This window comes from Prinia subflava, chromosome 8 (assembly GCF_021018805.1).
Source record: "Prinia subflava isolate CZ2003 ecotype Zambia chromosome 8, Cam_Psub_1.2, whole genome shotgun sequence".
In the NCBI taxonomy this organism is placed as follows: domain Eukaryota; kingdom Metazoa; phylum Chordata; class Aves; order Passeriformes; family Cisticolidae; genus Prinia; species Prinia subflava.
The window spans coordinates 14,180,680-14,298,543 of record NC_086254.1 but is presented as its reverse complement, the minus strand read 5'-3'; the positions used below and the strand labels follow the sequence as shown (position 1 = coordinate 14,298,543).

Below are 117,864 nucleotides of genomic sequence, written 5' to 3'. Positions count from 1 at the left end.
CTCCCGAGAGGGCTCCGCAGTGAGAAGACCGGCGGGATTGTCCCTGCTGGGGACAATCACCCTGTCCCTGCCCCATCCTCCAGCCAGCCTGGGGGTCCCAATGCCGAGTGCCATCCTTGGCACTGCTTGGGGACCCTTGGCAGTTTTGGCTGAACAGGGCTGCATCGGCTGCTTCTCCCCTCTGGATTTTTTGGGTGCTGTCGAGGCTGGGGAAGCCCCCTGTGCTCCGGAGGGCAGCCCCAGCCGTTTCCCTGTCCCCACCCCCAGCTCCCGCTGCCGATTTTGCCGTTTCGGTCAGAAAAGCATCTTCCCGTTGCCTGGCAACGCTGGGCCGGTGGCGGGGAGGGGAAGGGGGTGGCCCTGCGGGTCCAGCCCGGTGCCCTTGGCGGCTCCGCCACACGGTTCTGGGCACCTGGACCGGGCCGGCTGGTGCGGACCCGGGCGTGCAGAGGCGCGGGGAAGCGGCGGACGCGATCCGGGCAGTGGCGGCTGCAGGGAGCATCGGCCTCCCCCGGCACCGCGCTCCGGAGCTTTACTGCAAGCATTTGTCTTCCATGGCAGCGTGTCTGCCTTAAAGGGAAGAGGAGAGACTCTCACTGTGACTGGGAGGAAAACAGAACTTAATTGAATCCCACAGTCTTTTGTAGCCACATCAGGCAAGAGAGTCACATCAGTGGAGAGTGACTCCTCTTTGTTACCTCCTGGCACCCGGCAGTCTGTGCTCCTCCAGGGGACATGGAAGCCACCGGGCTGGGGTCCCAAGAGACCTCCAGGGACAGAGATGACCTCCAGCTCTTTGTCAGCCTGATGGCACTGGACACTCTGCTGAAATGCAGCAGCAGCTGCCAGGGTGGACCTGGGGGAAGCGGTGCTGCCCAGCACTGTCAGACCCAGCACTCACTCCCTCTGTTCTGCTTTTCCATTTGCACTTTGCTCTCCTGCTTTGAGGCTGTCAATCCAACAGGGCCCAGATCATGCCTCCATATCCAGGAAAAGACAACCAGTGGATGGGAAGCACCGCTTTGGGCTCCCCCTCACCCCTTGATTTGGGGCTGGGGCCAGGGTGGGTGTACAAAATAAGAGAAATTGCAGGGGGAGAGTGCAGGGAGCATGCAAGGATGGATGAAGGTGAGAACAGCGGCTGCTTTGCAGGGTGGAGGATCTTCCCTGCCTCTCCTCACCCTTTCCAGTGACCTGCTCTCGCTATCTGCCTGCTGGACTTTGAAATGCTGCCTTTAAAACATTTGCAAAATTCCCAAAGCATCAAGAAGACCCAGGCGGGAGGGGGGAAATGCCATATATAAGCAGACAGGAGGTTTTGTTAAACGCCAGCAGCTGCTGGCAAACACTTTTTAATATCAGTGCAGCAGGGTGCTGATCAGTATGACTTTGGGGCCATGGGCTGGTACCAGCACAGGGGGGCTCTGGCTGAGCCCAGGGTGGCTGCGGGGCACAGGGGTCCTGCTGTGGTGGAGGGCTGGATGCAGCAGGGCAGGGCTGGGAGATGTTCCAGGTGCAGACTCTCCCTCTCTCCCTGTTTCCCACCCTCTCGGGTGAGGGGACATGTCCATCTCTGTCCCCACAGCGCTCTGGGGTTGTGTTAACTCCCCTGGCCGTGCCGTGGCTGCTCAGCCGGGTGGGCCGTGGTGGGAGCGGGGCTCCAGCCCTGACGGAGGCACAGGCGGACACGCCGTGGGAGCCGGGCTGGCATTGCCATGGCAATGGAGATAACAACGGCAGCTGCCAGGCAGAGAGCAGGAAGGGCAGGGATCTCCTGCAATGCCACGGCCACACTCCCCCGTGCCAGGGCAGCAGAGGGATCCCAGCTGTGACATCCCCTGTCCGAGCTCTGCGATGGCCTGGACAGCAGTGAGCACGTCTTTGCTGCGGTGAAGCCCTTGGCACCCTTCACACCTTTGGCAGAGCCAGAGGCTGCACTGAGAAATACATAGAAATATAGATTTAAACCCTGCAACCTGCCCACTGCCAGGTTATAATTAATTCCCATTTGCACTTCCGTCCAATTTCCCTCACACGGCTCCTGACCCAGACCAATTGTCGTGTGAGCTTTCTGTAATTGCTAATCTTATCAAGCACATCAGCGTGAAGTGAGAACACTGCAATTAGCAGGGCCAGGAGCCACAGGTGAGCTGCTGCTCGCCGAGTGTTTGTTTCACCTGTGCCAGGGGAGGATGTGTGATGGCTCCAGGGCTTGCTGGGGCTGTTCCCTGCTCAGTCTGGGCAGGGATGGGATCCTCAAAGTGACTGAGACCACAGAAATGCTCAAACCACCGAGCACCAGGAGCTCCACAGTCCTGCTGGCAGCCTCTGCCGGGCTGGGGGCTCACCTTTCCCAGCCCCACATCACCCTGCTGCTGCAAGGACACCGGCAAAGGAGTCCTTAAACAGCCGCAGACCCTCTGAGCGGGCTCAGACAAACAAGGCACAAACCCGCAGGAGATCCTGCTCCGAGCTGCCGCTTGGGAACTGACGCGCTTTTTTGCGGACAATCTGTTCCCTCCCACTGCCCTGGCTACCTGCCCACCCCATCTCCCTGCAGAGGCGCAGGGCGGCGAGAGCGGGTCTGGCCACCGGGGCAACCCCATGGAAGCCCCCAAGGGCCGCAGGGCCAGGCTGGGCTGGAGGGGCAGTGCTGGCAGAGCCCGGGACCAAGCCACGGCTGCAGAGCAGCAGCCGGGAGCAGAGAGCAGCCCTTCACTCTCCCAGATGTTCCTCACATCAGGCAGTTGACCCTCAGCTGGGGCAGGTGGGCTCACAGGATTGTCTGGGAGTGGCCAAACGCGTCGTGGTTTTGTGGGGAGTTTAGAGGTGCCTCGGGCACCGCTGACACCAAACACCCCCGAGGCGCAGCGCGGGGGCTCAGACAGCCCCGAGCTGCACTCCCGGGCGCCGGGAGAGCATCGCAGCGCCGGCTGCCCCGCCGATGGCACACGGCAGGGGGTGGCAGGGTCCCACCCTCGTCGCAGCTGTGGAGTCCGTGGGGTGGTGTTGCACGGGCGCCCACCAAAACCTCTCGCTTCGCCACCCCCAGCCGTCTGTCGCTGCTGACACTCACCGACAGGAATAAACTCCAACACCTACCATATGCTTTGCTACTTCTGCTGCCTGCTCTCACTTGTTACTATCTATTTTCAAAGCTGGGGGAGCCTCTGCGTGGGGCGGCTGTTGGGCCAAGCCCCGGCAGTGGGGAGATGAGCTACGGTGGGGTGCTGGTGTTTCTGGCACAGATGAACTCAGGGGATCTCTGGTGGTCTCAGCCCTGCTCTGTGAGCAACTCCTGCTCTCCAGCACTCCCCATGTGGGCACCAGCTCTGGTGCTGGCTGGGCCAGCTGCTGTGGCAGGGGTTTGGGTGCTGGTGGAGCCGGCTGGTCCTGTCCTGCCCTGCCCAAGGGGCTGGGCACGCTGGTGGTGTGACCCTTCCCTGCTGTGTCCAGGCACTGCCCACGGGCTCACCGGCCACTGTCGCAGCTCAGCGGGCACTGACAAAGCTCCTGCTTGTCACGTCCTGGGCTCCATCCAGCCCACTCGTCCCTGGCCAGGAGCAGGACACCCAAGGCCTGACCGCTCCCTGAGTTGTTCCCTGGCACAGCAAGAAGCCAGCAGGATGGCTCCAGGTTCTGGGTGTGGGAGCTGCATCCTCCGGACTGTCCCCAAGGAAAACCTCAGGGAAAGGTGCAGTGAGCAGCTGTCAGCGTGACCCGCTGGCCGTGGGGACTGGAGGATCCTGTGCAGGGATGGGCACAGCCCTCCCCTGGCACGACAGAGATTTAATCTCAGTGTCGAGGCACCGTGAGCAGCGTCTCTTCCCCACTCTGAGCTGCTCTGTGTGTTTACGACTCTCACATCCATGAAAACTCATCTTGTTTCAGGAGTGGATTCATCTCAGCTCATCCTCCAGGTGCCAGAGCTGGTGTTGCTGTAAACGACAGAAGATCTTTACAGAGGAGCTCGGCTGGGCTCAGCCTGTGCCTGTCCTGCCTCCTGCACTGTCACCACTCCCGGGGCACGCAGGGGACAGGCGGCTGTGCGTGAGCAGAGCCCAGCGCCGGCTTCCCCGGGGCACCCCGCGTCCCGCCCCGAGTTTTAATTGCACCATGCCGCTTTGATTCCTGGCTTTAATTACAGCCTAACGAGGCCCGGGCAGCAGGAGAGGAAAACATCAAGCTTAAAGGGAAACAAATCGGGAGAGAAAAGAACATTTACTGGTGACTAATAGGTCCGTGGCTCGGCGTGTGTGTTTGCCTGCCACAGAGCGGGACGTTGCCAGGAGGAGGAAAGGGGATTTCTTCCCACTTGGCAAGCCGAGCCACACAGAGCAGTGCAAGGAGAGCAGATTTTTCCTGGGCCCATGCCGTTTCTGTGTTATTTTTAACACCCCTTGCACAAAAGCTGAAACCCATCCTGAGCTCCGGGTAAACAGAGAAGATTTTGCCTGCTTTCCCAGGCAGGGTCGGGGCTAAATAATCGGATGGTGACAAATGAGCACGTTCACACACTGCACTGGTGGCACCAGAGGAGACTGAGACTGATTTGGTGAGAGGAAAGGATGAGAGTTTCTGGTGCCGGCACCCAGAGCAGCCACCACCCTCACCGAGTGCCACCATGCTGGGTGAGGATGGGGCAGGGTGGGGAGATTGTGGTGCTGGGAGTCCCTGAATATGAGTCCAATTCTCTGCCCGGGTCTCCCTGGGCTTACCTCATGCACAGGGCCCGGCTGTGCAGCACCAACCCAGCGTCCCCAAGAGCTGCTCGGGGGTGGCTGAGGTCCCTCTGTGGGCTGAGGCCAGGGGAGCTTTGCTGTGCTGGTGAGGGATGCCAGGGACAGCTCCACAGGCAGGGGACAGAGGGTGGTAGCAGGGACACGGGGATGGGGACAGGGATGAGGGCATGTCAGGATAGCTCAGTGGTGCTCCTGATGCCCACGCTGCTCAGCACCATCCTGCTCCTCTCCCTTGGCCTCTGGGGTGGCCCCACAGACATTTGTGTGGCTCCAGCATGGCTGCCTGGGCTGTTCTCCCTACACCAGCGAGAGCTGGGATCTCATTAGTGAGCTCTTGGACTTTGAGCATCTTGGAAAACAGTGCTTGCTAATAAGAGAAAAAGAATGACAGCAAATAAGCCCAGCCACAGGAACATGGCCTTTTCATCCAGCATTTTTTATTCCCCCACATTCTCCCCCCTTCCCTTCTTCGCCAGTGGATTGAAGCCACAGTAATAAAATTATTAAATATAAAATAAAAAAGATGTAGCCCCCACCTCGATGCGGCAACCATGGAAACTGGATCAAGGGGACACCTGTACATTTCCATTCCGGGCTCCTGCTTGCTGAATATACAGAGGAGCACTAATTAAAACCCCAGTGAGAATGACAGGCAGAGGGAAGGAGCCGGCCCTGGGAGGGGGCTGTGTGGCTGGGAGGTGCTGCTGGTGCAGGGATGGGTCCTGCCAGGTGTCCAGTGAGCCTTAAAAGCCACCAGATGTTTCCAGCTCTCTCCAGGTCCTGGATGTGGAACAGATGCTTGCTGGACCCCAAACACTGTGCTAGCAAGGTGACCCCAACCCTGATGCACCCCTGAGCACGAAGGGACCATGAGGACCCCACCTCAGCCCCAGGGGTGATGCTCAACAGGGCAGGGCAGAGCTGGTCCTCGGTGATTTTGTGCTTTTAACCATTTCAGCGAGAGGAAGCTCCCTGATCTGGCACGTGAGCACCCAGGAGGAAAAGGCTGTGTTTAACCTGCAGGTTTATTTTTACTGACAGCAAATGGCAGCGCCTGGAACATTCCCCTCTTTGGAGTTAATTTTTACTGAAGCTCAGTTTTAGTCATTGTTGTCTAAATCTGACTCCTCCACATTTATCCCACGGAAAAAAAAAGCTCCCGCAGCTCAGCCCTCAGGCTTTCAGTGGCCCCAGGGCTGGTGCGCGATGCCCGCTGCTGCCAGCCCTCAGGGCTGATGGATGGGGAAAGCTTTTCCTTTCATCACAGCAGACGTCAGGCTGTCCTCTTCCTGCCAGCGGAGAGCAGAGCGCTGAAACCCTCTGATTGCCCATGGACCGTCTCAATTCACTCCCCAAGTGTTCCTCCCAGCCGGAGCCCAAAGCGGGGCCATCAATCAGCGCCAGGGGCTCACGCTGCACGGTGGCTGGGGCTGGAGCCAGGGCTCTCCGGTCACTTTGCCGGGCTGTTTTCCCAGCAGGCTGCTCATTTCTTCTGTGTGAGCTGTGGAGATGACAGAGCGTGCTGTGCAGGTGACGATCCTCCTCCTCCTCCTCTTCCTCGGCTCCTCTCCCGCTATCAGGACACCCTGGAACAGCACAGGGACACCCCGGGCAGGGCGCCTGTGCTGCCGCAGCTCCGGAGCCGGGCTCTGGCTCCACAGACGAGGCACAGCCGGACCAGCAGCTCCCACCAAAGCATCGTCCCGCGGGGCTCTGCCGAAGGGGCTCGGCTTGGGCAGAGAGCGCAGGCACGCAACTCAACTTTGGGGAGAAGAAAATTCCTCGTTTCCATGGGAACCGGAGGAGGAAAGTTTCTGGGGCTGCGGTTGGGATTGTGCCAGCCAGGCGAGGCAGCGGGACCCCGAGGCAGCCACCTCCCCCCTCTGCTCCTCGGGCATCCACTGCCTGTGCCCCCATGGGTGCCCCCTGAGATGAGGGGTGCGCCGGGACTCCTCCCCTTCGGAGCTGTGTCAGATGTGATCTGACATTTAGCTCTCAGCTCGGCGAGGAGATGCAGAGATAACTCTAATCTGCTTTTCTCCTCCTCACGCTCTCCCTGGAGGCAAAAGCTGCTGCTGGGAGAGCAGGGGGGCTCTGGCAGCTCGGCACAGCAGCACCACAGGCTGTGCTGGGGATCTGGAGGGTCCCGAGGAGCCGGAGGTGTCCCGGCAGCACCACGCCCATGCTGTTCCATCAGGCGGTGAGAGCTGGAGCTCCTTGGGGACATCCCAAAGGCTGCAGGGACAGAGCAGCACCCCGAGCATGGCAAACAGCCCCCAAGTCCAGGTGGCTGTGGCACTGCCACCCTGCCCACCGGCCCTGCCACACCACCACACCCGTCACCCGTCTGCAGTCGAGTGTCACAGCCACCCTGGCCTGTGACTCTCTCTTTCCTGGTGCCTCAGCTCCAATTAGTGAGGGCCCTATTAATTTTTTCCACTTAGCAGCTCACGTCAGTGTCAAGCCGGCAGCGTGAGCAGCAGGAGGGAGCCGGGGCGGAGGGGAGACAGGGTGTTGGGATCAACCCAGTAATGAGGCACGCAGGGGGGTGAGCCTGGCCCGGGGTGGGAAGGAGTCCCTGAAGAGCAAAACCATCTCAGCAACCCTCCCTGGGCTGTTGGTCCAGGTCACAGACCAGGTTTGGCAGGGATTTGAGCCATTTTTGGAGGCTCCTGCAGCTACAGGCAGAGGCTGATCCCCAAAACCCCCACAGCAAGGTCCAACCCTCACCACTGGCTTCTGCCTGGGGCAGCACCACCCTTCCCCCCTGTGGGTCCCACGGGGTGAAGCCAGCACAACTGAGACCCCCGAGACACCCCCTGGCCACTGGAGACTGCCTGGAGCAGGGGCTTAATGATGTCTCCAGATGGAGCTGACCTTTCCACCTTTCCACCTTTCAGCTTCACCTGCAACTCCCTTTTCCCTGCCATTATCTGCATGGATGCCTGTGGATTTCATTTCCATATTCATGGTGTTTTAATGACCCTGTAATATCTTTATGTTCTGCAATTAAATGTGGAATCTTTTTTTATTTTTTTTCTTCCTTCTGCAGATTAGCATCTGCAAAGGATCATTTGTGGCATTTGAGCAGAGGAAGGGAAGCCTGTTCAGGGGGGAGACGGGGTTAATTAAACTTCTGAGCACAGCAGGCTCCACTGCCAAATATCCTCCTTCCAGTGGGATCAGTGAGGATGAGGAGGGAGCAGCTCTGGGCTGCTTTACAGTCAGATGACTGGGCTGCCCCTGGGGCAGCTCCTGTGGGTGTTGGAGTGGCTTTAAGTCGTGCAAGAACACACAAGGCACACGTGTGCACGCACAGGGCTCCAAATCTGCATCGAGATCGCTGTCGTGGGCTGCAAACCAGGGCTGGAGAGCTCTGGTGTCACCCCAGGGCGGGCAGGGGCCGCTGCAGCTGGGGCAGGCAGGCTGTCCTCAGAGTCCTGGCGAGGCCATTAGAGCTCCTATCGCTCCATCTCCATCCCGGAGGCTAATGGACATCTCTGCCGCTGCACCACCCCCTCCCTGGGACGGTAATTGGGTTTCAGCCCTGTGAGATGGATGGAGCCAGGCTGAGAGTGGAGCAGGGAAGAACAGGAGGGAGCAGAGGCAGCTCTGAGCAGGACAGAACCTCCTTGCCCTCCCAGCAGCTCCTTCCCCTCTGCTCCAGCAGCCCCAGACTTTTTCTGAGGCGTCTCACATGGTCTTGCAGGACGGCTGGGGACAGTGCTCAAGTGGTGTCCAGGGGGTCTCAGCTCCTCCCCGATGGGACACAGTGACCACCAGCAGCCCCAGCATCCTCCGTGCCTCCCACACAATCTCCCCCTCCCTCTCCCCTGGTCCTTTTGAAGCTGCAGCTGTGAACAAGATGTTGTGAGTGTGAGGCCCAGGAGTGGCGTGTTTGGCGCATTGAATAAAGATGGGGACGAGAAATGCCTTCTCCTGTGGCTGTTTGATGTGAAGAGCAGCACTGAATTCATTAGGAATGCTGCCAGGCACCACCACAGCCCCTGTCAGCATCCAGGCACTCAGAGCAACACAGGCTGGTGCCCTGTGAAGGTGCCACCCCAGGCAGGGGCACACACAGGCACATGGTCACACCTGGCCATGCCAAAGCAGCAGTGTGTGCACAGGGCTGGAAGGAAGGGCATCATCATCATCCTCATTCCAGGGATGGAAAGGAGGGCATCATCCCCTTCCAGGGGTTGGAAAGGAGAGCATCATCCCCATTCCAGGGGTTGGAAAAGAGGACATCATCCCTATCCAGGGGTTGGAAAGGAGGGCATCATCCCCATTCCAGGGGTTGGAAAGGAGGGAATCATTCCCATTCCAGGGGTTGGAAAGGAGGGAATCATTCCCATTCCAGGGGTTGGAAAGGAGGGTTGGAAAGGGGAGCATCATTCCCATTCCAGGTGCCATCCAAGCCCACACACCCCTCCAAACCCTGCTGCCACTGGGTTGCAGCTGTCGTGGACAAGGTGCCTGCACAATCCCACCTTTATCCACCCCACAACGCTCCCACCCCTCCTGGGTGATGCAGGGGAAGAGGGGGACTGGGTGCAAGCTCCATGCCAGGACACAGAGGCACAGGATGGGGGTCTTGGCTGCAAGGAGGGGTGTGGGACTGCCAGGCTGCTCCCTCCCGGTCCTGCCGCCGCCTCCCGCTGCTCCAGAAGGATGCAGCGTTTTATCATCATCCTGTGAGGCTGACAGGCACCAGAATTAATGAGTTCCTCATCAGCGCTCCCTCATTTAGCTCCCTCCCTCGGGGTTACACACCCACAGCCCCCAGGCAGCACGGAGGGAATGAAGGGGGGTGTTGCTTGCAGGGCTGAGTGTGCAGGACACGTGCACAGGTAAACAAACACACCTGTGTGCCCGGCCAAGGGCTGGTGGGGACAGAGCCAAGGCTGGAAGGGGTCAAGCTGCCCAACCAGGTGGATGAGGGGTTCCTGGGGTGCCCTGAGCCATGGGGACACGGAGACCCTGCCCTGGCAGAGGGGCACAGGGACCCAAGTCCGGGCATAGCTGGCCTCCACACACCCCTCATCAATCATCTGCTATTAATTACTGACCAGCAAGAAACATTTGCCCCCAGCATGTGTTTCAAACTCAGGAGCTTCACTGACAGCAGGATTGACCCATCAGAAGCCAAGGAGCTGCGGGGAAGAAGCAGGTCAGGGGGACCCTGCACCATTCACCAGTAAGCAGCTGTTGTGCCCCTTTGTGGCTTTGTGTGGCTTTGCTGTCCCCTGAGCTGTCCCCCTGGCTGTCAGCACACATCAGAGCATGCAGGGGAAAAGATGTTCCTGTCCTTTCAGCTCTGGCCTTTTTGGAACGCTGACATCCTGAAAGGATTGGCCTTCCCAGGGGTGGTTTATTTGGCAGCTGTGCCGGTGCAAAGGCTGTGAAAGTGCAAACCCTCAGCGTGCCTGCTTGAATTGCTGTCAAACCACATCCTCCTGCCCGGACCCTGCGCTGCCAGCTGGGATTTCAGCACATGGGATGGCAGCCTGGGCGTTATCTGACCTGCAGAGCTCATCCCGAGTGTGCCTGCATTGAATTTACACCTGTAGGTATCACACCCATTTTTGTGAGCCCTGCAGAGACCGTGATATGACAAGTGTTTTGATTGTAAATAAATCACATTTGTGGGTTGTGACGACTTGAAGTGGAAGGAGGAAGGGAGGGAGGCAGGCTGGGAGGAGAGCAGGATGGGAAGGGAAACTATATGGAGATGATGCTCACCTCGACCCAGCCATCCCATCTCCTGTCCTCTCTGCCTCAGAAAAGCTGGAAAAGACCCCTGGAAGCTGCGTTGGGCAGCTGACAGGCACGGCAGATCCTCAGACACCGGGGCACAGTTCAGAAGTATCAACACTTGTCTGAAAGCCTACACTGGTGCGGTGTTTGCGAGTGGCAGAGCTCCATCTAGCATTGGTGAGAGCTGATGCCTCTCTAAAGCCTAATTCACAGCTGCTTTGTTAAGCCTCGGAGCTGTTCTGTCTGTCAGCAGCCTCAAACGACCGGAAACACGGAGTTTTTTATAGTCTGAGCTTGTCTGTGCCCTCCTCGGCACGGAGCCCACCCTGCACCCACGGCAGGACACAGCCCCACACAAACCTCCCCTTTCCCAGGCAGAGCCAGTCCTTTACCAATACTGACACATTCTATTTTCCTATCAACACTGCTTTTTTAACCCTGTAAACTCTCTTTTTTTTTTTTTTTTTAATCTACAATCCATTGTAGCTAAACACTCTGTGGCTGAGCTGCATCAAAGAAAAAGAATTTGCCCTTTGTCTCAGGGCTGCAAAGCTTTTCCGAGAAGCAGATTCACTTACCAGGCAGGGCACAGGTGGAGGAGAGAAAGGAGGGCAGGATTTAGGGCCACCCTGGTTTTGCAGGCAGATCAACCCTGGATTCAGCCAAAGCCACTTCACCCATCTGGGATTGTGTTGTCTCCACAGAGCAGCAATTGTACAAGAGCTGAATGAATGAATCACTTGCAAACACCTGAAGAGCCTGAACCACCCTGTATTCCACTGCCCTTCAGGCTTTTTAAAATGCCTTTGAAAATCTCAGAGTGAATGTCAGGCACTAAAATCTCTGATTTAGGATGATGGTTTTGGTGCTGCCTCCAGAGCCTGGTGGGGCTGCAGGATGTGTTGCCTGCTCATTCTGAGGACAGAAATCAAAGTTCCGGGCAGTGGAGGTGTCTCCTGACAGGAGTTTCACTGCTCCCTCAGGGAAGTGCAGATGCTTGAAGACACTCAGCCTGCAGTTGGTGCAAGCACTAAACGGAGAAGCAGAAGCTGCAGGGGCACTGCTCCAGGACAGACCCTCAATATCGAGTGGAGCTCTCCCCAGACCTAAAACCCTCAGGCCTTGACTAAAACCCCCAACCTCTTTCTTTTTGTGGTAACAGAGCACCCGGATGCACTGCTGGGAGCAAGACAGAAAGCAGCATTTTTTGCAGACGTTTTTCTGAAGCTGGAGACAAGGTTACTTTTTTTTATTGAGCAAACAGCATCTGCAAACTGTTAGTCCTTTGAGAAGAGCCAGACAGCTCCGAGCAAGGGAACAAAGGGCTGGTGAAGTGCTCTGGTTCTCAGCTCGAGGGCCACCACCACTTCAGAAGCACTTGATAACACTTTGCTTCCTGAGCTCAGAAGCGTGAGCAAAACCCAGCACGGAGCCAAGCGCCAGGGTGGAGAGGCTGCTCCCACAGACTGAGCTCGAGGCCGCCGTGGGCACAGCCAGAGGCAAATCTGGGCACAGGCGTTGGCGTGAGCACGATGGTGACCCACGGGATCCATCTCATGGTGAGATCTGGTGGCAAATGGCACAGTGTCACTGCATGCTCTGAGGGAAAAGCACTGCCTTGCTGGCTCAGCCAGGAGTCCTTGAGGGATCAGAGGGTCCCTGAGAGGCTGTGGGGATGGAGGGGAGCCTGGCAGGGCTCTTTGCTGCAGGAATCCCTGGAGATGGGTTCCTTCGTTGTGCTGGAGGATTGTTCTCTGGAAGCATGTGGTCATCCCCAGTTAAACAGAGCTGGAAAAAACCATCAGGCAGCTTCCACAAGTGCAGCTCTGGGGCTTTTGAGGCACAGCCACAGCAAGGAATGATGAGATAGTGTCTACACCCCAGTCCTGGCGAGACCCTTCAATCTGGGCTCCAATTCCTATCTCCTTCTTCTGTGAACTCTAAATGACATACAGCAACTTTTTCATCAAGCAGGTGCTCAGTGAGGACCCCTGAAAGTGTTTCCTGGAGGTTCAAGCTTCGTGATACATGAAGAAGGGGTTGCGAGCAGTTTTTCCCTGACCTGTGTGATCCCCAGTGTGTCCCTGTGGCCTGGGGGACCTGGGGACCGTCCCTGGGCTTTCCACCGCCTGCCCCAGCCCGAGGGACCCGGCACGGGGGAGCGGGACCGGCCCCCGCCGCTCTCGGGGGATTCCCTTCCTCGCGGGCCTCTGCGCGGCTGGAGATGCGCGGCCTCACAGCGGCGGCCCCGGGGCAGCTCCGGTAGCGGCCGGTACTGGGGGACCGTTGCTGCGGGCACCGGCAGCCTCCGCTCCGCTCCCGTCCCTCCGTGCCACTCCCCAGGGACGTCTCCGGGCGGGACAAGAGCCCGGACCCGCACCGGACCCGGCCCCGACCCCGGGACCCGAACCGGAGCCCCTCAGACGGCGCCGGCCCCGGCCCCGCCCCCTCGCGCCACAGCCAATCAGCGGCCGCCGCCGCATCCGGGGCCCGCGCCCCCTGCCGCTCGCGCTCGGCCATGGCGGAGGTGAGCGCGGCGCCGCCGCCGGGGTCGCGCCGGGCCCGGGGCCGCTCCCGGCCGGGCGGGGACAGCGGGACCCCCGAGCCGCGGCTGCCCGGCGCCGCCCGGGGCCGGCGTCCTGCGGCAGCGGGGTGATGTGCCGGCGCGGGCCACCGGGGCGGGGGCCCTCGGGCCGAGGGACGCCGAGGCCCCGGGCGGCAGCGGGACGAGGGGCGGGGGCGGGCCGGGGCTGAGGGCGCCGGGCCCGGGCGGGGGGCGCCGGCGGGAGCGGCCACGGGAAGGGGCTCCTGGGCGGGAACCGGCGGGAGAGCCGGGACGGGCGGCGCCGGCGCGGGGGCCCCGCGGCCTGACCCGCGGCAGAGGGGCCCGGAGAGGGGCGGGAAGGGGCTGCGGGCCGGGAGCTGCCGGGGGAGCGGGCGGGCGGAAAGGCCCGGGGCCAGAGCGGGCTGGGAGCCCCGGGGCTGTGGCCCAGCAGAAGCCGACAGCGGTGTGGGGTCGCTGGAGCCGGGGTCAGGGGTGCGGAGCTGTGAGAGGGGGCTCGCAGAATCTCTCAGGTGGGAGGCGGCCTGAGCTGTGGGGGAGCGGGGAGGTCCGGATCCCGGGAATGGCAGAGGGCTGGGGAACGCGGCGGGAACAAATGGTTTGGGTGGCCAGGATGGTTCTCACCACCTTGCCTAGGGCCAGAAGGCAAGAGGGGCCAGGTGGGGACTCCCCACTGCCTCCCCAATTGCCATGTTGTATTTCCCTTGGTATCTTGTGCTGAAACCTTTTTGCCATTGCTCAGTCACACTGTGAGCTGGTGATGCCATTGCCCATCAAGTCTTGCCATATCCCTCAAATATCCTTGACCTGTTGTAATGGTTGGTGTGACACGTGCACACTTCATTTCTATGGCCTGACCCTCTTGGTGATCCCAACATGAACAAGGGTGCTGGGAAGACTTTGAGGTTCTCTGTGGCAGGATCTTGGATCTCCGTTGGCTGTGGCAGCGTCTTGTCCAAGGGCAGGGCTTCTCTTCCAGGGTATTTCAGCGTTGTGCATGAGGAAGGTGCTGCCTGTTTGCCCATCCTCCATGCATTGGCCTTTGGTGGAGCAAAGTTTCCACTTATGCCAAAGTGTTATTTGTGCACATTTTGGGCCAGAGTGCTGCCTTGGCACCCTGCACAGCTGTGGCTCAGAGAGGTCTGTCCAGGGGACATCCAGAAACTGTCATTGTCCCTTGGACAAGGTTTGGCTGTGGAGCATCTCTGCTGTGACACTGCACGGGTGTGATGGGGCCCTGATCTTCCTGAGCAGTGCAGAATGTGGTCTGTGTGTCTGTCACCTCTTCTTTCTTTGGTCTTTCAGGGACATAACTTGCAGGACAAATCTGTTTCCATCCGTGCTGCTTCACTCTGGCTACAGCCGGAGTTTGTGGAAAATGTCTCCATGGCCAAGGAGTGTGGACAAGGCAGAGGAAGCAGGAATGCTTCTCACTGAATATGTGTCAGACTGGCTCAGGAAACTACATTAGTTATTGTAGGGTGACACTGGAAAGGGAAATTTCTTTTTTTTCCTCACTTTTTTTGCAAGAGTGGTTTCAGTCTGGAAGGTTTTCTTGGGATAAACACAATTGGCCTCACACTGGGAAATTACTTTGTCAGGGCAGAAAACTCAAACTCTGCCTCTGCCTGTGTTTCCTAAATGATGGCTGAGCTTCATTCCATGTGCACAAAACCTTGAGTCCACACCTAAGGAGGGAGTGCTGGAGTCACCCAGAAATACAAACACAAGAGTGAGTAGTTGACCAACCTCAGAGTAACTTCTGAGAGGAAAGTTACTCTTATGCCTGAGCAGCAGAAGCTGGCAGGAGGAAAGCGGTGCTGGGGGTCGTAAAGGGAGATTAAAGGAGTTTAATCTCCCTTTTTGGCCTCCAAGATTAAATGCCCCATGGGCACAGGAGCCAGTTTCCAGCATCACAGTGCACTGTGAGAATAACTGGAGTTCCCTGCTGCGAGCTTTGATGGTGGTGGAATCCCTCACCAGCAGCAAGAGCAGTGACACCCTGGCCCAGAGCTGTTCTCTGTGTTTCTGGTGCATGCCATGCTCTTGCATTTCTGCCTCTTGTGTGATGTTTGGAGTTGAAGTGTCAGTCTGCATCTACCTCTCCTTCAGACCAAGTAACTCCACGTCCCCTGGCGTTGGTAATCAGGGCAGTCAGGAATATTCTGTCATCAGTTGCATTTTTAAGCCAAGCCTGCCTTTCTCTTCTATTCCTTTGACTCTTCTTTCTGTGGTTTCTGGATTTGTGAACGATCTGAGGGATTGTTTGGTTCCACAAGTGTTTAAATTTGGGCATGGAATGGGCCAGGTGCTTTGTCTGTCACTTGTTTCTTGTTTCCTCCGCCCCAGCACTGCAGTGCTGGTTATTCCATGGTGAATTCAGCGTTCCCATTTGCTCTGGTGCTCCATTACTGCTTTGGAGAACTGAATTCTCGATTAGTTATGGAATTGCCACACTGTTGTAGTGGCCAATCCTTCTACTTTCAGCACCTGGTTATTAATAGGAGATCTCATTGTTCCTGAAGTATTCTTGACACCTTTTCAAGCCAGCCCATCCATGCCAACAGCTTCAGTCTTTATTTTCAGAGGCCTTGTGGATCCCCAGGCAAGGAGGTGTCATTGATCTACAGATCATTGCCTAAAGTGAGTTCTGCAGATTGTCCAAGACCTGGAGGGAGTAAGGGTAGATCACATCCTTTCCATAAAGCCACTCTGGTTTGCTTGGAAGGATTTATCCAAGAGGGTTTTGTGCTTGGTCACATTCCAGCCAAGCCCAACAAAGGCACATTGACACTTTCCTGACTTACAGAGCCATTTCCTGGTGTGACCATCCTCAAAATGGAGCCTGTCCCCTTCTCCTTTCATCATCCCATAACTTCTCCCTTCTCTTTTCATGTGCACAGGGCTCTGTCTGGAGTGGGCTCTGGGGGGGGTTATCTTGTGGACTGGAGGCATCTTCTGCATTATTAGGGAATTTCCAGTCTGTATCTTGATAGCTGAAGGAACTTAGAACCCACAGTCTGTGGTGGCTTCTTTTGGTGAATACTTTGCTTTGTTGTTGGAGGATAGATTTTAATGTGAAGCTATAGTGTATTTTCTTAAATAAATTGTAAGAGGCTCCTATGGAAGGCTGTAAATATCCTGGCTCCAGCTGAGTGAGTGAGGAGTGATGGTGCACAGCTCAGATTGTTGATGGCTGAGTATCCTACACTGGGGACTGGAGGACTGACTCTGGGATTTTCTTCTGCAATCAGGTGCTGTCAGTCACCCAAAAGCTTTGCTTGTTTACCTGTTTGCTCCCTGCCTAGGCTGAACTTGATGAACAGCACTTTCCATGCACAGCAGCCTGAGGAGCAGCAGATGTTGTGTCTGGGTTGTTTTCCTCAGCACGTGCTGCTGCCTGAACTTGTGACTGAGCACCAAATGCCACCCTGCAGGTGCCTGATCCCAGGCTCTGCCTGCCTCAGCCTCTCCCACCTCCCCTGTGCCACTCGTGGTCCTGCCAAGCTCCTTCTCTCCCTCCTCAGCTGGCTCTGTGCTCGTGTCCCTGAGCTCCTGGGTGCAGTGAGGCATCAGGGAGAGGCCAGGGTGTTGTGAAGGCTCAGTCCCTAAAAATGCTTTGCTCAGACACACACAATGTGTGTGTTTAGAATGACAGCTGTGGGTCCAGCTCCTTCTTTTAAGTGAAGATGTAAAGCACAAAGATCTGAGGTCTCAGACTGGTGGGGGGGATAAGCAGTGAGTGGAGTGCTGGAGGTGAAATGGATGGAATGGAAACACACGGAGGGGAAGGGCAGGTGAGGAGGGCAGGGAGAACTTTCCAGTACACCCCATGAGCTCTTTTGAGCAGCACAGCTCCCACCACTGCCCTGTGAGAGTTTGGGGAACTTTCGCCTTGAACCTAAATGAGTTGCATTTGGTGGTGGGGTGAATTGGGTGGAAGGGTGTTGTGTTTTTGAGGAGAGCTGTCTCAGCCTTGTTTTTCTCTTTCCTGAAGGCCTCTGTTGGCCGGCAGAGCCCGAGGGTGGTTCCATACCCAGCCCGTGGCCTATGTCCTGGAGAGCCCGCCCTGCAGAGCGCAGCAGGTACCTCAAGGCTCACATCCCTCTGTTTGCTGGTCTGGTTTCCAGTGGAAACAAAATTACTGTGATCACTTCCCTTCTCCTTGAAACATCTCCCCAGCCTGTTGTTGATCCCATACTGTTTGACAGAGGAGGAAAGGCTTAAAGATGCCGAAGCTCCTACAGATGTCTGTTTGCCCATTATTGAGTAAGGGGTGATTACCCTAAAAATGCCCCCAGGTGAAGGAAAGGCTGCAGTGTGTGCACACATGTTGTGACACCAGTGAATCCAGTGAGGAGCAAGATACAAATACTCAGCAAACCTTCAGATTCAGCGTCCAGGCAATTGTGGGACTCAAATGTGCATAAAACCAGGCTTTGTGCTGATGAAGTGACTGCTGCCAGTTGTGATCTCTGTTCCTCTCTGTTCTGCCTAATCTCTTCCTCTGGTTTATCATGTCTGCACACACTCAAGGAGGGATCATCCCTGGCTTTGTTGTATCTCAGGGTTTGATCTGTGGTGATGCTAATGTCCAACTTCTTCTGATCCCTGCAGTTGTGTCAATGGGCTCAGCTGATCATCGACTGAACCTGGCAGAGATCCTTTCCCAGAACTATGGTGTGAGGGAAGAAAGGGAGGAAGATGATGCTCAGGAGAAGCAGAAATCTTTAGAAGAGCTGGAGAAGAGTTTCAGTGCCTCTCAGGTAAAGGCAGCAGGGGAGGGGAAGGGAAATTACCTGGCGGATTTGCTTGTTTGCTGTGTGGAGCCCTGACTGCAGCCATGAGTGGTCCCATGGAGACCTCAGTGGAACACAAACTGTTCCTGGTGACAGGGAGTGTCTCTTCAGGCCAGGCACAACACTGGTACAGAGATTTGCTCCTCCCCTTCTTCTGCTTAAATACAGTTGTGCTATCTGGCATCTTTCACCTGTTTGAAATCTAGAATAAAAGGTAAATGTATTTTAAAAATATTGCTTTGGGGTGAAAGTTCCTGGCTTTTCCATATCTTTGAGAGGGACAGCTTCCAGTGAATCCCAACCTGAGGCTGCTCAGAGCCCCTAGAGGAGCAGAGTTGCCTCTGCCTGTCTGGTGGTTCTCTTGCTGATGCAGCTGTGTCCTCCTCTTGCTCAGAGCAGTGAAATGCCATTTGAGGAGCTGCTGGCGCTGTATGGCTATGAGGCATCCGACCCCATCTCGGAGCAGGACAGTGAGAGCAATGACATTGCTCCCAACCTCCCCGACATGACTCTGGATAAGGTGAGAGCAGCTCTCTGCCTGTTGTTGAGGTGTCCCCCCTATTTCAGAGGGGTGGGGAGGGACCTGCCTTGTTCTGGTGTCCCAGGGAGGAGCACAAGGTGCAGAAAGGTGAGTGTGAAGTGTTTAGAGAAGGGAGAAAGGATATCTGTTTCAAAATGTAAAAACTCTGTATCGAACTTTGGTTACAAGTATTTGCACATGGGTTTGGGTGTGTGAAGAGCCAAGGAAAGTTTGTATCTTCTCAGGTGAAGCCATGGCTCTTCCTGTTCTAGCTGAAGTCTGTAGAAAGTGGGGGCTTTGTGGGGGGGTTGTGTTTTTATTTCTTTTTTCCTCTTTGAGATATTTGCTGTGAGTGGAGCCTTACAGAAAGGGATGCTTGCTCATACACTCTGGCTTCCATAGGAAGCCACTCATGACACTTGCTAAAGTGCTTCTAGGGAAAATAGTCTGGGTGTGGTGGGAATGTGAGAGAGAATCTGTCTTTGGACAAGCTGTGGGAGGGTGAGGAGATCTGTGGACGTGGCCACTGTTGGCCAGAAACGCTTTTACTCTAGGCCTCACTCCCCCTCGTATATATTTTTTTTAATTTAAAAATATTTCTCACTTTCTTGTTGTTGTTAAAAGGAACAAATAGCGAAGGATTTGCTTTCAGGGGAAGAAGAGGAGGAGACCCAATCTTCAGCTGACGATCTGACTCCATCCGTCACGTCCCACGATGCCTCGGACTTATTCCCAAACCAGCCTGGCTGTATGTGTCACTAGTTCCTAAGTAGCTGCTGTTCACTTTTACATATGATGTGCAGGGGAGGGTGAGAATGGTTCTCTTAATTTTGTCAGTCTCCTGACATCAGATTTTTCCACTTTTCATCCTGGGGACTGTCTGCATGGCAGAGGCTTTGGGTGGGACAGGACAGAGCGTTGATGAGCAGTGGGATGAGGGGAGAATTGTCTTGAGCTGTAACTCAGAATACTGAGAGAGTGGGAATTGTTTTGCTGCCTGCTGTAATTGCAGTCTGAAAGATCAGTACCTCATCTGACATCTCTACAAGCGCATAAATTCAGTAGTAGTAGTGGAGTGATGTATTGTGGCAGTTCCTAAATATTGGAATATGTGGGAAGCCAAAGCACGTGACAGGGACTCTGCATGAAATGATGTTATTCGTGACAGGGGCTCAGCATGAGGTGATGTTATTTCTTCTGCTGTCTTGCAATATTAAGGAGTCTGAGCTCTCCAGGTTGGCCATCCATGTGGCAAATGTGCAAATTCTTTTACTTAAAGTGAGAAAATTAAAATACAGGTAAGTTGTCACTGTAGACCACACTGAAAGGGACTTTAGGACAGAAAATGAAGGGAAGGAGAGGGAACATAAAGGAACAGAATAAAAAATTTGTAACTACAGGCCTTTTCCTTTCCCACAAAGCAAACAACTTCCTTGCTGATGAAGACAAAGAGCCATGTTCATCTCCATGTGCTTCCTCCATGGCTGAGGACTCAGAGGTGGATTCCATCCCATCCAATGAGTGTAAAAAGGTAAATAACCATGAAGGCATTGGGAAGGGAGGCTCCTGAGTTTGAAAAATGCATGACACCAAAGCACTTTTTTATCTCCCCAGTTGGCTCCTTGGTGCCTTGCATTTTGTGGACAGCAGTGGCAGATGTGGGTTACAAGAGGGGTTTTTAATACAGTCTCAGAATTATCTTCTGCCTCAGATAAGGGAATTCCGTTGTGCCTTGGTAAATTAAATCTGCAGCCTGTAGCCCTATAAAGGTGAAATGCTGTGCAGTATTCCCAGCAGGATTTACTGAAGGGGAACCATCTTTCTAAAGAGAGGAGCAGGCTTCCAAATTCATCCTGGCTGTGAAGGTTGCAGGAGAACCTCTGCATTGCTTTATTTCCAACCTTAGCTGCTTGCCATAGATCTTTTACATTAAAACTATGTAAATGCTGAAGGTCCCCACAGTATCATCTGGTTGGTAGTAAATCTTCTTAGTTACCCTATAAAATAGTCAGGGTTCACTGGAAATAATAGTGACAGAGGGGGCTACCAGTAAATAAATCAGCCTTGTTGTGGTGTAGTCCCTAAATCACGAAGTACAACCTGCATGGAGCATTTTCCATTTCCATTTTCTCACCTCTCTGTCGTGGGATTTCAGGAGATCATGGTTGGACCTCAGTACCAGGCCACTGTTCCCATCCTCCGCTTGAACAGGCACAGGCAAAAAGGTAAGGCAGCCTCTTCTTTGTGCCTGCTGTGGGTGTAGGGCTGCTGGCAGGCGGATTTGGTGGGCTCTGGATCACCAGCCCTGCTCTGTGTCTCCAGGCTTGGCAATTTTCAGTGCTGACATTCAGATTTACTGGCTGAAATGAGCCCAGGTTAATAAGGCTGGAAACACAGGTACAGAATTGGTGAAGCTCATTGAGAGCTGGGTGGGTGTGACAGATTTGCAGGAGGGGGTCTCAGCTGTAGCCAAAGAGAAGGAACACCCATCTGGGGATGCTCTGATTTATTCTCTCTGACATCTTCCTTAAGTAGTGAGTCAGTGTCATTCCGTGCTCCCTGGAGGTGATCTGTTTCTGATTTTGGGATGTCTGTAGACCAGACAGAGGTGCCTTGATTTACAGATTGTGTCCAATAATCAGTAGATTACAAGTGCCAGCTTGTTGAGCTTCTGGACCAGAAAGCTAAAACAGTCTTTGTTTGCCAGGATTAATTAATCAAAACAGCAGGCTTTGAGAATATGATAACAAAAACTTTGTCAGCCAACCTTTCTGGAACAATGGAAGCAAGCTGAGCCCGTGCCAAAGGCCCTAAAAGAGATATAAAGAGCTAATCTGCCTCCAAAATCAGGAGGGAAAATGCAGTGCCTTGAGAGATGTTTGTCATCTCTAGTGCCAAGCTGGAGCACCAAGCAAGGATTTCCTCCCTCCTCTGTCCCCCCCATGCATGTCGGTGCAGACCACTTCTCACAAAGCAGCAGAATTCTCTGTTTGATTATCTTATTTCAGTGCTTTTTCTGTTAGCCTATGAGAATGAAGATCAGCTGCTCTGGGACCCCAACATCCTCCCCGAGAGGGAGGTGGAAGAGTTCCTGTACCGCGCCGTGAGGCGGCAGTGGGACGAGCTGTCCACCAGCAGCCTGCCCGAGGGAGAGGTGGTCAAGGACAACGAGCAGGTGAGCTCAGGGCCTCCTGCAGCCCACACACAGCCAGGTGGTGCTGGCCCAACAGGACTGTTGGAGTCTAGAACATCCCTCTGGCCACCCTGGAGGGTTTGGAGACCAGACAGGGGGGTCTGGGATCTGTACAAGAGGGTCAGAGCCTCACACAGAGCCCAGGAGGACACTGCCTCTGATCCCTGGCCATGGGAGTGAATGCCCACATTGTATGAAGAATCACAAGCTGAGAGAATTCAAAATAAGTAGTATTTAGTTTATCATAGAATGTAAATGTAGAATCTAGGATTCTCAGTATATGGGGTTGAAGAGGCAAGATGGAGGAATTGGGGAGTGGCCCCTGTGCTCCTTGTTCTTCCTCTCGTCCCCCATTTTCTGCTGAGTTGGATCTCAAGGATTGGTTTAGAGTAGAACTGACATGTTAGCATAGGTAGTAGGTATTGGTACAGTTTTGTAAATAAAAAGTTCATTGTGGACAGTGGTTGGGTCAGGGGTACTGTACATAAGGTGTGGGGCTCTCTGATCCACCCCAGTCCTGCCACGTGTCCTGCTCTGCTGGAGATGCCTCGCAGAGCTGAGAAAGAATTAAGATAATGTACCCTGCCAGGGAGACCTGGCAAAGCTGAGAAAGAACTGAGATAATGAAGAATAAACAACCTTGGAAATGTGCACTCAGCTTGTCGTCTCTACCTCTGGTGTGAAACACTTAGGGCAAAGAGAAGACTGAAAACCTGATTACCTCTGGGAACAGCAACCTTGGGGGAACCCTTAGTACCTTGGGGAACAGCAACCCCAAGGAGAATCTCAGGGAATCAATAACCCTGAGACAGGACCACGTTCCCTGCAGAGGTCAGGATGAGGTCAGACTCCAGCAATCCTCATGGATAAGGGAGGGTGTGTGCCCAGTCTGGGCAGGTTGGTTACCCTCCCATTGGGAAGGCTGGGAAAGTCAGCAGATCAGGCATTTCAGAGCAGCTGTGTTTACTTCAAGCTGGCCAGGTTAGATTCTGGTGGAACTGCATCTGTTGAGTCTCAGGGTTTGTAATCCAATGCCTTAAAAAGTGGGGTAATCTCTGCTGGTGGTCAGGCTGGGGTTAGCAGCAAGTTGGCTCCTGGGAGACAGAAATTTTACAAGACAAATGTGGGTCATGAGCAGGCTGGTGTGTGCTGTGATGCTCAGGTACGTGCTGTGAGTGATTTCCTTTTGTTCCCCAGGCTTTGTATGAGCTGGTGAAATGCAACTTCAATGCAGAAGAGGCCCTGCGGAGGTTACGGTTCAACGTGAAGGTTATCAGAGGTGAGGACCCCCCTTTCTTGTGTTCATCAAGGCACATGCAACTCTCTCTAGATTCTGCACATCTCCTCCAACTCTTTCTTTCTGCTGCAGATGAGCTTTGTGCCTGGAGCGAGGAAGAATGTAGAAATTTTGAACATGGCTTTAGGGTCCATGGGAAAAACTTTCACCTTATCCAAGCAAACAAGGTAAGGCTGCTCCCCCCAGGTGAGGAGCAGGGGAAGGAGGCAGGTGCTTGGGCACCAGAGGAGAACTTTGGGCCTCTGCTGACACAGGGAGTTCAGGATGGCCGAGTTCCAATCCCAGGCTTTGTGTTGACTCATGCCAGCAGGTGATGGGCTGTTCACTGCCCTGCTCTGCCTTATTTTCCAGGTGGGAGAAGTCACAAACACCACTGACCTGCATGAGTGATGTCAGTTAATTACTGATTAGCCCTTTCTGGAGTCTCAAAAGTTCTTTCCAAACTCTCAGCCCTTGCAGTACTTCTGTGAATGAGTGAGTTGAGCATGTGGATGTTTCGTAAAGTCCCCTGGGGTCCTCTAGAATGGCAAGATGCTGTTGTAGGGAGAGCTGGGCCCCGGGACATGCTGCTGTGCTGGGAGTTGGCAGAACCAGAGAGTCCAGTTCTACCACTGGTTAACTGTAGGCATGTTGACGCTGGCCAGTGACAATGGATGCAGGTTTGCTCTCTCTGCTAAGTGTGCTGCTGCTGGAAGGGAAGCGCAGGAAAGTCCTGCACGAGTGTGTGTGGCCCACACGGGTCTGTGACAACAGCTGTGTGCTGTGGGGAGTTTCTTTCTCTGGCCACCTCGGAAACCTCAGTACGTGCTTCTGTTCTGCAGCAATGTGTCCATAGCCATGTAAATCACTGTAATGCACTTGGAATTTTCTGTGCTGGTTAAATGGGAAAAAAAAATAGCTCCTTGCTCCAGGAGATGCACCTGGAGGAGGGCAGGGTGTCCTGACTCGGGGGTGTTTCCCCTCAGGTCCGCACGCGGTCGGTGGGAGAGTGTGTGGAGTATTACTACATGTGGAAAAAATCAGAGCGCTTCGACTACTTCACTCAGCAGACCCGTCTAGGAAGGAAGAAGTACGTCCTCCACCCTGGAGCCACGTGCGTGGAATATTCTCACACTAAAATTAGTAATGTTAACCTCCCAGTGAAGATTCCTGCTGCAAAGCACCTCCGCTTAACAGACTGCGCTTTCTTCTCCAGAAGGTTTCTCGGGTGGGAGGATGGAGGGATGCACGGGGTGTTCTCAGAGCACAAACACTAAGCTGGTGTGGGGAGGGAGGATAAAAGAACTCTTTGCTTGGATGTGGACTTTCCTGTCCTTTTCTGTGTGTTGAAAGTAGTTTTGTTTCAGAAAAAAGCATCCACAAAAGACTGGGGACAGGGATTCAGAGCTGGCTTCGGTGAAAGAACTCAGTTTGATGAGGTTTTGGGAAAGGAACTATTTAAAATCAAAAATGCACTTATTTCTGGTGGTTTGGAACCTGAATTAATTTCCCTTTGAGGCAAATTCTTCCCTTTGAAATGTATGCTAATTACAGAAGGTACTTTTCAAAATACACCTTTTCAAAAAGGTTGAAACGGAAATCTCTTAATAGGTCAAAATGAAATATTGAAGCTGAATCAATTAAAAACACCAGATGAAGGCTTAGATTTTTTTTTTCCCAATTCTGATGCAAGACAGAAAAATTCCTGAAATCTTAGATCTTCCCAGGGTGGGAAAATATGTTCTTATCATTTGCTCTTTGCTGGCACACTAAGGACCCACTACAATCATTCCATTAAACTGGGTGTTCCCTGGGCATTTGACCATGTGTTTATTTCCCTTTGGAGCAGGCTGAGGCTCAGAGAACTGGGGGCACAGCTCTTTAGGAAGCTGGAGAGTCCATTTTGCTTTATCGTGGACTGATCTTGGCCACACTGTGTTACCTGAGATCACCTCCTCAGGGCAGAGTCTAAACCAGGCTCTGCAGAGCAGGCAGGGATGGACATTCATTCTAGTGATGTCTCTACAGCCCCATTGCTTTATTTGTTGATGGGTTTTAATCCCAGTCACCCTTTCTCCTGCCTGCATCTCTCTGTTTAGCAGGTGGTGGCAGAGCTCCCTCTCTTTCCCCACAGGGATTTCACGGACAATGACCTGGATGGGGTTGAAGTGGAAAACACGAATCGTTCTCGGAGCTCCCCACCAATTCCCTCTGCAGCTGGCTGCCTGGATGCTCCCTTTGGCCAAGATCAGATAGCAATTGAGAGCACAGGTAATTCCTTTTTGTCTGTCTGCCATGGAGTTATGTGTCAGCAGAAGAGTCTTGCCTGTCTCTGCATTGACCAGGGATGACTATAAAGCAGTTGTTCCTGTGTTGGGCTTGGAGGAGTGGTCTAGTTTATTACCAAAACAAAAGGATTATTCACTGGGCACCTGAGTGAGGTGTTTCCAAAGCAGGGATACAGGCAGCTCCTCCAGAGGCTGGGTTAAGGCTCCAGAAGTCAGGTGCAAGCTGCTTTCACCCAGAGCTGCCTGTGAGAAGATCTGCAGGGAGCCCAAGATGGGTTCATTCCCTCGCCATCCTACCTCAAGATGAAAGCTTTGTGTGGGCAGCTCCCAGGGGTTGTTGGCACGAGGGGATTTGATTTAGGGTTTGGCTTATCTCTCAGTGTGTCTGTGAGGTTTCCTTTAATTTCCATAGAAACACTGATGGCCTCCCATCTGCTGTCGGCATCTTGCCTTCCCTCACTGTGCACTGGCAGGGAGATCTCAGTGCTGTAATAAAAAAACCCTTGTGCCATCAAACAAATGAAAAAAATTGGGATTAGGTGGGACTGACCTGGGTATTTGGGCGTTGTGGACTCACTGTGGCTTTCTCTCCCTCGCTGTGTCCCCCTCTCTCTTCCCCTCCCTGGCTGTGCCCACCTGAGCAGAGCCCCTGAGCGTGGAGAGCACGGCCTGCAGCCTGGGCAGCATCAGCGAGTCAGGGCAGGGCTATGAGTGCAGCACCCCCTCGGAGACAAACTGCTCCTTTGACCCCTCAGAGGAGACGTCCTCGGGTGTCCCCGTGCCCTGCCCACGCCACACTGTCACCGTCACCCCCTCCGAGCCGGAGCTCTTTGCTTTGCCGCCCGCAGGGCCAGGACTGGCAGAGAAGCAGGACACGTTGCAGAACTCTGGTGAGACAATAACCATGGACTTCACTCTCCCTGCAGACATTAACGAGGGCTTGCCTTTAATTGCTGGCCCCGTGGATTTGGACAGAGACCCTGAGGCAGTGGTGGCCCCTGCGCAAGTGTCCTTATCGGTCACAGATTTCGGTCTCATTGGCATTGGAGATGTAAATACTTTCCTGACTGCTCACCAGGCTTGCCCAGCACCTGTGGCTCGGTCAGAGCCTCTGTCACAGTGAGAGTCTCCAGTCACAAATTTGTCACAGACCCAGCAAGGACTTTGACCTGACTGAGTGAAATTCTGGAACTTCCGCTGTCCTGTAGGGACAGTTTGGAGCTGTTGGTCGGAATCCGTCTTTCCATCCTCCTCGATCCAAGGCTACAGTGAAACCAAACACCTTTCTGCTCCAGTGTATCCTCACACAATCATGCAAAGTGGTGGCTGGCTTTCCTGAGTGGGGATGTCCATCACCCCCCTCCTACGCTGACCGTGTGTCACCCCAGGTGATGCCAGTCTGCCCAGTGAGTCCCAGCCTCAGGACAAGGGACGTGTCCCTTGGCCCCAGCGGGACAGCCTGAGGGCAGAGGTGCTTTGACAAGAGGGATGTGTCTCCATCATGGTGAGGGTCTGGGGGTCTGAGAGCTTGGGAGGGCTGCAGGGCAGTTTCCTGCAGGGACGGGCACAGCGATGCCGAGGGAGGCTGACCCTTCTCCCACAGGCAGCGTGTTGCAGCAGGAGCCACTCACCCTGTCCCTCTCCCAGCAGCCACGGGTCATGGCAGGCAGGCACAAACTGCTTCCCCTGCAGCAGCCACGTGTTCCTGACTCTCCACCAGCTGCAGGTGGGACGTGGCCCTTGGGCTGAAGTGTTGGAAAGGGATGCTGCGTGTGCAGCTGCATCGTGTGCACTCGAGTGCTTCTCACCTTCCCATGCAGTGCTGGGCCAGGGAGAACTTGTGTGGGCAGTAACAGAAGTTTCTAGACTCACAGAGTGACGCTGGCCCAGAGCTGTGCTGCTGCTGCTGGCAGGGGATGAGCTGATCTTCGCTGAGCCACAATGCGAGAGGGTAAAATGCAGGTGAAAACGTCTGGAACTTCCCAGTTTGTCCCAACAATTTGTCAGCAGAGGGAGAAGCTTGCTTAGCTCCCAGGGTGTGAAGCCTGGGATGTGGGTGCTAGCACAGTCCCAGGCAGGGGAGTAGAGCATCCCTAGGCATTCCTGCCCTTCCCTGTGTCACAAAACAGGCTGTTCTGAGAGGAAAATGTCTCTCCTGCCATGTCCAGGGAGCCACTGGAGCCTGTCCTTGTGTGTGCTGGAGTCCAAAGCTGCTTCTCTTCCCAGGTGTGTTCCAGGTGTGGGATTGGCCACTGGCCCGATGTGTTCTCATTCCTCTTTTTCCATGCAGGGAATGCTCTCCACTCACCTGCTGGGCAAGGCTCTGGTGCAGACAGTCCTTTTCTCCAGCTGTGTTCTGCAGTGGGGAAGGGGCTTGGGTTGAGGGGTTTTGCTCGCTTTGGTGGAGGCCTTGGGGCTTTGATTGTGCACTGGGCTCTGCTGCCAGTGGATTTGACAGGTACCTAAACCCACAAACCTGCATCCTCCTTTTACCTGGCCCTGGAGTAGGAGCACAGAGACAGCATCAAACAGCTGCACGGGATGTCAGGATTGGACCTTGTCTCATCTCCTAAGCCCCAGATCTGGTTTGTGTGCTTTAGCAGGGGTTTGTTTCAGTCCCCAGCACTGTGCTGGGACATGCTGAGCCCCAGGCACGTGCAGCTGCCTTCACCTGTCTCTGTCAGAGAGATGTGGGCAGAGGCCTCCCCTCCAGTTGCTCCTGGCTGCTGGGAACAGAAACACGAGTGCCTGCTCCACAGTGGAACTGCCCAGGCTGTGATTGCCCTTTTCTGGGGGTGAGAGGAAGCTCCTTGGCTGAAGGGAGAAGAGGAGGCAGGGTGAGAGCACAGGCAGCCCTCCCAGGGAGGGCCAGGCCTTGGCATCTCCTCCATCGGCTGAGAACAGTCTTAGTTTTCCTGAAACCATTTTTTCTTTTGGTTTATTTCAAGCCCTAGTGAAAGGAGAGAGGGGGAGCTGGCTGAGGCAGAAATCTCTTCATGTCCTTCAGTGTTGTTTACAGATTTGCATGGGGTCTTTCAATATGAGTGCGGCGCTTTTTCCACAGAACTTTGAGGGAGAGGGGTGAAAAAGGCTGGGACAGGGACGGGGAGTCACTGGGGGAGGAGGTTTTTTTCTAGTGGTTTTATTTTTGTTTTGTTTTGTTTTTGTTTTTTTCCTTCTTACAAAGCACATTCACTGAGCCGCTCCCAATGCTGGACTCTTTTCTCCCTTGCCCCCCAGCCCTACACTGTGAAGTGACACTGCCTTGAAGACCCCTCGCCGTTATTTATTTAATTAAAAACCTAATTTGAAAGTGAGCCAGAAGTCTGTATTCTTTTTGGAGGCCAAGATGCAACAGTCCAGTGTATAATGATGGTGAAGCAGGAATAGGGATCCTTGCCTCTGCTGTCTGATCCTCTCCTGCCCTCCACACGTGCTCTCCTGCAGGCAAGGCAGGATTCCCTGTGCCAGGACTGCCATCACAGCCTAGGGGGAGGCCCTGAGTTTTTCCTTTCCAGTGCTGCAGGTGGAGGGAGCTGTTTGTTCTTCTTGCAGGTGCCCCAAGTCCTCTAAAACCCTGACAGGTCTGGGGCGGTGGGAGGCAGGGTTGCATCCAAACTTCAACCAGAAAAAGCTCCTGGAGGCGCGAGGAGTGTTGGTGCTGCAGTGGCGTTGTGTTTCCCCGCCCCACAGCCTCTCTGTTCCATCACTGACTCCTTAAATTCTCTTCTCCTCTTTGTGCCTGGCTCTGGCTGCCTGTCCCGGGACCCTGAAGGCTCCAAGCTGTGCAGCCCCCAGCCCTGCCCCGCAGAGGGGGGTACGAGGGTGGGCACAGCCCGGGGCAGGAGGGACGGGACCGGCTTCCCCCTTTCCTCGAGGCCCCGACGAGCAGCGGGAAGCGCGGGGGCGCTTGAAGCCTTCGGCTGGGACCGCAAAAAAAGATTCCCGACTCTGGTGCATCTTTTGACACGAAACGGCGGCTTCGGCCCTGTGGGACCCGAGCCGTGCTTCAGAGGCGGTGAGAGCGGCGGGTACCGAATTCCCCGGGCTCTGCAGCCCCCCGGGGGCCGGGCCGGGCCGGGCTCCGCAGTTCCCCGGGCTCCCGGGGAGGGTCCGGGCCGGGCTCCGCAGCCCCCCGGGCTCCCGGGGAGGGTCCGGGCCGGGCTCCGCAGCCCCCCGGGCTCCCGGGGAGGGTCCGGGCCGGGCTCCGCAGCCCCCCGGGCTCCCGGGGAGGGTCCGGGCCGGGCTCCGCAGCCCCCCGGGCTCCCGGGGAGGGTCCGGGCCGGGCTCCGCAGCCCCCCGGGCTCCCGGGGAGGGTCCGGGCCGGGCTCCGCAGCCCCCCGGCCCCGCCTGCAGCTGCGGCTCTCGGACGGCAGAGGGCGACACAGCGCCGGTCCCGGGACCCGCCCGCGCCCCCCGGACCCTCCCCGGGCTCTCCGCGTTCCCCCCGGGTCGGGCTGGGCCGGTCCCGGGCTGCACCGCCCGCAGCCCCGGGCCCCCGTGAGGCTCAGTCCTGCCGCGGCCGTGCGGAGCTTCCCGTGCGCCCTCCAGCGCGGCGGGGTCCGCGCTGTGTCCTCGGAGCCCCACATCTGTCACCTCTGTGTCCCCACGGGGGCCTGGCCCGGAGCCCTCCCACACCCAGCGCTGCTAAAGGCTGGGATGGGGAGGGGGTGGTTATCAGCGGTGGGACAGAAAGTCTTAATCTTCTCATCTCCTCCATGACGCAGCCTGGGCATCCCCCCAGCTCTCCTGCCTCGGTGCTCTGGGTTGTTTGGTTGGGGTCTGCAGGGAACGTGTGTGGGGCAAATCCTGCCCCAGCGGTGTTCCAGAGACTCCACGGAGGGCTGGAGGGCACATCAGGGCAGGGGAAAGCTCGGCCCGTGGTTCTGTCCCTCTCCTGAAACGCCAGGGCAGCCCGAGAGCGTTTCCAAGGCTCTCGGCTTCCCACAAACGGCCTTGACATTCTCCACAGGCCACTCACGCTGCACTTCAATCACCCGCAGTTATCAGCCATGGGTGGTTTCTGTGTTATTTATTTCCTTCCCCAGACATCCGGCATGGAGCAAACAGCCGGGATGCCACTGTCCCTGCTCCCACCAGGGAATTGCTGTGGGTCCTGTGCTCCAGCCTTTGCTCCTGGCCCCATTCTGGGTTTCAGAGTGTCCCCAAACCCAACGGGAAGCACCGGGAGCCTGTTCTGCTCCCAGGATGTCTGAGGCTCAGGAAATACAGGCCAATGTCTCAGCAGGTAAATCAGCTCCAGTCTCACACTGGTGTCTGCTGCATCCACAGGCTCCTGGACGTCCCTGCTTCCCCTCAAGAACCCAACTCACTTCCGAGCCAGCCTCACATCTGCTCTGCCCAAGCCCCCTCCAGTGCAGCCAGCATGTTTGAGGGGCAGAATTTTCCTTTTTGCCCCTTTTCTTTTCCTCGGGACAGAGGCCCGAGGCGGGTGAGGCTCGGGAGGCTCCCAAAGTGGCCTCGATCGCTTTCTTCTCCCCTCTCCCCTTGGGAGGGAGCCGAGCCGGGGTGGGCACCGGGGGGCTCGGGAGGGCCGGAGCCGCGGCCGACGGAGCTGGGCCAGAGAAAGCGCCGGGGCGAGTGGGGTCTGGGTCCGGAGGGGTCCCTGCCCCGCCGTGCCCCACACCTGCCCCGTCCCCGCCGCTCCCGCCCCGCCCTGGCCCGGCCCTGGGCGGGGGCACCGGCTCCCGCTCCGCCCAGCCCCGCCCGCCCGGACTTTACCTCCCGGCCGGGCCCGCGCCGTTCCGGGCCATGTGAGCCGCGGGGCCGGGCCGCGGGGCCGCGCCGGCTGCGGGATGGAGCGCAGGAAGGTCTTCGTGGCGCTCGACGTGCTCTGCCTGGCGGTCGGTGAGGGCTCCGTTCCGGCCGCGGGCGGCTCCGGAGCGTCACCGCGTCCCGCGGGTACCCTCGGTGGGGCCGCGCCCTGCGCTGGGGCCAGGTCCGCGGGAGGTACCGCGGGTCCGCGATCCCCCTGAGGGTCTGCCCGCTCCGGCCCGTGGCCCGTGGCCGGTGGCGCCGGGCCGGGGGCAGCGCGGGAGGCACCTGCCCGGCCGATGTCCGGGGCTCCGGGCCTCCGCCGAGAGCCACCGGCGGCGGGGGCGGGCGGGCGCCGGCTCCTGCCTCAGCCCTACCGGGGCTCCGTCGGGGGTCTCGCTTCTCGGGGCCGTTCCCTTTTCCGGGAACTGTCGGTTTCCCGGTCTATCCCTGGCCGGGACGCTGCGGGAGGGTCCCGAGGCTCGGGCGGTACCGGGACGCTTCCTCCGCCGCCCTGGCCGCCTGCCCGCCGCCGAGCCCGGCGCTCCGCGGGCGCACGGAGCGGGGCCGGGGGCTCCGCAGCTCCCGGCCGGTGGGTTCGGAGCACCCCTTCTAGGAGCCCCTCGCCCCCCCCCAGTGCGGGTAAATGTTTCTAAAACTGCCGCAAGGAAGTAACGAATTAAGACGGACTAAAAATAAAGGCCCCGATCGGGATCGCGGCTGGAGCTTTCCCGGCTGCGGGGCGGGGGGAGGCCGGGTCCCGGTGCCGCTCGGAGCGCGTCTCCCTCCTGTGGGCCGGTGCTTTATATTTTTAGGGGAGCTTTTTTTGGAGGATGAAATTATCCAGAAAGAAAATTGGTGTCTAATTTGAGCTGAAAATGGACGTCTGAGGTGTGCGGGGAGGAGGCGGAGGGACTGGGGCCGGTTCCCTGCCGGGGCTGGCGGGGCAGCCCCCGGTGCTTCATCGCCTCTCTCCCTCCCGCTCGCTCGGTGAGCGCGGGAGGCGGCGGGACCCCCGGGGCGGGGAGGCGGGGACGGGCGGGGACAAAGGTGCGGCTCCCGGGAGACGGAGGAACAAGGGGAGGCGGAAACCGCCGCGAAAGGCGGAACTGGGAGAGGAGCCCGGCCTTAGGTGGCCTCCAGGGAGGGGGGGCCGCTTCCCTAGGGAGCGTCCTGGGACCCGTCCTTGGCTGTTTCTCTGCGGGGATGGAGCAGGGGCAGGGGGCCCGTTCCAGAGGGGGCTGTGCGGCGCTGAGACCCCAAAACCCCGCTGGATCTCGGGGACGGTTCTGTCCTGGGTTCTGCCCCTGGCCGGGTGGAAAATCCTCCTTGCCCAGGCTGACCCATCCAGCGCAGCCTCTCTCCAGAGCCCCGAGGGGCCGGGGGAGAGGAGAGGCTGGCAGAAACAAGGGATAAAGGAGGATGAGGAGGGCAAGCCAAGGGCACTGGAGTCCCACTGTGTCTGGAATGGGTCATGCACCAGCATCTCCCAGCACAGCTCTGCTGGAGCTGCTGTGAGGGTTCTGGGACCATCTGGGGGCCCTTCCCTGCTGTAAAACAGGTTTGCAAGACGCCTGTGCTCATAAATTTTATCAGCTCTGTCTTCCTAGACTGAAAGACTGGGCAGTGTGAGGAGAGGGCACAGGATCAGGCCTTGCCTCTGTTGTGCCTGGGGAGGAGCGGGGCAGCCATAGAGGCTCTGTGGGTGCCCGTTTGTGGCTGTCTCCTGAGGTATCTGGGTGCTGCAGGCATCTGGGAGCTCTGATAGGGCCCTATCGCTGTCAGGGCAGTGCAGTGGTGGGTTCAGTCCTCCTGCCCTGGGTACAGGTGGCTCAGGACTTCATCCCTGGGGGGGATCCCTCCTTGGCATTGGGGAGCAGAGACTTAGAGATGAGAGATGGGTGCTGCTGTGTGCTGGTGTGGGGCCTGCTGGCTGCTGTCCCCAGTCCTCACCTCTCTCTGCCTTGCAGCATCTCTGCCCTTCATCATCCTGACTCTGGTGAACTCCCCGTACAAGCGAGGCTTCTACTGCAATGATGACTCCATCCGCTACCCCTACAAGGCAGACACCATCACCCACGGCCTCATGGCCGGGGTCACCATCCCCTGCACTGTTATCATTGTAAGGACCTGCCACCCCCCTTCCTCCCAGACAGGGTCACGCTGACAGGGTCAAGCTGGGGCCCAGCACAGCCACCTCCAGAGCCCTGGAAGGGCAACAGCAGCCTCAGCTTGAGCCCTGCTCTGCTGGAGTGGGGAGACCCACGTCCCATGGGACTGGTTCCCTGCAGGGAGGGGGAGAGCAGCCCCTGGGGCAGGCAGGTGCCAGAGGCTCCTGTGCCACAGAGCCAGAGCATCCTGCGCCCCTGGGGAGCTCCCAGTGGCCCCCAGCCCTCACCTTTCTCCCTCTGGTCTCTGCAGATCTCATCAGGGGAAGCTTACCTGGTCTACACTGAGCGTCTCTACTCTAAGTCAGAATTCAACAACTACCTGGCTGCTCTCTACAAGGTGGTTGGGACCTTTCTCTTTGGGGGAGCCATCAGCCAGTCCCTGACAGACCTGGCCAAATACATGATCGGCCGTCTCCGGCCAAACTTCCTGGCTGTCTGCAATCCTGACTGGTCCAAGGTGAACTGCTCCATCTATGTGCAGCTGGAGAACGTCTGCCAGGGAGAGAGCAGGAGCATTACCGAGTCCAGGTGAACCGTGGTGCTGCAGGATGTGTCTGTCCCACCTGCCCAGCAGTGCTGGGCCCACAGTGGCAGTCCCAGATGGGTTTTGAGGCTCTCCTGTTGCAGCACAGAGCCTGTGGAGTGGGTAGGGGTCTTGTGGGGACCAGCTGGGGGCTCGCTCATGGCCTGACCCATCCCTTTTGCCCCACAGGTTGTCCTTCTACTCGGGACACTCCTCCTTTGGGATGTACTGCATGATGTTCCTGGCGGTAAGTGCCGTGCCACAGGAACCCCCCACGGGCTCCAGTCACCCCATCTGGGCTGGCATCAACCCTGCCCTGGGTGATTTCTCCTTTCTTTGCCTCCCAGCTCTACGTGCAGGCCAGGCTGGTGGGGAAGTGGGCGCGCTTGCTGCGTCCCACCATCCAGTTCTTCCTCATCGCCTTCGCCATCTACGTGGGCTACACCAGGGTCTCTGACTACAAGCACCACTGGAGCGACGTGCTGGTGGGGCTGCTGCAGGGGGCCCTCATCGCTGTCCTCATTGTGAGTGTCCCCCTGTGCAGCCTGGGCTCCTGCTTGGCCTGACACAGGCGTCCCCAACCCTCCTCTCCCCTTGTTCTTTCCCAGGTCCACTACGTCTCTGACTTCTTCAAGCACCGTCCCCCCCGGCAGTGTGAGGAGAAGGACCCCGAGCGCAAGCCCAGCCTGCCCCTCACCCTCAGCGACCCCGACCACAATCACTACAGCTACCGGGGCGCCCCGTGAGCCCCGGCTGCAGCGCTGTCCCTGCCTTGGGGACAGGGACAGGGACACTGGCTCTGTACTGACCATTGGCCCCACGGCTCTGGTGCCTCTGGCTGACACGAGTGGGACAGCCCTGCCTGGTGCCCGTGGTGCCCGTGGTGCCCGTACCTGGCGATGCCTGTGGGAAGGGGATGTCCTCACCCCTAAATCACGTCCCAAGGCTGCTGTTCCAGCCCTCTGTGCAGAGGGAGGGAGGGGAGGGAGGGAGGGGAGGGTGGATTTATTGGGCTGGCAAAGCACACTGAGCGAAGAGCAAACTCCTTGGGAAGTCTGAGATTGCCTGAGCCGAGTGTGTGTTGTCCCTGTCAAATTATCCAGCCATACAAGTACAAATCTTCACAGGCGCAGAGGGAGGAGGACAGCTGCTGGGCTAGCTATACTTTTTTTTGAAAGGATTAAAGCAATCCAGAGCTCTTCTCTGCTCCATTGATTACCTTTAAGAGCAGTCCTGCCCACCAGCAGCAGCTGTGAGCAAAGGGTGCCTGGGCAGGCTCTTCTCTGCCTGTGCCCAATTCTACAGTGCTGGGAGCCAGAGCTGTTTGCCCCCCACTTGCTTCATGCCTGGCTTGGGCAAGGGGATGCTCCAGCCTTTGTCCCTCCTGCAGCTTCAGCTGATGCTTTAGGGTGTGTGGCGGGGCTAGGGAGACATTTTCTGTGGTAAAGGAAAATAAATGGGGATGTGGAGCTGTCCAAATGTCCTGGGAAGGTGGGGGCAATGGGTACAGAGCAATCCCATCACTGACACACGGCTGCCTCCAGCAGTGGAGGGCTGTGGGTCTTTTTAAAATACATGCATTTTCATTATGATGTTGTTTTTAAATTAGATCATCCTTAAAGAATGTCTGTGTCAGGCCTGTTCTCTTTTTTTCATGGATGTTCCTGGCCTTTGAGTGGATGGCCTGAGGTGTTTGGGGTTTCCTTTTCCCAGGGAAAGGTGTCTGAAGCCCCTCAGCTGTAGGTGGAGGCTGTCAGGGCTGCTGGGAGCAGCAGCATCCTCGATGCTCCTTGCCCGTGGTGCCTGTGGGGTGTCACATTCACAGGGGTTGTCCTTTGGCCCAGCAGCCCTTAGAGCTGAAGATGGGATGTGGCCAGCGTGGGGCTCCAAGATCCATCCCAGCCAGGGCCATCCTGGCTCTGCCTGTGCCCTGATCCAGGAGCCTCCTGCACTCCCCATCGTGGCTCAGCTCTGCAAGAGAGGAGGGAAAGCAGGGAGAGGCTCTTGGAAAAAGTGACGCTCTGTGCCTGCAGCTCTCTTGGCTGCTCCAGCAGCAGGAGCGGAGGGAAGGCAGGGAGGGAGCTGAGAGCCTCGGAACAGCTGCCCTGTGTCCCTCTGCTGTGGTGGGGACAGGTGACAGGGCCAGCCTGGGGACCCTGGGGACACAGGACATTCTGACTGCTGGGAAGAAATGAGGGACCTGGCAGGCAGCACCCTGCAAGCCTGAGGGTCCCCCCAGCCCCTTTGGGGGTGGGATGGGCAGTGCCAGGGTCAGCTCTTGCCCACGCTCGGTGAGTGCAGCTCCTCTGTCCTGCTGTTCCCAGCAGGAAGGCCTGGGCTGGCTGCGTGGTGTTGATGTGCTTGTGCAGTGTGGGTGACTCCAGTCTAGACAAGCCCTGATCAAAAACAACCTCCCTGTGTGGAGGGAACTCCCTTTCCCTGACGCTACTTTTCTGTTTTCCTCCCAGAGCCTTCTTCCCACAAGTACTTCCCTGCTCCCCCAGCAGGGTCCTTCCCCCATTCCAGCCCTCCAGGCTTGTTGTTTAATATCTGTTGGTGTAAAACAAAGCTGGAGGAAGTTCCAGGGCAGGGCAGCTCTGCCGCAGGGTTTGCAAACAAAGCTCTGCAAAGGCTCAGCAGCTCCTGGAGTTGGGCAGTGAGGCCCAGCCCAGGTTTGGGAGCTGCCTGCTTGATTTTCCTTTGGCCTGCTGTGGTGCCCAGCAACTGCCCCAGTTCCTGGCACTGCCTCGACAGCTCCTCTGCGTAGCCAGGAATGTGCCTGCTCCCTTCCCTGGAGATCTGATTGCGCCCCTTGGATGCATCTCTGGAAAAACCAGCCGGGCCACAATGCTGCAGTGTGCAGCTCCCAAGGGCAAGGCCGGCTGCTGCCTGCTGGGAGCTCCATCCCCAGCTCCCTGCTGCAGGATGGGCTGAGACCTGACCAAACTCGTGGCATGCCAAGCCACATGTGAGCTGCAGGATCTCCTGAGCCGTGTCCAGGCACAGCAGCCTGCTCCAGGTGTGCTCCCTGCCCTGTCTGTGGAGGGACAGGGATGCTGGCAGGGGCTGCCTGTGCTGGCTCCTCAGCCCCATGGGTGCCAGCAGAACACCTGGGGAAGGCAAAGCAGGTCTCTTGTCTGCTGTGAAGTTTGGGATCCATCCTAGACCTGGTTATGGCCGAATGTCACAGCACCCTGGCAGTGCTGCTGCAGCTTCCAGCTGGACCTGCTGCCTGGAGGATCTGAGTCCCTAGAGAGGCTGGGGCTGATCCTGGGAGCTGAGAGGAGGAGAAGCAGGGTCGAGGGGTGGGATGAAGCCTGTGTGCCTCTCTCTTGGTTCAAGGCTGAGCTTGTACCTTGCTGGATGGGTCAGAGCTGGTAGGAGCTCTGTCCATCCTGTTTGGTGAGTCCCAGGAAGCCCCTCAGGTGTTCAGGGTAAGCTGTGGCTCTGGGCAGTGTGATGACCTGTGACTGGAGCATCCACCCTTTAAACTGGGTGACTCAGGAGCCGGGGATCCAGTCCTGGTTGCGCTGGGGCAGATTTTGCTGCAGGCTGAAGCCAAGCAGCGTTGGCCTGCGAGGCATGGCTGGGACCTGATGAGAGCCGTCCTGTTCCCCGGCGTCAGCAGCTCCACGCACCAAGCACTCTGCCAACACGCCTCCCTTCCAAAATAAGCTGCTTCTGGCAGCACACAGCCAGGATCTGGCTTCCAGCCCTGCTCTAGAGGGGGCCCGGAGCTGCCTCCCCCAACCTGTGCCTCCTGGCTGTTTCCCACCGTGCCACGCAGCATCCTCCTCCCTTCTCCCTGGCACCCGGCTCTCGTGCCGATTCCACGGGCTTGGATTGCCCTGGCCCATCCCTGGGTCTCTCCTCGCTCTTGGCTTCTTTCCCCGGCTGAGCGGGGCAAGAGGCGGGCGAAAGGGGCTGAGCTCCTCTGTGCCTGCAGCAGCTTCCAGGAGCGGGCAGCGGCCCTGCCAGGAAGGATGTTACTCATCCCCTAAACATCCCCTTCCCTGGACGGCAGCCACGGGAGACGCTGCGGCCAGATGCGCCCGCGGCCCGGGGGCCTGGGGTGGCCCCGGCTCGGGGATGTGCTGGGGGACACCGATGCCACCGCACCCTCGAATGGGATGTTGGCAGCCCCCGCCCGAGGGTAGCCCACGCCGCGTGGGCATTTCCCCGTCAGCGTGGGAGGCGGTGGGTGCCGGAGCAGGACGTGCGGAGGTGGCGGCGCTGGGCTTGGGGGCGCCGAGGGGACGGAGTGCGGGCTGGGGTCTCCGAGTGGCCCCGGGAGCACCGGCCGGGACCGGGCACTGTCCCGTCCCGCCGGGGCGGCAGGGGGCAGCAGGAGCCCGGCGGAGCCTCCGAGCGGAGCCCCGGTGCCCCGGCTGGAGGAGCCCCCGGTCCCGGCAGCACCGCCGCCCAAGCTCCGGTGTCGCCGGCGCTGCCCGGTCCGGCCCGTCCCGCCGCGGCACTGCGCGGATCCGGATGCTCCCTCCAGACTCTCTTCTTCTCCTCCTCCTCCTGCTTCTGCTTCTGTGATCCCACCAGCGCTGCCTCCCCCACTCCCTTTAATCGACGTTTCCGCTGAAATGTGCCCGGTTCCACGGATTTCTTTGATCTCGCTAAGGGAAGAAGGGGGCTATAGAAGAAATTAAATTGGCGCAGAAGGAGGAATGGAGAGAGGAAAGCACTCTCGGGGGAGGTTGTTAAATATCGCCTCTTTCTCACCAGACCACCAGCCAAGAAAGAACCTGTCCTCGCCGGGGCCTGTCCCGGGTCACCTGCGCTTGGCGCTGGCCGGGGATGCCCCCGGGCAGAGCAGGCGCTGGGGTGGCACCGCTGGGGCCGTCCCCGCCTCGCAGGAGCCCCGGCCCCGCTGCTGGCATGCGGGGAGCTGGCAGCCGAGCCCGGGGAAGCAGCCAGAGGGTACGAGCAGCAGTTTTGTTTTCTGCCGCTTGCCAGGGTCCGCGCAGAGCTGCAGCGCTGCCAGGGACGTGCTCTGGGGAAGCGCTTGGCTGCTGAGCCCCGAGCCCTGCGGGGTGGCTGGCTCTTCCCCACCGGCCCTGGCTCCTGCTCAGGGCCAGCTCCGACCCGTGCCTGCGGGTGAGGGGGATGCTCCTGGGTCCTTTCCTGCCGTGGCGTTTCCACCGAAGCAGAGCTGCGCTGCCGGGCCCGCCGTGGCTGCAGGTCCCTCCGGTCCCGGCGGGGATCACCGAGCTCAGACCCGTCCCTGCCCTGGGAGCTGTGTGGGCTCTCCCTGCCGGACACACAACGAGCTGGGAGCCGGGCCGTGCCTGCCAAACCCGCGCCTGTCGCCGGCCCCCCCTGCCCCTGCCAGGGGGCACAGTGTGAGCAGCTGCGGGGATGGATGGCATTGCCAGAGCCCTGGAACCAGCGATGGGGTAGAGGGAGTGCTGGTGAGCAGTGAGAGATGGCAGTGACAAGACTTTCCTCCTCAGTGCTGGAATGGCGTTTCTCTACCCCTGCCAACGTCGCAGCCAGGGGGGACAGCCCAGCCTGTCCCCAGTCCCGTATCCTGAACCCCTGAGGCCTCCCCGAGCTCAGTGAAGCAGCGGGGGCTGCTTCAGGGGGGCTGTCCCTGGGGCAGAAGGGATCAGTAGGATCCTCCCAGGGCCCTTGCTGGGGTCCCTGTTCTCTTCTTCTCCCTTGGTCTCTCCACCCAGCCAGCCTCTCATATGTGTCTTGGCCCCCTCAGCCCCATGGTGTAATGCTGGGAAGCAGAAGGGCAGGGGGGACTGGGTTCCCAGGCTGGAGAGAGAGGTTTAGAAAGGAGATGATGCCTCAGTCCAGCTCTAAACTGCTTTTTTTCTTTTTTTCTATTTTAATATTTTGCCTTAACATGACCTTGGCCAAATTATTTCCCCTCTGTTTGAGATTTATGGGCCTCTTCCAGAAATGATCTGTTCTGTCTACGAAAATAGATATCGTGCCGTTATTACATTTTAAAATATAATAAGGGTTGGGAGACTGCTCTTGTGCTGCTCTCCCCAGCAGCCCCCCTCTCTCTCTCCAGAGCACAAACCCCACTGGTTGCTGGTGTGGGGCCAAGGGAACAGGGGCATCCCCAGCTGCAGAGCTGGGGGAGTCTCTCCCTGACTGCTCTCAGCAGAGCTGGAGTAATGAGAGATCTCCCATCTGAGACAGCAGCTGCTCTCAGAAAATCCCGGGGCTGCCAGACTGGGCAAAATGGGGCTAAACGAGCTGGGCTTCCCACAGCGGGACTAAGAGACTCAGGAAAGGCAGCAGAACCTGGCTCAAAGCTGGAAAATCCTGCTCCCAGCCCGAGGGGCCAGCACAGATCATCACCCCCAGGATGCTGAGTCCTTTGGGCAGGCGGAGGGTGGCCCTTGCACAGTCCTGCTCTGTTGCAGTGGGTTTGTTGAGGTTATGATTGTTATTGTTCTTTTCTTCAGGGGCTGGAGGCAAGTTGCTGTGCTGGGGAAGGGCTCTGGTTCTCCCAGTCCCTGACAGCTCTGCTGGCGACCAGAACCAGTGGCCGGCCACGGGCTGTGCCGAGCCCTCGCTGCCTTTGGACTGCGGCAGGACCACGAGGATGGAGGAGGAGGAAAGGGCTGCCGGCCTGTTCCTGGATTAAGGTTAAAGAGAGGGAGAGGCCGACAGACTCCTCACAGCTGCTGCTCCTCAGATGTTTTATTTCCTGCTCGGTGTAAGCCTGGATTGACCTGCAGCAGCAGCAGAAAACGTCGAGCAACCACCGATCTCCCTGAAAAGAGTAAAGCCACCAAAAAAATCCACGAGGAAACCCAAGCGGGTTGTGTGCTGCTGGAAACATCGGGAGCTCTGGGAGGAGGTGGCAGCGCTGGGGGGGATGCGGGGCTGTTTAGGGCTGCTGGGATGGGGACACGGGCGTCCCTTTCCCAGTCCAAGTATCTGCCCATCCCAAAGGACGTGGGGTGGCAGCAGGGAGCTGGGGGATGTCACACCCCCTTCCTGGGGCTGAGGAACCGGGCTGGCCCAGGAGCCTTTCCTGGAGCTCTGCATGGCAGAGGGTTGCGGCCGCTGCCCGCCATCACACGGGGCAGGGAATTCCCGATGAGGCGGGACCTGCAGCTCGGGAAGGGATGTGTGGGTGGTGTTGGGTTCGTTTATTTTCTTAATTAAAAAAAAAAAACCAACCCAAAACCAAGAGGGGGGTGGACTGACACGGAACGGGACACGACGACTTCTTGTGTTTACCAGCAAAAAGCCCCGAAGCCGGGAGCAGCGGGCCCGGTGCAACCTCCCGGCTCCGTTTTGCGGGCAAAGCTGCGGTGCCGGAGGCGGGGGTCCTCGCCCCGGGGCTGGGAGGGGCCGGGCCGTGCCGTGCCCCGTCCCCGGTTCCCTCTCGGTGCCCTCCGGTGCCCCGGCCCCGCAAGGGTTAAACCGCGGCACCGCCCCCTCGTTCGCCGCTCGGCCTCCCTTGATTGACACCCCGCGCGCCGGCCGGGCAGGGGCTGGCCAATGGGAAGGCAGCTCCCCGCGCCCCACGTGGGGGCGGCCGCCCTCGCCGCGCTCCCATTGGCTGGCGGCGGGGGCGATTGCCCGCACGGGCCAGGCCCCACGTGGAGCTGGCGCTCGCGCTCGTTCATTGATCGCGCTCCGCAGAGCGGCGGCCGCGCGGGCGGGGCGGGGCGGGGCGGGGCGGGGCGGGGGCTCGGCCCGGCTCGGCTGCACTCGGCTGCACTCGGCTCGGCCCGGCCCAGCCCGGCTCGGCTCGGCCCGGCTCGGCTCTACCGGGGCTCGGCTCGGCCCGGCCCGGCCCGCCCCGCCGCAGGGGCGCGCGCCTGGGGCCGGGGCCGGGTCTGGGACCCGCAGCGCGGTGAGTCCCGTCCTGTTTTCCGTCCCGTCCCGTCCCGGCGGTCCGCTCCGGTTCGGTTCGGCTCGGCTCGCTGTCCGCCGGCCGCGGTCCGGCCCCGCTCGGGGCTGGCTCGGCGGCGAGGCCGGTCCCGCCCCGCGGCCGTACCTGCGGCGGGCGGCGGCGGGGCCATTGTCTGCGCGGCGCGGGGGGCCGGGGCTGGGCGGGTCCGCGGAGCCCGGAGGGAGCCCCGGGGCCCCGGGGCCCCGCGGGAACGGGAACGGGAGCGCTCGGAGCGGCGGGGCTGCGGGCGGGGCCGGCGCTCTGGGGCTCCGCTGCGGCTCCCCATGGGCCCCGCGCCCCCGGGCAGCGCCGGGCGGTGACCCCCGGCTTCTTCTCCAGGGCCTGATCCGGAGCTGGGAGCTGTTTCCAGGCCCCGTCCCGAGCCTGCGGCGGGGCCCGTGCAACCGGAGGGTCCCGGGCCTGTCCGGTGCCGAGGATGTTCCCGCAGAACCGGCCCCCGGTGAGCCCTCGCAGCAGTGCCACGGCAGGGCCTGCGCCCCAAAGCCCCGCTCGGTGCTGGCCGCTGTTAGTGCGTGCGCTGCTCCGGAGCGATGCTGTGGCTCTGGGGCATCGGCGGGTCCGGGCTTTGTGAGCAGCAGGATTCCCCAGGGTGTGATGGTGGCACGGGGATGGGCAGGCAGGGAGCTCGGCTGGGTGGTGGCTGGGTGAGGACAGGCCACTAGGTCTGTGCCATGCCCAGTGCCACCCGTGGTCATTAATTCTTTCTGGCTCAGTGGCCAAAGTGATGCTGACAAGGCCCTTGGTGCCTGGTTGTGAGCAGTTTCCTCTCCAGTAACTCCCTGTGCAACCTCCTGCATGTGCTGCTCTCCCAAATGTGCCCGTAGCCTCTTCCCAGGTGCAGGAAGCCCCTGGGGGATGTGCCAGCCTTGTTGGGCAGCAGCAGTGACCACGGAGGTCCCATCTCTGCCTAGGCCCATCTCCAGGCACCCTCTGCTGCCTCAGGAGCCGCTGTTGCTGCCAGTGCCATCCCCAGCACCCCCCAGTCCCTCAAGCTGACTTACCCAGAGACCTTGGATCGCATCAAGGAGGAATTCCAGTTCTTGCAGAACCAATACCACAGGTGAGAAGCTGCCAGAGTTCACATGCCAGTGTGTGAACTGGGCACTTCAGGCCAGCAACAGGCTCCTCTTGGTGCTGGGCATGTGGCTGGTGGACTGGTCACTCCAAAGGATGCCAAGCACCACCTTGGTAGCTTGAAATGAGTTTCTTTGAGGGGGAAACTCAGCCTGTGCCTGCCAAAAGCCCTAGGAGGAGGTGCTGGCTTCCAGCACCCAGCTCCTGGGCTGAGCCAGAGCCGTCACTTAGACCTGGAGTCCCTCTGATCCGTGAGCTGCTGTCCAGGATCACCTCCCCTTCCCCACACTGCAAGGTTTGAAATGCAGCTAAGCTTTGCAGCTCCCTCCATTTGGGAAGCAGATGCTGGGGAGGGGGTGAAGAGTCCGTGCAAATTGCTCCCTGATGCCCAGATCCCTTTGCCGTCCATCTCCTCTTTATCAGCCCCTCCCTGCCCTCTTTCAGGTGGTTTTCTTGTGCTGGGAGATGGGATTGAAGCTGAAGTGTGTTGTACACTGGGAGGGTTCCTGCTCTGTCCAGTCAGGGACATCCTGTCACTGGGAGAACCAAGGGGGGTTGCTCCTTCTCCTCCTCTCTCTTTATTTTTACAGCTTGAAGTTAGAATGTGAAAAGCTGGCAACAGAAAAAACAGAAATCCAGCGTCATTATGTCATGGTTAGTGAGCTTCACCTGAAAGGAGAAGGGTGGTGTGGGATCTCCTCTGAACCATCAAAGGACATGCAGGGATGCTTTGCCTTCCCCTTGCTTTTGGGTTGTGTGGCCAGGTCCTGAGATTTGGTTCCTGTGGTTGTTACTGTCTGGTTTTGCCCCAAAAAGAGCCGTGGTGTTGGTTTCTGCCACAGCTTTTGGTGGCAAATCTGCTCCTGTGAGGGCTGTCCCCATCCCTGCAGGAGTCCTGGGAGGACTGTGTCCATCCTGTGTCCATCCTGTGTCCATCCTGTGTCCATCCTGTGTGCCAGAGAAACCTCTGCTCCTAGGAGGGGAGCTGGGGACCCTCTTGTCCCCATGGCCTGGCCATGCCATGACTGTTTGTGGCCAGGCTGATCTGGTGTGCCAGCACCACCGAGGATGTTCTGCTTGGGGGTTGCCCTGGTCTCCAGAGCCGTGCTGATGCTGCCTTCTCTCCCTCACAGTACTACGAGATGTCCTATGGCCTGAACATCGAGATGCACAAACAGGTGAGTCCGGGTGGGTCGGGAGCTCTGTCCATCTCCTTGGTCCCACCTCCCTGGCCCCACTTTGTCATCTGGGCTCCTCAGGGCTGTCCCCACAGATGGCACGGGAGGGGATGGCCCAGGGAAGGCTGTGCTTGTGGGGGATGCATCCCCTTCTCTGTGCTTTGGAAGTTTTGTCCTGCTCTGTGCCACCACCTTGGCTGCCTCCTCAGCTCTCCACACACCTCTGTGCTCTGGTTTCGTGTTCAGGGTGCCGTGCCTGGGCTGTGATGCTCTGGTTGTGTCAGGCAGAGAGTGGTGGTGGAGGACTTGTGCTTGCACTGCCGCTCACACCGGTTGTGAGTGGTCATGGGGGGACAGTTGTGAAGGAGCCCGGCTTCTTCCTCAGGGCAAGGTGGGCTGCAGGGACATAGCAGGCTCGACAAAGGCTCGACACCTTTGCAACAGTCTGCTGCCCGCTGGCCCAGGAGCCGGGGCTGAGGAGCATTCTGAGGAGAAAGAAGGATTTTGGGGTGCAGGCTGAGCTCTCCGGGGGCTCAGGGCTGCGCATCCTCCCTCGCTGCTTCCCTATTCCCTCCCTCCCTCAACTCCCTCCCTTCCTCCCTTCCTCCCCTGTGCCGAGCTCCGGGTCACCAGCTGCTCTGAGACAGAAGGTTTCTTCTCATCTATTTTTAAAGAGGCTGCGGAGGAGCCTGGCGAGGCGCTGCCGCCGCCTGCCCGCCCGCCCCGCGCCCGCCGACGCCAACTGTTGCGCGGGAGCCCGCCCGGGTGGGCACTGCGGGGCTCTGGCCCCTGTCCCCAGCACAGGCCAGGTTTTCAGCCACCCCTGCCAGCTCTGTGCCCGCTTGGGAGGGTGTTCTGCCACCCTGGGGTGCCCTCCTTTGCCCTCAGCATCCCTGCTGAGGATGAGATGTGAAGCTGCCCTTGCGAGGGATGATGCCAAGGGTCGGCCCGGCCTGAAGCCTCTCCCTGGAGGGCTGCGAGCTCCTCTCCTCTGGCTGCTGGTTCTCTGGCAGCCCTCTCAGGCTCGTGTTTTTCTGCCAGCCCCAGGTGCCGCTGGCCGCCGGCCAGTGAGCTGTCGGCACTTTTAGCAAGGGCCTGTAAGTCTGCTCTGACAGCCAGCGGCCATTGTGTGAGGAGCGGGAAGCGCCGCCGCAGGAGCCGCGGGTTCTCGCTGCCCTGGGGGGATCGGGTCGCTGTCTCTCCTCCCCTTCTCCCAAATCCTGCGCTGCTCACGGGCACAGGCGGGTCCTGAGCGCTCCTGGCTGCCCCAGAGCCCCCGAGGCAGCGATGGCCACGGAGGGAGGCTGGGTAGTGCCGTGGTGTGGTGTCTGTCCCTCTGTCCTTGCTGTCCGTGCTGTGGTGTCTGTCCCTCTGTCCTTGCTGTGCCCCGTGTGCCCAGGTGCCCCCAGGTGCCCCCAGGTGCCCAGCAGCGCTGGCATTCAGGGCCAAGGCTGTGGGGTTTTGCTTTGGGTTCGTTTGGAGGGAAACAGGGCTGGGGGCTGCCTGTGGTGGTGCAGCTCTCCAGGCAGCCACAGGCTTGGCAGGAGAGGATCAAGACAGGAACGAGCAGAAGACGTTAATTTTTTTTATTGTTGCTTTGTTTTTGGCAGGGAAGGGGCCTGTAGCTTTCTATAAAACCACCTCCCCGAATCTGCCTGGCCTTGGACTTGCTCACCGCGAGCCAGAGGGGAGGCGACGGTGCTGGTGGCTGGGGGGGCTGCAAACAGCGTGATCATTTTTCATGCTGAGAGCGTTAAAGTGCCAGTAAATTGCACATTAACGAGTGCGAGTGAATTGGAGGCAGCTCTCCCCAAGGAGCTGCTGCCCATCAGTGCATTAGGGAAGAGAATCCATCACTGCCGGCCCCGGGAGACAGCTAAATCCTTCCCAGAACTGCTGGCTGCCAAATCTCCTTGCTCCCCCCTCTTCCTTTCTTTTCTTTCTCTTTTTTTCCTCCCTCAGAAGGGGAAGTGAGGGCAGGTGCCAGATTGTTTCTGTGCTCCGGGGCTGGCAAGAGCAGGTCGGCAGCTGCTCTGGAGGGCAGCATGGAGTGTCCCTGGGTGTGTGTCCCCACAGCAGCCGGGCAGTGCTGTGGCCCCTCACCCTGGCACTTCAGCACCTGCACCAGCTGGGCGTGGGAGATGTGCCCAAGGTCCTGGCAGGGACATCCAGGGGTCAGTTCTGTCCCTGGGAGCTTCAGCCTTTGATTTCCTCTGGGGGCTGATGAGGGGGTCTGGGTTCAACCCTCTCCTTTCAACCCCGTGCTGGCTCCACCAGGGTGGACAGGGAGCTCCTCGGGGACAGCATCTTACCCGGACTGCTGTGCCCAGGCCACCCCCGCCCACCCAAGGGCAGAGGGATCCCTCCCGCACCAGGGTTTAGGGAGAGCCGCTGCTCTCTGTGCCCTCTCCAGCTCTGTGTGGGCGTCTCCGCTGTTGTCTGGAGCAGTGTCTGCTCTCTCGGCCATCAGCAGGGACAGCAGCCTGTCCCCGCAGCCTCCGGGGCTGCTCTGCAGGGCTGTGTCGGGGATGGCTGAGTGTCTGTGCTCCCCTTTCCCGGAGCTGTGCAGGGTGGGGCTGGTGGGGGCCCTGAAGGCTGGCAGGGGGTGCCACAGGAACAGGGGGCACTGGAAAATGAAAGGGGGGTGCCACAGGAACAGGGGGTACTGGAAAATGAAAGGGGGGTGCCACAGGAACAGGGGGCACTGGAAAATGAAAGGGGGGTGCCACAGGAACAGGGGGCTCTGGAAGATGAAAGAGGGGTGCCACAGGAACAGGGGGCACTGGAAAATGAAAGGGGGGTGCCACAGGAACAGGGGGCACTGGAAGATGAAAGAGGGGTGCCACAGGAACAGGGGGCACTGGAAGAGGAAAGGGGAGGGTGCCACAGGAACAGGGGGCTCTGGAAGATGAAAAAGGGGTGCCACAGTGGCAGGGGACCCTGGAATGTGGCAGGAATGTGCCACAGGAACAGGGGGCACTGGAAAATGAAAGAGGGGTGCCACAGGAATAGGGGGCCCTGGAAAATGAAAGGGAGGTGCTATAGGAAAGGAACAGGTGGCCCTGGAGGCTGGCAGGGGGTGCCACAGGAACAGGGGGCACTGGAAAATGAAAGGGGGGTGCCACAGGAACAGGGGGTACTGGAAAATGAAAGGGGGGTGCCACAGGAACAGGGGGCACTGGAAAATGAAAGGGGGGTGCCACAGGAACAGGGGGCTCTGGAAGATGAAAGAGGGGTGCCACAGGAACAGGGGGCACTGGAAAATGAAAGGGGGGTGCCACAGGAACAGGGGGCACTGGAAGATGAAAGAGGGGTGCCACAGGAACAGGGGGCACTGGAAGAGGAAAGGGGAGGGTGCCACAGGAACAGGGGGCTCTGGAAGATGAAAAAGGGGTGCCACAGTGGCAGGGGACCCTGGAATGTGGCAGGAATGTGCCACAGGAACAGGGGGCACTGGAAAATGAAAGAGGGGTGCCACAGGAATAGGGGGCCCTGGAAAATGAAAGGGAGGTGCTATAGGAAAGGAACAGGTGGCCCTGGAGGCTGGCAGGGGGGTGCCACAGGGGTAGGGGACCCTGGAATGTGGCAGGAATGTGACACAGGAACAGGGGACCCTGGAATGTGGCAGGAATGTGCCACAGGAACAGGGGGCCCTGGAAGATAAAAGGGGGTGCCACAGGAACAGGGGGCACTGGAGGCTGGCAGGGGGGTCCCACAGGAACAGGGGGCTCTGGAAAATGAAAGGGGGGTGCCACAGGAACAGGGGCACTGGAGGCTGGCAGGGGGGTGCCATAGGGGCAGGGGGCACTGGAAAATGAAAGAGGGGTGCCACAGGAACAGGGGGCACTGGAGGCTGGCAGAGGGGTGCCACAGGAACATGGCATGGCACAGCACGACGCTGCTCTCCCTCCCTGCTCTCTGCGCTCTTGATTGCCAGTGGCACTCGAGTGTTGCAGAAAAACAGCAGCTGGAAGGAGAGCACCTCTCCAGGGCTTCCTGTGGGCTGGGAGGGCGGCAAGGAGCGGGGGTGGTACCGGCAGGAGGCTGTGTGAAGGGCAGGGGGAGCCTGCAGGGCTGCGGGCTTGCTTGGCGGTGGCCTCGGTGGCCGGGGGGCTTCATGTCCCTGGCAGGGAGGAGCTGGAAGCCGTGCCAGGGTTCTCAGGGTGGGGCTGGGGGATGCTGGGTTTTGAAAGGGGTGTTGTTAGAACAGGAATTGTCCCCCCAGGGTGTTTCTGCTCCCTCTGAGCAGCAGCCCTTGGGGCTGAGTGTCAGGACCCTGAGGCTGCCCGGGCCAAGCACCCCTGGTGTGGGGGCTCTCCTGGCAGCACCGGGGCCTCTCAGCAAGGGCTCTGCTCTGCCCCTTGCCCTGACGGGCTCCGTTTCTCTCCCCCTGCCAGACGGAGATCGCCAAGCGGCTCAACGTGATCTGCGCCCAGCTCATCCCGTTCCTGTCTCAGGAGGTGGGTGAGCCCTCGGGGCCCAGCCAGGTGTGCAGAGCTCCTCTGGGGCCCGGGGAAAGGAACGGGCCTGCCCCAGCCCCGCTGTTGTCTCCCCACAGCACCAGCAGCAGGTGGTCCAGGCTGTGGAGCGAGCGAAGCAGGTGACTATGACCGACCTGAACGCGGCCATCGGGGTACGTCAACCCTCAGCCCTCCACTTCCCGCCCCTCAGGGCAGGGCTGGGGGGCTCGGTCATGATGGCACCCCCTGAGGGGCTCCTGCCATCCCTGGGCTGAGCCCCCTCCTGCCCCTGGCTGAGCCCCTGCCCTTCGTGCCTTCTCCCACTCACAGCTGAGTGTGAGTGTGACTGGGAGAGGGACAAACCAGGCTGGTTTGAGGGCTGCCAGCAGCACTCGGGGTGCAGCTGGGGGTGGGGGTGGTGGCTTGCACGTGTCACTGTGTCCTGGTGCCCTGTGGCCTGGGTGGAGGGGGGTCACCACCATCCCCACTCAGTTATTCCCTGGGACTGCAGCAGGTTCCCCATCCAGCCCAGGGTGGGAGGGGTCGGTGGGAGGGACAGGGTGACCCCCAGAACATTACTGGGGGCACCCTGGGTGCATGCCCTGCCCCTCCACACCCAGGCCCTGTTGCTGACTGACCCAGGGCTGCCTCTTGCCCCTCACTTGCCCAGCAGCTGTTCAGGCACAGCCCTTCGACTCTGCTCTCTCCTCTCCTCTCCAGCACCAGCTCCAGACCCAGCACCTCTCGCACCACGCTCCCCCCATCCCGCTGACCCCACACCCCTCCGGAATGCAGCCCACGGGCCTCGCTGGCATCAGCAGTGCCTCGGGGCTGCTGGCACTCTCGGGGGCACTGGGGGCCCAGGCTCAGCTCCTCGCCAAGGATGACCGAGGAGTCCACGACACAGAGGCCAGGGGTGAGTGTGGGGACAGCCAGAGCTTGGCCTGGCTGGATCTGAGTGAACCTGGGAACGGCTGGTGCTGGGCCCTGGGGCTTCCTATGCTCCCTGTGCCCTTCTTACCTGGACATTTCCCTGGGGTGGGGGCCAGGGCACTGTGGGGGCCACTTGTCACTGCCTCAGGGCTGCCAACTGGGCTGGAGGGGCAGGGGGCTTGCAGCTGCAAGGGGTTTGGGTGGGGAACATCTTCCACTGGCCAGCACCCTCCTGGGAGGGTGGGGGGTCATCCCTGGGGGGGCCTAGGACCACCCTGCTGCTGTCGTGGTGGCCTGGCCCTGCTGTGAACGCCCCAGCACCCATGGGTGAAGTGGGTGACTTTCCTGTGGGGCTCTTGGTGGTGACACAGCGTGTCTCCCTTTCCCTCCTCCTCCTCCTGCTGCTCCTCTGCGTTGCCACAGTGACAGACCGAGACCCCGGCCCCGTAAGTGCCTTTTTCTTCTCTTGCACCGTTCTGTGGTGGCGCCGGCTGTGCTCAGGACACGGGGCTGGGCTGGGCCCCTCCATGCTCCTGGAGTCAGCCCTGCCTCGGTGCTGCCTGTCCCAGGAGCTGGGCAGAGCATCCCCAGCCACTGACACTGCGTCCCCTCACCCCAGAGCTCCCTGGCCCTGTCCAACGGCGAGCGCGCTCGAGCCATCGCCGAGTACCTGAGCAGCAGCAAGAAGAGGAAGGTGGAGGAGAAGGACTTTGCTACAGACTATGTGAGCCCAGGGCTGGGGGGTTTGGGGTGACCCCATCCTCTCCTGTGGGGTCTCTGGCACAGCTCCAGGCAGGAGTGAGGGTGGCTGCAGCCCCTCTGGCTCCAACTGTGCTCCACGTTTCAGGGCAGCGATGCAGACAAAAGTGAGGACAACTTGGTGGTGGATGAGGTCAGTGTGCTGGGGCACTGGGAGGGGTCTGGGGTCAGTGTGAGCTGTCCCTCCCCGAGGGTGGGGCTGACAGGCTGCTCCAGGCAGAGGTGGGCATCACAGGGAGGTGCTGGTGGGAGTTGTGCTCCCTGATCCTCACCAGCAGCAGCAACAAGCCCCAGGATCCAGGCTGGCAGCCTGGCCCTTGCTCGAGCCACCAGCTCCCCATATTCTGGGACATCCCTGCTCTCCTGCCTGCTTTTCTCCCTGCTGATTTCCCTCCCCTCCCCAGGACCCCTCTTCCCCGCACAGCGTCCACTCCTACTCGTCCCGGGAGAACGGAGTGGAGAAGGTCCCGCTGGGCAGGAAGGAGGCCGTGCCCCTCAGCCCGACCTCCATGGCCTCCTCCAGCAGCACGTCCCCATCCCGGAGCAAGGATGCGCCCACAGTATGTGTGACTCCCCTGGGGGCCGTGCTTGTGTCCTTGCAGCCTGGGCTTGGCTGACAGAGCAGCCAGACACGGGTCCCTCTGCCTCCAAACCCGTGGGGCAAAGTGCTGGAGGGACAGGGAGTGGCTCCTGCTCCATCAGATCTCAGCAGAAATCCCCTCAGACCCTTCAGCACTGTCTGGGTTGGGCTGTCATTGAGGGGGAGCTAACAGGGACCCTCTGGCAGGGGCGTGGGGCAGTTGCCACCTCCCCATTCTGTTCCTGGCAGGTGGAGAAGGCAGGGACGCCCAGCCTGAAGTCCAGCACCCCCACCTCCCAGGGTGACACCCTCCCCGGCTCCAGCAGCGCCCAGCAGTTCCGCCCCGCCGCTGCCAAGGTCCCCGTGGACCCCCTGGGTGAGCTTGGCACCGCTGGCACCTGGCTGGGTCTCCAAGCTCTGTCTGCAGGGCCCCATCCCTTCACTCTCCCTCTCCCCCACCAGCCCTGGGCCTGAGGAATCCGCTGGGAGTGCAGAGCCCCTACTCGGCCGCCTTCGGCTTGGCCCACCCTGCGGTGAACGGGGACGTGGCCGGGACTGGCGCCTACGCCAGCCTCCACCTCATGTCCCCGCAGCTCAACGGGGCCGCGGCCGCCGTGGGAGCTGGCGGCTACGGGCGCTCGCCCCTGGTGCGTGTCCTCGTCCCCGTGGGGCCGTGGGGCCACCAAGTGTGAGCTGCCCTCACCCGCTGTCCCCTGCAGGTGGGCTACGACCCGCACCCACACATGCGCGTCCCGGGGCTGGTGGCCGGCATGCAAGTGGGGACCTCGGGGAAGCCGTAAGTGGGGCTGGGCTGGGCAGGGGAAGGGCTGGATATGGGGATGAAGCTGGGATGTGTGGACAAGCTGGGGGCGGCAGGGGTGGGGAGCACAGCCTGGGGGGAACCTGGGCTGTGGTTGTTGTGTGCCCAGCTGGCACCACCGGGTGTGTTCTGCTCATGGCTCTGACTCCAAACTGTGTCAGACCCACTGGGACCTGCGTGGCACCGCTGTCCACGCAGGACGCTGCTCTGCCTCTCACTGCTCTGCTCCCTCCCAGCGCCTACTCCTTCCACGTCAGCGCCGACGGGCAGATGCAGCCGGTGCCTTTCCCCCCCGACGCCCTCATCGGCTCCGGCATCCCCCGGCACGCGCGGCAGCTGCACACCCTGAGCCACGGCGAGGTGGTCTGTGCCGTCACCATCAGCAACTCCACCAGACACGTCTACACCGGGGGCAAGGGCTGTGTCAAGGTGTGGGACGTGGGGCAGCCGGGCACCAAGACCGCCGTGGCTCAGCTGGACTGCCTGGTGAGGAGGAGGAGGAGGAGCAGAAGTGCCTGTGGGGCTGGGGCTGGGGTGGGGAATGTGCCCCTGTGCCAGTGGAGGGGACAGAGGGGCCTTTCCCATCTGCAGTGGGAGGAGGAGATGTGCCTGCTGCACGCCCCTGTGTGCTCACTGTGTCCTTCTTGCCTTGCCCTGTTGCCCGTGGCCCCCGTTCAGAACCGTGACAACTACATCCGCTCCTGCAAGCTGCTCCCCGATGGCCGCAGCCTGATCGTGGGGGGCGAGGCCAGCACCCTGTCCATCTGGGACCTGGCGGCCCCCACGCCCCGCATCAAGGCCGAGCTCACCTCCTCTGCCCCCGCCTGCTACGCCCTGGCCATCAGCCCTGATGCCAAAGTCTGCTTCTCCTGCTGCAGCGACGGCAACATCGTGGTGTGGGACCTGCAGAACCAGACACTGGTCAGGTGAGTTGGGGCAGGGGGGAGCATGGACACAACTGCTGGGGACTCCTGCAGGGACCACTCAGTCCCCTGCAGAAGGTCCCTGCCCCTCCCTGTGTCCAACCCTGGCCGTGGGACAGTGCCTGTCCTTGAAGCTCCTCACTGCTGGGTGCTGCCCTGCCCACACTCCGTGCTGCAGGTGCTGGATGCCCTGACAGCTGTGCCCTCGCCCTCTCCATCCCCCTCTTTCCCAGGCAGTTTCAAGGCCACACGGACGGTGCCAGCTGCATTGATATCTCCAACGATGGCACCAAGCTGTGGACAGGGGGGCTGGACAACACCGTGCGCTGCTGGGACCTGCGGGAGGGGCGGCAGCTGCAGCAGCACGACTTCAGCTCCCAGGTAGGGCTGCAGCCCTGTGGCAGCTCCGTGGGGCCAGCTGGGCCCTGCTGGGCCACGCTCTGAGCCTGTGTGTCCCCTCAGATCTTCTCCCTGGGCTACTGCCCCATGGGAGAGTGGCTGGCGGTGGGCATGGAGAGCAGCAACGTGGAGATCCTGCACGTCACCAAACCTGACAAGTATCAGCTGCACCTCCACGAGAGCTGTGTCCTGTCCCTCAAATTCGCCTCTTGCGGTAGGCACTCCTCTCCTCGCCCCCCTTGCTCTGGAGCCTCATGGATGCCACCTCTACTTCTGTCCGTGTGCCACAGGGCTCGTTGCACTGGGACAAGCATTTGCTCTGGTGGCCAGCCCTGTCCCAGTCAGAGAAGGGGCATTCATCCCTCTTGGAGCAGTGCTGGCTGCTGGAGCCAAACTCCTCTTTCCTCGTGGTTGGCAGAGATGTGGCTGCTTCTCTGTGTGTCACAGCCTGGGCAGGATCTGCTGCTGGGATCCAGCTGCTGGCTCTGGTGTGGTGACATGAGGCTGCTTTTGTCCCTCCACAGGGAAGTGGTTTGTGAGCACAGGGAAGGACAACCTGCTCAACGCCTGGAGGACACCCTATGGAGCCAGCATCTTCCAGGTGAGCAGCCAGCAGGCCTGGGGGTTCCTGGGGGTGAGGCTGCCAGGAGTTGCCCTCTACAACCCAGCTCTAATTATGTCAGCAATAACGAGCCCCATAAACTCATCCCTTCAGCCTCCCTGGTTCCCCAAGGAGTGAGGGTTGGGACCTTGCTCTGGGGCTGCTTCTTGTGCTTACCCCTGTTCTCTGCAGTCGAAGGAAACCTCCTCCGTCCTCAGCTGTGACATCTCCACGGACGACCAGTTCATCGTGACCGGCTCAGGGGACAAGAAAGCGACAGTTTATGAGATCATTTACTGAGCCCCAGAGGTGCCAACTGCAGGACAGGCAGGTGTCCACGTGGATGGACAGGTGGACTCCACCTGCCCTGCTGCTGACTTCCCAAAGAACGTGCAGCCAGTGGCTGTGGCATCCCAGCTGGAGGAGAGCGGAGTGGGGTGGAGGTGGCCCTGGGACCATGGCCAGGCGTGGTGCAGGCTGCTGCTCGGGGTGGATTTCCTGGGGACTTTCTCTTTGTTCTTTGTGGGTTTCTTTCTGAATCTAGACTGTGGGAGTTGGAGATGGGGGGGGAGGTCTGGCATTGTAAGGGGTTTTGTTTGGGTGCTTTTTTTATTTTTGTTTTTAACTTTTTGTTGTGGGGGTTTTTATTTGTTTAAGGCTCTGGGCCTGCCGGGGTGGATGGGCTCCGGCCTCACTTCCCTGTGTGCCTCCCAGGGGTGTATTTAATAATAAAAACAAACCAAAAATAGGCAGCTGTGCCTTGTCCTGGGCAGTAGCCTCGATGCTCTGTGGGAGTGGGATGGAGCCAGGTGAGGAAGAGCAAGACCAAAGTGTCCCCTTTGGTCACACCCTGCTGCTCCTTTCCTGTGCAGAGCCCATCCCTGGCCCTGGCTGTGGCGGGGAGCAGGAGCCAGCCCCGGCGCTGTGGCCGTGGCTCTGTGGTGCCACAGGCACTGGAGGAAGTGGTTTGTGAAGAAAACAAGATGTGAGCACTCAGCGCTTGCCTTATCGGTCTGGCTGCCCACCAGCACTGCAGGGCTGCTCCCCAGGGCCCCAGGGCTGGCAGGGTGGCAGCTGCCCTGGGCTCCTGCCCCAGCACAGAGCCGTGCTGGAGCTGGGGCTGCCATGGTAGGCGAGCAGCCTCATCTCTGCCACGCTGGGAGCGTCCTCCCCTGTGCTGCTGGCCAAAAGCAGCCCCCCAGGGCACCCTTCAGAGCCCAGCCCTTGGCACAGCTGGCAGCACTGGCTGGCAAAGGCCCCTGCCCAGAACCAGCCCAGCCCTTCTTTTGTTCCTTTTTATTAGTAAGGGATTGAAAACATAGTTAAATACATTTCTTTACTGATAATTTACAGCTGTTTCTGCAGCAGAAAAAGGGTGCCGTTAAATCAGTAGCAGTAATTCGGGAGACACACGCTCTCAGGCTTTGTCCAGCTCCCTGTCCCTCCCTGAGGGACAGACAGGGCTCAGGATGTCCAGTCCAGCCCTTGCCCAGCCTCAGGGGATGCCAGGCGACACCAGCTCTCCCCTCCAGCCTCTTGCAGGGATGGGCAGGAGAACAGGGCTGGGGCCTTGGTTTGGTATCTGAAAGCAGTGGAGGAGGGAAAGTAGAGCTGCAGGAGGGCAGGTCCAGCACTGGAGGCCTCTGTGAGCCGTGGGGGCTTTGGGCAAGGTGTGCCCCCTTTCGTGATGGTGCAAGGATGGTGACAGGAATCAGTAAACCACCTCGTACACCGTGGCCTTCTTGTCACCAGAGCCCGTGACGATGAATTTGTCATTGACAGAGATGTCACAGCTCAGGACTGACGAGGACTCCTTAGACTGTGAGTGAGAGGGCAGGAGGTGAGAGCAGGGCTGGTGCCTGGGGCCACCATCCTCCCCCTGCACAGATGCCCGAGCCCACCTGGAAGATGCTGGCTCCGTAGGGCGCCCGCCAGGCGTTGAGCAGGTTGTCCTTCCCCGTGCTCACAAACCACTTCCCTGGGACAGGAGACAAAGCAGATGCCAGATCTGGGAATCCATTCAGGGGGAGCTGAGCGTGGGGGAGTAAACCAAAGGGATAAATCTGAGGCTAGCCACAGCCCAGGCAGAAAAACGGCTCTTGCCTACCGCAGGAGGCGAATTTGAGGGACAGGACACAGCTCTCGTGGAGGTGCAGCTGATACTTGTCGGGTTTGGTGACGTGCAGGATCTCCACGTTGCTGCTCTCCATGCCCACTGCCAGCCACTCTCCCATGGGGCAGTAGCCCAGGGAGAAGATCTGAGGGGACACACAGGCTCAGAGCATGGTCCAGCAGGTCCAGCTGGCCCCACGGAGCTGCCACAGGGCTGCAGCCCTACCTGGGAGCTGAAGTCGTGCTGCTGCAGCTGCCGCCCCTCCCGCAGGTCCCAGCAGCGCACGGTGTTGTCCAATCCCCCTGTCCACAGCTTGGTGCCATAGTTAGAGATATCAATGCAGCTGGCACCGTCCGTGTGGCCTTGAAACTGCCTGGGAAAGAGGGGGATGGAGAGGGCGAGGGCACAGCTGCCAGGGCAGCCAGCTCCCCAAGAGGCAGCATCTCCCCCCGTGTTCACCCTAAAGCCCCCCTGCTCCAGACTGACCTCACCATCGTCTGGTTCTGCAGGTCCCACACCACGATGTTGCCGTCGCTGCAGCAGGAGAAGCAGACTTTGGCATCAGGGCTGATGGCCAGGGCGTAGCAGGCGGGGGCAGAGGAGGTGAGCTCGGCCTTGATGCGGGGCGTGGGGGCCGCCAGGTCCCAGATGGACAGGGTGCTGGCCTCGCCCCCCACGATCAGGCTGCGGCCGTCAGGGAGCAGCTTGCAGGAGCGGATGTAGTTGTCACGGTTCTGAACGGGGGCCACGGGCAACAGGGCAAGGCAAGAAGGACACAGTGAGCACACAGGGGCGTGCAGCAGGCACATCTCCTCCTCCCACTGCAGATGGGAAAGGCCCCTCTGTCCCCTCCACTGCAACAGGGGCACATTCCCCACCCCAGCCCCACAGGCACTCCTGCTCCTCCTCCTCCTCCTCACCAGGCAGTCCAGCTGAGCCACGGCGGTCTTGGTGCCCGGCTGCCCCACGTCCCACACCTTGACACAGCCCTTGCCGCCGGTGTAGACGTGTCTGGTGGAGTTGCTGATGGTGACGGCGCAGACCACCTCGCCGTGGCTCAGGGTGTGCAGCTGCCGCGCGTGCCGGGGGATGCCGGAGCCGATGAGGGCGTCGGGGGGGAAAGGCACCGGCTGCATCTGCCCGTCGGCGCTGACGTGGAAGGAGTAGGCGCTGGGAGGGAGCAGAGCAGTGAGAGGCAGAGCAGCGTCCTGCGTGGACAGCGGTGCCACGCAGGTCCCAGTGGGTCTGACACAGTTTGGGGTCAGAGGACAGGGAAGGAGCAGAAGAGAGGCCTGAACTGCCCCTGTGTGATGCCCAAGGGCAGGAGGTGACCTCTCCATTAGCCACACTCAAGCCAAGGTGGATTGTGCCCTGGTTAATGAGGGGTTTAATTACCCAGCTCCTTGTTACTGCCAGCTGCCAGGAATGAAACGGCCGTGCTGGAGTCGGGGTTGGAGAGCAGCTCCCCCCAGCCCTGCCCTGCCCTGGGTGAGCCCTTGGGAGGGGGATGCTCCCAGCACCTGGCTCAGCCCCTTGTCCCCACCCTCGCTGCAGCCCCGGGGTGTGCAGCCACTTACGGCTTCCCTCCAGGGATGGTGGAGAGTGAAGAGGAGAGGGTGGAAGCCCTCAGGTGAGGGTGTGACTCAAACGCCACCTGCACAAAGCAAAGGCCACGTGAGGAGCAGAGCAGAGGACACCAAAACTGGGCTCAGCCCTTTCCTTGCACGCCCGTGGACCAGCCTGGCTCTGTGCAAGCTCCCTGCTCGCTGTGTCCTCACATGCACTGCCAAAGGCCAGAATGGGTTCCCACAGACACAGTTACACACCAGTGCAACCAGAAGAGGCTTCTCTGAGAGGGCTGAAGCCTCCAGAAGCTTCACCTCCAGAAGGGAGCCCTTCCTACTGCCCCAACTTCCCGGCTCAATCCCAGGGGACAGGCAGCAGAGGCAGCACACCCTCCCTGGGTGACCCAGGGACAGGCAGCAGAGCCAGCACACCCTCCCTGGTGACCCAGGGACAGGCAGCAGAGCCAGCACACCCTTCCCTGGTGACCCAGGGACAGGCAGCAGAGCCAGCACACCCTCCCTCAGTGACCCAGGGACAGGCAGCAGAGCCAGCACACCCTCCCTGGGTGACCCAGGGACAGGCAGCAGAGCCAGCACACCCTCCCTGGTGACCCAGGGACAGGCAGCAGAGCCAGCACACCCTTCCTGGGGCACTTACCACGGGGGAGCGGCCGTAGAGCACCGCGCTGCCGACCTGGGGCGAGAGGTGGATGCCCATGTAGAGGCCGGGGGCCGGGAGCTCCCCGCCGAGGGCAGCGTGGGGCACCGTGCCCAGGGAGGACGTGAAGGGGCTGGAGGAGCTCAGGGGGCTGCGGAGAGCTGCACGAGGAGAGACCCCCGTCTTGGCCCACGGGCGCGAGCCGGCGTCACCCGGGGGAGAGGGGCGCCTGCACGGCCACCCCCTGCAGCCCCCAGAGCCAAGCCCTGAAGTGCCCGGCTCCGTGCAGCCCCACTGAAATGACAACTCAGAGAAAATCAGGTAAAGCCCCTGCCCTGCCCCGAGCACCGCCCTGGCGGGCGGTCAGGTTTGTGGCAATGGCAGAGGCGCTGCTGCTGGCCGTGGTCCGTGGGTCTGGTTTTGTGGGGCAGAACGGCGCTGCCAGCTCAGGCAGGGTCCTGCCTCCCTCCATCCCAGTCCCACGGCGCCGTCACAGCGGGGCAGCCCCCGGTGCTGGCCCTGGACACTCACTGACGGCGTCGGTGCCGGGGGCCTTGGCCGGGGGCGGCCGGAGCGGGACGGCCGAGCTGGGCCCGGGGCCGGGCGTGAGGGAGTCACGGGCTGGTGAGGAAGAGGAGGGCTTGGAGGTGGCAGCGCTGGCCACAGAGTCGGTCTGTGCAGCAGAGGAAAGAAGAGAAACTTCAGCAGTGGGAGCAGAGCCTGGGGCAGCCTTCCCCAGCACCACACAGGGTGGAAGGAGCTCCTGGATGGAGCTGGACAGGGACTGATCCCCTCTCCTCTCCTCTCCTTTCCCCTCACACATCTCTGCTCTCCCCACAGGTGTAAATGCCCCATGCAAGCTTCAGGACACCCCAAACTCCCCCAACCCTGCAGTGCCCACCAGCACAAGACCCCACAGTCACATGTGCTGCTCCCTCACACAAAAATCCCCCTGCATGGGGGAGGCACCCCCATCCCCAGCCTGGCACCAAGAGCACAACTGGCATGAACTGGCCTCTCTGATCCCCACAGCTACTTCATTCCTTTTTTTTTTTTTCCTTGCCTCTCCTATTTCTTCTGCTTTTTTCTATCAGGGGATTTTGTCGACACCAGCAAAGGGAGGAAAAAAAAAAAATTAATAACAGAGAAAAGCTACGTGCTGTGCTGGCAGATTGCTCAGGGCGCTTTGTCTGCTCTAATCCGATTGTGCCGGGGAGCTGCTGCTGCTGCTGCCCGCAGCCCCCAGCTGGCTCCTGACCCCACATGGGGGGGACATATCACTTGGTCCCTGCGGTGGCTGGGAGGCCAAGGAGTGGCAGAAACGTCCCTCCCCCCTCCCACATGCTGATGTTTCAATCTGAGCACTGGACTGGTGCTTGGCAAGGAAGAAAGAGGAAAAAAAACCCAGGAAAAAAAAAAAAAAAAAAAAAAAAAAAAAAAGAAAGAAGGAAAAATCAATTGCTACAAGCAGCTCTGGGGAATCCTGCAGGGAGGAGGGTGGAGAACACTGCAGAGCCTGTGCTCTGCCCAGCAGCACTTACCCTACCCCGAGGGCACGGACCTCTGCCCCGGGGTGGGCACAAACCAGCGGCATTTCCGTGCCCCTTTTGCACTGCAGCAGACCGGCCACAGAGAGAAACCCAGGGCCGTGCTGCCGGCCCCACACCCCAGCCCAGCCCATCCTTACCGGGTTGTGCTCCTTGGGCTGGAGGGGCGCGGGGCTCCCGCCGGGGGACGCGGGGCTCCGGGGCGGCTCCCGGCGCGGCGGAGCCGGGCGGCGGCCGGGGCTGCCGGGCTCCGAGGGCGGGTCCTGGGGGCAGAACAGCTCTGTGGGAAGCTGGAACCCCTCTGTGGGTGACAGGGACCCCGGGGAGCCAGCCAGGTCACCCGGGGCTGAATGAGGAGCGTTCCTGCGTTCTGCTCCCCTGGATGAGGGACGGGCTCGGTTTTTCTCTTTGAGTGAAATGAGAGGTGACAGCGGGTTCAGAGGACACTGGTGGCCACGGGTGCCTTCACAAGGAGGGAACGGGGATCAGCACACATGAGGAGATGAGACAGGGCTGCCATTTCAGAGGCAAGGCCACCCCTCAGCCCTTGCTCTCCTATAACCATTCAACCAGGTCTGTGACTTTTGATCACCACAATGAGCAGCTTTCACAAGTGTCATTTTCTGCAGAAATTCCTGCTGATCTTCCTTTCAGGGCTCGTATTTTCTTAGGAAATGGCACCAGTAAAAAAGACCTCATGTCTTTCTCTCCCCTCTATCTTCTAGGAAAGGAACAAGTACGTCCCCAAAAACATCTTTACTGAGAATAGTGGTGGCTGGGATCAAATTCTGTCACGTGTGCCTCGGTCAGGAAAGGTTAGAACGCCACAAGCATGTGGCAGTTCCATTGCAATAGACTGGAATTCAGTGAATGCCCTGCACTGAGGTGGGTTAAAGTCGAGGCTGCTCGAGGGCCAGGCAGGACGTGGGGCCAAGGCCTGGGGGTGGCAGGGCCAGGGTGTGCCCTGAGGCTCCTGCCACCTCCACCCACAGGAGCTGCCAGCAGCAAAGCGAGCTCCACGGAGCTCTCATCCCAGCTTATCAGCCTCCCCATATGGGATGCTGCAGCAGAGGGGCTGGAAGGGGATTGTGAAGCAGAGCCAAGCCTGTGGCTGGCAAAGCTGAGCCCTGGCTGGCACAGCCTTCCCAGAGCAGTGGGAGTGGAATCAGTCTTGGCTGGCACAACGCACCAGAGCAGGGCTGGCACGTGTCCTGGCTGGTCACTGCTGCCCAGCAGCAATGAGCTGGAGCCTAAAGAACCCCAAAGCTGAGGAACCAGAGTACTAAACCTAACAACTGAGCAGAATACCTTGCCAGGCTGCAAGGGCTTACCTCATCCACCACCAGGTTGTAGTCACTCTTGTCCCCATCGCTGTCCTGCAAGGAGGGAGAAATCCAGAAGGGCTCAGTCAGGACAGGGAGATGCTGGACCAGGCTCTGTGTTCTGCCCCAGGACCCCAGAGAACAGAGGGATCCATTTTCTCCTGCACATCACTCCATGGAGCAACACCAACTGTGTCCTGCTGGCAGCAGGACCCACACCTCGGGCTGAGGGGCCTCCCTGGGGCTCCTCTTTGCTTTGTTCTTGCTCACAGGACCCCAGCCCTGTGCAGCAGGGGCTCCCCAGCCCCGTCCCCAGCCCAGTGCCCCCAGGCACACCCCTTGGGGCACTCACAGAATGCCCAGGCAGCTCCTTCTCCTCCCGCTTCCTCTTCAGCCCTGTCCGCTCCTCGTCCTGCGGGCTCTCGGGAGGGGAAGAAGAAACGCTCTGAGGCAGAGAGGGAGAGGAAGGTGTGTGAGCCACTGAGAGGACAGACAGCCACCCCTCACCTGTCTGTGGGGCCAGGCCCTGCTCCATGAGCACCTCCATCCCCCCTGGCTGCTGGGAAGGACCCCAAACCCCCCAAAGCCAAGCAAGGATCATCCCCAGCACTACCAGAGAGAGACCCACCCCTGCAGGGACAACGAGCCAGGGTGGAGCAGAAAATCCCCACTGCAGCCGTGTTTGCTTCACCTCAACCCTGCCAGGAGGGTTGGGAAGCAGAGGGGGCCCAGCAGGAAGAACACCCCTCTCAGATGCTGCTGGCAGCTGCAGGGGTGTCACACGTGCCCTGGCACCCCCAAACCTGTGATGATGCAGCCAAAAAATGATGGAGGTGCCCCACCCCAGGGCTCCCTGCAGCTGATTGCTCCCAGCACCGTCAGATCAACAGTTCTGACCCAGAACCAGGGGGCAGAAAGGGTTCCCTGTCCCCCAGGCTATCTCAGGGGAGGTGCCTGGGCAGTCATGGGATCACAGACACCTCCTCTGCTTCCTCCTCTCCCACCTCACAAGCCCAAGATCGATGCCTACAGCTCCCCAAGGAGATCATTAACCCTTCCTTGTACCCTGGATTCTGCACAGCTACTGTGGAGCCTGGGAAGGGAGTCACAGCTCTGGGGCTGGGGGGATCCTAAAAGGGAGGGGGCAGCCAAGGACTGCAGAGGGGCTGGCAGCTCTGAGACCTGTTCAGAACGATTCCTAAACTGGAAACTCCTTGAAAAGGACAGAGCTGGTTATTTTGGGAGCAGCCCTTGATCTTTAGGTCTTTGCATCAGCGAAGACTGAATTGAGGTGGCCCAGAAGATTCAGTTACAAAACCCTGATGCAAACACAGCCCACCCAGGCCAGCAGGGCTCAGCCAGCAGCCCCATCCCTTCCCAGGGCTGGTGGCCAGCTTGGAGCACCCTGGAGATGCCACCAGGGCCAGCTGAGGCCACTTCCCTGTCACAACTTACCCGGCTTGGGGTGTGTTCTGGAAGCAGGCAGCAGCAGGGAGAGCATCCCAGGTCCATGCCAGAGCAGAGGGGAGGACAGGAAGAGGTTAATGCCAAGCCTGTGCCCCACGTACCCAGGCAGGAAGGAGAGAGGGGCACAGCAGGGCAAGGCAGGAAACAGCAGGACACAGGTTTAGAAAATAAATAAACAACAAACCACACCTGATTTCCCACTTTGCCCACCTGAAGTGTGGCTTCTCTGTTGTCTAATGGGAGCACTTTGGTGCTCCTCAGTGAAGCAGGGGAATCTCTACCCACCCACCTCCTTCCAAGAAATGATCCCAGCTTTGGAATCTCTTCCCTAGACATGACAACAAAGCCACCAGGAGGGGACAACCTGGCCAGCTGAGATCCCCTGGCTCACACCCCTCCTATCTCCTTAGGAAGCCCTGCTTGGAAACTCTCTGAGGCTTCTGTACATGCACAGCAAAGCAGGTCCACTCCCCTGAGCCCAGGGAAGAAGTGCCAGGCATTTACTGCAAATCCAAGCACAGCATTGTGGGCTGGGGTTCAGCAACCTTCCCTGGCTGATTTTTGCTGCTGAACATCCACCAGTGTTTGGAGAGAACGAGTCCAGGTCCCTGCTGGCAGAGAGAGGCAGGCAGGGATGGGAATCTGAGGGATTCTTGCAGGCACTGCTCCAAGGCCGTGGTCTGGAGCAGGACCAGATGCCTGCCACCAGCCCTGCACCCCTGGCTCAGCCTGACTCACACCAGCTCTGGCTAACCATGGCAGAACACTGAGGATTAACCCCAGACAGATGGAGCATTTCAACCTTTTTTTTAAATTTTTTTTTTTTTTTAATAAGGAATGGCCTTCACCACGGCCAGACAGCCAGGCTGAGAGAAGTTCTGGCTGGAGGCACGGGCTGCCCGGGCTCTGAGGGTTAAGCAGGCTCAGCACAGCCTGCTTTTATTCTCTCTCTGGACTTTGTTTTGCTCCTTTGTAGAAGCCATCCTTAAAGAAACACGGGCAGGATCTGAACTGCAGACAGCTGTGTGCAGGGGGGCAGAACTGCCACCGACAGGCTCCTGCTGCTCTTTCCACCACCTCCAAATCTCACAGGCCAAACCAGAACCTGCAACAAACCCCAGCCAGTGCCCAGCTCTGCCGCTGCTCTTGGGTCCTGACCCCCGTGCATTTCAGCCAGCACCTTCCCCAGGGGAGTCTGCGGGGAAACATCACTCCTGCTAAATCTGGCTGCCTGTTCCTGGCCCACAGAGCCTCTTCTCCTTGTCCCAGCCTCCTCAGCTCAGCCTGTGCTCTGAAAAGGTGACTGGAGCTTCTCCTTTGTGCAGCCCTTCAGCAGCAACAGGCCACGAGCGAAGCTGGGCAGCGTTGCTAATTTGGCCCAGGCCTGCCAGCAGCATTCAGAGCACTGATTTAATGATGATTAAATATTGATGATGTTTGTAAGGCACTCGGTGATCCTGACAGGAGGAGGCACCCATATGGACTAGGAATTAGTGTAATTTACACAGCACAACACAGGCAATGAGGCTCTGCCTTCTAAATTCCTTGCCCCAGGCCTGTGGCTGTCACAGTTTCTACCAGGGGCTTGCAACAGTATTTTCCCCTAAAAGTCTCATCTTTAAGAATCAGATCTTTGCTTGGTGTAAACCCTGGTGTAAAACAGAGAGGATTCTTTGTGGTGGGGACCTCCCAGCTGCCTCATGGAGGGAGGGGACCCTCACACACTGGAAACACACCCAGGGGAGCAGGGAGACCTGTGTGTGTGCACAAACACCTGCCCAGAGCCAGGGCTGCACACACAGCACCACTGCAGAGCAGCAGCTCCCAGGGCAGAAGCAGAGCCTGCCTGTGGGGCTGCAGGTGTTCCACCAGCTGCATCTGCCATCCCCAGGGCATGCAGCAGCCAGGAGAGGCAGCAAAGAGGCAGAGCAGGCAGCAGGACCCCTGCACACGCTGCCTCAGCCGGCCTTTCAAGGGTTAACCCACTGTGCCTCTTCCCCTTACCTCTGTTCTCCCCATCCTGGGCCACTCTGTCCTCCTTGGTGGCCAGCTGGGCCTGTGCCATCAGTGCCCCCAGGAGCCCCGCGGCGCCGGCCCCGCTCAGGCCGGGGGGCTGCAGGCTGGAGGGGAGGGGGGACGCGTGCTGGGAGAGGTGCTGGAGCTGCTGCTGCTGCAAGAGAAAGAGCCAATGGTCCTGGATGTGGAGGAGGCAGCCGTGCCCGGGCGCTGCCCTCGCCGCGGGCTGCGATGCCAAGCGCGATGGGATGAGGCAGGGACGAGCAGGGGGCAGCCCTGCCCCTTCCCCCCGCGGGCTGTCCGGGCTCTGAGGGCTCAGCAGGTTCAGCACAGCCTCTTTTATTCTCTCTCTCTCTGGATTTTGTTCTCCTCCCGTGCCCCTTCCACCCGTGAGTCCCTCCCTGCTGCAGACGCGACCCCAACGCTGCAGAGCCCAAGCCTTGGCTCTGCCCCAGCCTGCTCAGGGGTATCCCAGGGGACATCCAACACCTTCAGGGCACTGTGACAAATCCCTTTTACACCCTCAGGACACTGTGACAAATCCCTTTTACACCCACCACAGTGGGTATCAAAATAGTATCACAATAGTAAAAACCCTGACTTTCCCCCATCACTGCAGGGCCCAAACCCCCAGGCAGGAGAGAGTCTTTGCCCACTTTGGCCACTTTGCCACTCACCCCCACGATGCTGTTGAGCTCCCCCATGGTGACCTGCTTGGCCCGTTCCACAGCCTGCAGGACCTGCTGCTGGTGCTGGGGGAAGAGCACAGGGGTGGTCACGCCCGGCTGGAGGGAGCACTCGGCTCCTCATTGCCTCACCCAGCCCTTCTCCCACCCCTCCAGCCCAGGCACGGAGGTTTTCTTCCCCAACACCTCCCTTTGCTCAGGCTGGACTTTGATTTGGTCCTTCCCAAGAAGTCAGGGCAACCTGAAGCACCCCCCTACCTCCTCCTTACCTCCTGCGTCAGGAAGGGAATAATCTGGGCACAAATGGCACTCAGCCTCTTGACAATCTCTGCCTGGAAGAGGAAGCAGGTATCACCAGAGATGGAGGGCTCTGAGCCCCATCCCGCCCCCCTGCAGCAGCCAAGCATCCTGCACACACTCAGAGGAGTTAAACTCTCCCCACCCACGCCCTCCTGGCGGAAATCCTCCTGCTGCCGCTGCATCCCTGCTGGGATTTCCCGAGCTGCTGCCAAGGGAGGGCTCTGCCCAGGGCTGCTGGACCCCCTCAGGCTGCCAGGCACAGGGGAGGGAGCCCACGCCTGACTCCCCCCGTGGCCCCAGGCCAAGGCGAGCTCCGGGCTGTCAGTCCTTCCGAGCTGTCAGTCCTTCCGCAGCCCAGCTGGCTCTGCTCAGCCCAAACCCATCCTGGCTTTGTGGGCTGCCGTGGCCAGCGGGCAGGGACGGAGGGGAGCCGAGCCACAGGCGCTGGCAGCGGGCTCTCCCTGGGCTCTCCCTTCCCAAACATCCAACTCAAAGGCAGGGCAGACCAAGCAGGATGCAGAACTGCACAGATTCGACCTTCTCGGCATCGCACCAGTGAATCCCTGGCTGCTGCTGGTTATACCTGCCCTGACCCGGGGCAGGGACTCCACCACCATCCCCATCAAGCCCTGGGAGAGCTCCCTCTGCTCCCTCAGAGGCACAAAGCACCCCCAGACCTGCCCCCGCCCACAGGGGAATGCAGAAAACCGCGGTGCATCCTCTGAGGAGAGGCTCTGTGGCTGCAGACAAACCCACAGCCGGGCCGCGTTCCCACCAGGGCAAGCGGCACTTCCCGAGGAAAGGGGCTGCGACTTCCAGCCCGGCCTCTCTGTGAGAAAACCCACATCTCCTGGGGAAAACTGGATCCCCCCCCTGCTGTAAATCCACCCCTCGACTGGCTGCCCTGAAGGGTTTTATCAGCTCAGGTTTCTGACAATCCCCGCCGGTGTTGCAGAGGTCAAACCAGGCTGGGAGCCAAGGGAGAACAAAGGGAACATTCACCTGCTGTGCCCCTCACCCATCAGCACCCTGTGCTCTCCTGCAGGTCCCTGCTGCTCTCTCAGCCTCTGCCAGCGTGCCCACAGAGGCAGGGACCCCCTCCTCCAGCCCAGGCTCCCCCTTCTCAACCACTTGGCCATCCCCCCGTGGGCTTGGGGCACCCCTGGCTCCCCATCCCGCTGGATCCTGGAGCAGGGAAGGGTGGCAGGAATGTGCTCGTGGTCTCCACCACGCTCCCTGCTAACAAAAGGAGCAAACTCGGAGGGGCTGAGCCAGCTGGAGGGATATGGCAGTTGACTTGCCACTTTGTCAGGCATTGGTCCAAACTAATTTCCCTGGCAGAGAGCCCATGATGACTAGATTGATAAATCTGAAGAGGGAAAGCAAATTAACGCTGGAACAAAAGGGGAACCAGGGAAGGGTGAAAACACTCCTCTGGCTTTGGGAAAGGAAAAGGGGATTAAGGAAAAAAGAAAAGAAAGACAATCCATTTGCCTCTGGGCTCTAGCTCCTGCTGTTTCCTCCACTTCCCTCCTTCAAGTGGGGCCCCAGGGATGCACTGCAGGGAGGCACCAGGGCTCACAGCAGGGCTCTGAGCGGCGCCTCTTTGGGATGGGGAACTCAATAACACATCCTGACAACTGCTGCATCCCTTTGCAAGCCGGTCCCTCGCACAGGGCTGGGTCACACCCCCCAGGCCATCAGAGCTACACGGGCTCAGGGGAGATCATTTTCCAACAAAGCCTCCAGCCTCCCCTGTTGCTGGCCCGGCCCCCGCTGCACTTACCTGCTTGTGCATTTCAATGTTCAGGCCGTAGGACATCTCGTAGTACTGAGAGGAAAAACCACAACACGGCCTGCTTAGGAGCTGTCCAGAACAACTGGCCCGGGACCAGCCCGGGGTTTGGCTGGCCCCAGCCCACGAGGAATGGCCGGGACACTGTGCCAGGAGCCTGGGACAAGGTAGGGAGCAGCCACAGGCTGTTAACACCTGCATTTTCTGCACTGCTTTAAGCCAGGGCAAGCCAGTCCTGCTGCCCCCCAGATCCTGTCCTGGCTCGTCCTGCCCCACTCAGGACCTGTTTTCACATCCTGGCACAGCTGCCCACCCACTCAGACCGTGCAGAGCAAAGATGACAGCAGGTTACACCCTTCAGCAGCCACCAGTGACTCTGCCAGGGGTGCTGAGCCCAGTCCCTCACACCCGGGGAGAAAAGGGGAGCAGAGGACCTGCTTTCCTCCAGCAAAGCCTATTCCAAAGGCAGCAATCCACCTCTGGAAATCCCTGAGCCCCCAGGATGTGGGGAGGGATCCCAACTGAGGGGTGAGAGGAACATGACCTGCAATATCAACACCCCAACCTCACAGACAGGGCTGGATTCACCACGGGAACCCCTTGGGCTTGCCCAAGTTCATCTTTTTGCCTCTTGGATGGTGTCACTCGGGTTCCCCCTTTCCCCAGAGAGGCCAGCAAGGTCAGATGCTGAAGAAGGAATTGCTCTGCTGTCCCCATCCCCTTCCCTTCCTCCCAGCAGCTGCCCTGCTCCCGGCAGGCTCTGGCTGGTGCCCGGGTCAGTCTGCCTTGGCACCTGTAACCCCTCATTGGCAACTGCAGAGAACTCCTGCCCTGCTCCTTCCCCTTCCACCCAAACCACGAGCCTTGGAGCATCAGTTCTTAAACACCCACCCCTGGGGAGAGAGAGAGGGAGGAGTAGGGAGCTTTCTTAAAAGGCCAGATAGAAAAAGGTAAAAAAAAAAACACTCCCCCCATAAAAAGAGACAAAACCTATGGCAGGATTCCCAGGGTCAAGCAGCACTGAGCACCGAGAGAGCAGCAAAAGAGGCAGCGTTGCAATGGTGATTAACTCCTTCCTCCCTCACCTCTCCCCAACCCCAAGGTCAGCACCGGGCAGGGCAGTGGTTCCTGAGTGGCTGAAAGGAGCCCCAGCATCCAAATGTGCCAGCCCAGGGGCACAGCCCTTCAGGGGAGGCAAGGGGACACGGCAGGGACAGCTCACCATGACATAATGTCTCTGCATCTCTGTCTTCTCGCTCACCAGCTTCTCGCATTCCAGCTTCAGGCTGCAAAGAGGAGCCGGGGCTTCCGTTCACGGACCTGCAGCTCCTGCCCCATCCCTGGGCTGAGCTCCCTCGGCGAGCCCAGCGCATCTCCTGCCTGCCCCTGCCCCTCCCGGGGCTGCAGGGGTGTCCCACACCCTCCCTGGGGCACCCGCAGCCCTCGGCTGTGCCGTGCACACACCTGTAGCTCTGACACCACACTCAGCCCGAGGAAACGCGGCTGATCTTCCCCTCGGGACCCCCCTCACCTGATGGTCTCACGCTGCCCCTCAGCCCAAACCCCTCTCCCCTTCCCCAGGCGCCTTTTCTCTTCCTCCTTCCCCACTTTCCCCCCTGCCCGAGCGCTCCATCCTCCCGTGTCCCCTCACCCCTCCGCCCGCAGCCCGGCCCGGTCTCCCCCGGCCCACCTGTGGTACTGCGCCTGCAGGAACTGAAATTCCTCCTTGATGCGGTCGCAGATTTCCAGCACCGAGAACTTGAAGGGCTGCCCGGGCTGCAGCGGGGGCTGCGGAGAGATAGCCCGGCTGGAGGCTGCGGCTCGGCCCCCCCTGCCCGGCCCGGCCCGGCCCCGCCGCCCCCGCGGCACTTACCGGGTGCCGTCCCTGCGGGAACATCCTGAGCGCCCGGGCTGCCGGCCCGGCCCCGCCGCTCCCGGTGGGGCTGCCGGGGCACGGGGGTGCCTGGGCTCGGCGGGGATCCGGGGTCGCTCCGGGCGGCTCCGGCGGGGCGCGGGCGGCGCTCCCGGGGTCTCCGCTGGCCCCCGGCGGGGCCGGGGCGGGGCGGGGGCGGCCCCGGTGCGGGGGAGCGGCCGCCCGGCCCCGGCCGCCCGCGCCCGCTTAAGGACGCGCGTTCCCGCGGGGCTCGGGACCACGGCAGCGCGGCACCGGAGCGCCCGCTCCCGCCCCGTGCCCGCGGCGGCCCCGCGCCCGCACGGCGATGCCGGAGAACAAGGGGAGCCCGGGGAAGGCGCCGGCGCGGGAGCCGCCGCTGCTGTCCCGAACGGAGCCGCTCGGGAGGCGCCTGCCCGCGCGGCTGCCCCTGCCCGGGGCTCACCGGGCGCTTCCCCCGCCCCGAGCCCCGCCACTCGCGAGTCCCCAGCGCGGTCCCACTCGCGCGCGCGGTCCGGAGCTTTCCCCGTCCCCGGGGCAGCCCGGTCCCCCGGGCGCTGCCACCGCCCCCGACGATGCGGGCGGACGCGGCACCGGCCGCGGCGGACATCACAAACGAGTGCAGCCGGACAGCGCCTGCCGGGCCGGGGACACTCGGGGCAGCGGGTCCCGGTGCACAGTCGGGGCTGGGCGTCGGGCGGGCCGGGGTCCCCCGGGACCAGCCCTGGGTGTGTCCGGGGCAGCCCCACCGGGAGGGGCGGGGCACGGCGGGGCTGCCCCATCCCAGCCCCTCCACCCGCTCCACCTTAACCGGCCCCGCTGCCCGCAGCGGCGGCGCTCGCACCGGCCATTGGCTGCCGCGGCGGGAGCGCCAGCCAATCACCCTGCGCGGTTCCCACATGGGCTCGTGACGCCAGAGCGCGGCACGGCCAATGAGAAGTGAGCGGGCGGCCGGAGCCCCGAGGGAGGCGCCGCGGGGCACGCTGGGAGTTGTAGTCAGCCCTCGGTTACGCCCTGGCAGCGGCGGCGCCCGGGGCGGACCCGTCCCGTCCCTGCCGCCGCCGCGGGCCCGGCGAGCGGCCCGGCCCGGCTCTGCCGCGGGGCCCGGCCCAGCGCCGGCAGCGGGCGGAGCTCCCGCCGCGGGCGGCCCGGGCAGGCGGACTGCGCGGCCCACCAGGCCTTGCGGCTGCCGCCAGCTGCCACTCAAAGTAACGTGGGGCGGCGGAGCGGTGGCGGCGGGAGGGCCGCGGGTCCCTGCGGGGCCGCCCCGGCTCTGCCGCGGAGGGTCCCGGAGGAAAACCCCCCCCGAGGGTCCCTTCCCGGTCCCCCGCCACCCCTCCAGCTGCGGCTGCTGTGCAGTCACCGCACTCGGGGGCGGTAAAAGCGAGCGAGGAGCAACCTTTAAATATTGCAGGACCCAGCTGTACCTGGGCACTGCACAGGCAGGCACAAGGTTAAATATTTAATGCCTCACATTTCAGTCTAATATTTTATTCATTGTGTTATTTACGTGCTGCATGCTGGCAGCGGCCGGGCTAGGGACAAGGTGCTGGGAGCTGGAGGCTCTCCCTGTTCTTGCTCCGGTGCCTTCCTCCATCCCCCGGTGCCGTCCTCCATCCCCCGGTGCCGTCCTCCATCCCCCGGTGCCGTCCTCCATCCCCCGGTGTCCCTGCCGCTCCTCCCCAGCCAGGCTGGCCCCCAGACCCGCTCAGACCCCAACTAAAGAGCCAACCCAGCCCCAGCACTTGTCCCTTTACCTTTCCCTGGCCACAGGTGTTTACTGGTTCAGGTAGTGATGGGCACCAGCTTTAAACCCTTCTATGCAGGCACATCGATGTTCTCTGTCTGTACCTCATATATCTGCACATAAATCTGCATATTTTAATCCAAATGTAAAGTTTTAAAGGTTTTGTGTGTGTGTGTGTGTTGCCTTATTGGGAGAGTCGAAGGCTTTTTTTTTAAAAGGAAAGTGTATTTTCAAAGGCTGGAAACATTTCAGATCGTGTTTCAAGGGAAGGATAGGCTGAGGAGATGTTTTGCAGCACTTTCCAAAACTCTTTTCCGAAAATTGCCAGCTTTCCTCAGGCAGTCTCTGTCTCAGGAGGGTGACACAGGTAAACCTGGAGCAGGCACGAGTGACGGGAGCCACGCGTGTCCTGAGCAGGGATTGACGTGAGCCCTGGAGCAGCACAGCCTGGATCCCAGAGATTAATTTGTGTTTGGAGGGGAGAAAACAACCGCGGTTAACCCTCAGCACGCCCAGCAGCAACAGGAGATGCTCCTGCTGCTGCTGCCCCGGGCCCAGACCTGGTTGTCACCTCTCAGCCACCCCCTGCAGCTCGTGCCTGGTGGTGGCAGCGCCTGGAAGAGCCCCAAAGGATGAGGGCGTTTGAAATCCACGCTGGGATCAAGAGGAAAATGCTCTGAGCAGCCCTTTGTTTATCAGCAGTAGAGAAATCAAACCAACCCAGGCTCTGGGACACCCGGGAGCTCCATTGGGAACTGGATCCCAGCAAGAGAGGTTGCTGCTGCTGGAATTACCCCAGGGATTTTACCTTTCAGCTCCCTCCCTGAACGCCAGCCTGGGACAGGGGAGCTCAGGGCAGGAAGGGCAGCCCCAGCTGTGCTCCATGCCGTGGGTCAGGCTGTTCCCACCCAGCCTCCTGTGTCCAGCACATCTCCAGAGTGGATGGTCAAGGGCAGAGCCCAGCACGTTTTGCAGAGACACCGCGGGTGGCTGTGGCTCCCCAAACCATCCAGCCAGCCGATTTTCAGCTGCTCACTTGCCTACTTGAACGAGGAGGCATGGACTCGGCAGAGAGCAGTTCCTGGCACCCTCAGACAGTGCGAATTTCCCAGGGCAGCTGGCACAAACAGGGACCTCATCCTGGCTGGAGTCAGTCCTGGAATGAGCCTGAGATGGGAAGGGGAACTGAGGAAAGGATCTGGCAGCAAACCAGCGAGGTCTAAGCCAAAGCTGTGCTGGAAATCAAGGTTTCCCAGAGCTACACTTCCAGGACCAAGCTGCGGCTGCCCATCCCCAAACCCCCAGTGCTGGTGTCCACTCTTCAAAGCCACATGTCCCCAGAGCCCTTGGGGACAGACATCCCCGGCTCCAGGGACTGCAAAAGAGGAGGGGGAGCCCCCAGAGCAACCCAGCAGCTGACAGACTCCGCTCTCTGCCTTCGATCCGTGTGCTGGCTCCTGTTTGCACTTACCAGCTCTGAGTGGTTTTTAATTATTGATGCCTCCTTTAGCTTTTATCTGGCGCTCGCCGCAGCCAGGAAGAGCTCGGCATTCCTGCATTAGCGGTGAGTTGGGAAGGAAGCCGCGCTCGCCGCCATCCCTGGCACGCCGGCTGTGCCATTGTTCCAGGCGGAGCTGTGCTGGAAAAGGAGCAGGGTGGGAGCCAGAGGGGGATGTGGCAGAGGCGGCTCCAGCTCCTCCAGGGAATGAGAGCCTGGGGCTTCTGTCCTGCGGCACGGATCCGAAGGGGATGGACCCAAACAGGGAAAAACCGCCAGCTGCTCACTGCCTGGAGGAGGAAGGAGGGTGGGTTTTGACCCTCCGGTGACAGGCAGGTGGAAGGGGGGAGAGGAGTTTTGTCAAACCCCTGGCAGCTGTGAGCAGGAATCCATGTCGAGGCTGGGTTAATGCTGTGCTGTCGGGACGTGGGGCACTGCCCCTGCCCTCTGTGTCCACCACAGCCTCTGTGGGCAGCAGGGCAGTGGCTGGACCTCTCTCTACCCACCCTTGAGTTTTCCCAAGGATGCTGAGGCAGCAGAGCAGGTTCTCACACCATCAGCCTGTATCCCTTGTCCCATTCTGGCACTGTGACCTCTGGAACACGAGGAGAAAGAGCTGCTCAGCCAGGAGCCGGTCTCAAATCATCCCTGAGCAGCTTTGGGGGCCCTTGCCAGCTGTGTCCTTGCAAGTGCTGAGCTGTTCTGCAGGGCCTGAGAGGGGCTCCTGCCTCCTCAGAGGTTACAGGGCCTGTTTGCAAGGAGAGAAGCTGTTTCCTCAAGTCTGCAGCTACTGGGAGAGTCATGAGGGAGGTACTTTTAACCCTTTTCTTTGCTGTTGGTGTGGGTTAGATTTGCAGCTCTCATTATGCAGTTAAGATCTGAGCCCAAATCTGGGAAGGTGCCCTATGAAATGACTCCCTTTGGAGAGTGGCAAACAGAGCCAGGCTGGGGAACAACACTGCTCCTCAGTAGGGTGCAGAGAAATGCTTTGGGAAGCAGGAGTGGAGCACAAGGTTCAGCTCAGCGTCTGCTGGAAGGTGCAGGGGATTTGGAGAGCCCAGAGGTTCTCTTTGTCCTTTAGCAGAGGGTTAATACCCCACAGGGAGCAAGGAGCTCCCCAGAGCCCCGTGCAGAGCAGCTCCCCAGCGCCGGTGGCCTCGTGGTCTGTCCAACCTCCTTGCCCACTGAACCGAGGCCGCTGATCAGCTCCAACAAGAGGGACCTCTGTTCCTGAAAGCAGCCCTGAACAATTTCTCCTGAATCCTCCTCCCTTGCAGATCCATTGGGAGTAACACCCCCTTCCCCCCGGGCTGAATCTGAGCCGGTGACCTCGAGCTGAAAGCCCTGGGGAAGCTCCCTGCAGGTTCTGTGCCCTGCCAGGGCAGGGATGGCTTCAGAAACTGCCCCTTGCAGCAGCCAGGGCTGGTCTGTCACACCAGGGACCTGCTGGGTGTCAGCAGAGACCCCAGGGCAGCTGCAGGAGTGTGGGGTGGCACGGGCAGCATCCCGGCAGCTCCAGAGCAGAGCACCCAGGCAGGGGCAGGGGTTGGCAGGGTCTGCCCGGTGCTGCAGCCCCCCAGGGGCTCTGGGGTCCCCACACGGCCCTGTGCCCTCCCCATGGGCTCTGCACCCCAGATCTGCCCCGGGGAGTGCTTGGTTTGGAAGGGGACAGGGCAGAGACCTCCCTGCAGAGCCTGAGCCACCAGGCAGGGTTCAGTGGCCACCACTGCACAGCCTGAGCCACCAGGCAGGGTTCAGTGACCACCACTGCAGAGCCTGAGCCACCGGGCAGGGTTCAGTGGCCACCACTGCAGAACCTGAGCCACCAGGCAGGGTTCAGTGGCCACCCCAACAGAGCCTGAGCCACCGGGCAGGGTTCAGTGGCCACCACTGCACAGCCTGAGCCACCAGGCAGGGTTCAGTGGCCACCACTGCAGAGCCTGAGCCACCAGGCAGGGTTCAGTGGCCACCACTGCAGAGCAGCCTGAGCCACCGGGCAGGGTTCAGTGGCCACCACTGCAGAGCAGTCTGAGCCACCAGGCAGGATTCAGTGGCCACCACTGCAGAGCCTGAGCCACCAGGCAGGGTTCAGTGGCCACCACTGCAGAGCCTGAGCCACCGGGCAGGGTTCAGTGGCCACCACTGCTCCTGCACAGACCCCTGTGCCTCACAAGCCTGCCCCAGCCATGCCCAGCCCGGATTAGGCTGCCCAGGCAGATGAGGGGAGCATTGCCAAGCCCTGGTGCTGCCCACAGGCTCTGTGACCCTCCGTACCTGGGTGCACCAGGACTCCCCCAGCACGGCTTCCTCCCCAGGGGAAGGAAATTTTCCCACTCCAAGTGGCCCAAGAGATACGGAGGGGAAGATGTTATCAGGGTGGAGCAGGCTCTGAAGCCAGAGGACAGCTCTAATTATCAAGAGCCAATTCCATTACAGCAATCTCAGCCCCAGGGCAACGCAGGCCGGATTTTCCAGAGGGGCCTGAGAGCCACAGAAGTGGCTTATCCTCTGTGCCCACAGGAAAAATGAATTATGCACACGGAGAACAGACCTGTGGCAGCCCGCAGGGACCTCCACATGTGTTACCAAACCAGCACAGAGCTGATAGACCTCGGGGGCACTTCGCTCCTTGCTTTTCTTCTGCAGTGTCCCCCCCCCCTTTTCACCACCCACCACTTTCACCTTGAGCTCGTTTGTTCTGGCTTGGCCCAGGCATCCTCTTGGCCCTGGCTCCAGCAGATTTCAGCTGTGGCACAGCCCCCACCTCTGCAGGGGTGTCCCAGAGCCACCAAGGCCACGGGGACAGCCCCATTCCCCCAGCTCCTACAAGAGTGGGAGAGAAGCCAGAGGTGTGAATGTTAACCCTGCTCCTCCTGGCTCCCAGAGAAACTTCCAGAGGGAGAGCAGCACATCCACCAAAAAAGGAATAATCTGGGATATGCTACCACCTGAAGGAAGGAGGGCTGCACCTCCAGACACCTCCCACAGCACAGGTGGAAAACTCCCTGTTCTCCCCTGCTGATTCCCTCTTCTGAACAGACAGGAGACACAAGGAAGTATTTTAAAGTCATCCCAAAAGCAGCAAGAAAGCAGCACCAAGTCACGCTTTTAACCAACCTTCTTATTTCTTTATTTGAAAGGCACAGCTTGTACGTCCTTGATACAGCATTTTCAGTTCCTCTTATTATAGGTCAAGTGATTAAACACAAAAAGCAAAACAAGATCTTTCTAAAGAACTATATACAAACACCAGATTATTATTTATTATTTTTTTTTCCGTTTTTGTTTTTTAAGAAGACAACGCTAGCGCACGGAGATAAGAACAGAGAAAGCTGCTGTATCCTCTACACAGGGCAGGGGCCACGGGGAGGGGGAGGCTGGGGAAGGCTCTCGGTCTGCCTGCCCCCTCTCCAGGTGGGATGGGCTCCCCCCTCCAGCCCAGGTGAAGCCCCTGGCAGCCAGAGCTGCTTGAGAACAGGTACATGCAGAACAGCAAGGCGCCGGCCTGGTATTAGTGCAGGAGGGGCGTGGGGGGGACACGGGGCTGGGGTGACGAGACCAAGAGCGCCTGGGGGAGGGAGGAGATTGTTCCGGGCCGGGGATCCTAGCAGGGAGTTGTGCAGAACCGTTAGGATCGAGGGGCAATCTTTAAATACCGAGGGTGGAGCAGCAGGTGGAGGGAGGGGGCCAAGTGGCACCGAGGAGCTGGGACAGCCAGGGGGGGCAAAGCGGCCCCGGAGCCGCCCAAGCCAGACTCTGGCTGGGCACAGGGAGGAGGGACAGGGCACAGGGAAGGCAGGCTGGGCACAGGGAGAGCACGACCGGCCACAGGGGGAACGCTACGGCGCTTGGCATTGCTGTGCAGCACCCGGGGACGGCGCTGGGGACACCCCCAAGGCCCTGCCACCCGCAGCGGGCACAGGCCTGGCAGGCTGGCACCCAGCACGGGTCACCACAGCCCTGCTGCACAGCAGGAGAGAGACACTGCATTTTGCACTGACCCGCCCCCTCCCTCCCTCCCCCAGCCAGCCCCCTGCCCCCGGCCCCCTTCCCCCCGGTCGCTCTAATCCGATTTCTCGCCGTCGTCGTCTTGGTGGGCGTCCCCGTCGTGGCCGTTCTTGTCCTCCTTGGAGAGGTGAGCCTGCGAGCCCAGGGCTGACAGCGACAGCAGCCCGGTGCCGGCGCTGACGGCGGGCAGGGACGGCGGCTGCAGCCCCACGGGCAGCGGAGTCAGAGGCAGGGCGAGGGCTTGGAGCTGCGACAGCTGGTGAGCTTGAAGCTGCTGCTGTAGGGAACGATGGACAGACACACAGACAGGACGAGGGCATTGTCATTTGGAGTGTGCTTGGAGCCCAAATCAACGCCTGGGCTGGACAGTCAGGGTTAAAGCAGGGAGCTCAGGGAGCTGGAGAGCATTGCAGCCTCAGGGTTGGGTGGGAAAAGGGGTTCTCGAGCCCTGCTGCTGTGACAAGCTCAAGGGAAGACCCAACTGTGTCCCCAGCAGGACACACAGCCCCCAGCCCATGGGACATCTGGCCTCAGGCTCTGGCATGTCCCAAGGCTGCAGTTAAAGCCAACTCTGACCAAGAGCAGATGGGGTTTTCATGCTGAGTGCCTGCTCTGGTTCCTGCTCAAAACCACAGCTCCTCTCCTGGTGAGGCAGAGCAGGGATCCCTGCAAACAGCACAGGTGGAAGCAGCACGGCCAGCACGGCCAGCCCAGCCTTGCAGCCTCATCCTGCTGCAGCAGCAGCACCAGAGCAGGGGTTCCCTGATGTCCCCAGGTCAAGCATCCACAGCCCAGCTCTGTGTCCCACCCCTCCCAACCCAAACTAAACATGCACCACGTACACGGATGATGGAGTTCAGTTCTGGCGCCGTCACCTGCTTGGCTCGTTCGATGGCTCCCAGGACTTGCTGCTGATGCTGGCGTGGAGAAAACACAGGAATTTGTGGTCACTTGCAGTGCCACAGGGAAGCAGAACAGGGACCCAGTGCACAGCTGGGGACACCTGCACATGCTCCACCCGAGGCAAGGGGCTCCCAGCCAGGACTAGGGCAGCAAGGAGCAGGGAAGGAGGCACGTGTGTCTCATGAATTTCCTCACCAGAGGATGGAACAGCTCCCCACTTCCTCCCACCCTCATCCTGCTCTCCACACACCCAGAGCTCCGTGGCCAGAAGGCTCCAAGGTGGGCAGTGTCTCTCATCCTGCCACCCTTCACCTACACAGCCCCTCTAACAAACAGAACAAGCCCTAAAATCAGAAGCTCTTGGGAAACTCCTTGGGACACATCCTGGATTCCAACTGCAGCAGCAGCAGCTGGGTGTTCCAAACAGAGGCAGAAAAAAATGGATGTATCAAATAAAATAAAAAAATAAAGGAGAACTGTATTTGCTCCTTGCAGAGCACAACATCTCTGAAACACCAGGCCTGTCCACTGCACTTCAGCAAGGGGATTTTTCTTTTCATTTTGGCAGCAGGACAGGGTTAAGGATTGCATTAAGATGCAAAAGATTTAGCTGGGGCTTAGTTATTAGGCAGCTCTGATCTGATCAGCAAGCGACTTTGTCCGTCCTAAGAACAGGTGGGTGGGAAAAACAGAACCTGTGCCCCAAGCCCAGCTCTGACCCCAAGGAAGGAGCTCCCAAGGGGCCAGAACTGCTCAGAGCTCAGCCTCCACGGGGAGACAGAAAATACGGCTCTAAAAGGGCTTAATCTTCCCCTCGCCTCAGACAGCAACTCCCAAGCACCCCTCCCCCAATTAATTTCTCAGGGGAGTGGGAGGAGCCCATCAGATACATTAATTAATGAGGCAGAGGAACCAGATCTCCAAGAGGAGCCATATGGAGGTATTTTTTTAAGTGTCCTTCTCCCTCGATTAGCACCCAAAGCTCCCACTGCAGTCATGGCTGAGGGCTCAGGAGCCACGGGCAGAAGAGAGCAGGACCAGCTTTGTCCCCAGCTGCCACACAAGGGATGGAGGGGGACAGTGCCCACCACAGAGTGCTCCAGGAGCCAGCACTGCCTCCAAGGGCTGGTCCCCATGCTGAGAGCAAGCAAGGGTTTCCCAGGCCAGGGGTGGGAGCTGCCTGTGCTGGAGGGACAGTGGCCTCCACACCAACAGAGCCCCGAGCTGGGGGACTCACCTCTTGTGAAAGATAGGGCAGGACCTGTGCACAAATCCCATTTAGCCTCTTGACAATTTCGGCCTAAAAGGTGGGAGAAATAGAGAGGAGAAGTCAGGCAGCTCAGGACTGAGCACCCACAGCATTAGCTGCCCCACGTTCCCCCTCCCCTGGGCAGGCCTGAGTCCCCCAAAAAGAGAAATCCTGCTGCCCTGGGGATCACCTTGCCTCCCCAAGGCCCCTCCCTGCATGGTTAAAGGAAAGGATGCTGCTGATTGCAAAGAGCAAATTTTCATTATTCCTCTTCTTCTCCAGGTCCTCAACATTCATTTAACAAACTGGGAGCAGCTAAAGAGCAAAGTTACTGATGTAACTTTGAGATGTGCTGAATTTCATTTGCCATGTGGACTCAGACACACACAGCCCTCCCAGGCTCCCCCTCCCCAGCTGAGCTGCTGGACTGGGGCTACTGGGGGAGACCAGAGGGGCTGGGCAGCTTCCTCACCCCCCTCACACCAGCAGTGGCAAATTCTGGGGTGTTAAATGCTTTTCTGCTGGCTTTTGCAAATCACTTTTCAAAGGGGTCAAAAGAAATACAGAGTTAAGGCTAGAGGCACACACCAAAACCAGCTGAGGGGACCCCAACAGCACCACAGGGAAGCAGATGAGGCTGGGAGACATTTGGGGGACAGCAGTGAGGATTTGTGGCTCAGATTCTTCGAGGAGATCCAGGTTTTCCCAGTCTCATGGGCTTAGCAACAAGGGCAATGGGATCAGAAGCAGCAAGTGCCTTTGTGAGGAGCAGAACTGTGCTAAGAGGCTTAAACCTGAGCCACGACATGCAGCCGACTTTGTGGCTGGAGCCAGATAGAGACAGGCTCAGAGGAGGCTCATGTTGTTAACACCACAGGTAATTAGTCACTGGAGATAATTAACAACTTAACCACCAGTGAGGGTAACGAGTAAACTTATCCAGGCTGCCACAGAAGTCTCCTAGGCACAGCTCCAGACCCTTCCTGGTGCTCAAATACCTGTTCAGGCCCTGGGGAGAATCACGGGGTGCCCAGAGCTCAGGATGGGAGCCCACTGTGATCCTGAGAGGTGAGGAGGGCCTGCAGCTCTGAAATTTTACAGGCTGATGGCATTTCTAGCTCCTGAAACGCAACTGAAGTGACAAAGGGCAACACAGAGCAGACAACACACCTTCCCCAGGAATCACAGCACTTGGAGATGCCTTTCCCCCTACCTGTTTGTGCATTTCAATGTTCAGCCCATAGGACATCTCATAGTACTGCAGAGCAGGAGAGAAGAGAACAAAACAAATTGTAAGTCAAGTCTGTGCCAGGTAAGTGCTGAGAAGCACCACTGCATTCCTGGCAGGGTTTTCTACAAAGGCTGGGCAGGGCAGGAGAGCAGAGGCAAGTCCCAGGAAACAAAGACAGCAGGAGGGAACCACAGAGATCCCCTCCAGGTGCTCCCTGCCCACCCTGCTCCTGACCTGGAGGACTCCTCTCAAAGATACCTCTCCAAAGTGAGAGTGAGTGATGCTGTGTCCAACCTGGGAAAAGGCTCAGGGCTCCAGACCTCCCTAAGCACAGCCAGGAGAGAGGAAAGGAGAGAGGCAGCCTGGCCCTGGGAGTTCTGCCTGGCCAGTCCTGCAGCCCACAGGACTGCTTCAGCAGCAAATGGGAGAGATCACAACTGGGCTTCATCTAGCAACTCACACATCCAGCTGCACCACACAGCTCCAGCTGTTTAGGAAGGAGTTATGTGGAAACCTCCCCCCTCCACACACAAAAACAATCCACCCAGAAAACCCCTGCACAGCAGCAACAGGCAGCTACACACAATCTATTGGCAGAGGCAGCTAATTCCTGACCCCTGGAAGAAGCTGTTACAAGGCTGACGTTTTGAGAGTTTAGAAACCTCCTCCTGCAAGCCTGCAGGCTGCAATCCTGATCCTTCCAAAGGGAAAAGAACAATCCACATCTGTGCTGGTTTAATTGAAGATCACTGGCACCCTGGCACCGACGCCACAAGGCGACGAAGCGCCCGCCTCGGTATCGGGATGATCTCAGCCTGCTGCGGGCTCTCGAGGCTTCTTTGCATTCTGAAGATCGAGCAGGAAGCAGGAGCCCGTCCCCCAAGCTGCCAATTGTGACTTATTCAAAAATCAGAGCAGCTGTAGCAGCTTTGCACATTCGCAGGAGCCCTCCTCTCTCGGCTCAGCCACGCAGGCAAGGCAGGAGCTGCTGCGCCTGCAGAGCCTCCAGCGCTGCGCCACGAGTAACAGCCCTTCCCCTCTGCTGCTGACAGCAACCTGAATCAATTCTGGTGACTGCCAGCATTAAGGGGAAAAAAAAATAAAAAATGTATCTTGGCCACTGCTGGAGAGGAGGGTTTCCGTGCAGACTGCATAGGAAGCAATTGTTTACCAGTGAGAACGGGGTTAAGGCTTGCCCATTAATCCACCAGGAAAGCTGTGACCTCTTCTCCTTGTCCCCAGCCCCAAGCACACCTTGCTCCCCACAGCCTCAAAGTCTGGCCACAAGGGCAGCAGAGAAAGATGAGGGGGACCAGCCAGCTCCCGTATTTCTGATTTTTTTAAGCCTTAACTCTGCTCTGAAGAGCTGCTCTGTTTATTTCTACATCTTATCTCTTCTTCCCAGGGAAGGTGCAGCAGCTGGCAAGCAGGAACCAGCTCATCTTCATGGACAGCATTGCAGCCTCCTGTTAACTCCATGATAGGAAAGGAGGAGACCACGGCCCTGCCTGGCATCCCTCCCCTCCCCTGGCATCCTGGCCCTGCTGCAAGGGCTCCAGGGGCATCACCTGGCAGGCAAACCTTCACCCTGCTCACCAGAACATGGCAGATTTCTCCTTGGAAAGCCACAGCTAAGCCTGCTGCCCACACGTGGCACCATTTCTCCTGCCTTTCCCAGGCACTGCCCTGGGGCTTGCACACCCACACGTGCCAGCACTCAGCACCAGGCTCAGCCAGGCTGCGGGGTCACCAGAAGGTGCACAGGGTTTAGTCCTTGCACAGGAGCTGATTTCTGCTTCTAACTCACACCTGGCTTGTGGCGTTTCCCACTTTTGTGACTTCTCAGAGCACTGATTCATCGCTTACTGGCCATGGCCCTCCCAGAGCCCCCAAATACCTGCACACCAGCACCTTGCAGCACCTTCCCAGGTGTGTGAGAGCTGTCCCTTCCTTTCTGCACAGGGAAAAAAAAAATCTGTCCCTTCCTTTCTGCACAGGGAGCCAGGCCAAGCACCCATCAAGCAATCACCCACCCCATTTTCGACAGCAAAAATCTCCCTGCCACCATGCATTTCAACAACCCCCAGCCAACACAAACCAGTCCCGTTTTCAGAAAAAAAAAAAAAAAAGCCAATTCCAGCCCTGCTGAGAGCCCTGGAGCTCTGCAGGGCGTGGGCTCTGTGCCAGGCAGAGCCCAGGCACAGGCACCTGCTGGTGTTGCCACCCACACGCTCTGCCCCGGGCTGCCGGGCCGGTCCTTACCATGACGTAGTGACGCTGCATCTCCGATTTCTCGCTGGCTAGTTTGTCACATTCCAACTTCAAGCTGAAAAAGCCAGAGAACAGTAAGAAAACCACAAACAGGAGGTGAGAGAGTTGACGGCCACAGAGCAGCTGCTTCCTGCACGGCCTTGTCCCGGCCAGGCTGGATTCTTGGACATCACTATTTGGATTTCAAAGGGTGGCCAGAGCCCAGACAGGCTGTGCTGGCACAGCAGTGACCACACAGAGCCTGCTCCCCTCTTTCTCAGCTGGAGATCCCCCAGCACACATTCAGGAAAAGGACACGAGGCTATCCACCAGCAGAACACTGACCTCCCTCAGGCAAATCCATTCCACAGGAAGCAGAATGCTGGGGAGAAGCAGAGTTGGCTGCCCAGGGAGGGGTTTGCCTTTCCTCAACAGATCCCTGGCAGCTGGGGACAGATTCTGGCACAGAACCTGTCTGCAGCACTCCAGAGATGTTCCAACACAACATCAAAATCCAAAGCCAGACCTACTTCTGGATGGGGGCGAGGGGGAGGCCCAAGTGCAGCACATCCCTCCAGAAGCAAGGATTTTTCCTCTCTCCTAGATTCTTCACACCCTTCAGAGAAAGTGCCGCTGCTCCCAGCGTTTTATGAGACTCCAACTCACCAGCCGAGCAACTGCAGCCAGCATGTGCTGTGGTTTTATGTTTCAAACAAGAAACAGCTTCACCTACACAAAACCTGCTCCTTCTTGAGCAGATTAAGTCCAAGGGGGTGGAGTGGCGCGGGAGGAAAAGCTTCCCTTTCAGCAGGAACATTCCTTGGGCTGCCCTACTCCCCTGATGGCACTGCCAAAGCACAGAGACACCAGGAAATGGCCACTTCCCAGCAGTTTTTCTGCCAGAATGACACCACCACAAACTTGAGACCTGCCCGCAGGCACAGCCCGGGCTGGGGGACATTGCAGACACACAGCATCAATGCCCACACCAAAACCAGCACCAGGCCGTGGCAGAGGGCATCACCCACACAATTTAAACCAAAGGGCTTCATGTTTATGTCACACACACACACATGCAAAGCAACAGATTGTCTCAAGCCAGCTTTTGGGTCAGCAGCACTATTTCCACACACACACAGAGAAAAGTAAAAGCTTTTGGATTTAAGTGCTCCCTGCAGCATTTGCAGTCCAGGAATGGCAGCCAGCAAGAAAAACTGAGGAAAACTCCCAGCCAGAGGCAGGAGGCCTGGCAAGTGTCTGCAGTCCTGGCTGAGCAGCGCTGGGAGGAAAGACCTTGGCTGGAGAAGGGGATGGGCGTTCTCCTCGCCGGGCTCCCATGTGGACACAACGCCGTGCCCGAGGTCCTCCTCCAGCCAAAGGTGTCCCAAGCGAGGCGACCGGGTCCCCTTCCCCACGTTCTCATGCGGTCCCCGGAGCGAAGCAACGAGCACAAGAACCGGAGCGATTCCCGTGCATGGGACAGCCCCGGGGCCAGCACGTACCTGTGGTACTGGGCCTGCAGCAGCTGGAACTCGTCCTTGATGCGGTCGCAGGAGTCGGAGGTCGTGAACTTCAGCTGCTGAGGCAGGTGAGAGGAGCCCTTGAACAACAGGAGACAGCGCTGGGGCCGGAGCCGGCGGCCGCCGGGCCCCCCCGCCCCGAGCCCGCCCCGCTCTCGCCGCACCGGGGGCACCCCCGGGGCCCCGCGCCCGTGCCCGGGACGCGCCCAAGGTCACCCGTGGGGCCCCTTCCCCCGGTGCCGCCGGCGGCGGGAGGCGCTCGATCGCCCCGACCCCGCGGGGCCCGGGGAGGCCGGGCAGCCCCCGGGCAGCCCCCGCGCCGTCCCGCGGCCCCGCCGGCGCCGGGCCCCGCCCCGCGGCCGCTCCGGCCCCGGGCCGCGCCGTACCGAGTGCCGGCTTTGTGGAAACATCATGTCAGGTTGCGGCTCGGTCCCCGCACGGAGCGGCCCGCTGCCGCCTGCCACCCCCGCCGCGGCTCCCCGCGCCGCCGCCGCCTTTGTCCGCGCCGGGTCCGGCCGCCCCGGCCCCGCGGCCGCCCCGCCCCGGCCGCGCCGCTCGCCCCGCGCCGCTCCCGCCGCCGGCGCCTATTGTCTAATGGCGGCTGCGGCTCCGGCTCCGTCCTGCGGCTGCTCGGCACCACCTGCCGCCGCCGCCGCCTCCCCGGCCCGGGCGGGCCCACGGCCGCGCCCGCCCCCGCCGGTCCCCGCCCCCGCCGCGCGGCGCCGCCGGCCGCGGGCACCGGGCCGGGCTGTGCCCCGTGCCCGCTCCGGGCCCGACTCCGGGCCACGCGTCGTACCCATGCCCGCTCCGGGCCCCGCTCCGTGCCCGCTCCGGGCCCCGCTCCGTGCCCGCTCCGGGCCCCGCTCCGTGCCCGCTCCGGGCTCCCCTCTGTGCCCGCTCCGTGCCCCGCTCCGTGCCCCGCTCCGGGCCCTGCTCCGTGCCCCCCCCTGTGCCCGCTCCTGGCCCGGCTTCGTGCCCGCTCCGGGCCCGCCCTGCCCCGCGGGGCCTGGGGTGAGGACGCGGCCCCGCGGTCGGGACGGGCCTTGCCCCGCTGGCCTCTGCTCCCCTCGCCCCGGCCGGGGCTGCCCGGCCTTCCCCGCAGACCCCCGGTGTCACTGCCTGGGCCCCTCCGAGCCCCCGGGCCCCCGGCCCAGCCCACGGGGTTTGCCCGGGCCGGGGCAGGCCCGGGGTCCGGCTGGCCTGAGGCAGGTCCAGAGCCCCGGGCCGGCTCCTCGCCCTTCCCAGCTCATTTTCACGCCCTTCCCCAAGCAGAGCAGGAATTTTATTTTTTTTTATCCGGAGTTTCGTTCTGCTTTATTTCAGTGTTGCCCTTGGCTGAACGTGAGGCGAGGCAAAGGCAAAAGGTAATTCACCTAGAGCTGGCCCTCCGACAAACCTCTGATCTCCAAACAATGGAATATTCAGCTCTGGATGCAAACTTCGATGCTAACCCTGCTGCCTGAGGAGCAGATCCGTGTCCTGGGGATCGATTGCATCCCTCCCCAGACAGCAGTGGGGTGGGGAATTCAGCCACAGACTTTATTTCTGGAAGGACTTTGTTGCCATGGGGCCTCTTGCAAAGCCACACACACAAACGTGCCCAAGCTGAGGCAGGATCAGGTCCTTGGAAGCCATTCGGAGAATAACAGGCAGGAACACGGTGGGTACGTGTGAGCACACAGGGAGCTTTCATAAATTTCAGATGTTGCTCCTTGTCTATCTTTAAAAAAATCAGTGCATTTTCTGATTAAAAATAAAACCCTACACGTCATGACTCCAGCAATGTGGGCTGGCCTGTTGTGGTATTTATTTTTAAAAAGAACAATATAGCAGCTGAGTTATTGTGACACCTCCTGCATATTGTGCAGTAGCTTTTTCACTTCAACATCTCCATATTAGTGGAAACTGTGACAGCTTCATGCCAAGGATTATTAATAGTTGCAGGCAGGCTTTGTGTCCCTGCAGAATAAGGGTTGGAAAACAGGGCAGACAGTCTTCCCCCAGTGGGGTTGGCATCCTGGTCCCCCTTTTTACATGGAGAGAAACTGAGTCACCCCAGCTTAGGCTCTGCTCAAGGGCAGAGAAATGCAATTTATTGTCAGCCTGTGCTGGCAGCCAGACCAGGTCCCTGTTGTCCCCTTCCCCTGGTCCTGGAGCAGCACAGGCACCCTGCCCTACCCTTGCAACAGCTTGCAGTCACTCCTTTCCAAGTGGGAAATGAAATGCTCCTTTATTGGCATTTCTGTTGGCTACAGAATGTTCCATTTTATCTTTTTTTTTTTTTTTTCTTCCCCTCTCTCCTTACATTCTTCCAGGAAACACTCTAATTTATGGTATAATCTTGGCAAATCCCAATCCAGGGGAACACAAACTCGCTTGTGCCTGGTGAATGACTTTTTAATGGGCCTGTTTCCAGCCAGGCAATGCACCTGCATCTGCAGAAGGAGGGATTTTAGCCTGGCCTGGGCTGTGTGAGTCAGAGGGGCTGAAAATGGCCTGGGCAGAGAGGAGCTGGCCCCAAACACAGCCTGGTGAACAGTGGGGGTTCCCACAGCCCCCCTCACACCTGGCTGGAGAAATGAAGGTTTTTCCAGCATAGGAAAGGGAGTTCTGTGTAGGAGCTCTCCCAGTGAACCAACATTTCTCTGCTGCAAAGCTGTTGGAAGGCAATGTGGGGAAGCCCCCCACTCCCTCAACATCTTGGCCAGGAATAAAGTCTGCTGGACAGCCAGGACTGGGTCGGGGTTGAGCTTTTCAGGGTTTCCAGAAAGCCACGGGGGACAGAGAGGGCAGAAACATTTTGCATTTCTAATGGAGCAAGAAGCTGTCCCAGTCCCTGGCCCCTCTGGAACAATTCATACAGGGATGTCCTAATGAAACCAGAGAAACTTCCTATTAGTTCCTAAAAGGAACAGTCTAACAAAGCTGCCAAAAATAAATCCGTGTAATGAAGAGCCTTTGTAAATTATTCAGATATTATATCCCACTCCAGCACTGGTTCAAGGAGAGAAGCTGTACAGACATTTTCTGCTCTAAGCTCTGGACACAAGGTGAAAGCCATGCTGTCATTATAAAAATGTAGGCTCTGCGATCCTGCTTTTACCCTGAGAATACTCTCTCTTTTACCTGGAATTAAAGAGGAAGAAATAAAAAAAGGCAAAGCAGCAATTCAGGCGCTGAGACAAGGCAGGGTTTTTTCCCTTTCTCCACAGCCTCAGGATCTGTCTTGGGTCCCATCCCCTCAAGCTGACCACAGGCGCTTTGCAGGATGGATCTGAGGAGTGTGGGGCACGGACAGGACCCCGCTGGGTGTGGGGTGGCTCAGCCAGCACCTCCTTCCCCTCTCACTTGTGTTTGAATTCTGTGGCCTCCTTCCAGCAGAAACAGGGCTGAGACCCACCAAACTCATTAAACTTCGGCTGCCCTTCATCCCCCACCTGCCAAGAAACCCCAGGCTGAAATCCCCCACATCCCCCCTGTATTCAGACATCTGTGAGGCATTTCATAAGGGCCAGTGGTGGCAGCTTGTGGGCTATTAGCCACAGCCAGCCCCATGCCACGCTGCTGGGGCTCACAGAGTCCTCCCCTTCCTGCCTCCCTGCTTTCCCAGCCCCTCTTTGGCAGCAGCAGGGCTGGTTCCTGCTTTTTTTTTTGGTTTTGCCCAGCCCTGCCAGGTCTGTGCCACCCAGGATGGGATGGGGAGGCCAGGACTGGTGGGGGAGGTTGGGCACTGGACCTTGGCCCCGTGCCACATCCAGGCCAGACTGTCTCTTATCAACCCTCTTATCATGAGGATTATTGGCTTTTTATATTAAACTTTCTCTAGATAGCATAACACAATCAGCAAGACACGAGGCAAGGGCTGGGCAGGGAGTGATTTACAGGCGATCTGCCTCTCAAATCCCTCTTTCACATAAAGGACTGTTCTCCTTCTCTCCCTCACCATCTTCCAACTCTCCTGTTGGTTTTAGGAGCTGTGCAGGTCTCCCTGCTGCAGCAAAAGGCTGGGATGAGCAGTGGGGCTGCACAGGCTGCCAGGGAGCTGAGGGAGCCAGAAGTGCTGCACTCTTCTCCCCACGAACATGGCACTGGCAGGGCACAGATGCCTCCAGAAGTGCTGTCCCTTGTCCCCATCACCACCCAGCCCCAACTGCTCCATCCCCTGGGACACCCAGGTGCCCTTGAGGGGACACAGCAGAGTCCCAGCACCTCAGTGCCCACATGGGCAGCAGACAGAGCACTTGTTCTGCAATGTATGCTCACAGTTCCGTGCTCAGTTCCTGCTGAAACTGTCTTGCTGCTTGCTCTCAGAGGCAGAAATGAACACCAGCTCAAATGCCTCGCCTACACCAAGAAGAAAAATGAGAAACTGTCCCTGCATGTACATAAGGTCCCAGGCAGGAATGGCCTGTAGGCAGAAAGGGCCTTTCTCCAAGAGCAGCCTTGGTCCAGGCAGGCTTTTTACAGCTGGTAAAACAATCCTACCCTCTTTGATCCCGTTTTATCAGTGACTTGGAATAATTGGGTTCCATTCCTCGTGGTGGCTGCCCCCCACCCCTCCCTTCTGCTGTGGCCTGTGTTTTTGCTGCAGACTGATTAGGGGTAATTATCATCCTTTTTACCAGCCAAAGTGCAAGGAACAGTTCACACTCCTTGCAGGAAGCAGGAAAGGGATTTTGCAGCTGAGCCGTGATTAGGAAGCACATGGCAAGGATGCCTGAACCTGCTTGCTCCCTGGGTGGTGTCCCTGAGGCATTTGGCAGGAGATAAGCAGGAAATTTGGAGCTGTGAGACAGTCAGGGGAATCCACTGACCCTTTGGTCATGAGGAGCTTCCCAGCACAATCAGTTTGCAGAAGCAGAGTGTGAATCCCTCTGCATATGAAACCCACACTGAGCCTGAAGGGAGCGACCCACAGGGGCTGGAATGGGCTCAGGAGCAGCTTCTTGAGCAGGCTGTGGGCATGGCCAGCGTTCAGTATTCTCCTCTCTCTCCTCTGGCTCCCTTGCTGGACAGAGGGAAGAGCAAGACACCGATTTTAAGGGTCAAAAGGATCACCCAGGCTCTCCTCCTGCCTCAAGTGAGGCAGATTCCTCCTGCCCCTGTGCAGGATCAAGGCTCATCTACTGCACTGGAGCTTCACCAAATGCATGTTTGCAGCAGTTCCTGAGATTTGCACGGGGAAAACAGATTACTACACCCTGAAGAGTCTTTCTGTACTCGGCTGGTTCAGCAGCACTCCTCCAGGTAGGGAGAACATTTCTTCCTGACCTCAATTTATGACAAACACTGAAGCATGAGGCTGGATTGATTGCACAAGGAGATTGTGTCTTAGTAACTTGTGTGAATGCTGCAGCAGCTATGCTAATTCATCGTTCCTTTATTTATGAAATCTCTGTGCATGTTGAGTGCAATTAAATGATGTGCTTTGGGATCGTAGGGGATGAAAGGATCACAGAAAATGTAGGTTTGTTACCCTAGTTTACTGTGCACTGAGCCCACCTACAACACCGTGACAAACCAGATGTGAAACATAAGGTTTAAAAAAACTAATCCAGCAATTGCTGTCACGGGCTGCGTTTGTCAGAGTTGTTTGATCTCGCTGCCTTTCCTCCTCTTTTCAGAGAACTCAAATCTCGTGGCATCTTCCTGCGACAGGCAATTGAAGAACTTGTAAAATTAATTTTGGGGGAGGCTGAAATGTTTGACACGTGCTCTGCAGCTGGGTCCCTGGTCCCCATCAGCACCCAGAGAGAGTCCAGACAAATTCCTCCTTTGAATATCACAAGAGAAGGAGACTCTGCAACCCCTCTGGGCAACCTGTGCCCTGTCAGCAGCACAGGAAAGTTCTTCCTCATGTTCAGGGTGGAATTCCTGTGCATCAGTTTCTGCCCATTGTCCTATTGCTCAACAGCTGAGCAGAAACTGCTCCATCCCCTGGCAGCTCCCTTCAGATCCTTGTGGATGTTGGTAAAATCCCCTCTTGGTCTTCTCCAGGCTGAACACACCCAGCTCCCTCAGCCTGGCAGGATCCTGGCAGTGCCTGCTGCTCTCTGCTCTCAAACATCAGCTAAGAAATGGGGCCAGAATGGAGAAAAGGGATGGTGCTCTGAGATGTCTGCAGTGCTGCCCTCTGCTTCTCGATGGGCCTTGGGATCTTCCCCTCTGTAAACAAATGGGGCTCATCTTCGGGCTCAGCATTAACTGCTGCAAATGTGGGCCATGGGAACAGCTGCTCTGGAAGTGGCCTGACACTTTCAGGAACTGCAGGAACAGGGACACAGAGCCCGGGGAATTGCACAGCACACTGGTGACAGAGCTGAGGGAAATCCCAATCCTCCTGGGAACCCTCTGAGCACCTAAACTTTTCCATTAGGGCAGAAAGGGAGGGAGTGGATGGGCTATTGTTGCTTGGAGACCGGCAGTTCTGCCATTTTAAAATCAACACTTTGATCAGGATTCATCAAACCTCAACGTTTGTGCACCCAAACTTCCCATCTGCAGGAGCCAAGCAAGCAGTCCAGAGGCTGGATGCAAATTTTAGTGCTCTTTTTCTTTTGGCAAGCTGTGGAAATTTCTTCAGGATCTGCTGGCCTTTAGATTTTGATCCTGCCCAGGAGAAGGCAACCAAAACCATAATTTCCAACACACAGCACCTTGTGGTTCAGAGCACCCCAGAAATTCCAACTTGGGAACTCTTTAGCAGCCCCAGACTTGTTCCCTGTGTTACCCTCACTGCCTGGGGACATGCAAAGAGCTCAAGTGGCTCACCCAGTCAGGGCAGTGCTGCAGGGGTTCCAGGAACCTCAGTCTCCTTTAGGACTGTCCAGACATGGGAGCTCCAAAGGGCACCAGGTCACAGGGAGCAGCTCCTGTGGCTTTGATCCTGGGTGTGCTGAGCGCTTCTGTCTGCTGAATAATCTTCAGCTGCCTTTGCCAGAGGTGTGTGATGAGAGAGGAACGCTCCTCCTGGCTGTGGGGCACCTGGGAGGGAAAGCAGGAGAATGTTACAAAGAGAGGTGAGTATTGATGCTGTTAAAGGTCAAACTATGGAGAGAAAAAAAGTTACAAACTTCTCTTAATTGAAGCAAAGAACTTGTGGGAATAGCACAGGTGTAAGAGAGAATTTAAGTGTTAAATAGAACCTGTTGTTTGTATCTTGTGTTTCTATCTCAGCCAAACTGCTAAGAGGACTGGCAAACCACTGAATGAGCCAGGCTGGTAGCAAGGAAGGCAGGTGACAGCTCTGTGTGCTTTTTTGGCCCTTCAAAAATACTGTTTAGATACAGACCCCAGGCAAGGCAGGACAAGAGGTGCTTGCAAGAGGGGTTTGTGTGTGTGGAGAGTCCAGGTGGCCGGTACTCTGCTTGGGGCTGGTTCCCACAGAGCAGAGGGGCTGCTCGGACAGATAAAGCTGCACTTGCAGCAAAAGAATGGACACAAGGCTGTGGCATGGATGGGATGCATCAGGCTGCTGGCTGGAGGAGCTGTTACAGCTCAACAGGCACCTGGTAGGAATCAGTGAGGAAAGCTGGAACAAAGCCAGCTCTGAGACCCTCGGTGTGGAGGAATAGAAAGCGAGGGAGGGCTCGGAGGTGGCACCCAGAGAGCTCAGCTGGCAGGCTCGGTGCGGCTCGGGTGGGACACGGCAGCAGCGGAGCCTGGAGCACAGGGCCGGCACGGCGAGGCCTCGGCCTCTCCCTGCTCGGCTCCGCGGGCTGGGCGGCCGGGCTGGCGGGGTCTGCGGGCTGAGCCGGGCCCGGCCCACGCAGGCCCGGGCCTGGCCCGCTCCAGGCACCCGCTGAGGGCTCCGAGCGGTGCGGGACGAGCCGCAACGCCCGGGGCCCGGGCCCGCCCTGTGCCGCCATCCCAGCGGCCGCCAAGGCCCTGCCCGCCCGGCGTGGCCCAACCGCGGGCCCGCAGAGGGCGAGGGGAGGCGGCGGCTCCGCGCTCGGCCCGGTCACGGGAGGGTCCGGTCCCACCGCGGCCCGCCCCGCCATGGGCGCCCGGTCCGCCACCTTCCCACAATGCCCGGCGGCCCCGCCCCGCTCTAGGAACGCGCGTCCGTGCGCCCTCTCCCCCCCCGCGACCGGCCAACCAAACCCTGCGCTCCGATTGGCCGCGGCGCCTCGTCCCGCCCATCCGGGCCCGCCCCGTTGCGCGCCGCGCTCTCCCATTGGTCGTGGTCGCCGTCAGTCAGCGCTTGTTTTCGGCGGCAGCGGGTTGGGTTGCGCCGGCTCGTCGGTGTCTCGGCGGAGCCGTGCGGAGGGAGCGGCGGCGCAGCCGGGCGAGAGCGGCGCGGGGGCGGCGGCGGCGGCGCTGGCGCTGGGCCCGGCCGCAGCACTCGGGGCCGGGGCGAGGCCGGGCCGGGCCGGCGCCGCGCAGGGCGGGAGGGTGGGGAGGGAAGGGGGCGCGGGACGCGGGACCGGGCCGGGCCGGGCTCCCGGCCGTGCGGAGGACGGTGGTCGGTGCCGGGGGGGTGGGGGGGTGGGCGGGGGCGTCCCGGCCGCGACGCGACCATGACTCTGGAGTCCATGATGGCCTGTTGCCTGAGCGACGAGGTGAAGGAGTCGAAGCGCATCAACGCCGAGATCGAGAAGCAGCTGCGGAGGGACAAGCGCGACGCGCGCCGCGAGCTGAAGCTGCTGCTGCTGGGTGAGGAGCGCGGCGCCGGTCCGGCCCCAGGGGCCGCCGCGGGGCCCGGCCCGGGGCTCGGCAGGTCTGGGTGGCCGGGCCGGGCGGGGAGCGGGTGTGGCGGGGAAGCGGCGGGAGCCATCCCCGCCTCAGCCCGGCGCTCGGGGCCGCTCCCGAGCCTTGCGGGGCGGCCGCCTCATTGGCTGCCCTTTGTTTGATTTTGTGATGCGTTCGCTGTCAAAATGGGTTTTGACACAACCAGGAACTAAGTGGCCGAAATTCCTGGTTGTGAAGGCGGGCACGCACACGGGCGCGTGAAATTTGTCTCGAGGAAACGATCCTCGGGAGTGCGCTGGCCTTGGGCGGCGTGTGGAAATCCGCTGGTGGAGTTGGTGCTTTTCAGGATTGTCGGCGAACTCCTGGGCCTTGGTGTGTGGAAAAAACTGGCCTCCAGCTCCTAAACCACAGAGTTTCCCCTGGGGCAAGAGCTGGGAGAGGCAGCAGGGCTGGGAGCTCGGTGTGGTGATCGTGGAGGGGGACGAGGCAGTAGGAATGGCACGAATTGCCATGGGTGAGGAGATGCCTGTGGTGTTCAGAGGTAGAGATCACCTGTGCAGCCGTAAGAATCTAGGTCTTGGGGTGGAAATAGGAGTGTTCCCTGTGCAGATGGGTAACTGTGCCGTGTTTCGATGAGTTTGGATGGGTAATCAGTTGCAAACTGAGACTTGCAGGCGTGTGTACCTCCTTGTTCAGCAGCGAGTTTGATGTTCGTGCCTAGGTAGCCCCCAGATTTAAACTTCAGTTTCAGTTTTCGTGCATGCTGTGATTTAGCATTGCTGGTGTCTCAGATATATCCTGGCTTGAATACTGTGTCATCTTGAGATGGAATCTGAAGCAGATCTGATGGATCTCTTGACAAGCCATTAAGGTCCAGCTAAAGAAGGAGGCTGACCCTTGTGAAAATAAAACAAAAAAACCCAAACCACTTTGCAGAAGTGGGGGGAGGCTGTGCGTGCCCAGCCCCTTGGAGGGCTCCAGTACCAACACTGGTGATAACTGTCAAGGAAAGGCCAGGGCTTTCCTTCTCACCCTGAATCCTTCAAAATTAATTGCTATTTTTCATGTGAAAGGTAAAATCGAGGGCTTCACATTTCTGCTCTTTGCAGATGCTGTGGCAGTTTCTGTAAGGCTTCCTGGAGAGGGGGGAAGGTGTCCCTCACTCATGCTTCCCTAAAAGCAGTCCCACAGAAGCAGCTGTGTCAAAATAGGTTGTCGCTATAGGATAGATCTGGGTTAAGAAGATCCCACTGGATCTAAAGATTTCACTTTAGAAATAATTCAGATTGCTCAAGAATCCTTTCTGCTTTTCTAAAAGATACAGATTCAGCATCAGAATACAAAAACACACAGAAGGTGGTTATTATTATTGGATAGACAGTGTTTGCAGGGTGCTTTTCACTGGACACAGCACATTGCCCACCTTCAGCTGGCACAGGTACCCTGTGTTCTCTCTCCTTGGTGAAACTGCTGCTTGCAAGGATTTCTTCTGTGTTGCTCCTGTTCTATGGAGTTCTTAAATTGACAAGTATTAATGAGTGACTTAGTGAGAGGGTTTTCCCAAAATCTCCAAAATTTTGAATGTGTGGAGGGAGTTTCCACCTTGTAGAAACTGCTAAATTTTTCTTGTCACTACATCTGGTGACTCTTACTTTGGTGAAACCTAAAACAGGAAATTGAGGTGAAGAATGACAGTGCTAATCAATGATGAACCTGTTAATAAGAAATTCAAAGTGTTGGGCATTGCCATCTGGTACAAGGGTAGTTAGTAATTTGTCTTTTTACTGGGTGGGGAGGATATTTTGTACAAAAATTTCGTGTGATTAAGCATGGGATGCTGTTGACTGAGCAATGTATTTACAAGAGCCCCTGATGTACTGGGGGATCATTAGGAAGTTACTGTAAACTCTGCTGCTTCCACGTGTTGGCAGAAGAAGTTGAATTCAGATTATCTCCTGTCATATTAAAAGAGGGTTTTGTGCCCTGAGAGTTGTAGATCTTGCCTACCAGAGCTTGTAACCTGCTGGTGTAGTGCTGTGCCTCAGGGAAAGCAAAAAGCACCTTTAAGGGAGAAAAAAACCAAACTAGCAAATCAAAACCCCACCACCAATAACCAAAACCAACCCCCAAACCAAAAAAGGGCGGTGATGGAGTGACAGGAAGAATCTGTGTTTGAGCTCTTAACTTCTGAAGCAAGCAAAGGTCTGGTGCTGAGGTTTCTCTTGTGTTTTCATTGTTGAAATGCTTTGAAACACCACCTTTTTTTCCCCCCCCCTCTCAGTTTTGGTCGCTGTGGTAAAAGACAAGGAAGTATTTCTCACCACACTGACAGAAACCACAAAAGATCTCAGTTTTTTCCCACTTAGGGTGCACCTTTGTGTTCAAGATGGAGATAGTTTGATAGTGTCTACAGTGTTAATTTCTGGCTGTGCTGACGTGATTTCTGTCACTTCTTGCTGTTCATTTCAAATGTTCTGCTTCTAGTTAGGTGCTTGTTGCTTTTATCTGAGCATTTTTACTTGTTTGCCTTTTAGCCTAACAAGATAAAATGAGTAAGGGAGTATCTACATACGAGTAGTAATTGTGTATTGGGATGAATGAGATCCTGTCTGAATCCATCTCTTCCCTGCTGTGAGGAGGATCTGGTGGTGCCTGTGGGAAGAACCAGGGCTCTGCCAGCATTTTAACTACAGCTCAAAAAGATTTATATCACTGACAGTGATACATTTTGAGTTTTTGTTCTGGGTAGCCAGGTGAGCTGAGAGAGATGTGGGGGTTTTACCAATATCCTGCATAATGATAGGAGATTTTAGAAGATTGAACAAAAGCAATCCACAGAAGCATAGTGGTGAGTGTTTAGGCTGCTGAAGTGTGGAGGGGAGCTCATCCCAGGTGAGACCTGGCCCGTGTGTCCCCTCCACCAAGGATTGTCACCGGGGACGTCCCGCCTGAATTGTGAATTTAGCAAGGCTCTCTAACTGCCTGGACGCCGTCTGACGGCGTTTTTCTCTCCTCCTCCCTCTGTTAGAAAGTTCCCCCTGTCCTTTGGTATCATCTGGTGGCCTTCACATGCCGAGTGACACTCCTGTGGGGCCATAAATGTAGGAGTGGAAGGACCTGCCCGAGTGACGGCGCAGGAAGCCGGCGCTGCCAGCGCTGCCCCGTGCCGTGTCCTGCCCTCCCGTCTGCTCCGCGGACAGGCAGTAAAACCTGCGAGAGAAGAAGGAAGAGAAGGAAGCAGTGGCCTTGCAGAGCAGGCTGCAGCCCGTGGGGACCCAGGCACGGCACCGACAGCTGGGAGCAGTGGCCTACTCTGCTCTCCCTGCCAGCCGCCATTTTTAACTCCCTCACAGCCGGAGCGCGGGAACGCTGCCACAGCCGGGGCTGCGGGCTCGGCCCTGGGCACCAAACCCTGCTCGGGGCTTTTCGTGCCAGATGGACAAGCAAAGAGTTTCCTGAGCTCCCTTCTCCTTTCGAGCCGATTTCTTTTTTTTTCCTGTTGTGTTTGGTTCTTTCCTATGAGAAGACACATGGTGTGTAAGGCAAAGAGCGAAAGAAAATTCGCTGTTTACTGGGTTTCTCCCTGCTGTTTGGGTCTGTAGCATATTCCTGGCTTGAGAGTGTGTCCAAGCCCTTCGTGGCTGGTTGTAGCATCTCGCTGGAGTATCTGGGAATAGGTCAGGTGTGACGGGCAAGGGCCTCTTGACGCAGGACGTGTGGGAGTGGTTGTAATGTGAGATTTGGAATAAGTACCAGAGCTCCTTTTGAAGGCTGCTGTAAAGGACAAGGTGTCTTCCTTCCACGCTGCCGGGTTTGTAGCGGGGATGAACAATCCAGGCTGTCTTTTACCAATCTGGGAAGTGACAAAAAGGGAATTTGGTTTAGTGATAGGAACTTTCATCTCTTGTGGGCTTTGCTCCTGGTGGCTCCTAACTCCCTCTCTTGCATCCTGTAGGCACTGGGGAGAGTGGGAAGAGCACGTTCATTAAGCAAATGCGTATAATTCATGGCTCAGGCTACTCTGAAGAGGACAAAAAAGGCTTCACCAAGCTGGTGTACCAAAACATCTTCACTGCCATGCAGTCTATGATAAGAGCCATGGAAACCCTGAAGATTCTGTACAAATATGAACAGAACAAGGTAAGTTTCTGAATTTTTGCACATCTCTTTAGTCAGTGAGGATTATGAGTTCTTGTTTGCTTGTGTCTTTCTGTATTACAACCTCAACCTCCCTGAACTATTTTCTATGAACTTTTAATAGACTTTTTCTGGATACCCAACTCCTTTTACTTGGTTGTGTTGAGGGATAGAGCAACTTTGCATGGTTGGTGCACTGATGTACCTAGTGAGCAAGGGATTGGGATATGATTTAAGGGATAGGAGGGCTGTTATTTTTACTCATTTCAAGGATTCAGCGTTGTTAAATGTGTTGGCATTTTCTTTGTATGTGTCGCTGTTCTTATTGGTACTTGAAGCTGGCAAAATACATACTGGACCCAAAAGATACAGACCCATGCTGGTAGTTACCCCTGTTTCTGCAATCCTTGTGTTTTTCTGATAGCTACTGACCAAGGGTACAAACCTTTCTTGAAGAATTTTGGTCTCAACCACAGAAACATACTGATTTTGGGACCAGAAATTAATTTTAGACAGATCTGATCTAAATTATTTTATCTTCTTGAGGGGGAGGACAGTGAGAGTTGAGGGCACGCCAGGAAAATAGATTTTTTTTTAGCATATTTTGCTTTTTTTAATGCTTAGTATCTTTAATATCTTGAAGTTGTATTTTATCTGTCCTGTCACAAAGCGTCTTGGAGCTGATTTTAAATAATTGTTTGTAAGGACTGGATGGTGCCCCTTTGCTGTCTGTGGTAAGAATAGGCAGAGTGTGAGAAAGCTTTGCCTGTGCTTTATGTGAGTCATGGTTCTGATAAATAAAATCTGCCGACTTTTGCTCACTATAACTTGTGCAGAAGTTCACTTCGGTTTTTATTTATTTGGGGTATTGGCAAAAGCCCCTTTGGTGTGGATAATAACCTCACAAACACCACAGGCTGTGTAGTTACTGTAGTCCTTCCTTTGCTTAGCCATTGTAGGGTGGGTATTTTTATGCCCCCCAGTTTTGTTCTTTTTAAAATTTTCTCTCTTTTCTTCTTCTTTTCCATCTCCAGGCCAATGCAGTGCTGATCCGAGAAGTGGATGTAGAAAAGGTCATGACATTTGAGCAGCCATATGTAAGTGCAATTAAAACATTGTGGAATGACCCTGGAATACAAGAGTGTTACGACAGGAGAAGAGAATATCAACTTTCTGACTCAGCTAAATAGTAAGTGTTCAGTCACTGCTTGTGGTGGGAGTGATGGTCTAACAAATTATACCCGTCCACATTTTCTTATTGAAGTCCAGAGTTTGTTTCCTTTTCCTTTGCTGCTTTTCCTGAGAGTTTAAGGTGTTCTGGTGGGTGTTAAAGGGTTTTCAGGATATACCTGAGGCCAGAATCTGCACGTTATTCCATCTGTATTGATCCTGGCTCGTGGGCACCAGGAGTGCTGCTCTTTCTCTTCAGCTTTGTCTTTGGCCTACAGGTGTACATGGATGTGTAACTCAGATTTTATTCATTATAAATCCATTAAGTTTGGCAATGTACAGAGGATGTTTTACATTTTGAGTAAATAAGTGTATGTTTCTACATTTATTAGTAGAAAACCTCAGATGAGACTGGATCATGAAACATAAATCTGTGGTTGAACTTCCTCTGCAGTAAAGATTGTCTTACTCACTCCTATACAGAGCTGATAAAGTTCTTTTTAGTGTATCTCTTTATCCTCCAAGGGGACTGGCTGGTGAATTACTGTTCCCCAAAAATACTTTGTTAGTTTTCCACACCATATTTAAAATAACTCAGACAACTTCTGCCTTTCTCATTATTCCACATAAAGACTTCACGCAGCAGTTTTTACATCTGTATATTTATGTGCTTCGACCTAAGGCAGTATTTTTTCTTTTTCCTTTGTTATTTTTTTCCCACTGTCCTGCTTGCAGCTATCTCAGCGATGTGGATCGTATCGCTACCCCAGGATATCTACCAACTCAGCAAGATGTGCTACGGGTTCGAGTCCCTACAACCGGGATCATAGAGTACCCCTTTGACCTAGAGAATATTATCTTCAGGTACTGCAGCTGTCTTCGTGTTACAGCTGATCTCAGGCAGCAGGGGGATGGTTTCAGTGGATGTGTGATGTTTTTGCTGTCAAAAAACTGGAGCTGCTTTTGAATCAGTGGCACTTCAAACCCAGGGAACCGTCTTGGTGTCCTTCCTGCTGCCATCTCAGGCTGAAATTGTGGCTTGTGAGGCAGCTGAGGGATGTGTTGGAAGCTGAAGCCACCAAGGGGTGACACTTTTTGTGCAGAAATACTTCCCTTCACCCAGCACCTGCCTTGAGAGCTGCTTTTCTGTGCCTGCCTTGTGCTCTCAGGGTGGCACCAAAACTTGCTGCAGTAACTGAGCCTGACATGACCAGGCTGAGCACAGCAATTTTCCTGTGTTTCCCTCTGGTGCTTGGGTGCTCTCTGCCCTTCCCCACCACACTGTGGCATTGCCAGAGAGGAATAAAGCAACCTGCATCCCCTTTCTTAAACCATTTGGCTGTAGAAATGCAGAATTCTCCTTTCCCTGTTCTGTTTCCTGGCCTAGGGAATAGCTGTAGGATTTTATCAAAGGTGAACCACGTGTGTGGCACTTGAGGTGAGTGCCAGACTCAAACTGAGAGGCTGAAGTGTGTGACTGTTAAACAGCACATTCCAACAAAAGTGTAACAACTAAAGGAAGATTTGGGTGGGGGAGAAGCTTTGAGGCAAACAGGTGCTTTAATTAAAATCAAAAATAGTTTGCTCATGTGACAGAGCGCAGTTTTGAAGGACTTGTCTTTTCAGTCTTTTCAGACTCAGGGCTGCTGCTGAGCAAACCTCAGCAGAATGCAAGAAAAATGATAAAGGGTGAATTTGGCATCACTCACCTGTGGCCATTCTTTCATTTTGGTGTATTTCTGGACCAGAGTATTTTGTAAACTTCCTGATTTTGTGAACAGGCAAACACTGCCACATCCCTGTGCCAGGTTAGCTACAATGATAAAGAACCAAATTAATATTCTCATTGTTTGCCGGTCCTTTGCATTCAGAGATCTGCAGCTGCCTCTGTGATATTCTGTGTACTTCTCTTCCTTAGAATGGTGGATGTTGGAGGTCAGAGATCAGAACGAAGGAAGTGGATCCACTGCTTTGAAAATGTGACTTCCATCATGTTTTTAGTAGCACTTAGTGAATATGACCAAGTTCTGGTGGAATCGGATAACGAGGTGAGCCAAAGGATGGGAACTCTGCAGAAGGGAGGAAGGAGAGGAGGAAGAAGGGAAAAAGAGAGGAATGTTTTGTAGTTTTCTTGAAGGCTGGTACCCAGGTGCTTGGTGCCAAGTTGGATTATTCACTATTGTTGATTTTGGCCTTCAGTTCTTGTTGTGAAGGGAACACGAGCCTCGATGGGTCATGATGTCCCTGAGGATGGGAAAGGCAGAGGGCTTGCAAACCATGGATTTCTCAAGTGAAAAATGAATTTATCTGAAGTTGCAGAGTCCCTTGTGCCATGGAAGGCGCTGTGCAAGTGCTCCCAAACCACCCCTTCCCCTTCCTGCACTGGTTACTTCAGGCTTTGCTGTCTTGTGAGGTCTGGCTGCTCTCTTTGAAAGTGCAAATCTGAATTTTGGCACTTGCTGATAGATTAAAGATAATTAATTTTTTTAGTAGACATAATATGGTCACAAAATATCATTGGACAGTCCTCTCACACAACTGTTAAAGCATAAAATGACTTTTAAGTCTTTTGATGTGAAAGGCTTGGCAAATAAATGACGGTTGAGTCCTTCAGATTTTGCATTTCCTTTCCATTTACTGATCCAGCTTGAACCAGAATCCACCTGGGGCCAAAGTACTTTGTGTATAATGTTTGAGATGCTGAATTACCACAGATCTGAGTGCATGTGCAGGCAGCAGAAAGGCATTTTAGTGCTCCTCTGTGAAAACAGGGCTTTCTTTTTCTGATTCCAGAACCGGATGGAGGAGAGTAAAGCTCTCTTTCGAACCATTATAACTTATCCATGGTTCCAAAACTCTTCTGTTATCCTCTTTCTCAACAAGAAAGATTTGTTGGAAGACAAGATCCTGTATTCCCACCTTGTTGACTATTTCCCAGAGTTTGATGGTGAGTGGCTTTTAAGAGGGAACACTTGATGGGGTGGAGGTGATTTGGTTAAAACTTATTTGTTTTTTAAAGAAAACTCAGATCTAGAAGTGGAGAAAACATGAATTGGAGAAAAAATGCCTACAGCAGTAAGAAAACATGACAAAAATATCTTAATTATGTATAGCTAACTGTAATCTGATAGGAAGATCAAATAATGAGCTTCTTCTAGATGAAGAATTACCCTCCAATATACACTGCAAAGCATTAAACAATGGAATTCTAACTTGTACATTTTCACAAACTTGGCATATTTATGAAATAATATGTATATATAACCAGTTTATTGGTGTTCTGGACCTTTCAACCCTCTAGTCAAGAGGTGCCTTGAGTTTTGAGAAGCTGACTGGTCAAATACCCAACTTGTTCAAATGATGGTGCTAAAAAATCTTCCTGCAGCTTGAAATTCTTATTAGCGTGCCATCTGCTGTTGTGGGAAAATAATATCTATGTGAAACAGAATTTCCCATCTGAAACAAAACTCCTTAGCCAAAATATGATTTCAGGCTCTTCAGCTGCATTTAAAGCTGGCTGGTAACACACCTGTACAGGGCTGACAATAAAATCAAAGTAGGGGAGAATGAGATCAGGCAAAAGGCTTCTTGCCATGCTCTCATGTATTAATTCTTTGTAATTATTTGCTTAAAAATATAAGGCAAAGGTAGAATTACCATTTTGCAAGCAGCTTTCATGTTTTGGAGGACTGATGGGGTTGCTCTTGGTTAGTTTTCCTCCCACATCTGGAGTTGCTGCTTGGAGCTCTGGTGGGAACACCAAGTTTTTCCAGCAGGCTGGGAATGGCTGAAGAGCTGCTGCCCAAACCAATGGAGTTTAACAGCTGGAGACAGATCCCAGCTTCAGGGGTGTCGTGTATTTTTATTTTTTCTCACAAGTGGCTCCTTCAGGGGTGCTGGATGCTCTAAGTGGGAGGTTGCCCATCAGATTTCCTCTCAGACATGGTATTTGCCATGCAACAACAGCAATCCTGTGAAAGAAATTGCAGTAGGTGACTGTTTTCTGGGGACCTGTCAGCAATGTGAATTAAAACTGGCCAAAATTCCCATTTTTAGCTCCTGTGAGGTCATCAGCAGGAGCAGACTGTATTTCTGACTGGCAATAACCCCTGCACCCAAAATACACACTTATATCTTTCAGCCTGTGAGATCCACCTGTATATCAGGGAGAAATTTAAACCCCATTTCCATGGGAGAGCATTTAGGGGTGTCTGTCCAGATTTTGCTGCTGTTACCCCGTGGATGCTCCCACCCAGGGCCTGAATTCAAAGCAGAGTCTGAACTGACCCAGCAGTGTCTGCAAAGTGCCCAGTGCTGAAAAGCATGAGACACTTCAGCTCTTGGAACTTTTATCCCATAAATAATCCTAATTTCTCCTTTAAATCTCTGTAAGCCTTTGGAAAAAGCACTGATGGATCTGGGGGATGCATGGGAGTGGATCCATTCACTGGTGTCTCTGTTTGCTGCAGGCCCACAGAGGGATGCACAGGCAGCCCGTGAGTTCATCCTCAAGATGTTTGTGGATTTAAATCCCGACAGTGATAAAATCATCTATTCCCATTTCACATGTGCCACAGACACAGAAAACATCCGTTTCGTCTTTGCAGCTGTCAAGGACACCATCCTACAGCTCAACCTGAAGGAGTACAATCTGGTTTGACCTGCTCTGCTCTTGCCCCTTGAGAGGCTTCTTTGTGAAGAAAAGACAAAAAAATGAAATTTTAAATATGACAGGAAAAAAAAAAAAGTTTTAATTTTTGATGATGTAATGATTGCAAATTGTCTGATCTGTGGAGTGGCAAGTGCTCGGTGTTATCCTGGAGTCTCATGTCTCTGTCCACAGAGTAGTTGATTTCATATTTTTAACAAATTGCTTTTATGTCACAGTTAACGGGGATATGCCTCATTTCTTCAGCACCTTGCTTACTTCTTAATTTTTGCCAAGCAGCTAAGGCAGCCTCATCTTGATCTTTCCTTTGTTGCTAAGCCACTTTTTTTTTTTTTTTTTTTTTTTTCTCCCCCCTTTCATTCCCGTGGTATATGTAGAAAAAAAACACAAACAAAAATCCCCGACACTTTCCAGCTGAGATTGTGAATTCACTGGACTGTGGGAGTGCAGAATGCTACTGGTCCCTTTGCCTTGTGCTATAGGGTGCCTCTGGTGTAATTTGCTAATCCTGCTTCCTTCCCCTCCTTCTTTCCCTTCCCTTCCCCAGGACACGCTCCATGGTTCACTGTGATGAAATGTTGGGGAGGAGCGATTGCTCTCCAACTATTGTGCAAAAAAAAAGAGAAAAAGAAAAAGGCAAAACAAACAAACAAAAAGCCATCACTTTTCCATTCTTTATATGTTCTGAGTAATTTTTTGTTATCAATTATAAAAGGTATGGAGACTGTGATTTTTGTTTTAAATTATTGATGTTCTATACATAGTTTGCTATGTGTTGCTGTATTTTGTTCATGGACTACAAATGATGGAAGCTCTTGGAGCAATAGCTGCTGAGCCTGGGGAAGTGCCTGACTGTAATTGTTCTTTTTTTATTTTATTTTATTTTTTTCTTTTTTATTTCTTTTTTATTTTTTTTTCTCCACACACATAAACACATCCCACCCACACCACCGTGTGTGCACAAGGCTCAGTCTGCAGAGAGGAACTGTTGGGTTTGGGTAGAGTTTTTGACATCAGTGAGTGACTTCTCTATGCAGCAGTTACCAAAAGCACACTGAGTGATCGTGGCATTCGAGCATCAGGCTTTGCCTGGATTGAAAACTTTAGTCTGTGCCATCCTCTAGGTTCTTTTCTTGCTGCCTACTAGCAATCAAGCCTTGTTTTATTTCATTTTGTGCCAGTGTGTGAACGAGTTTGGAAGAATTCCTCAGCCTTGTCCGGCTTGCAGAGTGTCAGAGAGGACCAGAGCTGGAGGGTGACAGGCTCTGGTAGGATTCTGACTTGGGGAGGTTGAGGATGGCTCTGGGAGGGAGCAGCACTTCTGTCTCTCCTGTTTATGCATTCCCCTGAGGCACAGCTGCTGTGCCCCTCTTTGGAGGAGTGTGGGGTCCTCGTGGAAGGCTCCAGGCTGCTGTGATGGGTGTCAGCAGTGGCTGCTGCAGGACCCAGCCCTGCCCTTGCTGCAGCAGCAGAGGAGAGGAGAGGCAGCAGCACTTGCTGGAAGGCAGAGTGGATGCAGCTCTGGGTTCTGAATGCCTCCTGAAACTCCACTGGGCAGGAGGAGGTGAATCTTTGCACATAGCAGAGCTTTGTTTTCCAGAGCTGAGGCAGGTCAAGGTGCTGAAGGGCTGCTGCCAGCCTGGGAGAAAGAAGTGGCAAGGCAGGGAGAGAGAGAGTGGGAAGCAGGAGATGTGACCCACGTCTGGACGTGTGTCAGCCATCACTGATGCTTCTGTTTCAATTCCAACAAAGTAGCATTGGGTCCAAATCCTCTGGATCAACCAGATTGCCCCCTTGAAGGCTGCCAGTAGAAAAAAGACAAAACGAGCTGCACTGTTGAAGGGGGCTGTTGATATTTTGTCTCTTTTGTAGACAGAGCACTACATCAGTGTTTTGCACAACGTTGTAAGAGTAAATCTAACTGTCTGAGATGCTTTAAGACGCTTTGATCTAGAACACTAAAATATGGAGGGGCGTAATTTTGAATAATTCTGTTGATAGCTCCCTCATTTTCCAGAGTAGCCGAGCGAAGCCTCTGTGTGCTCAGAGCACTACAGAGCAAAGCAAGCTCTGCTCCAAGTGATTACAGAGCTCCAGTTGGAACAGTAGCCATGGGACCAACAGCTGAAGAGCCAGTCTGAGTGGTGATGCTGAGGGAAACGTAGCATCTCTTTAGACTAGCCACGCTCTGGACTGCATTTAAGCCTTGGGAGGAATGAGAGGGATTCCCGTGTGTCAGACAGCTTTGCATCAATTTTACTGCTTGTTTGTTTTTTGGGGTTTTTTTTTAATTTTTTCATCTTTATGCCAAAATGATCCAGTTTGTAGAAATTGTCTTATAAAGAGGAATTTATAATCATGTATTCTACGTGCTGTTCCTCTGAAGCAGACGGCAGCACCAGCCTCTTCCGCTTCTGTGATCCTGTTGTAAATGGTTCACACTACAGCTGTTGCCAGCCATGAGCCTGGCACTGAGATACACAGGTTCTTGGAAAACAACTTCCCAGAAGTTTCTCTTTTCCAAGGTGAATGATGGTGGTACTTCCACTTGAATCAGAAACTTTTTTCCCCGTCTCGTTTTGTCCCTTCCCCTTTCTTTAAGAGCTGCTGCCCTGGCACAGGAGGAGGGATCTTGGCATTGTCTCTGCGTTGTGGCAGGCAACCGTGGGAGGCTGTGGGCACAAGGATTTAGGGAATGTGCTGTACCTTGTGGGCACCTGCTTGGGGCAGCTGTTGGCCTGAGAATGGCTCAGAGCAGGGAGGGAAGGGCCGAGTGTTGCTCAGTGGCTCTCGTTGGGTCCCTGAAACCTCCTCCTGGACTGGGGTAGGAATGGGTCAGACCTGTACACGTCACCTGGAGTTGTCTGTGGCTGTATCATGTGTGAGAAGATAGCAGTGTTAGCACGTGCTTTCCTTAGTAAGCAGCTGCTTGTGTGCCTCCAGCTTGGCCAGTGAAGTGTCCTGCAGAACTGGCTCCTGTCTCTGTTGGCTGGCAAATGCCTGCCCTAGCAAAAAGTGCCAAACCTTAAAACCAAATTTGCCTGTATCAACCTTTCTGAAAGTGAGGCCTGTCGGAATTCTCTGCAGGTTGAGAGTGACTTTCAGGAAAAAAAGGTCAAATTGGGTTGTGTAGGGAATCTAGAGCCTGAGGAGTCGGTCTCCTTGCTAACCTCTGCTCCTTGTGCACTTTTAATCTTTATTCTGTTGAAGAAACCAACCTACTTTGAACTAGTTTGAAACTTGAAGTCAGTGAGCAGAGGACCATCCCTTTTCCTTGCACCATTCCATGTGGATTGGCTACCTGGTGAGCAAAAGCCCCTTCCAGCTGCAGCGTGTCAGCTCCTGCCCTTCCTGCCTCCCCCTTCTCCTCGAGTTGGATTCTTTGGTCTCTTGTTGTTGCTTCCTAGCAATGTTGGCCTTGCGTTCAACTATGGTTTTTCTTCATGTGTTTTATTGGTAAAAAAAAAAAAAAAAAAAAAAGACAAAAAAGAATTAAAAAGGAAAAAAAAAAGTTAAAAAAAAAGTACTTCCGGAGTGTGCTGACCATTGTATTGTCCTGTACAGAGCCCAGGTCGTTAGAGTCCAGCAGAGATAAAGTGTGTTATGCAGCACTCAGTTTTTTAAGAGTATGGTTTGTGCCAATGCCCCTTCTTTAGTAGTGCCAGAGACTCTTTACAAGTGCCAATGTGGTGGAAATTATTTGGTTATACTTGTATATTATAGGATCCTGATTTAAGACAATTTAAACATTATCCTATTTAAAAAGAATACTATATAAAATGCTGTTTTTAAACCTTGTCATTTGCAATGCATGTATTGTTGTGCGTGTTGGGGGGCGGGGAGGGAAGAGGGTAGGGTAAAGGAGTTTCTGAATAAGATGCCCAGTGTCAGGATCTATTCAGACTCCAAACTGTCTCATTCCAGTCCAGGAGTGTGATTGTTTCTTGGAATGATCCCACTCTGACTGCTGGGCAACACGCTTATTACAGAAATATCTGATGGAAATTGATTTTCATATCTTTCTCCTGAAATAAACTCTCTGTTTGAAATTGGAATAAATTTTGTTCCTAAAAGCCGTGGTGGTTGTGTGTGTGTTTCTTCTCTCCTGTCTTCCCTCCTCCTCCTTCCTGGTACCCTTTGCAGCTTTGCCTCCTGTCACAAAATTTGAGGCATAGAAACAAAGCAAGTTTTGCTGAATAAAAGGTCTAATCCACCATAATTATATATAATGGACTGTACCAATAATTCTGGAGTGTGAGCAGTGTCTGATGAGGTTTAAGGTGCAGGGATGCAGTGGTGGCATCTTGAATTTTCCCAGGGTTTTGGAGTGGGGTTGCCAAGGGAAGTTGTTGATGTTTGCTGCTGCCTCTCGCTGTGGTGTCAGCCCATCGCAGGCACAATTCCAAGCAGGAGATCTGTTGCCAATAGCAGGAATGTTGGTGGGACCAGAACTGCTTCCAGTCTTGTCTGTTAGAAACGTGGACTGAGATATGAAACAGCTTAAAATCCTCCCTTAAGGAGTGCAGGGCTGGATGACTGCAAAAACTTCCACAAAGCGATTTCCTGCGATGGAGTTTATAGAGCTTAATTCCTTTTCTCTGGGCTCATTCTCCAGGAATGTTGCATTAAATCAGCTGGGAGTGGGTAGAGATGGCCAATTTCCTCTCAGCAAAGGTTTCCTGTGTTTGCAGGAAGCTGCAGCTGAGGATGTTCTGCTCCCTTCAAGGTCACTTAGCTCAGGTGAAGCTGCAGCTCCTGGGCACCCTGAAACATTTTGTTGCCTCCCACCAGCGAGGGTACAGCCAGAGCTCTAGCAAGGATTTCAAATGTCGCTTTTCTGGTTTTGGGTGAGGTTTTGTTGCTGTCCCCTCACCAGCTGGGGAGCAGTGCCAGCACTCCCTGTCCGTGTCCTCGGCGCCGTGGCTGTCACGTGTTGTGCTGCTCTTTGCAAAGAGCCAAACACGCTCTGTTTAAATAAAGCAGAGCAACAAGTTGAGGCTCTTCAAGGAAAAAGATGAAGCCTTTAACACCCAATATTTCCATCTGGTTGTGAAATATTTTGGCCTTTTGCAGCCTCCAGGTGTGTGTGGGGCTGTCCCTGTGGCAGGAGGCTGGAGCAGCCCAGGGAAGGAGGCAGCTGTTGGCAGCAGCTCCCAGCCCCTGCAGCAGGCTCCCAGTTGCTGCTTTCCCAAGGATCACTCCAGCCCAAGCTGGATAAATTATTCCCAGCAGCACAGAGAGCTTCTCCTCACCTCCAGCTCCGTAGCTGTGACCCTTGGCCTGTGGTTCCTCCATCCTCCCGTGCCCATCCTGCAGGGAGAGGTTATGGGAATGTGGCAGGCTGTGTCCTCAGGCCACCTGCCACTGCCTGGATAATTCCTTTGGCCTGCAGCCTGCTCCAGAGGGAGGGACTCGGCAGAAAAAAAACCTGCCAGAGCTGGGCTGTGGGCCAGGGGAGTGTCCTGATAAGGTGAGCTGGCCCAGGGACTGGGGTGGTGGCAGTGCTGCAAACCTGGCCCCTGGACGTCCCTGCCAAGACCAAAGCAGGTCCTTGGGGTTGTGCACATGGGTAAAGCAGACATGAAGGAAACCAATATTCGTATTTTTCATATTGAAAAAAATCCCATGTGCAAGAAAAGGGCAAAGAAAAGAGAGTTTGGGATTTGCCTTGTCCTTGGCCAAGGCAAATCCCAAACCATCATCCTCCCTCCCAGCAGGAGGAAGCTCTTTCCTCTGAGCATTCCCTTTGCCCTCTTGGGAAGGGTGGGAAGTATCTGTCCAGCATAAGAGTAAAATGTCACGTGGATTTTATAAAGTAGGAGTATAAAGCCTCCTTCTTCTCCTTCAGGTTTCTCCCCTGTGTCATCCTGACCCCACACAGGACTCTGAAGCTGATGTGCAGCTCAGGACCAGCTTGGCCTGTGGAATTGCAGCTGCTGCTGGAACATTTCTGTCAAGAGCTTCTTGAGCCCTGGGCTCAGCAAGGGCTCCTTGTAACCCCAGCTGTTTCCTGTGGGCTCTCCCAGTGACACCAGTTTGGTATAATTGTCCCTGAACTGCTTTATCTCCTGCCACACAGCCTGACCAGGAAGTTCAGCCTCCACAAGCAATTTTTGTACCATCTCCACCACCTTGGGTGGAGAACTCATGGCTTTTGAAGAGTTTTTGTGGCTGCCATGCCGGGCTGTGTGACAAGGACTCCACGCTTGGGCTGTGTGAAGCCTCTGGGTAACCCCAGGAGCTGAGCTGGGCGAGGCTGTGGCTCTTCATGGAGCTCACAGGGCTGTCCTACACCCCTGGCCAAGTGCTGTCATTTCTCCCTGGCCACTCCTGTGCCCTCCTGCTGCTCCTCCCTTCATCTCAGGCCGGTATCTGTAGCTCCTGGCTATGGAAATGAGGGATGTCCCCGAAGACAGGTCTCTCCTGCTCTGCTGGTTCCCGCCCTCCCTCCCAGTGACTCAGGCCTTCAGTCTCCAGTTCTCCAAGGCTCCTTGCACAGAACATGCAGGATGAGACCTGGGGAGCTCTTCTGGGCAGGATTTGGCAGCCTCAATTAAAAAGAAACCTCTGCTCAATGTCAGCTTTGCACCCCTTGATTCAGAGCAGATTAAATCATGTAAAGAGCCCTGGGGGGAAGGAGGTGCCTTTCCTCAGCTCAGCCGTGGATTTGTTTCCAAACTGAGTGAGGTAAGGTTTTTATATCAGTTTGGAAGATGTTTAGAGACAAAACCTTGAAGAACACACCCTGTTGCCAACCCAAAGAGGGCACTCTGGGCATGGAAAACTCAGCAGAAACGTGCTAGGGGTGCTTTGCTTGTGCAACACCACCCACAGCAAAAACCACTGAGAGCTCTGCTCAGCTGCAGCTTTTCTTAGGCAGGTGAGTGACCTGGGGACTTTTAGACATTTTGAATTATAAGGTTTGGAAAATATTTTGGAGTCTTCACATCTTTGGCCTCGTGTTTTGTATCCAGTGCTGCCACAGATGTTGGAATGGCCCCTGACAAGTCACCTTTGGGCAGAGGTGAGCCTAAGGAAAAGCAAACACTCCCCAGAAGTGTCTTTTTGTCAATGAAATCCTAAACATCTGACGGAAGTGTTTGAGCTCCTCTTGCTCTGTCTCTTGCCAAATCTCCAGATTAATTTCCTCAGGTTGCAATATTTTAAGCCCTACTGTAGAAAAGGCTGGGGTTTATTTTTTTGTCTTAAACCACGACATGGAGAAATAAAATATTTACTGATTGTCAGGCCGTGGTGGGACTGTGTGGTTCCTCTCTTTGCTGCCAGCTTCACTAAAAAGATGACTCAGTGTGCTTTGATGAAAACCTGTGAGTGACAGGGGTGCACTGGGGGGAAAATTCTGGTTTTGTGTGGGATGAGGGGTGGGATGGGGTAGAATTGAGAGGGGCCCATGGGGGAGAGGATGTGATGGAGTGAGGAAATCCCCTGAAGTACCAGATTGGAGGTCCCTGGAACGAGGAGAGTCCCTGCCCTGAAATCCAGACTGCAAATCAAATCTGGAGGTTTAGATGGCACCGAAAATGGGGGAAAATTGGTTGGGGTAGAAACCTCCAGCTTGGGATTCAGCTCTTTGTGCTGTGGCTTTCTCCTGAGCTGTTCAGGACCGGAGCCAGTGGCCCAGAGAAATCCAAATCCAGGAAAAAGTCTTTCAGATGCTGATGAGATTTATTGTTTTTATGTGTTCTTACAACACTGGAGCTACAGAAGAGAGGAGAAAAGGAGAGGCAGCAGGGTTCAGAGTAGGGGACAGCAGTAGTGAAGCAGGAACTGAAGTGTCCTCCTGGGAGCTTGGGCAACCAAGGGCTCGGGCAGAGGACACCCAGACATGAGGTGACACAAAGGACAGGCAGGGAGGAGGCTGCTCTTGGGATCCCTCTGATCTCCTTGTGCAGCCTCCCCCTGAGGGCTGCAGACATCCCTCAGCCATGGCACCTCTCTGGGGCTGTCCTGCTGCCTCCCCCCAGAGCTGGAGCCACAAAAGGCTCAATCAGTGAAGTGAAGGGGTGCAGACACTCCCCAGGGCACACACGGGACAAACACAGCCGAGGCACGGCCTTTGTGCCAGCCCCATCACGGACAGAGCCCGTCTTGGCCACAGAGAAATCCCTGCCACATCCACAAAGAGCATGGGAGATGTTCCCCAGCGAGAAAGGAAAAGAAAGCTGGTGAGGATGGGGCTGTGGAGGGCGAGCTCTGCAGGGGGAGCAGGGTCACGCTGCCCTCATGACACTGTGGACCCAGGGGAGGTAAGGAGCAATGTGTGTGTAGAAGCCAGGCCAGTTGTTGTGCCTGTAGGAGAAGATGCCGTAGGCTTTGTTGTTGCAGACCAGGGGATCCCCAGCATCACCCTGTGAAAAGGAAGGGAGAGATCAGTGCTGGGCTCTGGGAACTCCAGGGAGGCTGCAAACAGCAGGACAGGATTTCCCCAGCAGAATCCTGGACTGGCAGTGGGTGGGATAACTCTGCCTCCACAAGGGACTGGTGACAGCCCTGTTTGGGACCCAGCTGGGGGAACACTGGAGCTTCATTTCTGCCCTGCTGCTGGCTTCAGATACAAAACACACCCAGACCAACAATGAAATTCAGGGTGAACCCTTCTGACCAAGCCATTGTCCCCCTGTGCTGCTGCCAACTCCCAGGTCCTGTGCCAGGGGAGGACAAGGACAAGGATCCTCTTCTCCCTAGTGCTTCATCCCTGGCTAAAACCCCCCCTGCAGCCTCCTCCTCCTCCCTAGGCAGGTATCCTCCTACCTTTTCAGGTATCCCAGAGGAACTGCTGCGGCCACAGATCAGGCTGTCAGCGAGCCCTGGGTAGTGGCTGAGGCAGTCCCTTTGTTTGATGATGGTGACTGTGGCTGTCCTGGAGCCCCAGCCGGCCACGCTGCACTCGGTGCCACCACGAATTTTGGATTTCTCGAAGGAAATGGGCCTGACGTGCCCATTGCTGGTGGCATTGCCATTCAGCTGGGCAGGGGGAGACAGAAAACAGAGGTGAGTGTTTGCCCTGGAATCCCCTCCTGCCCCAGGGCTGCAGCTCAGGGCCCTGCAGGTGCTCCAGCCAGGTTACCTCCAGCAGAAGGATGTCTTTTCCCTTCTTAGGGCTCGTGAACTCTGGGTGGCAGTGGTAGTCCTTGACCTGGAATGTTTGCCTGCTTTTCTCCTCTCTCCTCTGCAGTGTGTGGGCTCCCAGGATGACAGTCAGAGGTCTGTGGCTGGTGAAATCAAGCACAGAGGGTGTCACCAGCTTGTCCCTGTCTTGTCCCTGGGAACACTGAGGCTCCTCTCCCAGGGGCACGGCCAGGAGAGCCCAGTGACACAGGGACAGTGTATATTCCCTATACACAGAATATGTTATATATATATACATTTATATGTATTTATATTCCCCATATACAGAATACATTATACATTATATATTATATATTGTGTATTGTATATTATACATTATATATTGTATATTATACATTATACATGATATATTGTACATTATATATCGTATATCGTATATCGTATATCATATATCATATATCATATATCATATATCATATATCATATATCATATATCATATATCATATATCATATATCATATATCATATATCATATATCATATATCATATATCATATATCATATATCATATATCATATATTGGCACTTTGGAAGAAGACTGGTGGGAGCAAGGAGCTCTGTCAGTGAATGTGCCCAGCCAAGAGGCAGAGCAGGCTCCCCCTGACAGAGCAGAGCTCTGCAAGGGCTCCTTCATCTCCAGATCTCAACCTGGGCATGTTTAGTCCAATTCTGCTCCAATTCTGCTCCAATTCTGCTGCTCTCTTCTTCTGGGGCTCCACAGACCCATGGAAGTCCAGGCATTTCTAAACCAGGATACTCCTCTGCCCTCTACATCACCTTCCTCAGGAAAACTGGAAAGGACCAGGAGTTCTCCCAGGCTCCCAGGTGATGCTCCAGGCTCCTGGGCCCTCCCTTCTGCTGCCCAGGTGTGGGGAGTGGCCCTGAGCCTGTCTGGGGCACCAGGGCAGGGCTGTCACCCTGAGGTGTGTGGGAGCTGCACACCTGGAAAATTCCTCCTGCCCATCCTTACCCTGGCTGGAGGGATGGAAAAGGGCTGGGCAGGCAGCTGGACCACAGGAAATAATTACAAACAAGCTGGTGGCAGAAAGGACAAAGCCTGGCAGCAGGTCAGTGCCATCAAGGGAAAAAAAACCCACTCTGACCTCCAGCTGTTGACATCTGGGAAAAATAAAACGAGTCATGGAGGGGGGAAAAAACCAGGGTAAATCTCTGAGGGCAGGGTGGGGAGGGAGATGGGGCTCAGAGCTGCCCCTGAGCCGTGCCCTGCCCTGTGCTCTGCCAGGGAAGAGCCTGGGCATGGCTGAGGTGACCCCACGCACGCAGGGAACATTCCCCAGGCCGTGGTGTGTTACATTCCCCTGGGGATGATTTCTCCCCCCTCAGAGACCCCTGGAGCCTGTAACCCTGTAGTTTAACCCTTCCTCCCCTTTCTGACCCTCTTGGCTGTGTCCCAATTACCCCTCCCTGGCAGAAGCTCAGAAAAGACCCTCTTCTTCCTCACTCATCCTCTTTCCCTCTGGTCACCACCTGGAATAAACATCTTGAACCACAGCTGGGGGTCAGAGCCTCTTTTGGAATCCTTTATCCTGTCCATGAAATATTCCTCCAAAACCCTCCAAGGCCTGATTAAGCACTGGAACCTCAGAGGGGCTCCAGGGGGATTTATTTCAGTGTGGAGCAGGCACCTGGCTGCAGGACACTGCAGGGACTTACACGTAGCACTGGGCAGCCGTCATCACCCAGCCTGGGGCCACCAGGAATCCCCCACAGGAGTGATTGTCCTTCCCCTGCAAAAAGGCCAGGTAGGGCGTGGGGTGTGCCCTGGGTGGGGCCTTGGCTTCTCCTCCTCTCCCCTTCCACTTCCAGGGATCATCTGCAAGGATTGTATTATTATTATTATTATGAAATAGCTGAGAATTTCAGGCTTTTTGTGCTGGCAGGCATTGACCCCTCAAGAAAACACTGCATTGGAGGCCTTGGAGAAGGCTCCCAAAATTGAGTGATAACACTGGGATCACGGGTGTGCAGTCTGAATAGAAGTGTGTGATAACAGGGTGAAAAAATTAGAATTTAAGATTTTAGACCACAGTAATATATATATATATAAAGCAAGATGGAGAATTTAGGGCGTTGGCTAAGTCCTTCTTTTTCACCTTCTTCCTTCTTCTCCAGGGGTTTAGGTGGTATCTTGTAATTGGGTAGAAAAATCCACATTGTGGACCCCAGGTGTTTGGTTATTGGGTTAAAAGTAAAAATAATCTCAGTGTCATTTCATAATTGGACAATTTGGGCTTAAAAGATCTTGGGAAGAGTTATGGACAGAGCCATTTTCCACCTTGTTAGCTAGAACTCACAACTTGTGAGCCTGTACTATAGATAAGAATTATTAAATATTTCAATCTGAACACAAACTGCATCTCCCAAGCATTTAATCCCGGCTCTAACAACAGAAAGGAGATAAAACCCCACAGGATGGGGCTGAGGACAAGGGGTTTGGAGGGCACAGGGCTGAGATTCACCCCTCCCCAACCCTCCCCTCGCCTCCACTCTACTTACTGGTGCTGACTGGGGGGCACAGGAGCAGCAGGAGGGGCAGCAGGAGAGTCTGCAGGTGCTCCATCACAGCCTTCAGTGGATCCCTCCGAGGTGGGGCAGCATCTGGGGTCTCATCCTGCTCCCAGCAAGGTTTTATAGCCCGAGAGCAGACTCCAGGAAACCGCAGAAGTCAGACTCATCTGAAGAATCTCTCCACAAGTTGCATGTCTCAGCAGTGCGAGAGGGGAATTCAGTAACTCCTGGGTCAGCCCACCTCCATCATGGGTCTGCTCTGAGGGATGTGACATCCTTCGAAACCCAGGGCCAATTTTAGAACTTTGTGTTTGCTCTGGAAGCTGCGGGCAACGCGCCCTCCCTCCTCTCTCTGACTTCCAGCAAGGCCTTCCCTTACAGCTTCTATGTCGAGCACTTGCAAACCCTCTTGATTTTATCATGAACAAGATTTCTTTCACCTGCTGCATCAGTTCCAAAGGCTGTGCAGTGGCAAGTGAGGGGCCTCCTGCTCTCCCTCAGCAGCTGCACCCTTGGTTAATGGAGCAAAATTGCCATGAGTGTGTTTATAATGTGACATTGATGATGCTGGGGAGAAATCCTTCCCTGTGAGGGTGGGCAGGCCCTGGCACAGGGTGCCCAGAGCAGCTGTGGCTGCCCCTGGATCCCTGGCAGTGCCCAAGGCCAGGCTGGACAGGGCTTGGAGCAGCCTGGGACAGTGGGAGGTGTCCCTGCCATGGCAGGGATGGGATGAGATGATCCCCAAGGACTCTTCCAGCCCAAACCATTCTGGGATTTTACGGTAAAAGCAAACTTTGAACATTCCCAGTTCAGCTGTGACGAAACGGAGCTGATCCTTCCTCGCTGCCAGTAAATCTGCTTTCCTCTCTGCCCCCAGTGCCACTGGGCAAACCCCATTTTGAAGCTACAAGTTGCCACTCTCGTGCAAAGCCTGCAGCAGCTGGAGCTTCAAGGAAAACCCTGACGTGACAAAGATTCATAATGCTCAGATAAGCAGCTGAAGCCTGTTCATTTGCAGATTTCTGCAGCTGATAGCAGCTGTGAGCAGAAGCCCAAACATGGACCCTTCTCAGTTTCCCCGGGGCAGCCTGGGTGCTGAAGGCAGAGGTGACGCAGTTTCCCTTCACCCCAGGCAAGAACGTGGAGGATTTATGTGCAGAAATCCAGGCTGGACTGTGGAAACCTCCTCCCTCTGATGGGTGTGACCAGTGGGACACTGGAAGGGCCACGAGGGCAGGGCAAGCACCCCCTCCCCCTGGAATAGAGGAATTTTTTACACCTTTAAATTTCCCCACTGGTTTTTCCCACCGCAGACCGGCTCCGGCTCCTCCTGACGTCACGGGCACCTGCCTCTCCCTGCCAGGGAGTTCTGCACTCCCTCATCCACCAGGGCATCACCTCTGCCCCCAGGGAGCTCCTGCTCTCTCTGGACACAAGAGATGCCCCCAGGACCGAGCTGGAATGAGAGAGAGGAGGGCTCAGGGAGCAGCTGGAGGGAAGTTCAGACTCCAGCGCAGGAGCTGCCTGGGAACAGCACTGGAGCACCTTTGGGAGGAGAATCTGTCCTTGGGTGTCATCCAGCTGAGGGGAGAGGTTTGGGCTGCCCCTCAGGGGGACAAGGATGTGCCAGGCATCTCCACAGCAGCCAGCCAGGACTGTCCTTGCCTTCTCCAGGGCCCCCTGCAGTCACCATGGGGGGACAGGAGGAGGTGGCTTGGGGTCAGGCACTTCTTGAACCCTTCACCAGCCCTCTCAGTCTGATCCTTTCTGTGTTTCTACCCCGGGCATGGTGCACACAGGGGGATGGACCGTGGCTGTGGCAGTGGGCAGAGCCTGGAGCAGTGGGGGTGTGACAGCTGGGACTCGGGGTGTGCCTCCTCCCTGGCACCCTAAAGCCCTGAACCTGTGTCCTAACAGCCTCTGCCCACACCCAAGGGCACAGTCCAGCTCTCTGCACCCAGGGGAGCTCAGACAGCCGGGCAGATAAGCCTGGGGTGCCCTGTGCCCGGGCTGCTCTGTGCCCTGGGGTGCAGCACTTCAGAGGGAGCAGCCTCTGCTCTGCAGAGAACCACAGCTTCGGGGTCCTGCTCACTGCTGGTGCCCCACACTTTGCTGCCTGTGCTCCCAGGAGGGTGCCAACGATGCTGAAGTTGGTGAAGGGAGTTTGTGCCCATCCTTTTTTCCAGAACATCCCTGCCTGGGCAGTTTTTCCCCTGGCAGGGCACTCGTCACTCCTGTGACCCCAGGAAGGGCACGGGTGCCTCTTGTTTCTGAGCCTGCCAGCGGTTCAGGACGCAGAGCTGTGACTGCTGCTGCCCCAGACCCTCCCTCCTGCACCCTGTGGGCAAAGCCACAGGAAAGAAACACACGCTGGGAGATGCAGCTCGGAGTTTACTGTGAGTGCTTCAAGTGCAGCGAGGTTCAAGCAGGGGCAGAGTCACCTCTGAAGGAACTGGGGTCTGTCCTGCCATTTTTTTGTGCCATCTTTTTGTGCCATCTGGGGCTATCCCTGCTTCTGCCAGGGTGGTTGAACAGTCCTGAGTCGGGCAGGGAATGGCACAGGCAGCAGCCTCAGAGCAGAAGGAAGGGGACTCTCAAGGGATTGATCAGGTCTCTTGGGTTCCCGAGGAGAGAGGAGGGGGTTGAGCCTTCAGCAGGGGCAGGGAGGAGCCGCTGCAGTCTCCAGGGCCACACCTGAGGTGCAGGAAGTGCTGCCACTGCTGCTGCTACTCCTTCATGACCTTTCTGATCCAGGGCAGGTAGTTGGAGATGCGGGTGTAGACCCCGGGTGGGGAGTCGTAGCCAAAGGAAACAATGCCTTGTGCCACTTTATTACATACCAGGGGCCCACCAGAATCTCCCTGGGGAGAGATGAGATCGATTTTAGAGGCTTCTTCCCTAACAGGTTTCTCCCTGGTCCCTCCCACCCCTGTGGCTCCATTCCTGCCCCACATCCCACCCAGCTGCTGAGCTGGGGCTCCCCCCCGGTGCTGTGAGGGGCTGTCAGGACATCCAAAGGGCCAGTCCTCACTGTGGGAGCTGTGACCAAATCTTGTCACCTGCCCTGGCACCTGGCTGTCCCCATGCCAGCAGCAGCTCCCGCTCCCAGGGACCCCCTGCCCGTACCTGGCTGGAATCCTTCAGCTGGTGGAAGCTGCCAGCACAAACCATGCCAGAATCGAGGTGTGGGTAGAAGAGGACGCATTTCCTGCGGCTGTAGATGGAGACTTTGGTCTCAAAGAGTTTGTTGGTGGCCCTGTCCTCGTCGATCCGCCCCCAGCCGGCGATCACGCAGTTGGTGCCCGTGGGGAGGTCGCTGCCGGTCTTGGGCAGTGGGATGGTCTGGATGTAGTCATTGAGGGTGGCCTTTGATGTTAGCTGGGGGTTGAGAGAGGGCTGTGAGCAGGACATTTTCTTTGCAGAGGCAGGGAGGGTCTAGCAGGCTCTGGGGGGCTGCTGTGAAAGCCACACGAGGCTCCAAACCCTGCCCGTGGCTCCTTCTGAGGTTTCTCCCAGTCCTGCCAGCCTCCAGCACCTTGGGCAGAAGGAGCTGACAGGCAGGACAAGCCCTGCCCGCTCCCTGCCAGCCCCAGAGCCCCAGCCCACCCTCTGCCCCCTCAGAACTCTTGCCTGGAGCAGCATGATGTCGTTCTCCACCGTCTCGGGGTTGTATTCGGGGTGCTCGTGGTATTTGTGGACACCTCGGACCTGCTGGGTTTTTTCTGGCTCGTGGATGTTGTGAGCCCCCAGGATGACTGTGATATTCCTGGCCATGACAGCAGAGAGGAGAAGGGGAAATCAGGCTGAGTGTCACCCACCTCCCTCCTTGTGGCAGCCAGCTGCAAACAGCTGCCCAGCACAGGAGGAACCTGCTCCAAAACTCCTCCAGCAAAGGAGCTCCTAGGCTAAGGGAGAAAGAAGAGGATAAAACCCCTGTGAGAAACAACTCACCCCATGCAGTGTGCAGCTGTCATCACCCAGTCAGGGGCCACCAGGAAGCCCCCGCAGGCCCCCAGCCCTGCTATCTTCAGGTACGCCATGTACGGGTGCGAGTGCGGCCGCGCCTCGTGGCCGCCCACGATCCCACCCCGCAGAGCACCTGCAAAACCCCCCAGCACAGCCTGAGCCGGGGCTGCTGAGAGCCCCAAAAAGCCCCCAAAGAACCCCCAAAGAGCCCCAACTCACTGGCACCAGCCCACGGGCAGCAGAGCAGCAGCAGCAGGGCGGGCAGCGGCCGGGGCTGGCACATCTTGGGCACAGCTGGATGCTCCTCCCCAGATGTGTGGAAGCCTTGAGGTTCCCCCGTGGGCAGGGGTTGGTTTTATAGGCTGGAGGCAGCTGTGCCCAGCAGCCAGGAAACCATGTGCAAGGGGCTGATTGTGCTAATCAGGGCCTGGCCTGCTCAGTGCCCACGTGCCCGTGGCTGTGATTGAAGGGCGATAGCACAGGACGGAAAGGCCAGGGCAGGCTGAGCCTGGCACGCCACAGTCACAGCCCTGGGGGTGCTGACAGC

The 117,864-nt window shown here is 57.2% G+C and overlaps 9 protein-coding genes across 26 annotated transcripts; 4 read left to right on the top strand and 5 right to left on the bottom strand.

Annotated features, from left to right (window-relative positions):
• Positions 1 to 12,985: 12,985 nt before the first annotated feature.
• On the top strand, positions 12,986 to 28,458 carry MIER2 (MIER family member 2). Of its 7 annotated transcripts, none has more exons than XM_063403285.1 (13): positions 12,986 to 13,029; positions 17,063 to 17,150; positions 17,683 to 17,831; positions 18,259 to 18,384; positions 19,009 to 19,132; positions 19,806 to 19,915; positions 20,540 to 20,609; positions 21,408 to 21,559; positions 22,775 to 22,856; positions 22,947 to 23,041; positions 23,840 to 23,967; positions 24,988 to 25,124; positions 25,786 to 28,458. In XM_063403285.1, the coding sequence occupies exons 1-13, from the start codon at positions 13,021 to 13,023 to the stop codon at positions 26,262 to 26,264; spliced, it is 1,749 nt and encodes a 582-aa protein (XP_063259355.1). In that variant the 5' UTR covers positions 12,986 to 13,020; the 3' UTR covers positions 26,265 to 28,458. The 7 variants fall into 7 exon arrangements, with proteins under 7 accessions (XP_063259355.1, XP_063259353.1, XP_063259356.1 ...); XM_063403283.1 differs by having other exon boundaries at positions 23,840 to 24,072; XM_063403286.1 differs by having other exon boundaries at positions 21,393 to 21,559; positions 23,840 to 23,943.
• A 2,392-nt stretch (positions 28,459 to 30,850) lies between these two features.
• On the top strand, positions 30,851 to 35,234 carry PLPP2 (phospholipid phosphatase 2). The gene is made up of 6 exons (XM_063403361.1): positions 30,851 to 31,009; positions 32,887 to 33,038; positions 33,338 to 33,615; positions 33,800 to 33,857; positions 33,958 to 34,134; positions 34,219 to 35,234. Exons 1-6 carry the CDS (start codon positions 30,958 to 30,960, stop codon positions 34,354 to 34,356), a joined length of 855 nt encoding a protein of 284 aa, XP_063259431.1. The 5' UTR covers positions 30,851 to 30,957; the 3' UTR covers positions 34,357 to 35,234.
• Positions 35,235 to 41,274: 6,040 nt separating this feature from the next.
• Positions 41,275 to 53,992, top strand: LOC134553497 (transducin-like enhancer protein 1). 4 transcript variants are annotated; one of them, XR_010081091.1, is made up of 21 exons: positions 41,275 to 41,453; positions 41,832 to 41,952; positions 42,425 to 42,573; positions 43,178 to 43,241; positions 43,721 to 43,765; positions 48,163 to 48,225; positions 48,324 to 48,398; positions 48,946 to 49,141; positions 49,582 to 49,604; positions 49,778 to 49,882; positions 50,006 to 50,050; positions 50,322 to 50,477; positions 50,705 to 50,873; positions 50,960 to 51,144; positions 51,217 to 51,293; positions 51,554 to 51,803; positions 51,996 to 52,243; positions 52,478 to 52,621; positions 52,703 to 52,853; positions 53,164 to 53,240; positions 53,433 to 53,992. XR_010081091.1 is itself a non-coding variant. In XM_063403242.1 (21 exons), exons 2-21 carry the CDS (start codon positions 41,929 to 41,931, stop codon positions 53,538 to 53,540), a joined length of 2,325 nt encoding a protein of 774 aa, XP_063259312.1. In that variant the 5' UTR covers positions 41,276 to 41,453; positions 41,832 to 41,928; the 3' UTR covers positions 53,541 to 53,992. The 4 variants fall into 4 exon arrangements, 3 of the variants coding, with proteins under 3 accessions (XP_063259312.1, XP_063259311.1, XP_063259313.1); XM_063403242.1 differs by having other exon boundaries at positions 41,276 to 41,453; positions 48,324 to 48,365; positions 52,474 to 52,621; XM_063403241.1 differs by having other exon boundaries at positions 41,276 to 41,453; positions 52,474 to 52,621.
• A 565-nt stretch (positions 53,993 to 54,557) lies between these two features.
• On the bottom strand, positions 54,558 to 68,746 carry TLE2 (TLE family member 2, transcriptional corepressor). Of its 7 annotated transcripts, none has more exons than XR_010081092.1 (20): positions 68,583 to 68,746; positions 68,400 to 68,497; positions 67,932 to 67,995; positions 66,701 to 66,745; positions 64,884 to 64,946; positions 64,606 to 64,680; positions 63,917 to 64,106; positions 61,901 to 61,998; positions 60,798 to 60,890; positions 60,455 to 60,499; positions 59,264 to 59,386; positions 58,108 to 58,249; positions 57,577 to 57,737; positions 56,931 to 57,007; positions 56,274 to 56,523; positions 55,840 to 56,087; positions 55,579 to 55,722; positions 55,348 to 55,498; positions 55,142 to 55,218; positions 54,558 to 55,059 (listed from the first exon to the last, which is right to left on the bottom strand). XR_010081092.1 is itself a non-coding variant. In XM_063403245.1 (20 exons), the coding sequence occupies exons 1-20, from the start codon at positions 68,604 to 68,606 to the stop codon at positions 54,952 to 54,954; spliced, it is 2,280 nt and encodes a 759-aa protein (XP_063259315.1). In that variant the 5' UTR covers positions 68,607 to 68,746; the 3' UTR covers positions 54,558 to 54,951. The 7 variants fall into 7 exon arrangements, 6 of the variants coding, with proteins under 6 accessions (XP_063259315.1, XP_063259319.1, XP_063259316.1 ...); XM_063403245.1 differs by having other exon boundaries at positions 55,579 to 55,726; XM_063403249.1 differs by having other exon boundaries at positions 55,579 to 55,726; positions 61,901 to 61,917.
• A 6,205-nt stretch (positions 68,747 to 74,951) lies between these two features.
• Positions 74,952 to 83,617, bottom strand: TLE5 (TLE family member 5, transcriptional modulator). Of its 2 annotated transcripts, none has more exons than XM_063404864.1 (7): positions 83,393 to 83,617; positions 82,989 to 83,086; positions 81,499 to 81,562; positions 79,219 to 79,263; positions 77,994 to 78,056; positions 76,696 to 76,770; positions 74,952 to 76,127 (listed from the first exon to the last, which is right to left on the bottom strand). In XM_063404864.1, the coding sequence occupies exons 1-7, from the start codon at positions 83,417 to 83,419 to the stop codon at positions 75,909 to 75,911; spliced, it is 591 nt and encodes a 196-aa protein (XP_063260934.1). In that variant the 5' UTR covers positions 83,420 to 83,617; the 3' UTR covers positions 74,952 to 75,908. The 2 variants fall into 2 exon arrangements, with proteins under 2 accessions (XP_063260934.1, XP_063260933.1); XM_063404863.1 differs by having other exon boundaries at positions 74,952 to 76,130; positions 83,393 to 83,615.
• Positions 83,618 to 88,352: 4,735 nt separating this feature from the next.
• On the bottom strand, positions 88,353 to 91,382 carry LOC134553548 (transcription initiation factor TFIID subunit 4-like). 2 transcript variants are annotated; one of them, XM_063403365.1, is made up of 3 exons: positions 90,515 to 91,382; positions 89,778 to 89,990; positions 88,353 to 89,615 (listed from the first exon to the last, which is right to left on the bottom strand). In XM_063403365.1, the coding sequence occupies exons 1-2, from the start codon at positions 91,181 to 91,183 to the stop codon at positions 89,823 to 89,825; spliced, it is 837 nt and encodes a 278-aa protein (XP_063259435.1). In that variant the 5' UTR covers positions 91,184 to 91,382; the 3' UTR covers positions 88,353 to 89,615; positions 89,778 to 89,822. The 2 variants fall into 2 exon arrangements, with proteins under 2 accessions (XP_063259435.1, XP_063259434.1); XM_063403364.1 differs by having other exon boundaries at positions 88,353 to 89,990.
• A 98-nt stretch (positions 91,383 to 91,480) lies between these two features.
• On the top strand, positions 91,481 to 105,196 carry GNA11 (G protein subunit alpha 11). The gene is made up of 7 exons (XM_063403351.1): positions 91,481 to 91,661; positions 95,653 to 95,837; positions 96,869 to 97,023; positions 97,740 to 97,868; positions 98,923 to 99,052; positions 99,798 to 99,951; positions 101,474 to 105,196. The coding sequence occupies exons 1-7, from the start codon at positions 91,526 to 91,528 to the stop codon at positions 101,662 to 101,664; spliced, it is 1,080 nt and encodes a 359-aa protein (XP_063259421.1). The 5' UTR covers positions 91,481 to 91,525; the 3' UTR covers positions 101,665 to 105,196.
• A 4,174-nt stretch (positions 105,197 to 109,370) lies between these two features.
• Positions 109,371 to 113,518, bottom strand: LOC134554307 (granzyme E-like). The gene is made up of 5 exons (XM_063404848.1): positions 113,340 to 113,518; positions 112,497 to 112,656; positions 110,762 to 110,906; positions 110,446 to 110,658; positions 109,371 to 110,042 (listed from the first exon to the last, which is right to left on the bottom strand). Exons 1-5 carry the CDS (start codon positions 113,401 to 113,403, stop codon positions 109,905 to 109,907), a joined length of 720 nt encoding a protein of 239 aa, XP_063260918.1. The 5' UTR covers positions 113,404 to 113,518; the 3' UTR covers positions 109,371 to 109,904.
• Positions 113,519 to 115,816: 2,298 nt separating this feature from the next.
• On the bottom strand, positions 115,817 to 117,639 carry LOC134554329 (mast cell protease 1A-like). The gene is made up of 5 exons (XM_063404888.1): positions 117,537 to 117,639; positions 117,303 to 117,450; positions 116,982 to 117,117; positions 116,478 to 116,729; positions 115,817 to 116,212 (listed from the first exon to the last, which is right to left on the bottom strand). Exons 1-5 carry the CDS (start codon positions 117,598 to 117,600, stop codon positions 116,078 to 116,080), a joined length of 735 nt encoding a protein of 244 aa, XP_063260958.1. The 5' UTR covers positions 117,601 to 117,639; the 3' UTR covers positions 115,817 to 116,077.
• Positions 117,640 to 117,864: the final 225 nt, after the last annotated feature.

Excerpts from the sequence above, each read along its gene's own strand:
- TLE5 (XM_063404863.1), bottom strand. The coding sequence starts at position 83,419 with ATGATGTTTCCACAAAGCCGGCACTCG. Across the intron at positions 81,563-82,988 it reads CTGCAGGCCCAGTACCACAG|CTTGAAGTTGGAATGTGACA; the intron begins GTACGTGCTGGC and ends TGGCTTTTTCAG. Across the intron at positions 76,771-77,993 it reads TGCCCTATCTTTCACAAGAG|CATCAGCAGCAAGTCCTGGG; the intron begins GTGAGTCCCCCA and ends TCTCCACGCCAG.
- LOC134554307 (XM_063404848.1), bottom strand. The coding sequence starts at position 113,403 with ATGGAGCACCTGCAGACTCTCCTGCTGCCCCTCCTGCTGCTCCTGTGC. Across the intron at positions 112,657-113,339 it reads GTGCCCCCCAGTCAGCACCA|ATGATCCCTGGAAGTGGAAG; the intron begins GTAAGTAGAGTG and ends CAATCCTTGCAG. Across the intron at positions 110,907-112,496 it reads ACGGCTGCCCAGTGCTACGT|CCACAGACCTCTGACTGTCA; the intron begins GTAAGTCCCTGC and ends TGATTTCACCAG.
- LOC134553497 (XM_063403241.1), top strand. The coding sequence starts at position 41,929 with ATGTTCCCGCAGAACCGGCCCCCG. Across the intron at positions 42,574-43,177 it reads TTGCAGAACCAATACCACAG|CTTGAAGTTAGAATGTGAAA; the intron begins GTGAGAAGCTGC and ends TTATTTTTACAG. Across the intron at positions 49,605-49,777 it reads CAGACCGAGACCCCGGCCCC|AGCTCCCTGGCCCTGTCCAA; the intron begins GTAAGTGCCTTT and ends CCCTCACCCCAG.
- GNA11 (XM_063403351.1), top strand. The coding sequence starts at position 91,526 with ATGACTCTGGAGTCCATGATGGCCTGTTGCCTGAGCGACGAGGTGAAG. Across the intron at positions 91,662-95,652 it reads GCTGAAGCTGCTGCTGCTGG|GCACTGGGGAGAGTGGGAAG; the intron begins GTGAGGAGCGCG and ends TGCATCCTGTAG. Across the intron at positions 99,053-99,797 it reads TGGTGGAATCGGATAACGAG|AACCGGATGGAGGAGAGTAA; the intron begins GTGAGCCAAAGG and ends TTCTGATTCCAG.
- LOC134553548 (XM_063403364.1), bottom strand. The coding sequence starts at position 91,183 with ATGGGAGAGCGCGGCGCGCAACGGGGCGGGCCCGGATGGGCGGGACGA. Across the intron at positions 89,991-90,514 it reads TCCTCACTGATTCCTACCAG|GTGCCCCACAGCCAGGAGGA; the intron begins GTGCCTGTTGAG and ends TTTCCCTCCCAG.
- MIER2 (XM_063403281.1), top strand. Across the intron at positions 17,151-17,682 it reads CGCCCTGCAGAGCGCAGCAG|TTGTGTCAATGGGCTCAGCT; the intron begins GTACCTCAAGGC and ends TGATCCCTGCAG. Across the intron at positions 22,857-22,946 it reads CAACGTGAAGGTTATCAGAG|ATGAGCTTTGTGCCTGGAGC; the intron begins GTGAGGACCCCC and ends TTTCTGCTGCAG.
- PLPP2 (XM_063403361.1), top strand. The coding sequence starts at position 30,958 with ATGGAGCGCAGGAAGGTCTTCGTGGCGCTCGACGTGCTCTGCCTGGCG. Across the intron at positions 33,616-33,799 it reads AGGAGCATTACCGAGTCCAG|GTTGTCCTTCTACTCGGGAC; the intron begins GTGAACCGTGGT and ends TTTGCCCCACAG. Across the intron at positions 33,858-33,957 it reads ACTGCATGATGTTCCTGGCG|CTCTACGTGCAGGCCAGGCT; the intron begins GTAAGTGCCGTG and ends TTTGCCTCCCAG.
- LOC134554329 (XM_063404888.1), bottom strand. The coding sequence starts at position 117,600 with ATGTGCCAGCCCCGGCCGCTGCCCGCCCTGCTGCTGCTGCTCTGCTGC. Across the intron at positions 116,730-116,981 it reads ACGACATCATGCTGCTCCAG|CTAACATCAAAGGCCACCCT; the intron begins GCAAGAGTTCTG and ends CTCAACCCCCAG. Across the intron at positions 116,213-116,477 it reads AGCTGAAGGATTCCAGCCAG|GGAGATTCTGGTGGGCCCCT; the intron begins GTACGGGCAGGG and ends ATCTCTCCCCAG.
- TLE2 (XM_063403245.1), bottom strand. The coding sequence starts at position 68,606 with ATGTTCCCGCAGGGACGGCACCCG. Across the intron at positions 67,996-68,399 it reads CTGCAGGCGCAGTACCACAG|CCTGAAGCTGGAATGCGAGA; the intron begins GTGGGCCGGGGG and ends TCCTCTTTGCAG. Across the intron at positions 61,999-63,916 it reads CCAGGATGGGGAGAACAGAG|GCTTGGCATTAACCTCTTCC; the intron begins GTAAGGGGAAGA and ends CGTGGGGCACAG.